General features: G+C 50.1%; 6 protein-coding genes and 1 pseudogene across 15 annotated transcripts; 3 read left to right on the top strand and 4 right to left on the bottom strand.

Moving 5' to 3' along the window:
- Positions 1–1,556: 1,556 nt before the first annotated feature.
- TNFSF14 (TNF superfamily member 14) lies at positions 1,557–4,874 on the bottom strand (the record flags this gene model as incomplete). 2 transcript variants are annotated; one of them, XM_082651607.1, is made up of 4 exons in its annotated part: positions 1,557–2,245; positions 2,851–2,892; positions 3,138–3,174; positions 4,656–4,874. In XM_082651607.1, 4 exons carry the CDS (start codon positions 4,872–4,874, stop codon positions 1,818–1,820), a joined length of 726 nt encoding a protein of 241 aa, XP_082507733.1. In that variant the 3' UTR covers positions 1,557–1,817. The 2 variants fall into 2 exon arrangements, with proteins under 2 accessions (XP_082507733.1, XP_082507734.1); XM_082651608.1 differs by having other exon boundaries at positions 4,764–4,874.
- A 4,370-nt stretch (positions 4,875–9,244) lies between these two features.
- On the top strand, positions 9,245–10,762 carry LOC309821098 (C-terminal-binding protein 2-like; annotated as a pseudogene). Its single transcript has 2 exons — positions 9,245–9,860; positions 10,071–10,762. The product of its transcript is annotated as a C-terminal-binding protein 2-like (transcript).
- Positions 10,763–14,681: 3,919 nt separating this feature from the next.
- C3 (complement C3) lies at positions 14,682–49,630 on the bottom strand. The gene is made up of 41 exons (XM_082650751.1): positions 49,508–49,630; positions 48,812–49,004; positions 47,823–47,985; positions 47,655–47,725; positions 45,546–45,640; positions 45,360–45,442; positions 45,164–45,254; positions 44,964–45,066; positions 44,714–44,840; positions 44,447–44,562; positions 44,200–44,346; positions 43,303–43,512; positions 42,984–43,190; positions 41,535–41,693; positions 41,044–41,173; positions 40,695–40,766; positions 40,316–40,513; positions 38,336–38,447; positions 37,983–38,068; positions 32,059–32,201; positions 31,754–31,966; positions 30,306–30,372; positions 30,123–30,209; positions 29,198–29,401; positions 28,626–28,701; positions 28,195–28,354; positions 27,083–27,181; positions 24,335–24,491; positions 22,694–22,857; positions 21,518–21,676; positions 21,310–21,369; positions 21,096–21,186; positions 20,923–20,974; positions 18,660–18,747; positions 18,455–18,541; positions 16,445–16,550; positions 15,951–16,040; positions 15,705–15,788; positions 15,182–15,265; positions 14,958–15,093; positions 14,682–14,870 (listed from the first exon to the last, which is right to left on the bottom strand). The coding sequence occupies exons 1-41, from the start codon at positions 49,576–49,578 to the stop codon at positions 14,729–14,731; spliced, it is 4,983 nt and encodes a 1,660-aa protein (XP_082506877.1). The 5' UTR covers positions 49,579–49,630; the 3' UTR covers positions 14,682–14,728.
- A 6,493-nt stretch (positions 49,631–56,123) lies between these two features.
- GPR108 (G protein-coupled receptor 108) lies at positions 56,124–62,662 on the bottom strand. Of its 2 annotated transcripts, none has more exons than XM_082652400.1 (18): positions 62,534–62,662; positions 61,709–61,828; positions 60,849–60,899; positions 60,537–60,619; positions 59,591–59,715; positions 59,413–59,474; positions 59,258–59,326; positions 59,057–59,161; positions 58,713–58,846; positions 58,529–58,604; positions 57,987–58,060; positions 57,780–57,897; positions 57,563–57,693; positions 57,434–57,477; positions 57,133–57,182; positions 56,861–56,944; positions 56,625–56,758; positions 56,124–56,441 (listed from the first exon to the last, which is right to left on the bottom strand). In XM_082652400.1, exons 1-18 carry the CDS (start codon positions 62,651–62,653, stop codon positions 56,369–56,371), a joined length of 1,653 nt encoding a protein of 550 aa, XP_082508526.1. In that variant the 5' UTR covers positions 62,654–62,662; the 3' UTR covers positions 56,124–56,368. The 2 variants fall into 2 exon arrangements, with proteins under 2 accessions (XP_082508526.1, XP_082508527.1); XM_082652401.1 differs by having other exon boundaries at positions 56,631–56,758.
- Positions 62,663–64,743: 2,081 nt separating this feature from the next.
- On the top strand, positions 64,744–73,361 carry TRIP10 (thyroid hormone receptor interactor 10). 4 transcript variants are annotated; one of them, XM_082652597.1, is made up of 16 exons: positions 64,830–64,872; positions 65,033–65,083; positions 66,045–66,160; positions 66,245–66,301; positions 67,167–67,314; positions 67,391–67,453; positions 67,657–67,761; positions 67,848–67,976; positions 68,589–68,735; positions 68,855–69,049; positions 70,097–70,264; positions 70,528–70,637; positions 72,147–72,279; positions 72,495–72,637; positions 72,717–72,838; positions 72,949–73,361. In XM_082652597.1, the coding sequence occupies exons 1-16, from the start codon at positions 64,849–64,851 to the stop codon at positions 73,095–73,097; spliced, it is 1,860 nt and encodes a 619-aa protein (XP_082508723.1). In that variant the 5' UTR covers positions 64,830–64,848; the 3' UTR covers positions 73,098–73,361. The 4 variants fall into 4 exon arrangements, with proteins under 4 accessions (XP_082508724.1, XP_082508726.1, XP_082508723.1 ...); XM_082652598.1 differs by lacking the exon at positions 65,033–65,083 and having other exon boundaries at positions 64,744–64,872; XM_082652599.1 differs by lacking the exon at positions 70,097–70,264 and having other exon boundaries at positions 64,834–64,872.
- An 847-nt stretch (positions 73,362–74,208) lies between these two features.
- On the bottom strand, positions 74,209–84,338 carry SH2D3A (SH2 domain containing 3A). Of its 2 annotated transcripts, XM_082651914.1 has the most exons (11): positions 84,257–84,338; positions 83,027–83,274; positions 81,208–81,344; positions 79,248–79,597; positions 78,802–78,878; positions 76,821–77,293; positions 76,572–76,687; positions 76,241–76,415; positions 76,041–76,152; positions 75,322–75,507; positions 74,209–74,488 (listed from the first exon to the last, which is right to left on the bottom strand). In XM_082651914.1, exons 3-11 carry the CDS (start codon positions 81,274–81,276, stop codon positions 74,328–74,330), a joined length of 1,719 nt encoding a protein of 572 aa, XP_082508040.1. In that variant the 5' UTR covers positions 81,277–81,344; positions 83,027–83,274; positions 84,257–84,338; the 3' UTR covers positions 74,209–74,327. The 2 variants fall into 2 exon arrangements, with proteins under 2 accessions (XP_082508040.1, XP_082508041.1); XM_082651915.1 differs by lacking the exon at positions 83,027–83,274 and having other exon boundaries at positions 84,257–84,286.
- A 2,693-nt stretch (positions 84,339–87,031) lies between these two features.
- VAV1 (vav guanine nucleotide exchange factor 1) lies at positions 87,032–137,242 on the top strand (the record flags this gene model as incomplete). 3 transcript variants are annotated; one of them, XM_082652301.1, is made up of 27 exons in its annotated part: positions 87,032–87,235; positions 112,712–112,828; positions 113,333–113,391; positions 113,511–113,579; positions 113,822–113,930; positions 114,022–114,117; positions 115,297–115,365; positions 115,549–115,652; positions 116,274–116,373; positions 117,116–117,211; positions 117,430–117,498; positions 117,754–117,840; positions 117,932–118,017; positions 118,433–118,565; positions 118,862–118,971; positions 119,787–119,888; positions 120,118–120,215; positions 120,309–120,331; positions 120,508–120,553; positions 123,126–123,262; positions 123,587–123,652; positions 125,910–125,941; positions 129,919–130,035; positions 131,513–131,600; positions 133,534–133,648; positions 134,970–135,121; positions 136,942–137,242. In XM_082652301.1, the coding sequence occupies 27 exons, from the start codon at positions 87,032–87,034 to the stop codon at positions 136,993–136,995; spliced, it is 2,538 nt and encodes an 845-aa protein (XP_082508427.1). In that variant the 3' UTR covers positions 136,996–137,242. The 3 variants fall into 3 exon arrangements, with proteins under 3 accessions (XP_082508427.1, XP_082508428.1, XP_082508429.1); XM_082652302.1 differs by lacking the exon at positions 123,587–123,652; XM_082652303.1 differs by lacking the exon at positions 129,919–130,035.
- Positions 137,243–139,067: the final 1,825 nt, after the last annotated feature.

Raw genomic sequence — 139,067 nt, 5'->3', positions numbered from 1 at the left:
ACTGCCAATCTGTGCTGGAGGTCTGCAGTTAGGGTACTTGGAAGTGTGTAGCCCCTGCTTTCTCAGGAATTGTCGATTTGAGGCTAAGGCAGACCTGGGCATCAGGTCTCTGGTTTCCCTGCTAAGCTTCCTGCATGGAGTTGAGCCAGCTGGGTTCGTATTTCTCAGCTGTAAAAGTGACCTTTGTGGGTCATCCCATCTATCCCTATGCCTTCATGAGCCGTCCTTCCCCTATGAACTAGACAGATCCAGTGCAAAGTTCACCATTTATTTCCAAGACCAGTGGTCAAGGGGACCAGGGCTACAGACTAAGTCTGGTCCTCACCTCAGTATGTATATGTCTTGGCTAGGAGGAACTTGAGGCTGTGTGTGTATTTGTGTGTGTGCCATTGTGATGCTCTGTGTGTGATGGGTGTGACTGTGAGACAGCATGTGGAAGTCTGATGTGAGAAGCGTTGTATCCTGTGTGTCACACGTGGTGTGACTGTATGGCTTGTGTGGGTGACTGAGGCTCTGATGATGACTTGTGTGTGACTGTGTCCTATGTGGTTGTAATGCAGTGTTTGTGATTGAGGGCTTGTGATGCTATGACTTGTGTGAGGTTGTATGAGAATCTGATGCTTTGTGTGTATGTGTCTGTGGTTGTGAAGGAGTGACTGATCTTGTGGGGCTGTGATTCTCTGTGATGCTGTAGCTGTGATGGTAGCTTCTTTCTTTTCTCCCTTTCTTTCTTTCTTCCTTTCCTTTTTCCTTCCTTCCTTCCTTCCTTCCTTCCTTCCTTCCTTTCTTTCTTTCTTTCTTTCTTTCTTTCTTTCTTTCTTTCTTTCTTTCTTTCTTTCTTTCTTTCTTTCTTCCTTTCTTTCCTTCCTTCCTTCCTTCCTTCCTCCCTCCCTCCCTCCCTCCCTCCCTCCCTCCCTCCTTCTCTTCCTCCCTCCTTCCGTCCTTTCCTTCTCTCACTCTCTCTTTCTTTGTGTTTTTTCCTGCAAACATTTTCCAAGTGGCTCTGTGCCAGGCTCTGGCTTGGGTGCTGAAACAGTTTTGCTGTCCTGATGGAATGTGAGCTCTTAGCAGAGCTGGGATACAGCCAACTGGTTGATGATTTATATGGGAGACAGAGACCAGCCACAGTGGGAATATTTACACCATGGAAATCGACAGATACTACAAAGCCTCTCCCCTCCCAGAAAACCTGGTTGTCAAACATCTACCAGCACATCCCTATGTCTGCATCTCTGAGTGTAACTTCATGGCCAGGCTGTGGTGTGGCCACAAGCCCGTAGGTGGGACTTGGGTAGGTGACTAAGACCATGGGTGGGGCTGGGCGGGGCTCTCCACTGGTGGGTGAGTCCTGGTGATAAATCTGCCCTCCCTCACTCTGCCCACACTTGTGAGAATGGAGAGGGTGATAAGACGTTTCCTGTTCTCAGTCAACTCCCCGGACCCCCAAGTCCCACTTAGTTCTGAATCAGAAGTATAAATACCCACCCCTCACCCCTTTTTCCTGAATATCAGGCAGATCAGCTTTACCCCTGCTTGGGGCTAACAGACCCCCCAGTCTCCAGGTCTGTGTCTTCAGTGTTGTCCATGGCAGGGTCTGCAGTCTCCTCTGGTTCTTCAGAGGTGCCTGCTGGGTCTTTCACCTTGTGGGATAACTGGGTTCTTGGTCCCGGTGGTCCCCAATTAGCTCTCCACCTGTCGAGTTTGGGGTTCTTCTGGGCACACTCCAAAATCTCTGCTTGCTGGTTTTCCTGTCTCCCGAGGCACCCTCTGAGGTCTCTGTCTGTCGGACTCCGTTCAGTCTACCCTGGCTCCTTCCTTCACACCATGAACGCCCCGAAGTAGGACCGCGTACCATCGCGGACTCGGACCAGGCTCTCATCAGGCACGCGCACCACCACCTCCTCTCCGGCATCCAGGTGGACCACTCCGCCCAGGAAGCTGCTGTCCCACCAGACCCGGGGGCTGCTTGCTCGCCCACAGGGTGACCGCCGGCTGACCAGCAGCTCCAGCTCCTCGGGGTAGCGGGCCGTGCGCTTGTAGAGGCCGTGGGTGATGGGCAGGCCGCCGGTCAGCCTCTGGGGGCAGCCCACACCGCCCAGCTGCACCTTGGAGTAGATGTAATAGTAGCCGGCCTGGGCGATGACCAGGGCACCGTCCCGGTAGGTGAGGCCCCTCAGGAAGGCCAGGCCCAGTTTCGTCTCCCACAGCAGCGGGCCCCCACTCCCTGTCAGGCTGGAGTTGGCCCCTGCGGAGGGAGACAGAGGGGGAGCTGGTAGGCACAGGTCCCACGCTCGCTGTGTGACCCCAGGCCAGTTGCCACCCCTCTCTGAGTGCCACCCCCTCTGTGCTAGACTGTTCCCACTTTATCCTCACTTTACAGGTGGGGAAACGGAGGCCCAGGAGGTGACAAAATAACGTGCTTATCACACATCTTAACTCGTTTCATCCCCTTCTTGCAGGCGGGGAAACTGAGGCACAGAGCCATTGATTTGCCCAAACTGTCAGAAGTTGTAAGTGGCAGAACACATCCTGGCCCAGTAGGCTTATAACCTCTGAGTTCTTCAGTCTCCCTCTCTGTAAAATGGAGCTCTGAATAGTATCGGCTAAGGATTTAATGAATTAATAGGTGGAAAGGACGTCACGGTGCGTGCCACAGAGTAAGCACTGGTACGAGGGTTTATTCAATAAATAAAATTAGGAAATTCACAGACCTAGGCAGTGCCTGTGCTCTGGGCAGCTCTGTGAATAATTAATGAAGGAAGGAATACGCTGCCATGTTGGGGTGTCTGTCTGGTCTCCCCAGGACACGCTGAACCCCTAGCCCCTGCCAGGACTTGGGGGCCCCCTCACCTGTGAGGTGTGCTGTCGGGTTGGCCCGCTGGGGCCTCCGATCTGGGGAGAGAGGGTTAGAAGTCAGAGGGGTAAGGGCCAGCCTCCAGAGGGGTCATTCAGTCCGCCTCCTGGTGTCAACCCCACCCTTTCCGGAATGACCCAAACTTCTGCTTCTCCAGCTTGGGGGACGGGCATCTGTGGGGCTTAAGCCAGTTGTGCAAATCACATTGGGCAATGGGCTGAAGGGGTGGGGGCAGCGTGGGAACCATTCCATCCCTTCTCCTGGGACCAGGACCCTGACTCACCTTGCACCAGCTGATCCCAGGATCCTGCACCTCTGTCCTAAAAGTGCAGAGCAGCCCATGGTGAGGATCTGCGGGGCCCACGCCCTGGCATCACTCAGACCCGTGGCTGAGAGACACATGCAGACCACGGGCACAGACATCACCCTCAGACATACCCAAGGCCATGTGCACACCCCACCTCATACCCCGCCGCCCAGCGGGCTCTTAACCATCCAGTTCCTCAGTTTTCCCCTCTGTGAATGGACACATGAAAAGCGCCTGCTTCAGATTCAGCGAATTCTCATGTGAAAAGCATATTATAGTGCCCGGCAGAGAGCAGGTACTATAAGGGTTTAGTAAAAAAGTGCTGTCAAAGACACATGGCCACGTGGATGGCTGGACACTTGGACATAAATGCTAACGTGTGGATATGGACACATGGGCACAGACCTGGACACTTGTGTGACACACTGACAAGTCACACGTGGATGCAGGTACGTGGGTTGCGTGGTTTATGGAGCCACGTGGGTCTGGGCACACGGAGACGCAGAAACAAAGACACATGATGTCAACACATGGGCTGTAGACAGGTGAGCACATGGCCGTGTGGGTACATGGGTGCAGGACAGCAGCACCGTTCCCGCCACGAGGAGAAAGGACCTGGAAGCAAAAAGGCTGAGACCACATGGGCGTGGCTTGGGACACACAGACCCACAGGTGTGGCAGACAGACCGACGGAGACATCCAAGGCCAATGGGAAATGGATGCAGAGAGAGATTTTCACAGACTCGGACGCAGTGGATTAGTGACAGTCCCAAAAATGGTGATCTGGTTACGGCTGATGACAGCTAGCCATGTCAGGGACTTCCCCTGTGGTCCAGTGGTTAAGACTCTGTGCTTCCAGTGCAGGGTGTGCGGGTTCCATCCCTGGTCTTGGAACTAAGATCCCGCGTGCTGCGCGGCACGGCCAAAAAATTAAAAATAAAAATAAAAGTGGCTAAATGGAAGAGTCCGATAAATATTAAAAAATAATAATAACTAGCCATGTCAGAATGTCGATTTCAGGGGTTACAGACAACACAACTGTGTTATAAACGTTAAACTTCTTAAAGGCTTAGATTTTGTTAGTTCCCACCACTAGAAGAAATGATAATTATGTGATACCAGAGAGGCATTAGCTAACACTACAATAGCAACCCTATTGCAATATCTATGTAACAAATTAATACGTTGTACACTTAAACTTACACAATGTCCTATGTCAATTATATCTCAATTAAAAAAAAAATGTCAGTTCCCATTGGTTGAATGCTTGCTGTGGGCCAGCTGGGCACTACACACACAATGTCATATTTTATTCCCTAGGAAGATGCTTATTATCACGCCCATTTTACAGATGAGGAAACTGAGGTTCCAAGAGGTGAATTAACTTGCCTTGGGCTGCTCTCAGTCTGTCCTCCATTCTGCACATACACACACACACAGATGCTCAGTGACACTGGCTTCGAGCCCCCCCACCCCCACCCTAGCACCACTTACCTGCAGGGGGGCGGCCATCACCTCCAGGCGCCAGTGTAGCTGCAGCAGGAACCAGCCCTGGACAGCCACTCCGGTCGTCAATAGCAGCAGCAGGAGGCCCAGGCCCAGCCGGGCTGCACTGCAGGGCTGTCTCCTGCGTCTGTGCCCCAGCCTTGTGAAAGGGATGTCCGTCTGTCCATCCACCATGAACACCGAGGGCCTCACCACTGTCTCCTCCATGCCTGAGCGGACGAGGCCCCAAGACGCCCGGGGCTGGGCTGGCACGGCGGGTCCTGCGGGCTGGGAGGAAACCACGATTGCCCAACACTCCTGGGCTTTTCACGCTGCTGACAGGCGCCTGTGGGTCCCGGGCTGCCCCTCCCCTTTCCCCACTCATCCTCCTCTTCTTCCTGTCCCCCCACCCCTGGCCCGGCCCCATCTCTCTCTCACTCAGAGTCTCTCCAGAAGCATCTGAAGATGTGACTCAGGCGGGGATGGGAGAGGGAAAGCCCCAGTTTTCCCTTCTGGCCATGTCATTCACATGGTTGTCAAATACTGACTGAGCACCTCCTGTGTGCCAGGCACTGTTCTAGGTTTGGGGGCACAGCCATGAACAAGGGAGACAAAAGTCCTTGGTCTTATGGAGCTCCTATTCTAGCGGGCTGAGAAAAACTAATAAGAAACCCCCAAAAGAAAACACTATTTAGTGTTTGAGATGGTGATAAGAGCAGTGGAAAATACGAGTGGTTTGTGTGTGTGCGCATGTGTGGGTGTGTATATGCGTGTGTGTGCATGTGTGTCTGTGTGTATGCATGTGTGTGCTGTGTATGCACGCATGCATGCGTGTTCATGCATGTATGTGCAGGTGCATGCTTGCATGTCTGCATGCACATGTGTGTGCATGCATGCAGGTTTTAATTGAAATTCACAGTCAGAGGGTAGAGCCACTGTCTACTCAGCTAACTAAACTCAAGGCCTGGGAGTCGTCCTGGACCCCTACTTCCGTCCTGTCACGACATCCTACCCTCAGCAGGCCCTGTTGATTCAACCTCTAAACCAGATCTCAAATGCGCTCACCTGTTTCCATTTCCACTGCGACCACCCTAAGTGCTATGAACTGGCTGTTTATGTGCCCTCCAAATTGATGTTGGTACCCTAACCCCCAATGGGATGGTATTTGGAGGTGGAACCTTTAGGAGGTGCTAGGGCATGAGGGTGGAGCCCTCCTGAATGGGATTAGTGTCCTTATAAGATGAGATATAAGATACATGCTCTCTTTCCCTCTCTGCCATGTGAGGATACAGAGAGGAGGAGGCCAGATACAAGCCACGAAGAGGGCCAGGAGAAGGGCTCTCACTGGAACTCAACCACTTAGGCACCCTGATCTCAGACTTCCATCCTCTAGAACTGTGAGAAGTAAATATCTGTTGTTTAAGCCACTCACTCTAGGGTGTCTTGTTATAGCAGCCCAGATGCACTAAGACACTCAATTCTTTTGGGTGTATACCTAGGATTGGAACTGCTGGCATCATGTCTTGCTTGGACACTTGCAGTAGCTTCCCAAATGGGTGTACTACTCTACCTCTTGCCACCTTATAATTCATTCTCTACCCTGGAGCTGGCATGGCCTCGCTTATTTCCTTATTTATTTATTTGATGTAAATTCACACCACAGAAAACAAACCATTTTAAAGCGAGCAACTCAGTGTCCTTTAGTACATATACAATGTTGTGCAACACTACCTACTTCCAAAGCGTTTCCAAAGTAAACCTTAGAACCATGAAGCAGTCGCTCCCCAACTCTCCCACCCACAGACCCTGGCAACCACGAGTCTGCTGTCCTGCTCTATGGATCTACCTGTGTTGAACATTTCAAAAAAAATGGAAATATACACTACGTGGTCTTCTGCGTCTGGCTTCTTTCACAGAGGATGTTTTCAAGGTTCATCCACATCGTAGCGAGTGTCAGTGCTTCACTCCTCTTTAAGGCTGAGTAATATTCCAGTGTACGACGAACCACATTTTGCTTATCCATTCCCCCGTTAATGGACATTTAAGTCATTTCCACCTTTTGGTTATTCTGAAAAGTGCTGCTACAAGCATGTGTGTGCATGTATTTGTCTGGGTTCCAGCTCTCTATTCTTTTGGGTGTGTACCTAGGATTGGAACTGCTGGCATCAGCTTTTAAACACGTAAGTCAGGTCTCACCTCTTCCATGTTTAAAATCTTCCAATGACCTTCCATTGAGCTTGTGGGGGTTAGCAAGTTATGGCTCATGGGCTGAATCAGGCCAGGCTCATGTTTCTGTACAGCCACGGGAGCTGCTCTTGGGGGCTGGCACTTTAGTGAGTGGTAGGGTCTCAGATGGGGCATCCTCCTCTGGCCCCTCTTCCCCATTTTGCTTCCAGTGCCAGCCTCCTTGGCCAGCAGCCAATGCTCACCCCTGTCCACCCTTTGTAGCTGGTCACACTGGCTGCCACCTACAGGTTGGCATGTCCTCTGTCATCAACTGCTGGCTGTTGAGTGGATGCATCTCATTCCGGGAGTTGGTGACTCAGCATGTTGTCTCCACTCTGGCCAGCTAATCCACATGAGACAGCTGGAATTTGGGAGAGAGAGGTTGCCTGGAATCTGGCTGTCACTGGAGCAGAGAGAAACTGGCTTCAGTAGTCATCCCACACCCTCTCTACCCACCTGGATCTCCAAGTCTCGGGCCCATCATTCTTCATCCAGAGAATGTTTCCAGTAGCAGAGCACAAATCACATCCTCCACCCTGGGTGGCCCATCCCAAGCTAATGGGGCCTATGGCAGGCTGGAATCTTCCTCTCATTTTATAAGTACCTTTAGAATATCCTCTATTTTATCTCTCGGTCCTGAAAGGCTAAAATATTTACTATACGGCCCTTTATAGAAGAAGGGCTGTTGGCTGAGGTAAGAATAGACATTAAGAGGAATTCCCTGGCAGCCCAGTGGTTAGGACCCTGCGCTTTCACTGCCGAGGGCACGGGCTCAGTCCCTGGTCAGGGAACTAAGATTCTGCAAGCCAAGTGGTGGGGCAAAAGAAAAATTGTAAGCCAACTATACTTCAATAAAATAATTGAAAAAAAGAGAATAGACACTGAGCGGTCTTCATTATCTTGAAGCCCTTGCCCCCGGGCATCTGGGGCTTTTTGTACTTGCTGTTCCCTCTGCATGGAGCAGTCTTTTCCAGATCCCCCATGACTGGCTCCTCCCTGTCATCTATGTCCTGACTCAAGAACCCCCTCCTCACAGAAGCCTTCCCTGACCACCCATATTAGGCAGGGTTAGTCAGATAAATAGAACGAATAATGTACCTCTATATCTAATATCTATCATCTAACTATCAATCAAGAGAGAGATTGATTGATTGATTGTAAGGAATTGGTGCATGTGATTTTGTAGCTTGGTAAATCCAAAATCCGTAGGACAAGCCAGCAGACTGGAGACTCAGTTAAGAGTTGATGCTGTGGTCTTGAGTCTGACGGCAAGAATCTGCACACTGCCAGCTGGAATTCTTTCCTCCTCAGGAAACCCACTTTTTCTCCTCAGCCCTTCAATTGATTGGAAGAGGCCCACCCACATTATCAAGGGTAATCTGCTTTAAGTTAATTTAATTCATTAATTTACTTGGCCACACCACACTGCATGTGGGATCTTAGTTCCCCAGCCAGGCATCAAACCCGTGCCCCTGCAACGGAAGCGCAGGGTCTCCACTGCTGGACTGCCGGGGAAGTCCCATGGGTCATCTGCTTTTAAAGGCGACTGGCCATAGGTGTGAATCACATCTTTAAAAATACCTACAGGGGAGAGTTAGCTGCTGGAAGTCCCGTCCAACCCCAGAGCCCCTCCTGTCCATAAATAAGGAAAGCTGGCGTCTCCTGCTCCCTGAGAAGAAACTCCAGGAGAAGCAGAATCTTCCTGCTTTGGGTTTCATCACCTGAAACGGTTTTAAATCAATGAAGTTGGAATCTCTTAAAAGGATGGGGGCTTCCCTGGTGGCGCAGTGGTTAAGAATCCTTCTGCCAATGCAGGGGACACGGGTTTGAGCCCTGGTCTGGGAAGATCCAGCATGCCACAGAGCAACTAAGCCTGTGCACCACAACTATTGAGCCCGCGTGCCACAACTACTGAGCCCGTGTGCCTAGAGCCGGTGCTCCACAAGAGAAGCCACCGCAATGAGAAGTCCGCGCACCACAACGAAGAGTAGCCCCCGCTCGCTGCAGCTAGAGAAAGCCTGCGCGAAGCAACGAAGACCCAATGCAGCCAAAAATAAATAAATAAAATAAATTAATTTAAAAAAAAAAAGAAAAGAAAAGACGGACAGCCCATGACGTGAACTACAGAGTTTGTGGACAAATTTATATTGGGTGCTTAGTGGCATAATGCCCGCAGACTCCTGAGAGGGTCCCAAAGTTCTTAGAGGACCACTTGGGCTTTTGAATGAGAGAGGTGCAAAGTTCGATAAATAATGGCCCTTGTACGGTCCAGTGGTTAGGACTCCACACTTCCACTGCAGGAGGCACAGGTTCGCTCCCTGGTCGGGAACGAAGATCCGGAATGGTGCGTGCCCCGCGACCAAAAAAAAAGAATGGCCCTTGTGGATATGCACAAAGTCAAGCGACAGCGATTGGACAGAATCTGTGAAGGTATCCTCCCCTAGATCATGAATGGGCCTCTTGCACGCCCCCACCCCCCGGTGGCGCTGCTCCATGGCCGAGACTGCACAGTGGAGATGCCCATCCTGAAGGACCTGGCCACCGTGGTCTTCTGTGACGCACAGTCCACTCAGGAGATGCACGAGAAGGTTTTAAACGAGGCTGTCTGTGCCACGATGTACCACATCATCACCCTCACCGGGGAGGACCTGAAGGAGTTCGAGGCCCCGAGGGTGATGGTGTGGATAGGCAGCAGCTTCGACCACGTGGACGGCAAGGCTGCGGGCGAGCTCGGGATCGCCTCGTGCTAACATCCCATGGCGGCCGTGGAAGAGACAGACGACTCCACCATCTGCCACAACCTCAATCTGTCCCAGGGGAACCCACGCCTGTACCAGGCACTGCGGAACGCCCGTGGGTACAGAGCGTCGAGCTGATCCGGGAGGTTGCCTCAGGGGCAGCCTGCATCCGTGGGGAGATGCTGGGTCTCACGTGCTTCTGTCGCACGAGGCAGATGGTTTGGATTCAGCATCATATTTTATTTTATTTTTTTCCAGTTGTTCCAGCACTATTTATTGAAATGATATTCCTTTCCCCATTGAATAGCTCTAGTGTCTTTTTTTTTTTTTTAACATCTTTATTGGAGTATAATTGCTTGACAATGGTGTGTTAGTTTCTGCTTTATAACAAAGTGAATCAGTTATATACATACACATGTTCCCATATCTCTTCCCTCTTGCATCTCCCTCCCTCCCTCAGCATCATATTTTATGACCCCTACTTGCAGGATGGGATCGAGCCGTCCCTGGGTGTGCAGAGGATCTATACCCTACAGGACTTACTGTATCAGAGAGACTGCATCTCCTTGCACTGTAGTCTCAACGGATATAACCACCACCTCATCATTGATTTTACTATAAAGCGGATGAGACAAGGGGCATTCCTAGTGAATGCCACCCGCGGAGGACTGGTGGATGAGAAAGTCTTAGCCTGAGCCCTCAAGGAAGGCAGGATACGAGGGGGCGGCCCTCCAGGTGCACCAATCGGAGCCTTTCGGCTTTGCTCAGGGTCCCTTGACAGATGCACCACATCTCATTTGTACACCTCACAAGGCCTGGTATAGTGAGCAGAGACCAGCTAGACAATCCCATGTGGCATGCCAGAAAGCTTAAGAAACTGTGTGAACTAGGAATTCTTGGTCATAACAGCACCCTGGTCCGTAATAGATCAGCGAGCAATTCATCCAGAGTTTGACGGTGTCACCTACAGACGCCCACCAGGCATCATGGGCGTGGCTCCGGGAGGACTTCCTGCAGCCTTGGAAGGGATCATGCCCCGGGGCATCCTGGGGACCCACAATCTCCCCACGGTGGCACACCCTTCCCAAGCTCCCTCTCCCAACCAGCCCACGAAAACATGGGGACAGCCCAGAACACCCCAACAAGCAATAGCAGAGAGGGAGGAAAGGTAATCATTTGGATACAACTGGCACCGAGAGACAGTGAAAAATAGATGAACCAAGAGAAAACGAATTTGACAGTCTTTTAAGCTGATTCTGGACATTTGCATCATGGACGGTGTTAAAACCACAAAAGAGCTAGCGACAGGGGCAAACTGAAGATGTCATCTGCTTACAGAAGCACGGAAAAAGACTGGACGTGATTTAGTAACGACCAACTTCTGTTATCGTGAGTTAAGGTTTTCATCTGTGCATCCAATCACAAAGAGTAAATAGATCTTGGGACTTCCCTGGTGGTCCAGTGGTTAAGATTCCACACTCCCAATGCAGGGGGCCCAGGTTCGATCCCTGGGCAGGGAACTCGATCCCACATGCCGAAACTAAGACCTGGCACAGCCAAATAAATTTTACAAAATACTTGAAAAAATTACATTGCCAGTTTCTTTAAAAAAAAAAAAAGAATAAATAGATCTTTTTCCTTTATCCGTCTCTTGGGCACAGCAGGTCCTGAACCCCTTGCTCTAGAATGTTGCATCAAACATCTTAACATTGTAAATCAACTATACTTCAATTGAAAACAAAGAAAAAATTAAAAAAAAATTAAAAATCCAAAAACCGGGCTGCCGTGATTAAGAATCTTGCTACCAATGCAGGGGACATGGATTCCCCTGTCCCCCGCCCCCCCCACCCCCCGGGAAGATCCCACATGCCGCGGAGCAACTAAGCCCGTGCGCCACAACTACTGAGCCTGCTCTCTAGAGCCCGCGAACCACAACTACTGAGGTCCCTTCGCCTAGAGCCTGTGCTCCTCAACAAAGAGAAGCCGTCGCACTGAGCAGCCCACGCACCGCAACAAAGAGTAGCCCCCTCTCGCGGCAACTAGAGAAAGTCTACGCTCAGCAACAAAGACCCAACGTAGCCAAAAAAAAAAAAAAAAAAAAAGTTTAAAAATAAAAAAAACCCAAAACCCAAAACCCAACAACAAAAAAGAGTTCCAAACATCAAAATAAAAAATAGTAAGAGGAAATCACCATCCTGACTCTAGTTCCTTCAGTCCACGGGGGCTGACTACCTTTTTTGCTGTTAGGAAGGTTAAATTACTACAAAATGGGGAGAAAACTGTTTGTGTTAGACAACCACAAGCATAGGATCAAAGACAGTACAGGCTTCTGTACAGAGAAGCCTCACCCATCTGAACTGCATACAGAGCGGGCAAGTTGGTTGTGAGTTCAGTAATGCCTTCTGATGATGCAAAAAAAAAAAAAAGTATTAAGTTTCACAAGCTCTTTATAATCAAAAATATTTTCTCAGTTTCATATCCTCAGCTATTTTATTGAGTGGCAAGTCTTGAACTGAAAGTGGTCAAGAAGAATAATGTTGCATTATATCTCAGGAAATATTTTATGGTAACTTGTCAGATTGTCTATGAACAAACGCACTTTTTTAGACATTGATAAAGTCTTCTTTTCTTCATGAGATATTTTATATAAGAATACTTCAGGTGTGTTATTAGATGTGACTGATTTTAACAAATTCTATTAGATTTATATCAGCTAGTTACATGTTGTATTCATAGCCTTTTGTGAATCACCGCCTTTTTGGTTAAAAGATGGCCTATTTTGAGCCTTTGGATAGGGACATTCCAGTTTTTTTGTCAAGTTTTAAAAAAAATAAATTTATTTATTTAACTTATTTTTGGCTGTGCTGGGTCTTCCTTGCTGTGCGCGGGCTTTCTCTAAGTTGCGGCGAGCAGGGTCTACTCTGTTGCGATGCGCAGGCTTCTCATTGCGGTGGCTTCTCTTGTTGCGGAACACGGGCTCTAGGCGCGTGGGCTTCAGTAGTTGTGGCTCGCGGGCTCTAGAGCGCAGGCTCAGTAGTTGTGGCGCATGGGCTTAGTTGCTCCGCGCGGCATGTGGGATCTTCCTGGACTGGGGCTCGAAACCATGTCCCCTGCTGTGGCAGGTGGATTCTTAACCACTGCGCCACCAGGGAAGTCCTGACATTCCTGTTTTGTGACCAAAAAACCTTCAAAACTGTCCCAAACAGAAAAATAATGGCTATCAGAAATATGTTTTATTTTAGTGTGTTACCATTACTGTATTTGTTTATTGTAAAGGTGGACACTTAGTGTTCAGTGCAGTTTTCAATAAAAAGTAAAAATATTTCAAAAAAAAAAAACCTTCTGAGAAACATTTAGCCTGATACTTGATCAAACAACTGGTCACCATAGCCTAACAAAATTGACACATAAACTGAACCATCCTTCAATCTAAGTGACTTCACTGGCTGGCCCCGTTGCAGGCAGGCTTCCCAGGTCACCCTGATCTCCTTTCCTTTTTGGATACCCTCACTGTCTGAAATCAACTCCATGCTGTCTTTAGAATGTAAGGTCCTGTCTGTGCTGTTCACAGCCTAGAAACATAGATGCTAAAAAAAAAAGTAAAAACCAAAAACATCCCACACATTAAAGAAACAAAGCAAGAAAAGAAACGAAAAATTGCACATAAAGGAGGGCAGGGGGGCCTGGCAGATGTCAGCTGTGACACCTAGTGAGTAATGAGGATCTCTGTGTCTCCCCTTGACGGGGGTGTCCGGCAACTAGAGGCTGGAGGGAGTTGTGGTAGACTGTGAGTCAATTTCCCCAACATTCCTGAAGTTGGGAGGTGGGGTTTCCAGGACCCAGGGTCTTAGGGGAAGGGGGCTATGCAGGCGTGACTTCCAGGTTCAGGGGGGTTTTCCTGTGATGACCTTACCGAGTCGGAGCCTGGATTCCACCCTCAACGGTCCTCAAGGGACCACAGGTGGAGTTAGAAGAGGCACTTGGGGCCCCTTGACAGCCTCACTCAACTGTGGCTGCTGCCCCACCATGTGTTTCTGGTGAGGCTGTGACCACAACAGCCCCTGCACTCCTTCTTCAACCGCTGAGATACGAGTCACATCTCTGGCTTGGTCCCTCAGGGCTCCAGCTGGAAACATCACCCTGCCTGACCTTTACCGCCCCCTCCAGGCCCAGCCGCCTCACACAATCTTACCAGTCTGTTCAGGCCCATCTACAAAGTGGTGACCTGGAGGGTGGGGTGAGTCTAGACGATGCAAATGGGATGCGTGAGATGGGAAATGGAGTGAAAGTGAGCTGCAGATGAGAGCAAATGGGATGAAGATGAGAACAGGTGAGGATGGCAGGTAAGGATGCAGGTGAGCATGAAGGTGAGAAGGCAGAGGAGGACTGGAGAGTTCTGATGCTGGTGAAGACATAGGTAAAGACGTAGGGGAAGGTGCAAGTGAGAAGGCAGGTAAATACGCAGGTGAGGATGCAGATAAGGACGCTGGTAAGAATACAGGAAGACATCCAGAGAAGAATGTAGGTAAACATGCAGGTCCTCACACTGATGAAGATGCAGAGAAAATACAGGTGAAGATGCAAGTGGAAAGACAGGTGAGAGTATAGGTAAGCATGTTTGTAAAGATACAGGTAAGTTTACAGGTAAAGATGTAGGTGGGGGAAGCAGGTGAAGATGCAGAAAATACAGGCGAGTGTACAGGTTGAGTGTGCAGGTGAGAGAGCAGGTAAAGATTCAGATGAGATCCTGGTAAGAGTTCAGGTGACAGTGCAATAAAGAGGCAGGTAAGGAAGGTGGTGAGAACTCAGGTGAAGGAGCGGTGAGCTGCTGGTGAGGATGCAAATGAAAATTCAGGTACGGATGGAGCTGAGGTGCAGCTGAGATTCAGGGGAAGATGCAGGTGCAGGTGAGGTGCAAGTGAGGCAGGCACGTGCGCCGTAGGTGAGGAAGCCTGCGAACTTGCAGGTGAACTACAGGAAGTTCCTGTAGGATGGAGCTGAGCTGCAAGTGAGGCAGCGGGGGATCACAGCTGCCTCTCCCCCTCTCAAAGAGCTCCAGACTTTGGGAGACTTGTGAAATAGAACTGGAGCTTTATTTGGTGGACAATCGTGGTGGGATCAGTTGGGGCAGCCAAAGACCACCATGTTTTCGGTGAAGTTGGCCAGGTCCTGGCACAGTTTCTGGTTCTCCTCGTCTTGGCATTCATCCGCTTCAGGCCACAGCTCCACCCAGGTGTCCTTCTCGATGATGTAGCTGATGCTGGGGGAAGAGAGACAGGTCAGGAGGGGGAGGGGAAGGGCGGGGGGGGGGGAGGCGGGCACGCGCAGGCGCAAGGCGGGCACTCACTTGGGTTTCTCTCCCCACAGGTCAGAGGAGATGCCCCACACGAGGTAGTGGGCCCCCTCCTTCAGTTTGAGGGCTTGTCTGCACTTGATGTGACTGATGAACCTACGCTCCTGTTTAACTTGCACCTCATCGGAGCCTGAAGGGGAGGGAGAGGGAAGCTGAGCTGGGGGGAGGGACGGACACGGGGGAGGGGGAGGCAGAAAGACAGCAGACGCAGGGCTAACCTGATTTGATGATCTGCTCGATGACCATGATGTAATCGTCAAAGTCATCCGACAGCTCCTTCCTGAGAAGTCTGGTCTTGTACACTGTGGGCGGGGGAAAGAAGACAGTGTGGGTCGTGGGCAGGGTTGTCTGTGGGGCGCCGTCACCCAGCTCCTCCCAATCCGATACGGGCAGGACCACAGCCAGGCAGGCTCAAGCCCCCTGCCCGCCCCCCACCGCAGTAACATACCCAGCCACACTCACAGCCATGCACACAATCACAGCCGTCCACAACGACAGTCACAGGCACAACGACAGCTGCTCCTGTCCACGGACAAACTCCTCTCTCACACACGCCCACATACCATCCCCCTCATGACCACGGTTCCCCGTGCAATCAGAGCCCCTCACAACACATCACACACACAACCACAGCCACACGTAGCAATGACCACACGCGCCATCACACCTCCGCTCACACACAACCACGCATGTGCGCGCCGCCCGCGCACCCCCCCCCAGCCCCGCCCCCGCCAGACTCACCATAGTCCACGCCCGGCTCGCAGGCCTTGTCCAGCCGGTCCTCCAGGGTGACCTTGTCCTCCGTGTGCTGCATGAAGCAGTTCTCTGTGGGGTGGGTGGGTGGGCGGGGGACACGGTCTAAGTCCCGCTTCTCGTTCAGGGCCTACCACCCACGAGTATGCCCAGCCCTCCCGGGTCACCGCCCCCACCCCGTGGAATCAGGGGTCCAGTGGGCGTGGCCACCCCTCCTGGCGCCTGCGCACCCACCCTCAGCACAGCGGCATGTATCTTTGTGGCAGAGTTTGTCCAGCATCCCGTCCTCCTTCTCCGGGTGGTAGAACCGGGTGCAAACTTCATCTGTGGGCAGACGAGATGGCGAGGGCTAGGGCCTCCACCCCAGAGACCACAGCTGGGGGGTCTCAGTTTCCCAACTCCAGTCCATCAGACCTGCTGAGGCCAGGTCCCCAACCCTGGGACCCTCAGACCCCTAAGTCCCATATCCCCAGGACCACCAGACTCCTAACTCCTGGATTCCCGGGACCCGCCAGACTCCTAGCTCCTAGATTCTTGGGACCCCCAGACTCCTAGCTCCTGGATTCCCGGGACCCTCCCAGACTCTTAACTCCTAGATCCCTGGGAACCCCAGACTCCTAACCCCTGGATTCCCGGGACCCCCAGACTCTTAACTCCTGCATTCCTGGGACCCCTAGACTCCTAATTCCCAGATCCCTGGGACCCCAGGCCCTAGGACAGCTGCTCACCCAGGTTGTAATAAGAGTACACCTTGACTGCCCCAGGCTGTATGAGCCCCACGTTGAAGTACTGGTGAACTTTGAAGGATAGACAGTCCTCCAGGCTGTGTGAGACCTGGAAAGGAGGAGGAGGTTGGTCAAGGGGGTGACATGGGAGGAAGTCCAGCATGGGGTCTGGAGGTTGGAGCAGTGGTGGAGAAACTGAGGGCTCAAGGAAGGATATGGGTGGGCAAGATGGGGGGGAGCAGGAATCTTTGCCAAAAATTAATGAGCAGTTCATCAAATCCATTTCTTTTTCTCCACGGCGCATGGCTAGTTTACACGTCTCAGCATGTTTTGAGTTCTGTGCGGCCATGTGATTGAGTTCTGGCCAAGGATTGCTATCTATATCCTTAAACACATTCCATGGTTAACAAGACTGCAATAGACATTTGAAAGTTGCTAAAAGATTAGATCTTAAAAGTTCTTAACACACACACACACACACACACACACACACTTTATAACTATGTGAGGGGATGGATGTAACTAACCTTATTGTGGTAATTATTTCCCAATATATACACATATCAAATCATTACGTTGTACATCTTAAACCTACGCAGTGTTATATGTCAATTAAATCTCAATAAAGTTGCAATAAATAGAAAGGAAGAAAGAAAAAAGAAAGGGAAGAAGGGAGAGATGAAGGGAGGAAACAGATATACATATATATGTACATATACATAGGCATCATGTATATTTGGAGGAAAATGCTAACCATTAGTGAATTGGGGTAAAGGTTATATGGAACTTCTTCATTGTGCTGTGAAATTTGTCTGTAAGGTTGAAATTATATAAAAATTTTAAGGTAGAAAAATTAAAATACAAAAAAGAAAACCATTAAAAAACCCATCTCAAAAAAAAAAAAAAAAGAAAGAAAAAACCCATCTCATGCACAACCCCGTTTTCTTCTAGAAAGGATGGATCCAGCAGAGGAGTCCAGAATCCCAGGGATTACAGAACCCCAAGATGGAAGGTACGTGGATCCCTGCGTGACCACATGGAGCAGAAGTCCCCTTCCTTACCTCCTGTACCAGCTGGACTTTACACAAGTGGGACATACAAGTCTCTTGTGTTGAGACCCCCATATTCTTAGGGGTTTTATTATAGTAGCTAGTGTTGCTTATGCTGACTAACATGGGGTGAGGGTACAGGGAGTTAGCAGGGAAGATATGCGGATACAAGAAGGGGAAGAAATAAGCAGGAAAGAGAAGGAATTATGTTCAAGATAAAGACAGCAAGAGAAGGCTAGATGGAGAGAAAATAAGAGAAGAGAGAAATGCTAGGGGGTGGGAGCAAGGGAAGTCCTTTTTCTCCACCGAGCACTTTTTGTTTTAAACCAAGGTGGTTTTTTTCAATGGTTATTCAAGACTCTGACGAGAAGAGGCTGGAGGGAGCAAGTGAAAAATGAGGTTGGAACATGAGTGGTCAGAAGGTGAGTTGCAGGCTTCCCTAGTGGCGCAGTGGTTAGGAATTCGCCTGCCAACGCAGAGGACACAGGTTTGATCCCTGGTCTGGGAAGATCTCACATGCCGCCGAGCAACTAAGCCCGTGTGCCACAACTGCTGAGCCTGCGCTCTAGAGCCCACGAGCCACAACTACTGAGCCCGTGCACCACAACCACTGAAGCCCGTGCGCCTAGAGCCCGTGCTCCGCAACGAGAGAAGCCACCGCCATGAGAAGCCTGCGCACCAAAACGAAGAGTAGCCCCTGCTCGCCGCAACGAGAGAAAGCCCGCGTGCAGCAATGAAGACCCAACGCAGTCAAAAATAAATAAATAAGATAAATACATTTTTTTTAAAAAAAGGTGAGATGCTTCTAGAAGGTGGGTTGACCTTGTTTTACATGCCCTTTCCTCCCACACCAGCATCACAGACCCTGTCTCCCCTAGGCTGGGGCTGGCCTGACCTGGAGACAAGGCCAATGGAGAAGCAAAGGCCAGCCAGGTAGGGGTCAAGATGCCAGTGGAAGCCTTACCTTGTCCAGGTAGATGATGAGGGTGTTCTTTGTGGAGTCTTTGTTCAGCTCATACTTAGAGATGTATCTGTCGACACCAGTGCTCAGCTGGGGAAGGGTGAGGCTTGTGAAAATCCCTCCTGCATCCCCTTCCCTCCCTCCAGCTCCTTCCAGACCCTGGGCTCCTTCCCATGGATCCCAGCCCCCGAGCCCAAGACCGTCATACCAGTTTGAGGTCGTCAATATCAGGAGAGAAGCCCGTCATCATGGATATATCCAGGATTGACATAGTGGAATCCTGGTCTCCCAGGTACCTGGATGGGGCAGGGGGAGAGGGGTTGGGCCCTAAGGTGGGGTCACTGCCTGAACAAGGGGGTCATATCAGGGACTGAGGCCTCTAGTTCCCACAGAGCAGCATAGAGTGAGGTTCGATTTTAGGAAACATTCCCCCAAGGGGAATACAGGAAATGTAGCATAATGACCAAGGTGATTAATTGCTCAGGTTCTGAAGCCCAACTGCCTGGGTACAAATCCCAGCTCTTTGTAACATTTGATGAGTTACTTAACCTCTCTCCCTGCCTTAGTTCTAGAGAATGAAGATATAAGAATATGGGCATGTTCTCACTTTGCATGATTCCGTTACCATGGTCTAGTTCAATAGCATCAGTCCCTCAGCACCATGGTTCAGATTTCAGTACCACGGTATATTCATCGTGAGTAATGACACAAAGGACAAATCTTGTTGCTAGCTCTTCACTCCACCAATCACTTCATAAATAACAGATGCACCTCACAACCAGTGACCAATCACATCCCTTCTTTCAGAGTCTGTTGGGTCACTGAGCATCCATTCTTCAGTTCACACACAGACAGCAAGGAGTGAGTCGTGTCACTCCTTTCTCTCACAGTGGAAAAAACCTGTGTGACATTTTACAAAAATGGATCATTGAAAGAGGGAATTGGCCAACAAAGATGAAAGCACAGCCATGAAATGAAGAGTGATAACACTGGAAGTAAACTTTGAGTAAAACATAAATGGAGTTAGAGAAAAAATAGAAGACCACGGGGAGGTTGACTCTGCTGCCGTTTGCAAGATGAGCTACGTGGTCAGAGGAACTTAGTGAGGCAAACTGATCAACACAAGTGAGGAAAGTGGTTGTGACAAAAAGGATGTGGATGTCCCAGAGGAAGGGACGCCAGCAAAAACCATCATCACATTAAAGGGTCTCTTGGATATCTGATGACATTGAAAGCTCAAAGAATGAAATATTGGAAGTTGACCCAAACTTAGAAGAGAACGTGACAATTCACTATGGCACGAAAAGATGCTTGCTTTATCTCAGAAGTTAGACAAAGAGAAAAAAGGAGACACTGTCCCAACCACAGTGCTTTGGAGAAGTATCTTACAAAGGGGGGAAAAAGGAACCCAACCAATTGTTGTCTCGGTGTTCTGATGTTTTAAATTACAGTGTACTCAACAAATACTCATCTTACTGTACTTTCATTTCTCCAGACCTTTAAAACTGGCAGTGTGAGAGTTTTCGATGTTGTGACTAAAATTTTTAAAGGTCATGGAAAACCATAATTCAAAAAGCGTCATGTACCAAAATGTTCATTGCAGCTCTATTTACAATAGCCAGGACATGGAAGCAACCTAAGTGTCCATCAACAGATGAATGGATAAAGAAGATGTGGCACATATATATAATGGAATATTACTCAGCCATAAAAAGAAACGAAATTGAGTTATTTGTAGTGAGGTGGATGGACCTAGAGTCTGTCATACAGAGTGAAGTAAGTCAGAAAGAGAAAAACAAATACCATATGCTAACACATATATATGGAATCTAAAAAAAAAGAAAAAGGTCATGAAGAACCTAGGGGCAAGACGGGAATAAAGACACAGACCTACTAGAGAATGGACTTGAGGATATGGGGAGGGGGAAGGGTAAGCTGGGACAGAGTGAGAGAGTGGAATGGACATATGTACATTACCAAACGTAAAATAGATAGCTAGTGGGAAGCAGCCGCATAGCACAGGGAGATCAGCTCGGTGCTCTGTGACCACCTAGAGGGGTGGCATAGGGAGGGTGGGAGGGAGACGCACGAGGGAGGCGATATGGGGATATACGTATACGTATAACTGACTCACTTTGTTAAAAAGCAGAAAGTACAGAAACTAACACACCACTGTAAAGCAATTATACTCCAATAAAGATGTTTAAAAAAATAAAATAAAGGTCATGGAACAGTTGTAATTTCATGGATGATTAAGATGACTTTGTACAGACACAGCTTACATTGTCATTGCCAGACTCACACTGTCATGCAAAGTGAGGACTGCTTGCTGTCTCCTTGTGGGTATTTAGCACAGGACTAGATGCACAATACACTCTCAGAAAGCATTAAGCATCACAGTTATTATTTGTAAGAAGTCTTGCTAGAGACAGAGGGATGGCCAAGATGAACCCCAGTGACCCATCTCTTACCTTGTACAGATGTCAAGGATCATGGAGCTTTTGGCATCCTGAGGCTTCTTGACTAGAAACACAGAAGACAGAAGGATGGCGTAGGGGGTTTCCTGGGTTCTGATCCAAGAGGGAGGGAGACATTAGCATGGGGGTGGTGGAAGGGTGACAGATAGGGTCTGGACTCCTTTTACCTGGTTGGGGGGCTGGATGTAAGGAAACCCGGAGGTCAAACTTCTTGCAGGTGACTTTGCCTTTGAGTTTGGCGTGGTACACGGTCACCACCTGGCGAGATGAGAGGGGAGACAAGGTGTCAGCCCACTTGACTTGGGAAGGAGAGGGTGCCTCTGGGGCAGAGGAACCTAGAGAAAGTGGTGGGCCAAGAAGGTGTGGGTTCCCGTTCCTTACCGACAAGGTACCCTGTCCTTTCCCTTGAGCTGTTAATGTGAAATCCTCATTTTCCTTGGTCTGTGGGGAGTGGGGAGAGAGAAGAGAGAGCATTGGGAACCAAGCCTTCCCCTGGCTGTGATGGGCATCTGCCCTCCCTCCCGCCTCCTAGCAAACTCTGACTGGCATGGAGGATGAAAGTGATGAGGGTTTGGCCAGGTGGCTATACCTCTTCTGAGCGCAGGAGGCTAGCAGATTCCCAGATGATACGATGTCTGATCTGAGAGCTGCGGCTGGGTAGTTGGATGGACACATCCAGGTTCAGCTCCTTGTGATCAGGGACATCCTTCTGGTACTGGGCCAAGGCTTGGAACACCATAAAAGTGGCCTGTTGCCCATGACAGAGAAAGAGGGTGAATCTAGAATCTACTGAAGGATGAAGAGACTCAGATCAGACTTGGGGCCCTGAGGCTGTGACCTAGAACCCACCAGAGAGGGTGAGAATACGACTGGGGGTTGCTGGATACCGAGGACATGTCCTAGAACTCTCTGAGTGAGAGAGGTTCAGACCAGAACTTGGAGACACTGGGAACATGTCTAGAACCCACCAGAAAGTATAAACATAACACTGAAAGTCTAGCCACACTGAGAAGGTGGTCTAGACCCATCCAGAGGAGAGAGTCTGAGACAAGAGTTTAGAGGCACTGAGAATGTGTCTAGAACCCACTCATGAAAAAAAGAATAAAATTGGAATCTGGGAACACTAAGCATCTGATCTAGAACCCAAAATTGGAATGTGACGCCGAGAATGTGATTGAGAGCCCACCAGAAAGAAAAAGGGTTAAACTGGAATCTGAGGTTGCTGGAGTTTGAGGTTACTGAACCCATGGTCTAGAACCCATTAGAGACTAGAATAACTGAGAACCTGGTCTAAAACTCACAGTAAGATGCGGTAACACTGAGAGCTTGATGGAACTGAGAACATGGCCTAGAGCCCACCAGTGGGAGAGAAAGGCTTGGATAATGGCCTAGAATCATTAAGAACCTGGTCTAGAACCCACCAGTGAGACAGGATAAGATGGGAACGTGGTAGAAATGGGAACATGGTCTAGAACCTACAGGAGGAGAGAGAGGCTCACACCTGAACCTGGGCCCTGAGAACATGATCTAGACACCAGGATGGAAAAGGAGGCTCAGAACACAGCTTGAGGCATCCAGAATGTAGTCTAGAATCCATAGATGGGTTTGCAATTAAAAAAAAAGAAGATTTCTCAACTTCATTCCAATCATCCTGCCTCATGGGACAGAAGCACTGCCTCTCTTGGTCTCGGTGTCTTCTCCAGAAAGCTAATGGGAGGCCATAGGAGGTTGGGATGCAGGTGCCTGGAGGTGTGGGGCTACTTGCCTGCGTGGAGCCGTAACCACCTCCGTAGTATCTCTGCTCATTGAGCCAGCGCACAACAGGAGGCACAGAGTCAAAGTCTTTGAGCATCAGCAGAGCCAAGAGGGCGTAGGATGTGGCTTCCACGTTGTAGAGCTTCTGGCCAGGCTCCTCCCAGCGGTTCCTTTCTGCAGGGAGAACCCCCACCCCATAATGCTCACTGCTCTGTCTAGCCTGTAAATAGCTCAGAGAAAGCTCAGAAAAAAGACTCATACTAGACCTGTTGGTGTTCAGGTGTCCTGGTCCACATTCAAGGTCCTCAATCTGCTGGCTCCTGCCTCATTCTCTTCCCTCATTAACCTTCACTTCTCCATTTGAATTCTGAACTGCAGCCCCACTGCAGGAGATTCCCTAAACTTGCCATGCTAATTCTTACCTCTGAGCCTTTGCATATTCTGTTCCCTTGACTTGGAGCACCTTTTCTCCATCTACTCCTGGTTGGTTCTTACCCACCCTATACAATTCAGCTTCAATGGCACCCCAAGATTGGGTGAGGCCCTTCTTCCTGCTGTCTCTCAAAGTATCCTGTGCTTCTCCCATCCCAGCACTATGATGCTCTACAGTAACCTATTAACTCATTTCTTTCTTCAACTGGAGTGTGAGGCCATAATGGCAGGAGCTGTGCTGTATTCACTGTGGTGTCCCAAGTGCCTAAGAAAGTAACAATGGCAGAGACTGTCACTAAGAACCATACCCTCCTCTTCCTGGGTACACAGTTGGACTACATCTCCCAGATGCCTTTGCAGGTAGGTATGGCCACATGACTGAGCTCTGGCCAATGGAATGTGCACGGCAATGATGGGGACCCTTCCATGTCTGGTCCACCTCCATTGCACAGTCTTCCTACTTCCCCTTCAGCTTGGATGGGATGTGTTCTGAGGCCCCAGAGTGGCAGAGCCTGGAAAAGATAGAGGCCTGGATCCCTGCATTGCTGTACGGAGGAGAGCTGTTCACCAACAACAAACTTTTGTTGTGTTAAGCCACTTCAGTATATGTTACATTATGTTACTTGAGATATCTTATTATCAGTGAGTGCAAACATGATACAGTGTCATCACTGTGCTGAATTCCCTATGGCATTATCTTATCGGATCTTAATTACCCTTGAGATAATGATATTATTAACAATATTAAAGGCAACGATGCTATCAGTGATAGAGCTCTTACAGTATGCTAGACCCTTTTCTACTTGCATTATTCATTTAATCTTTACAACCACCCTATGACATAGGTATCATTTTAAGATGAGGAAACTAAGGTCCAGAGAGGCTAAGCAACTTGTACAAGGTCAGACAGTGAGAAAGTGGCAGAGTGGGATTTCAATTTATATCTGTCTGATGTCAGAGCCCATGTTCTTAATGACACCTCACTGCCGTGTCATAGCAAGTGCTCAACACACAACATTCAACATTGTTGAATGAACTGTGCAATGAACCTTCTTGTGTGGCTTACATTGAGAACTTTTCACACCATAGAGTCATCCATCCCAGCTCAGCTTGGAGCTGTCCATCCCAGGGCAGCTTAAAGCCATGCATCCCAGCTCGAGAGGGCCACCCTCACACCCCAGCCATGCATCCCTCTTTACCCCTCCAGGCTGCCCCTCACCTGTGGCTGTGTTCAGAAATTTGTTGACGAGGGCATCGTCCATCTTGCCCAACAGAGCCAGGGCGTAGCCAGCAATGGCCACAGTGTATGGTCTTTGCAACTCTATGTAGTGGTCTTCAAGGAAGTCTCCTGCCTTAGTGATGCTGCGCCCCAGGCTCTATGACAAAGAGGATTGGGTGCTCTGGTCAGGTGGGCGTTGCCGCCACAGAGAACTGGTAAGGATCACATAAGCATCACTTCTTGGGCACCAGGTGGTTTCTGTCCTTGGGACCTATCTGCCTTGCATCTGTCTATTTTCGAGGGTTTCCCATTGTGAGCTGCTTTGCTGCTGAGTACGTAGTCTGTGCCGGGGTGGGGGGGGGCGGGGGAGTCTATATACCCTGTGTTGTGCTAGTAAATGTTTAAACAACATTGTTAACAACCAGCTCTCCAGTGGAGGCACGGGATTGGGGGGTGGGTGGGTGGAGGGGTTGCTAGTTTATAGATTGCCAATTACGGTGGTGTAAAAACTTCCACGATGGTCAATTTCAAGCTACTAATGTGATGTCCCTGAACATGCAGTGGGGAAGAGATGTCCCCAAAAGGCCCTCGTGAGCTAGTATGAGGCAGATTCAGCACACCAAGGGAACACCTCTTATCCAATCATTATCATCATCACAGCTAGCTCTTACTATGTCCCAGTCATATATCCGCTCATTTAATCTCATAAAATCCTATGAGACAGGTATTATTTTCATCATTATCCTACTGCACAGATAAAAATACTGTGACCCAGAAAGATGGGGATTGGGAGAAGACATGATTTGAAGTGTTTGCTGATTTCCCTGGTGTCAATACTATCATGGCTGATTTCAACCTAGCAATGTGGCATCACTGAATGTAGATTTGGGAAGAGATGGGCAGTAACACAACATCATATAATGTTTCCACCATACAGATACAATAGACAAAAGTAACCTCAAGAGAATATGATAAAAGGTAGCAAAATATTTAGGAAGTGATACATTTTAAGTGTTTATTACCTGTGTTTTTAGTGTTTAATGTTTGCAGTTTAACTGTAAGTTGATATAATTTAATTTTTAACAATGATTGTCTTTAACAACCAGCTTGCAAAGTCCTGGAAATTTAACAACTGGCTTCCACAAGCTGGGCAGCATCCTGTTGATTTAAATGCCAGCAGTCTGGTTCCACAGCCTATGCCATACTTCATGCTGTGTTGTAGAAGAAACAATCCTTTTGCCTGCCCAGCTATCCCTCCTACATCTGTCATTGACTGTTGTAAGAATACCTCCTCCCTTTCATTCACATGGCCACAGTGGAAGCAGCCATATTTGCCCACTAAGACCTACTTCCTGGCCTCAGCTGATTGGTCCAGGGGTGAATCCCTGACCCAAGCTGAGCCAATCAGAATCCTTCACTGGGAATCTGACCTCTAGCCTTGGTCTGACTATTTCGCCAAGGAAGATGGCCATGTTCTGCCAGTCAGGCTGGATGGCAGGGAAAAGTTGAATTATTGGGCGAGAAGGGAATGAAAGACATGTGAGAACATGAAGAACAAAGCATCCTGGCAGAGTCCCTGAGGCTATTTTCATTTTTTTTTTTTGACTTCACAGGCATGTGGGATCTTAGTTCCCCAACCAGGGATCGGACCTTAACCACTGGACTACCAAGGAAGTCCCTACTTTCATCTTTGAATTCGATAAATTCTTAGATCCCTAAAATAAAATTCCCATCTATTTTTGTACAATCTAGGTCACATGTATGATAACTAGGACACATGTGTGACATCTAGGACAACTCAGAGAGTCCTAAAAAAAAGCAAAGATTATTATACCCATTTTACAGATGCACACACTGAGGCCCAGCAAGGGGAAGTGCCTGAGAGTCAGGATTTGAGGTCAGTTCTGTCTGACCCCACAGTTCTAGTGCTCTTTTCTGCTATAATTTCTCTCAAATCTTCAAGGTTGGAACCAGGAAGGCCTGGGTCCCTCTTGGGCATAAAAGGTAACAGCCCCCTCCCCTCCACCTCTTTTCTGGGGTTCTGAGGAGGGAGAAGCAGCTGGCTGAAGGGGAGGTCCTGAGGTTCCCCACTAGGGCAACTAAAATTCAAACAACCCACTCTCAAAACCCCAGGGCAAAGCAGAGGGAGTGATTACAGATTCTCAGGAGCCTGTCTTTCTAAGCTTCTCTGCTTCAGAACCAAAACTAGAGGAAAAGGGGATAGCAATGAGCCAACATTTTTCATGCTTTTCCTTTTGGGGTCATGGACCCCTTTAAAAATCTCCTGAAAGATCCCTCAGACTAAGGTAATAATCTTGAGGATTCCGCCCCCACTCCCCTTTTAGCTCTGTGTCCTGAGTTTTCTTTAGGGAAGCAGCAAGGATACAGATGTAGGAGTGTTGTGGAAAGCAAGCTGAAGGGGCTTTTGTTGAAATTGGCTACAACTCTCTGACAATGGTAAAGCAGGCAGAAAGGACCTGATCTTTGATTTCTCTGTGCCTCAGTTTTCTCTTCTGTAAACTGGGGATAATAAGAGTAGCCTACCTCTTGGGCTGTTACAAGGATTACAGGACTTAAACTTGTCACACTCTTAGATGAGTCATCTTAGTTAGATACTCTTATGGCTGCTGTGGTGGTTGTTACCACACTGGGAGGACTGGAAATGGCCCGAAAGCAACACCTCACCTTCCCAGGTGGATGTGTCCTGCGTGGGGGAGAGGAAGAAGGGAGAGAGCGGGGGACACTTACGTTGACCTGTTCCTCGCAAATGTCTCTAGCCTCCTGCAGCGCGATGAGAACAAACGCCGTGAGGGACACGTCTTTCTCCTCAGGATTCTTGAAGCCACCCTAGAGGAGAAGCAGGAAACAAGGATAGGGTCACCAGTGTGTTCCCACACGCCAACCAACCCCCCTGTAGGATCAGCCGGTTAAGGCAGCGCTGGGTCTCTTCCCAGTTTCTCCCCAGGAGGGTCAAGCTCTTTGGTATTCGTTCATTCATTCTGCAAATGTTGCTGATGGTGTGGTTGAGATGTTGGATGAAAACCAGACTCCGGCCCCAGCCCTCATGGAACTCCCCATCTGGTAGGGGAGACAGATAGGAACCAACCAGCTCATCAACAAATATATAATTACAAACTGATGAGTGCTGCACAGGAGAAGTGGATGTGGCATTGAGAAAGGACAGTGGGAGTGTGACTCAGTCACGGAAAAGTGTCCCTGAGGGATGATAGCTGGAACCACAATCTGAACAGTGAGTAGGAGTAAACTCTCAAAGAGGGCAGGGGTTAGCATGCCAGGCAGCAGGAACAGCATGTGCAAAGGCCCTGTGTCTGTATAGAGCAAGGCTCCCAGCAGTACAGGTGGAGTGTGGAAAGAAGGAGGTAAGGCTATGAGGCTGGAAGCCTGAAAGGTCAGGCTAAGGCATCAATTCTCCAACTTAAGCACACCTGGTGGGGGTGGTGGGGGGGAGGGTGTTAAAACTTAGATTCCTAGGCGTTGCCCCTAAATTTTCTGGTTCAGTGCATCTGGAGTCCAGCCTGAGAATTTCTGACATTTTGCATTTCTAACAAGTTTGCAGATAGTACTGATGCTGCTGGCCTGGGGAGCACACTTTTAGGACCACAGCTCTGAGTTCTGTGTTTAAGAGCAATGGGGAGCCAGGGGAATTTCCTTTTGCACCAGATCCTGTAGGTCTCTGGTTTTTGCAAGGGAGGAATGACACTTTCAGTTCCCTCATTTCCCTATTCCCACACACAGTGAATTGGGCAGTGGGTGGATGACGGAATCTTCCTCCAGTCCATCCTGTGATGCTCAGGTGCCCTCCTCTCCCAGCCTGCTCCGTATCTCTCTCTGCCTCTTACAATCATTTCTTTGTGTATCACGGGCCCATCCTCCTGGAAGACTCCATCAGGCTTCTGCTTCTCTAGGATCAGCCATTTGACGGCCCCACAGAGGACCTGGGAGTCGATGGCGATGAGGTTGGAGGCCAGTGAGAAGACCTTGACCACGAAGGCTGTCAGCCTGGTGGGTGGGTACAGAGCATGAGCCAATTGTCTCTGGGATCCGGAGACTGGCATCCCAGACAACCAATGAGCAGAGAGAGGCAGGGCCTAGCCTGGTCGGCCCAGGTTCCCTTCCCAAATCTCAGGGCCCAGCGTTGCCTGCAGGTTACACAGCGGGCTGGTACCTTGACTCTGGGTGGCGACCCACCTAGACCACCCCAGGCCGGGATCCAGGCCCTGCTCAGGGAGATGCAAGGCTGAGGATGAGCAAGCTGACCGTGGAGACTCACCAGGTGCTGGGTGGCCGGTTCAGGAAGGCGGCGTAAGCCGAGTTGGGTTGTCTGTAGGCCAGCTGCTGGGTGTACCCTGCAGGGAGGAGAGAAGTGTCACTAGAGGCTGCGTGGAGGGGGTGGCTGGGGTGGGTAGGCCAGGTAGGGGAGGGGCTTAGAAAGAGGATAAAGATTCTGTGAGGGGCGGGACAGGGGTCCAGAGAGGAAAGGTGGGGCTCTGGGCAGGGAGCGGGCGTATAGGAGGGAGAGGGACTCAGAGAGGGTGGGAGGATCAGAGAGAAGAAGGGGAAGGAGTTCTCGGAGGAGAGGGGATGCAGAGAGAGGAGGGTTCTCAAAATGGGTTCTCAGGGGCAAGCGGGCCTCAGCGGGGGAGGGAGCTCCGAGAGGGGCTCAGAGAGGGGTGAGGGAGTGCTCTCAGAGGAGGGGCGGGGCCTCGAGATGGGCGGGGTCTCAGGAGTGGAGGGGGCTCAGAGGGGCAGGGTCCAGGGGTGGAGGGGTTCCATAGAAGCGGGTCTCAGAGAGGTGGGGTCTCAGGGCCGGAGGGGGTTCAGAGGGGCGGGTGGGGCACACACCCTTCTTGATGAGCTCCAAGGACTCCTGCCGCTTCTCCAGGCCGAACTTCTCCCACTGTTCTGTGTTGTCCAGGTAGTGCACCGCGATGACCGTGGGCGTCATGCTGATCATGTTCTGCTCCCCACAGCCCGAGGGGGTTTGGATGAGGTGCTTCAGGCGCTCCCCGTTGATGGCGTCCTCTGTCAACTGGGCCACGGGGGTCCCTGCAGCCAGGCGTGAGGATGGCACTCAAGTCTGGGGCTGCCCCCAGCATTTCCAGGCTCTGACCAGCCAGGGCCCAAGGGGTCAGGGACAGCTGGGAGCATGTCAATGATGGAAGTGACGCACGGCTGAGTGGCTAGAGGGGGCTCTGCATTTGTGGGCGGTGGGAGTGGGCTTCTGCTTCACAGGGGAACTCCGGTCCCTGGGTCCTCTGGTTACACCAGTGGTAAAATAATGCCAGGAACAACAACCATGAATACTTTTATCATGCTTAATGCTATTGGCTAGGCTCTGTTCTAACACCATACAGTATCTCATTTAATCCTCCCAACAACCCTTAGATATCGACACTATTATTCACCCCTATCACAGATGAGGAAACCAAGGGTCTCCTCCCAAAACCTTACAGCTCTCAAGTTGCAAGGTGCCTTTCCAGCTCCGTCTTGCCCCTTCCTGCCCCAGTTCTCCATCCGAGGCGATTAAATCCAGAACTTCTTCTCTTGAACTCTACTGCTTCTTTATCAGCAAAAGCTATTTGCTGAACTAAGTACGGCCTGGAGCCTTCTATAAAGCAGATTAAGGAGGGGTTCTAGCTGAAGAGGAGGCGGGAAACACAGTGGTTAAATACTCCTGGGATTAGATGGAACTGGGCTCCCTGCTTAGGGGTCATGGCCCCCCAACACCATTCTGGGTCCCCTGGGATTGGGGCCAAGGGCATCTCACCTTGCAGGAGGATCTTGGTCTCTGACTCCGTGCCTGGGACTTGGTCACTGAGATCGGCGGCTTTGATTTCCTCTCGCTGCACTCCCTCTGCCGGGTGAATGGGAGACACCAATGGCACCAGCCCCCTCCCACCCCACCCTGCATCACCACCCAGGCCTCACCCCCTCTGCCTCGCTGACTCACTTTGGCCCAGATGTTCTGGATCCAGTGTGCGGACGGCCACAGTTTTGTTGACTCTCATTCCTTCTGGCTGGACAGTGTTAGGGGTAGGGGGAGTCGTGTGAATAAAAGGGCAGACAGACAGTCAGCAGGGCACTGTTCTTGGGATTACTGTAGCATAAGGCATGATGGCCTCCACCTGACCTTAGCTGTATGACTGGAAGTCAGTTACTTAACTTGTCTGTGCCTCAGCTTCCTTCCTTATAAGGAGGTAATATAAACATCTACCTCGGGCTTCCCTGGTGGTGCAGTGGTTGAGAGTCCGCCTGCCGATACAGGGGACACGGGTTCGTGCCCCAGTCCGGGAAGATCCCTCGTGCCGCGGAGCGGCTGGGCCCGAGAGCCATGGCCGCTGAGCCTGCGCGTCCGGAGCCTGTGCTCCGCAACGGGAGCGGCCACAACAGTGAGAGGCCCGCGTACCGCAAAAAACAAAAACAAAAACATCTACCTCATACCCACTGTTGTGCAAATTAATAATAAAATTATAAATTAATAAAGAAATAACAAGACCTTTAGAAATCTTCCTATGTGCCTAGAAGATTGCTTTCCTGGGGTTAATTCATGTAATCTTCACAACAACCCACTGGAGTGGGTACTGCTATTATCAATGCCATTTTAAAGATGGGGTAACTGGGATACAGACAGGTGAAGTAACTTGCCCAAGGTCACACAGTGAGTAGAACAGAATTTGGGCTTGAACCTGGTACTCTGCTCCAGAGTCTGTTTTTAAACCAAATGCCTCTCAATGGGCTAAATAAAATAAAAATCTAAAAATAAAACAAATAATATAAAAGTAAAACAAAAATTTTAAATAAATAAATAAGAATAAAGAAAAAGAAAAAATAAATGAAAGAATGTACATAAGTACTAACACAGTGGCTGACACATAAGTGCTCAATTAAAATAGGGGCTATCTTAATTAGAATCAAAGGCCCAATGTGAGCCGTCATGTGTCTACAGATAAACATTTTTATTTTATTTATTTATTTATTTGGCTGCACCGTGCGGCTTACGAGATCTTAGTTCCCTAACCAGGGATCGAACCCGGGGCCACAGCAGTGAAAGCGCTGAGTCCCAATCACTGGACTGCCAGGGAATTCCCACCAAGATTTTTAAAGTCAAAAGAAAACTCCTATGCTGAAAGGTGTTACAAAATGTCATATTTGATATTAAAATATATTTTAATGAAAAAAATATTATTGATCTTTGTTTGAGCTTTTGGGTGCACCCTAAAATTGTGTGCCCAAGGAGAATACCTCACTTGCCTCACCCTAATCCCGGCCCTGCTTCCAAACCTCCAGGACTCCTGAATTTCCTAAGGTTGGCCTGGGTCTCTAACCTGGGTTGACAGCACAGGGAGAACAGGAGCCTTTCCTGAAGGACGAGCGGCAGCAGGTACCCCAAGGACTCACCACGACCTTCAGGGTCTTCTTGACGCCATCACTGATGAAGTGGTTGTAGACAGCAGCCTTGACCTCCACCTCATGGAGGCCGACCTTCAGGGGCACAATGACATAAGGCACGGGCACCGAGGACTTGGGTGGGACGATCAGAGTCTGCTGGTGGCGCTTCTTGGCCGTTGCCAGGCTACAGAAGGCTGGATTGTAGAGCAATTCCACCCTCACCTGCCGGGGAGAGAGAGTATCAAGTCAGGGGAATGTACCACAGACCCTCTTCTCCAAGCCCCCATCATGCTTCCATTGCACCAGGGGCCCACCTTGAGCTCCTCCGCCTCCCGGTAGTTGTAGAGGACGGCTCGGATCTCCACCTGCTCATTGCGCACAACAGAGTAGGGTAGACGCAGGTCAATGAAGAAATCCTGCATCACCGTGACCTCATAGGGGTCAGCCACACAGATCCCTGCCCGGGTGGAAACAGAACATGAAGTGTCAGGGGTGGGGCAGGGGGTGGGCCAGGTGGACTGGATCCAAGTTCAAGTCCAACTTCTTGCCCCTACCAATGTCTCAGTGCTTACCTCTGACCGCTGGAGCTGTCCCAAGGTCAGCCTGTCTTTGCAGAAGCCCATAGATGAACCATCATTAATGGTGATAACTTACAGATGGTGGTGGTGGCTGGGAGTTGCCACGATTTAATGGTTCCCATTTTCTCTGTAATTTTACTCATAGATAGATATGTAGGAGGGAAGAAGGCAAGCATAAATGAAGGGTCTATATGTACGATCTCCAAAATGGTAGCCCCAAGTGGTCACTGGGCACTTGAAATGTGGCTAGCTCGAGTGAGAACTGGATTCCTACTTTTATTTCCTTTTAATTAACTTAGATTTAAACTTAAAAAACCAATGCTCATTGTGAATGTAATAAAAACCACTGAATTGTACACTTTCAAATGGTGACTTTCATGTTATGTGAATTACATCTCAATTTTAAAAAGGATGCTTGATTCAGTGATTGGAAAACTTTTAAAGTTTTTAGTTTAAGTATGTTTAGAACAACTTGGATAGGCCAATCTACCTTTTCAACTGTAAATTTTATGGATCCCGAAATACAGATCAGAGTATTTTCAATGAAAAGTTAGCATCCTAATTTAGATGCACTGTCAGTATAAAATACATGGCAGATTTCAAAGGCTTAGCACAAACAAAAATAAAATACATGGGCCTTCCCTGGTGGCACAGTGGTTGAGAGTCCACCTGCCGATGCTGGGGACACGGGTTCATGCCCCGGTCCGGGAAGATCCCACATGCCGTGGAGCAGCTGGGCCCGTGAGCCATGGCCGCTGAGCCTGCGCGTCCGGAGCCTGTGCTCCGCAACGGGAGAGGCCGCAACAGTGAGAGGCCCGCGTACCGCAAAACAAAAAAAAAAACTTGATTAATAAATTTGAGATATTAATCGGTTATTCTTAAATATTAATAGATTTGCTATTATAACATGATTACTGTGGTAGTGGTTTTGCAAATTTTTACAAAATGTTGAAATAATAATATTTTGGATATATTTGGATTAAATAAAGTGTTAAAATTGATTTAATCTACTCCTTTTTTGTGGGGCTACCAGAAAATTTTAGATGACATACACAGCTTGCATTATATTTCTAATGGACAGTGCTGATCTACATTGTAAAAATTAATGAAAGGACACCTCAACTAAAATTGGAGAAGGGAAGGCCTGTAGAGGGAGCTCTGATGCCCTACCACTGACTTCAGTTATCCCAAACAGGAAGATGTTATCCCAAACAGGAAGATGTCAACAGATCCCAACAGGAAGAAGCTTCAATTACAGACCCCAACTGGAAAAGATGTTTGCACTCCCAAACAGAAAGTGCAATTAACTTAACTACAGCAGGAGGAAGGAAGATTTTCTTCCTGCCCAGCAACAAGCCCAGCCAATGAAAACACTGCAGCTCAGCCAATGAGAAACTGTCTTACCTGAATTGTTACTTTCCTCCAATGAGGACATTTTTCTCTTGCTGATGACTTGTTTGCCCTACCCTTCATTCTATAAAAACCTTTAATTTTGTACAACTCCTCTGAGTATCTCTCCTTGCCAGATAAGATGCTGCCCAGCTCATGAATTGTTTAACAAACCCAATTAGATCTTCAAATTTACTCAGTTGAATTTTGTTAACAACATTGAGCAAAACGATGCTTAAAAACAGTGGTTACTTGTGATACAACAGTTACCAGATTAAATGTAAGCAAAGTGTTGATGCAAGTGAAATTTGTGAAAACATTATCACGTTAATAATAATGTTACACCAAGAAATCTATTAAGATTGGAGGGAATTCCCTGGCGGTCCAGTGGTTAGGACTCCCTGCTCTCACTGCTGAGGGCCAATCCCTGACTGGACCAGGGTTCAATCCCTGGTTGGGGAACTAAGATTCCATAAGCCACGCACCACCGCCAAAAAAGAAAAAAAAAAAGATCTGATAATTTTCCGTATTCTTCAATGGCAGAAAAAATAATAATCAGAGGCTTGAACAAAATCCTTATTTCCCAATCTACAGTCATTTACTCATCACCCTCGGGTGCTATAGTCACTGGTTTAATTTACCATTTCTTACTTACTATTCACATTTTTAAACTCAAATTTAATTTACTACGGTGCATGAGAACCCAGGTTCTTGTGCTATAAACAGGTTACCTCAAGGAAAACAAAATGATTTTGTTAAATACTAGTTAGCTTGTGTTGCCCGCAGAAAGCTAGACCACTCTCTCTTCGTTTAAAAAAGGAGTTAAACAAGAAGTAGAGACAAGGTGAAGACATCCTTGCACTAGACTTAGCTTTTCTCCTTGAATGAGATGGAAGGAAGAATGGAAAGAGAACCAAAAAAGGAATGACTTATGATACACAATTCCTGTCACTTCAAGGCAGTGAAACAATTATTCTGTGTGATACTGTGACAGTGGCTACAAGTCATGATGTATTTATCCAAATCCATAGAATGTACAACACCAAGAGTGAATCCTAATGTCAACTATGGACTTCAGTTCATAATAAGGTATCAGTATTGGCCCATCCACTATAACAAACGTACCACACTAATGCAAGATGTTAACAATAGGGGAATCTGGGGGAGAGAGGGGTACGTGGCACCCCTCTATACTTTTTGCTCAATTGTTTCTGAAAACCTAATACATTTTTAAAAAATCTCTTTGTTAAAAAGAAATGAGGGACTTCGCTGGTGGTCCAGTGGTTAAGAATCCGCCCTCCAATGCAGGGGACGTGAGTTCAATCCCTGGTCTGGGAACTAAGATCCCCCACGCCACAGGGCAACTAAGCCCGTGACCCACAACTACTGAGCATGCAAGCCACAACTAGAGAGCCCACGTGCTCTGGAGCCAGTACAACACAACTAGAGAGAAGCCCTCACGCCAAAACGAAGAGCCCGCGCTGCAACTAAGACCCCACGCAGCCAAAAAGTAAATAAATAAATAAATATTTTTTTAAAAAGACATGGCTACGCCAGAAACTAACACAACACTGTAAATCAACTATACTTCAATTAAAAAAGAGAAAGAAAGAAAGAAATGACTTCTGATGCCTGCTTTGTGTCATTTAAGGGAGCGTCTATGCATCTCTGAAAGGCATTTACCCTTTGATCCCTAAAGTACGTTCGACTCCAATAATAAAAATAATAGCTCACACTCATTGAACATTTACAATGTGTCAGGTACTATTATCACTATTATAAAATCCCAACACTTTGAATAGGTACTATTTCTATTGTGCCCCTTTTACGGATGAGCACAGAGAGGCTGGGTAACTTGACGAAGGCCACACAGCTGCCCCGAGGAGGACCTGCGATTTGGACACAGACACTTGGGCTTGGGAAGCTCCTTGCTTTTAACCTTACTGACTCTTTAATTCCTAACAGCTCACAAGTCTAAAAATTTCAAGTTCTATTGGTTATCATGCTTCAGTCTTTATTCTGAAGTTTGGATTCCTGAAAGTTTCATTCACTTGTGATCCTGGGCAAGTCACCTTCTTTCCCTGGCTTCAGTGTTCTCAGTTGTAGGAGAATCATAGTACCAACCTTATAGGGTAGTTGTGAGCATTAAATGAGGTAATATGTAGAGAGTTAATGATGTTGAAAAGACATCACAGGCAAGATCTAAAAACCACAGGGATTCTGCCCGCCCCCTCCGGGGACATTTGGTAATATCTGGGGACATTTTGGATGTCACAACCAGGGAGATGGGTTGCTACTGGAATCTAGCAGGTAGAAGCCATGAAGATACCCAACATCTTACATTGCACAGGACAGTCCCCTGCCACAAAGAATGACCCAGCCCAGAATGACATCAGTGATGAGATTGAGAAATGCTGGTGCAGGGAAGAACTCTTCCGACATTCATGTCCATACAAATCTCCTGGGGATCAGGAGATGTTTCCAGTGACAAAATGCACATTCTGACCGAGCAGGTTAGGAGTGACTAAGGTTCTGAATGTCTAACAAACTCCCTGGTAAACCTACGTTACCAGATTGCTGGCCCAGGGAATAGGCTTTGAGGGGCAAGGATCTAACTGTGGTTTTCAACTTTTTTTTTTTTTCAAGCTGCAGGAACTTTTTTTTAGGTAAAGGGAACCTCACACAGAATCTCGATATATGGAAATGTACAACAGGCAAATATGCAGATGCTCTGATTTGAAACAGGGATGGGGGCCCCAAACTAGAACAGTGCTGAGTGGCTTTGGAGTCTCAGGCAGAAGGAAAACTATGTGCTCTGTGCATATGATTTCATCTGCCATCATCACTTGTTCAAGAGAAATTAGCAGAAAATTGCAATACCTTGCATTAGAAGCAAGATAGACAAAGAAGCAGATTTTGAAAATCTTGAAGCCAGGAAAGTAAAATGACAATAAAGTAAAATTTATGATAAATTACAACCAAACAAACTTATACTAGAGTATATTAAGTTCTGAGTTTGCTATAAATAAAATACACTTAATGTTGTGAGTTTTAATACACCTAGTTTTAAAATGTTTTAGTGTTTTCAATAGTTTTTCAACCTCTTTAATGCTCTGGAAAAAATTAACCTTTAGAATATACATAAAACATGCACATGGGACACATCTTTCCTTTTACCTCAAACCCCATTATGGCTTGGCACACTGCTGGTTTATATTTAAAATCTGGATATTTTGTACAACATGTTTTTTTTGCATTCATTTTGATTTTTTTCCAAAAAACCTATTGCATGAAAATATGATTTATCTTGATGACTGAGTGTTTTGGCACCCACTTAATTTTGCATTCAAAGTCAGTGCCTCACTCTCCTTGCCCCATTCTCAGACCTGCTGTAAGTCATCCGTATTTGGCTAGGGTGTGTCAGGGTCTCACACCCAGCCCTTGGTGGCGGTGGGGCGGGAGGGCAGGGGGTGTACACATACACCTTTTTTTGTCGTGTTTCACAATCTAACCACCAATGTTTCAATCACTCATTTCATCCCGCTTCCTCTTTTAGTTTTTCTTTGTTGACCTGTTTTTTTTTTTTTTTTTTTTTTTTTTTTTGCGGTACACGGGCCTCTCACTGTTGCAGCCTCTCCCGCTGCGGAGCACAGGCTCCGGACGGCATGTGGGATCTTCCCGGACCGGGGCACGAACCCACGTTCCCTGCATCGGCAGGCGGACTCTCAACCACTGCGCCACCAGGGAAGCCCTATTTTTTCTTCACTGCTTTACCCAGTATCATGGCAACATCACCCCTGCAAAGTTTTTGTTGCTATAAATCATTCTGTATGATACTATGATGGTGAATACATGTCATTATACATTTGTCCAAACCCATAGAACGTACGAAACCAAGAGTGAACCCTGACCTCAGCTAAGAACTTGCAGTGATCATGACGTATCCATGCATCCTTCGATTGTTACAAATGCACCATGCTGGTGGGGGATGTTGATGGTGAGGGAGACTGTGTCTGTGGTGGGGAAAGGGGTATATGGGAAATCTCTGCACCATCCTCTCAATTTTGCTCTGAACCAAAACTGCACTAAAACTAAAATCTATTTACAAAAAGCACCATGTCACTCACATTCTACCCTCTATTGCCTCTCCAGGAACCAGAGGAAAGTGTCAGCCACCAGGAAACAAAGGATCTGTCAGGATTGAATGAGAAAATGCCCGGGGCGGTCTGGGGTCCCGGCCTCCTGAGGACCAGACCACCATCCTCTCTCACCTTTCTTGTCTGACAGGCTCACAGCCAAAATCTCCCAAGTGGTGATGGAGTCTTTCAAAAACACGTTCATGAGCTTCGTGGAGATTCTGGATGGGGGAGGGGAGGCATTAGAAGATACCTAGCATGGTGGAGGGGGAGAGCTGGTAGGGAGGGGCCCCAAGGGACAGGGTTGGAGTGGGGCTGGCGGGTGGGCACGTGTAGGTAGCCCCAACTCTTCTAGGCTAGGTTGCGTGATTCCACAATGATTCCAGAAAAGAGGGGGCATTGAGGTGCGTGCAAACTCAACGTCCAGTCTGGGGTGATGATAGGGGCTGGCCTGGGGGTGGGTGGAAGTGGGAGCATCCCAGCCTTACCCATTTTTGTCTGCGATTTTAAGGTCCTCAACAATGGTCCACAGCCAGCTCTCTGGGAACTGGCTTCGGGAAATGATGTCCTCCTCCGGGATTATTTCCTCATCCAGGTCACCTGCGGGGGGGGGGGGGGTGGGAGTTAAAACAGACCCACTTTCCCCACTGTCCCCTTTTAGATATTTATCTCTATAATACCCTGGAGGGATTCCTAGCAGCGACACACCCAGGGTCACGTGATCACTTCCGGGGACCCTAGGCACATTTGCTTCTGGGGGCTCCTTTCTCCATAAAAAAAATTAAAAATCGTATTTTACAATTCTGTTGGTAGAAAGGTGAAAATAAGCCAGGCTGAACTGCATTGATTTTTTTTTCCTGTCTTTGATTTCCAAGGGAATGAAAACATTTGCATGAATCAGCCTCTAAAAGCATCATTGGCCCCCAAGCACCGTGCCTGCTGTGTCTGATGGTTACGTCCATCCTGAAAGCAACGGGGTGAGCTGAGAGATTTCCCCAGACCTGGTGGAGATTGCTGAAGAGATGGTGGCCTTTAAATGCCAGCTTGACCCCGTCTGCACCTAAACGAAGCTGGGCTGGAATAGAGTTCAACCCTGGCTGGGCTTTCCTCAAAAAACGATGCACAGATTTTAATTTGGTTCTGGGTCTGCCTAACGACAAAGTAGGTGGAATTCCAGAGATGCCCAAATCCACCCATCAAAGTGCCCTTGGGGTACTAACTTTTAATCAACCCTCTGTCTCACCCCAATTGGCTACAGAAATGACACAATGCTGGAAAAAAAAAAAACACAAAACACCCGTGTGCGTAAATTATACCCCAGTAAATCAGAAGTTTTGTCCAAATTTCCTCTTTGCGAAAGAAAAGTCTTGGGTCACTGGAGCAGACAGCACCACGTCTAGTTATTGCAATTTGCAAAGAGACTGAAGGTAGAAGTCTTTGTTCACGCGTGTTGGGAATCTTTGTGTCTTTGGAGCGGGGGAGGGGTGGAGGAGTTGCTAGCTTTCCAGATAAAGGGATTTAGACCTACTTGACCCCTTTGGCAATGGAGGCCATTGAGAGGTGTCTGCAAACATTCAGTTTTGACAAAGCGCATCCTGGCAGAAAAGTCCTTCTCTTAGTTGAGACATATTAAAAGATGTTTAAAAAAAGGAGGGATCAGTTCACACCGGGGTCCTCTGCCTCTCAGCAGATGGCAGTGGGGACTCTTGTTATTTCTGTAAATGCCACTTTGTGGTGGAGACCATTCTGGTTTTGCTTGCAATGGGCTTCTAAGAGAATTTTCTCTTGGCTTTGCTTAAGACTGACTTGGCCTGAGATATAAAGTTTCAAGTGTGTACATCCAGAACTGAATGAATGAATGAATGGACGAACATCGATTAGGCGTAAGTTAGGCACTTCTCTTTGGAAGGCAACATGAATTAGTTTTCTTTGGTGAAGGCAAGGCTAGAACCCATCTTAGTCTTCCCATTGGCAACTAGTGTGACCAGCCCTATCATCTAGAACGTGCCCTCAGACCACGGATGTCCTGGGCACTGCTAAGGTCAAACTTCAGAGTGACAGGGCCAGGGCCAGGATGACCCTCCCAGGCAGGAAGTTCCTTTGCCTCAGGATGAGCCTTCCAGGCAAGGGAAGAAGGACCTAGTCCCCCATTGGACTGGGTCCTTCTTCCCTCAGACCTGAATCACCTAGCTCCTCATCTGAAGGTTTCTTTCTTCCTCCGACAGGCACCTCCTCTCTCCTCGGATAAGCACCTCCCTCCTTGGACAGGCACCTCCCTCCTTGGACAGGCACCTCCTCCCCCCTTGGACAGGCACCATCCCCCTTGGATAGGCACCTCCCCCCCCTTGGACAGGCACCTCCTCCCCCCTTGGACAGGCACCTCCTCCCCCCTTGGACAGGCACCTCCCCCTTGGACAGGCACCTCCTCCTCCCTTGGACAGGGGCCTCCTCCCTGCCACTCGACTCACTCCTGGCCAGCTCCAGGGTCCCGTCGCGGCTGTGCTGTAGCCGCAGCTGGGCGATGTATTCACAGCAGTCCAGGAAGGCCTTCACGCATGCGTCGCCTTGCAGGATGAACTGGGCCCGGCGCTGGCACGGGAACTTCATGGGGTTGTCCCGCATGCCGTCCTCACAGCACTTGCGCAGCTCCTTGTTGTACTGACCGGCTGTGGGAGCACAGATCCCCCGCCCCGCGCGCCCTCAGCCTCGAAGCAGGAGGCACTCAGGACAGACCCCAGGGAGAACTTCCCCACGGCCAGGCCCTCCCCCTCCCTCTCCGTCTGGGATCCCGTAGGGGCTGGATCTCGGGTGGGAAGCGGTGGGCGAGCGCCGACGGAGGGCTCCCACCTTTATCCATCCTCTTTTCCATGAGCTGCACTGAGCGGCGTCGGCGGGGGGCTGGTTTCGGGCACTCAGGATCTACGGGCAGGTGGACCGGGAACCAGAAGGATTAGGCATCTACTGTGTGTCCTTGGTTTCCTCCCCACAGTGGCCCCCCGTGAGGTCGGGGTGTTATTGCTCCCATGTGACAGATGTAAAGACTGAGGCTCCGAAAGAAATAATACGCCAGATGGTGGCGGAGGCGGGACTTCAATACCCCCACCCCCATCCCAGAGCGCTGCCCTTAACCTGTTCTCAGTCTCTGGGAGGTGGAAGCCCTGCCCCTCCCTAGCCCTGCTGCTGGCTGCATCCTCACCTGCCCTCTGGTTGGTCTGTAGGCCTTTGCTGGTCTTGAGGGCCAGCCCTGCATCCGTGAAGACGCCGGCATAGTCCCTTCCACTGCCTGGGGTACAGCCAATGTCTGCCTTCTCCACTATGTCCCAGATCTGCAGTGGGGAGTGGAGGCCGAGAGTGTGGCGAGATCGGGTCAGCCGTGCCTCCACCGATTGGCCAACACGTCCATCCAACCCCACCCCATCCATCCTCATCCTGGTCCCCAGGCTGGCCGGCCATGGTGGACCATCTGGAGTTAGACCTGGAGCTGTGTCCATCCCCGGGACCATCCCCAGCTTGGACCCTTGTCCATCCACATTCTCATCGTCAACTTGACTTCAACCCATCCCCGTATCTGCGTCCATTTGGACCTCTACACTTAACCCACACTCAGACCCATTTGTTCCCCCCAGCACCATTCCCACCTCAACCCAACGCCGTCTCTAAACCAACCTCAGTGACGCGGGGGCATACCTTACTCTGGGTCAATTTGTTCTTCTTATTCAGCACAAACACGCCCTTGTCCACGGCCACCAGCCCCACTCGGGACCCCTGGTCAGCCTCGATCTTCAGGGTTATCTGTTGCCCAGGCCTATGGTGCTTCTCTTCCTTCCCGCCATTTTTCACCACCAGCTATGGTCAGGGGTGGGGTTGGGTGGGGGGACGTTTGGAGGGGAGGGAGGGAGAAGTCAGCCCTGCGAGGCCCTGGTCTCTGGAAGCCAAAGACAAAGGAGGTCCTGGGCTGGACTGAAAGGAGAGAGAGAGGAAGGGAGGCAGGCAGAACCGGCCTCAGGCAGAAAGTCAAGAAAAGAGAGAAAGCCAGGAGCAAGAGAGATACTGAGTACAAGCTTCCAGTTACAAAATAAATGAGTCTTGGGGATGAAAGTCAATAACCACGTAGTATCTCTGTATGGTGACACACGGTCACTCATTAGACTCATCGTGGTGAACACTCTGAAACATAGAGAAATATCGAATCACTATGTTGTAGATCAGGAACTAACATAGTGATGTAGGTCAGTGGTACTTCACGACAAACAAACAGACTCAGAAAATGAGATTAGATTTGTGGTTACCAGAGGTAAGTGGAGGGGGAACTGAATTACAACTTCCAGTTGTAAGATGAATAAGTACCGGGGGTGTAATGTACAAGATGCAAATATATATAATTAACGCTGCTGTACGTTATATATGAAAGTCATTAGAGGAAACCCTGAGTTCTCACCACAAGGGAAAAGATTATTTTTTCTATTTCTTTAATTCTGTACCTCTATGAGATGATGGATGTTCACTCAACGTACTGTGATCATTTCACGATGTACGTAAGTCAAATCATTATGCTCTACACTTTAAAGTTAGTGCTGTGTGTCAATTACATCTCAATAAAACTGGAAGAAAAAAAGGATACTGAGACTGAAACATAAAGGGAAGAAAAGAAGAAGAGAGAGGCAGGAACCCTGCAAATGGAGGAGAGGAACAGATTCAGAAGGTTGGAGAGAGGTCTTCCCTGGTGGCGCAGTGGTTGAGAATCCGCTTGCCAGTGCAGGGGACACTGGTTCGAGCCCTGGTCCGGGAAGATCCCACGTGCCGCGGATCAACTAAGCCCATGTGCCACAACTACTGAGCCCATGTGCCACAACTACTGAAGCCCACGCGCCTAAAGCCCATGCTCTGCAACAAGAGAAGCCACCGCAATGAGAAGCCCGCGCACCGCAGCGAAGAGTAGCCCCCGCTTGCAACTAGAGAAAAGCCCGAGTGCAGCAACGAAGACCCAACACAGCCAAAATAAATAAATAAATAAAATAAATTTTCAAATTTTAAAAAGGAGTTGGAGAGAGACAGAGCCAGAGGGCCCAAGATGGGGAGAGTGACAGCCAGGTGGAGAGTCCCCAGATGGGCACAGAGAGATGCCACAAAGCTTACCGTGCCCACACATGAGTCCTTGACATCCACCCACACGGAGTCGGCCACCACCTCCCACTGGTTGTTGCTGGTGATCAGCGTGTAATAGGCCACCAGGCGGAAGGAAGGGATGAAGTCCGGTGTGATGGTCATGGGCAACACCACCAGGTCCTGGCCGGGCTCTCGCACCTGCCGCCCCACCTTCAACAACTTCCCCTTGTTCATGACCTGGGGAGAACAGGTCGGTATAAGTATCGGAAAGGTAAGAGGGAGGATGGCGGGGGCAGCCGGGATGGTGGAGGGCTCCCGGGGGTGCTGGGTGTTCTAGGAAGCCACAGACCAAGTAAGTGTAGTAGTGGATCTTGGCTTGGTGGCTGGGGTCCGTGCGCAGGTGGAAGTTGACATTGAGAGTCTCCCCAGGCCTGAGCTCCACTCGGGGCACAGAGAGGTGCAGGTAGTTGTTGGAGTTGCCCTGGGTGTTGTAGGGTAGGGCCTGCATGGTCCTAGTCGCCTGTCGCGCCTCTGGGATATTCTCCTTCCGCGTGCGTACCTGGGCGAGGAAAGATGGATGCATGCTGGCCCCCCAGAGATGTCTACACCCATATCCCTGGGACCAGGGAACATGGTATTTTATGTGGCAAGAGAGACTTTGCAGATGAGATTAGGTTAAGGATCTTGAGGAAATGGGGAAGAGATGGGATTATCCAGGTGGGCGCAATGCCATTGCAAGGGTCCTTATAAGACGTCTAGGCAGAAGGTAGGACCCTGCTGTGCAGATGAGAACCCTTCTATGCATGCAAACTACCGTATATATGTAGGATGGATAAACACCAAGGTCCTACTGTATAGCACAGGGAACTAGATACAGTATCCTGTGATAAACCATAATGGAAAAGAATATGAAAAAGAAGGTATATACATATATATATATATATACAGTTATATAAATATATATATATACAGTCATATATATATATATATAACTGAGTCACTTTGCTGTGCAGCGGAAATTAACACAACATTGTAAATCAACTATGCTTCAATAAAATAAAGTAAAAAAAGAGCCCTTCTATGTAAATGAAAACATCTCTCTGTGGATGGTACATCCCTTTATGCAAATGAAAGGACCCCCCGGATGCCCAGGACAGGATCCCTTTGTGCAAACGTCAGGACCCTGCTCTATAAAATCAAGCCCCCTGTCTCCTGGTGTGGGGTCGCGAGGCCGGCCCGGACTCACGGTGATGGTCAGGGGCTGCCGGTCGTTGAGTGTGTTGATGCTCAGCTTGGCCACACCGTCCTCCTGGGTCAAGGACTGCACGTTGGTGCCCTGGGTCACCACCGGGATGTGGCGGGCAGGGGAGCCGTCGGGGTTCGTCACGAACACCTGTGGGTGCAGGCCAGGTGGAGGGGGTTCAGGCAGACCTAGAGGCATGGTCAAGCTCAGGAGCGGTGGAGGGGGTTTGCAGCCCCGCCCTGGGTCTCACCATGAGGTCGAAGGGCATGGCGGGTTTGAAGAACCTGGGGGTCTTGGTGAAGTGGATCTGGTAGGGGGAGGTCACGATGGGGATCCCGGTACGCTCTGCCTCCACCATGTCGCTGCCTGAGGGGGGCCAATCGTGAGGGTGGGCTCCTGGGCCACTCCTCAGGACCAGGCCTCCCCCCTCAGATTGGACTCTGCCTTCATACTGGGCCTCCCATCTCAGACTGGACTGTACAGTGGTGCTGGGCCCCTGCCCTCAGCCTGGCCTCACCTGAGTGCAGGATGACGGTGACAGACACATATAAGGACTTGCCCACCAGGGCGTCGGCTTGGGAGGGCTGTACCCCGTTCAGCAAGACCTGTCGTTGCAGTTTGGCCTCCCCAGTACCGTCAGTGATCTGGGGGAGACAGTGAAGGCTCAGCGGAGGCGGGGGTTGGGGTGGGGAGGGGGGCTCAGGTGCGGGAGGGGCGCTGATGGGGACAAGAGTGGAAGAGACGTAGAGGGGGCCTCTGTCAGGTACCGGAACACGGGTGAGGGAGTGGGCCAATGAAATCCTCCGGTCGTCGTCCTGGACTCCAAAGATGACGAAAGCCGTCCCGTCCACATTCTCCCCGTACAGGAACCTGTGAGGCGGGAGAGCCTCAGATTCTCCCCCCTCCAAACTCCTGTGGGCTGTGGCTGAGCCCCTCCCCCCCAGCTGGTCCCTCCCCTGTCCCTCACCTGGCAATGATGTTGACTTTCAGGCCGTTTGGGTCATCGATGTAGTAGAATTTCTCTTCAGGCTCCACTTGGACCTCAAAACTGGGCAGCACTGGGGGAACAGGTCGTGGTGGGCAATGAGCCAGCACTGGGCCCAGAATTATGTGCTCCCCCCTCCTTCCCCACGCTCCCACCTGCGGCTCCCTGCTCCCCTTACCGTATTCCTTCACCTCAAACTCGGCAGAGAAGACCTGCTGCGGAGAATCTTCGTAGTGGGCTTTGATCTTCCACTGCCCCATGCTGTGGCGAAAGCAGGCTAGTGATCTGACCAGACCTAGCAGCCCCCCACTCCCTCTTCTGGGGCAGGGGAGCCCTGAACCCCCTCCTGGAAAGCGTGACATACTTGACCAGCTCTGGGATGTTCCAAGACAAGGGCAAGATGCCAAACTGGTTGTGAGAAGACAGGGAGTCCCGCTTGATGGGAATGCCATCGGGGGTCTGTGGGGAGACAGGGAGAGAAATGGCTCTTCAGAGACCAGGCTTAGCCCTTTGGCTCTCCCCTCCCTCTCTGTGTCTGGACAGTGTCGTGTCTACAGGGGCAGTGGTTAAGAACATGCACCTGAGCCAGTCAGCCTGGGTTCAAATCCCCACTGTGCCACTTACAAGCTGTGTGACGTGGGCAAGTTACTTAACCTCTCTGTGCTCAGGGTGCACATCTAGAAAACGGAGATAATTATAGCTCCTATGTCGCTGGTTTGGTATGGTGATCAGTGTCTCTCTGAAGACTAAAAAAAACTAGCGTTTATCACCTACTTTTGTGCAGGGCCCTGCACTAAGCATCTGATTTGTATAAATCACACATAATTGCCCACATTTGCCTTTTTTGACCTAAAGCATAGCAATGTCGCATGGCTTGACCTAACACACATATGATTTCATTCGTTGCCAACAGTTAAACAACGGGAGACATCACATAGGAATCTGGTGTTCCGGCTTCTCTTGGAAATTGGGGTAATTGTGGATAACGTGCTCCTGTTGGCACAAGGTGACATTTCATGGGAGCCGGGCAGCTCTGTGCCTTTAGAGGAGGTGTGTGTTGTGTTCTCTGTTCCCCGCATATCCCACAATCCCTAAAGCCAGCTCACAGCCTTCAGAACCTGGTCCCTGTTAGGTCTGTGTGATCTCAGTACATACTCACAAAGACCCCGTGAGGAGCACATACTCCATTCCTTCCCTTCCTTCTCTCTCCGTTCCTCCTACACTTGTTTTTCCCTGCCCATCGCTCCCTGCTTCTTTCTCCCCTCTCCTTCCCTCTCACCCTTCTTCCAGTAAGTTTTTATTTACCCTACTACCTGGCAAGCATGGCGTCAACAGATAATTCCTTTCCGTTTGGAATTTAAGTTCAAAGGATGTTGGGAGAAGGTGCAATTAACAAATGAATAAATCCAATTTAGAAGATGCTAAAGGGAGATGGCCCGGAAGGAAAATAAGAGTGGAGGAAGGGAAAATGAGAGTGGAGTGTCTGTGTGTGTTTGGGGGGGGGGGGGGTTGGGGGGGCGGGTGAGAGAGGGGGTGTTGCAATTTTTTTTTTTTTTTTTTTGCGGTACGCGGGCCTCTCACTGTTGTGGCCTCTACCGTTGCAGAGCACAGGCTCTGGACGCGCAGGCTCAGCGGCCATGGCTCACGGGCCCAGCCGCTCCGCGGCATGTGGGATCTTCCCAGACCGGGACACGAACCCGTGTCCCCTGCATCGGCAGGCGGACTCTCAACCACTGCGCCACCAGGGAAGCCCTGGGTGTTGCAATTTTATGGGGCGCTCAGAGAGGTCTCACTGTAAAACTGGGACACTGGGGATATTTAAGCAAAGACTTGAAGGAGGTGATGGAGCAAGTTGTGCGGAAATTTGGAGGAAGAGGGTTTTTTGGGTAGGGGGAATAGGCTGTGCAAAGGCCCTGGGGCAGACTGTGCCTGGGCTGTTGGAGGAACAGTAAGGAGGCCGGTGTGGCTGGAGCAGAGTGAGCGAGGGGGAGACAGGGAGGAGGGGAGGGCAGGGAGGGGACGGGGTAGGTAGGGCCAGGCCTAGTGGGCAGCGGGGAGGACTTGGGCTTTTACCTCGAGGGAGGTGGGAGCCCTGGAGCGCTGCGGGCAGAGGAGGGGGTGCTCACAAGCGCCCTCTGGCGGCACTAGCCGGAACAGACTACATAGAATTAGCGTCTGTCATTATCCCAATCTTCAGATGAGGAAAAGGAGACTTGGAAAGGTGAAGTGACCTGCCCAGAGTCAAACAGTGACCAGGGGTTTATCGGGACCCAGAATCCACGGGCGCAAGCATCTCTCTACGTAGTCTCCCCGGGCCCCGCCCCCTCTCCCCATCTGTGTGCCTCTACATATTTCTTTGCCTTTAGGTCTCTGCTGCTGGGCTTTTGCCGGTGTCTCCTTTCTCTGTCTCTATCTCTTTGTCTCTCCCCGAGTCTCTGCCCCGGGTAGGTCTGGGGCCCCGGTTGGCTGGTACCTCAATGCTGACGATAACTGTCTGGCCCACGGGCAGCAGCTTGTGGTCAACGGTAAAGATCCGATAGAGGACTGAGACGAGGCGGGAGAGAAAGGGAGAGCTGGGTGAGGCCCTGCCCCTCCCCCCAGCCCTGCCCCCGGCCCTCTCCAGCCACCCCCAGACCCTTACCCGTGGAGCCTGGGGTGTAGATGGTCTTGTCCGTCTGGATGAAGAGGTACCCACTCTGAAGGCTTATCAGCACCACCTTCTCCACCAGGACGTTCCCGAAGGCCGCCTGGACAGTCACGAATTTGTGCCCCTTCTCTGATTTTAACTCCTTGCTGGCCGGGATCTGGGCATGAACAGGGGATTATTAGGCGTCTGCTCTAGGGCCCCTTGTCTTTGGCTGGATCCACACCTGCCCCTCTTCACAACAGAGCCTGCCCATCACTCCTGGTCTCCCTTGTTTGCCAAAGTCTGGGGAAAAAAAGGGTACTTGGAGAGAGGGCAAGGGCAAGAGAGCGGGTGGGAGTCAGAGGGAAGGATGGGAAGGGGGAATCAGACAGTGGGCTCAGAAGAGGGAGAGCTCAGAACGGGAAGGGGACTCCGAAAGAGGAGGAGACTCAGAGAGGGGAGGGGCTCTGAAGGGAGAGAGGGCTTAGAGGGGGAGGGGCTTGGAGAGGAGGGGCTCAGAAATGGGGGGGGGGCTCAGAGATGGTCCTGCTTGGAAGGGGGTGGAGTTGAGAGAGATAAGGGGGCTATGTATAGCACAGGGAACTCTGGTCAATATTATGTAACAACCTAAATGGGAAAAGAACTTGAAAAAGAATATATACAGGTATATGTATCACTGAATCACTTTGCTGTACACCTGAAATTATCACAGCATTGTTAATCAACTCTACCCCAATATAAAATAAAAAGTTTAAAAAAAAAGGTGGAGGCACCTCAGAGAAAGCACTGGAAGAAGCAGCGGGAGGGGCTCAGCAAAGGGAGGGACTCAAAAGGGGCGGAGATTCAGAGAGGGGAGGGGCTCAGAATGGGGAGGAGACTCAGACAGAAGGGGCCGGGCTCAGATAGCGTGGGTGGGGCTCAGAGAGGGAGGAGGGGCTCAGCAGCCGGAGCGCTCAAAGAGGGGGTGGGGTGTCAGCGGGGCTGGGCTCCCCGTGCGTGCCCACCTTTATGGTGACGGTGCCCAGGTAGCCATTGGCACTGTTCAGCTCGGTGTTTTCGCTGGACAGCACTTGTTTCTTGGACGGGAAGTCGTGGACAGTGACGGCGACTGGTATATTCCCTTCCCCTTCGTGGGCCTCCAGCACCACCGTCTCCTCGCTCTCCAGACGCAGGATGTTGGGGGTGATCATGGAATACCTGCCAGAGGGGAGCACAGGGCATGGAGCTGTCATGCCTGGAGCCCGAGATGCCAGCCCTATCCGGTTAGCGCTCTGCCCCAGCCCCTGTTCCCACAGGGGATCTGGTGACCGGCAGACAGCTCAGGGGCTTCAAATCCCATCAACTCCTGAACCTTCAAATCAAAACCACCAACTCTGGGAGCCCTGACCCCTAAATCTTTAAACACCCCAAGTCTCTAAACACCCAACCCTGGAACACCCTAAACTTCTCCCTAAACCTCTAGCACCCCAGACCTATAAATACAGCCAACTCCACCTCCTCATTCACATACACCCATACGAAATCCCTAAACCCTTAAATCCTGAAACTACAAACTCCCAGATCGTATGAAGTCCAAACTTCCCGTCCACAGAATCACCCAACACCGCGCATGCGCCCTAAACTTGCAGGGACCTGTACCCACAAATGCCCACTCCTATCTCAGAAGCAGCCTTGTTTGGGGTCGGGCTGTGACTACTCACATGGGGTCCCCCAGGGCCAGGGGGAGACTGGCCAGCAGCAGCAGCAGACTGGGACCCGAGGTAGGATGCATGGTGCCAGGACAGTGAAGGGACAGAGGGATGGAGGGACAGAGAGACAGAGGGGCAGGGGGAGGAGTGAGCAGAGCTTGCTGGAGGCTGCCTTTTATCTAGCTCCCGCCTTTCTCCCTCATCAGCCCAGCCCTCCACTCCCCATGGGCTCCCCACTCCCTGGTACTGCCCCAGATTTCTCAATAGTATTTACTAAGTTTTTCAGTCTGTGGGGCAGCATGAACTTGGGGTAAGTAACCCGAGGGCATGTCCTCCTGCAACAGGAACACAACAGCCTCCTGCCCTGGGCTCCCTCAGGGTCAAGGCCAGCTGGTGAACAGGGATCTTTCCCTGTCACACCCACTTGGTAGTAGAGGAAAATTGAGGACAGAGGGGCCCCCCCACCCCAGATATGTGGGCCTGATCCTCAGTCCACTTTTGGCTGTGCATTTATTCACCAAACCCTCCCTGTGAGTCCATCTCTATGCTGGCAGCTGGAGTCCCACTTCTAGAATCTTCCATGCTGGGGTGGGGGTGGGGGACAGAGTCCAGCACCAAAGCTTGTAGCCCCATGGAGTGCCTTCCCCAGTGGAGAAGAACTCAGCTTCTTGGGGGGTCAGGGAAGGCTTCTTGGAGGAGGGGACATTTCAGCTGGGCTTTGAAGTATGTGTAGGAGCTCACCATCCAGGTAAGAATGTTTTCTAGGGCAAGGAGAGCCTGGAGCTCCCTTCACCTCCTCTCATCAAGAAACCTGAGTAGTGGAACTTCCCTGGCGGTCCAGTGGGTAAGACCCTGCACTTCCACTGCAGGGGTCACGGGTTCAAGCCCTGGTCGGGGAATTGAGATTCCCCCATGCCTCAAGCTGTGGCCAAAAAAAAAAAAAAAAAAGAGGCCTGAGTGGCTGTGATGGTTTATAAAAGTCATAATTGAGGAAAGTCCCATGGCTAGCTTTTGTGTTACATCAGCAACCTCTTAGCATATTATTATTATTATTAAAAAATGTATTTAACTTTTTGCAGACTCCTATGGTTCCGCATCTAAAAATAACCTTCCTCCTGCTCCTATCGCTAGCCGTCAGGGTCTCAGACATGACCATGTAACCAAATCTTGTGTTTCTTTCCAGAGGTATCTTATGTGTTTACAAATGTTCACACGTTTTCAAAGCAAACATCAGCAAAGCTCTGCACACTCTTTCTTCTGGTCTCCCTGGGTTACACCTTTTGCTGTTTCATAAACAATATACCTTAGACATTGTTTAATATCAGTGCTCAGAGAGCTTCCTTGTTCTTACAGGCAACTGCCTAGTATTACATTGTGTGGAAGTAACCAGACTGGTGGACAGACAGACTTCCTATTGTTACAAAACCACACTCCCTCCAGGGAGTAATCTTGAGCTTGCATTATTTCCAGCTCTCACAATTATTAAGTGGTAGACTTTGGGCAACTTACTGATAACCACCTGAGCCTCAGTTTCCTCCTGTAAAGTAGGGTTATAACAGCAGCAACTTCAAAGGGTTCTTATCGCAACGAGAAGAGATAATTCTGGATCAAAGCCTGCGTGCAACGGTAATCTTGCTAGATAGCGCTAAATTCTCCTCCATAATTATATTGATTTGCATACTTGCCGGCCCTGCACAGAATCGCCAATTTCCTCATGGCCTCCCCTTGAGGGCATATTGGCAAAACTTTGTATTTTTGCCTCGGTGTCATTTTAATTTGATTTTAAGTTGGGCATCTGGCGGAAGGGGGGATGTGAAGTTAGGTGTCGGAGGGGGATGGTGTGTTGATGGGGGATCCAGACCCCTGGAGGGCTGTTTTCCAAAGCTTCCTTGAAGGGGTTAACGGGGACCTCACTCTGATTTCCTGTAAACCGTGCCATTTTCCTGGTCATGCCCCCGTGCGCCAAGTAGGGGGTGGCGTGGAGCAGTAGAACAAACCTGGCTTGTGTCTGCTTTGATTGCGACACCCTTTCTTTGGAAGAGGAGGCGGATGAGGCAAACACCTGCTTACTTTCCAGATATGGGGTTCCACTTCTGAAACTGGGAAGGGGGCCACCTGCTAGGATTCCCCCAAACCCCAATATTTACCTTCCTCCCCTTTCCCCCCACCAAAATACCCACCCAGTCTCCTGGTTTCATTATATCCTTAAAGCATTCAGGGTTGTGATTTAACAACCTTGAGAAGGAATTCCTGCTGGCCTCGGTCTCCCTGCAAGCCTGGCTGCTCCTACCCCAGAGCCTCTGTTAGTACATCTGAGCAATGGGACTGATGGTAGTTCCTGCTGTTTTGACAATTAAGGGAACACAGATGGCTTGGAGCCCTGGGCTTGGAGAGAAGGCTCATGGCCATGGTGGTGGAGGTCTGGGAAGGGTCCTGCCCATGACCTCCAAGAATTGACCAGAGGGATGGAGGTGAAAATGGACCAAGGTCTCCTGGAAGGGAAGGAAACCAGAGGAATTCTTCCAGGCTTTTTCCTGGGGAATGGACATTTGCGCCCAGAAGTTTGGGAGGGCGATGGCGGGCAAGATAAGCCAGCAGGGGAGAGAGAGAAGGAGGGAGAGTGAGGCTGCTGGGCAGGTTCTAAGTGGGATATCTAGGAGACTCTTTTTTTTTTTGGCTGTGCCACTCCGCTTGCGGGATCTTAGTTCCCCGACCAGGGATCGAACCCAGGCCCCCTGCCCTGGAAACGCGGAGTCCTAACCACTGGACCGCCAGGGAATTCCCTCTAGGAAACTCATACTGACAAAGTATTTGTTATTTGCCTGAAATTCAAATTTAACTGGGCATCTGTATTTTGTCTGGCAACCCTAGCTGGGGTGCAAAGAGAGAATAAAGCGAAAAATGGGCATGATTTCTAGGTGGGGGGAGCCCAGGTACCCCCTTCCCCTCCCCTGCACCTGCCTCAGTGCCGTTATCTCCCGGATGTACCCCATCCCCACCCTTTCCCCATAGAGGCGCCGCCACGCCAGGGAGCAGCAGAGACCCCCCTCTCCCCCTCCCCACGACCCCCGCCGGTTCCAGGATGGGTGCTATACTGCTTTCTGGGAATCTTCCTCCAGGACCCAGAGCCAGGCCCTGTTTCCAACCACCCCCGCCATCCAGCTCCCAGCCCCACCAGCAGCCTGGACTTCCCCTTCCCAACTCATTACTCATTAACTTGTGGTTAACCTTGACCTGATTAAACCCATCCACTTGCCCTCTGGCTCCTTCCCTCCACCACCTCACACAGCATAGCAGAGGCCTGGGCACCAGGGACCCTTTTTTTTTTGGGCTGCGCAGCAGGGCTTGTGGGATCTTAGTTCCCTGACCAGGGATTGAACCCAGGACACCGCAGTGAGAATGCAGAGTCCTATCCACTGGACCACCAGGGAATTCCGGGCCAGAGGTTTTGACTGCAGCTCTGCCTTCTCCCAGCCTCGATTCCTCATCTGTAAATTAGACATTCACAGCCATGGAACCTCCCTCTGAGTCTTGGGGTGACAGCACGTGGCATCAGGCAAGCTGAGTCCAGTGCCCAGCACATGGCCAGCGCACAATGTACTTGAATTTTATTTTTACTAACACCTGCTCCTCTTCTCTCTTGTCTTATTTCGGTGACAGTCCCTCCGGGCCTCCAAGCCAGAGTTCCCCCCCGCCCCCGCCCGCTTCCTCCCTCTCCCTCATCCATCCCCTGTGAGCAGCCCTGTGATCCCTAGGCTGTCTCTCCCAACTCATCCTTTCTCTCCATCCCTAAGGCCCCGGCCTCCTTGCTGTAAACTCATCTCTTCCAGGTCATCTAGTCCACAGCAACTGGGCATTTTTTTTTTCTAAAACACACCTTTGCATTCTTTCTATAAAATTATGATGCATGGGGCTTCCCTGGTGGCGCAGTGGTTGAGAGTCTGCCTGCTAATGCAGGGGACACGGGTTCGAGCCCTGGTCTGGGAAGATCCCACATGCCGTGGAGCAACTGTGCCCGTGAGCCGCAACTACTGAGCCTGCGCGTCTGGAGCCTGTGCTCTGCAACAAGAGAGGCCGCGATAGTGAGAGGCCCGCGCACCGCGATGAAGAGTGGCCCCCGCTTGGCGCAACTAGAGACAGCCCTCGCACAGAAACGAAGACCCAACACAGCCAGAAAAATAAATAAATAAACAAATGTGGGGTTTAAAAAAGAAAAAAGAATTTAAAATTAATCAATGCAATCATAAATAGCATGTAGGTCAAATAATAAAGCATAATTAAAAATTAAAAAAAAAAAAAAAAAAAAAAAAAAATTATGATGCATGATACAGGAATATGCGCTAATGACTGTGAACATCTCAGCTACAGCATCTTAACGATTTTATGCATCTAACTTGTTTATTCCAAATGCCTTAGGTGCTATTACTATCCCCGTTTTACAGATAAAGAAACTGAGGGCTTTGGCCACTTGCCCAAGATCCTCTAGCTGGTAAGAACTGAGATTTGAACCGGGCAGCTGGGCTCCAGAGTTTGTGCTCCTAAACCGTATGAGTTCCTGACTGCTGCTGTAACAGATGATCACAGCCCTGGTGGCTTAAAACAAGACATTTATTGGGCTTCCCTGGTGGCGCAGTGATTGAGAGTCCGCCTGCCGAGGCAGGGGACACGGGTTCGTGCCCTGGTCCACATGCCGCGGAGCGGCTGGGCCCGTGATCCATGGCCGCTGAGCCAAGAAAAACAAAAACAAACAAACAAACAAAAACACTGGAAAACAATACATTTAGTATGCTGCAGTTCTGCAGGGCAGAAGTCTGAAACTGAGGTGTCAGTAGGGCTGTGTTCCTTCTGGAGGCTCTAGGGGAGAATCCGTTCCTGGGTTTTTCCAGCTTCTAGGGGCTGCCTACATTCCTTGGCTAGTGGCCCCTTCTTCCATCTTCAAAGCACATCATACTAGCCTGTTTACAGCATCACATCTCATTCTCTGATCCTGACCCTCCCGCCTCCCTCTTTTTTTTTTTTTTTTTTGCTGTACGCGGGCCTCTCACTGTTGTGGCCTCTCCCGTTGTGGAGCACAGGCTCCGTGGCATGTGGGATCTTCCCAGACTGGGGCACGAACCCGTGTCCCCTGCATCGGCAGGCGGCCTCTCAACCACTGCGCCACCAGGGAAGCCCCCGCCTCCCTCTTAAAAGGACCCTTGTAATGACAACGCACCCACTCGAATAATCCAGAATCATCCCTCATTCTAAGATCCTTAATTGAATCCCACCTGCCAAGTGCCTCTCGTCATGTAAGGGAACATAGTCACAGGCTCTGGGGATTAGGGCGGGGACAACTTGGGAGAGCCATTACTGCCCACCCCAGCATGCACGTGGTGTAAAACGCCATCCCCGTACTACCATGTCCCGCCCTGCTTTAAACTCTTCCTTGGCTCCCGTGGGCCCCAGAATCAAGTCCAAGTGTGTCTGCCTGCTTTTAGGCTTCTGCCAGCTGCTCTTGCCCTCCCACTGGCCAAGCCAGACCTGCAGTGGCGCTTGCAAGCTATTCTGGGCATTGCCTTGCTGCATAATTTCCTCAGTCTGCAATGCCTTCCCACTTCCTTCTTTGTCTGGCTGGGCTATATATTCATCTGGGCCCTAGTTAGACACATTTCCGCTTGCAGGAAGCCTTGACCCCAGCCTGATTCCCTCCCCCTGGCCCATGCCTGTGGTCCCCACCAAGGAGTATTTTTCAGAGCTCCAAAATAGGTTCAGAGCGTTCTAGTTAAAGAGTGAAGTGGGGTGGGGGAAGAAACGCATCGTGGCGGTCTGCCCACAGGTGTGTGTGCAGGTGTGTGACCAGGTGCATCTCTCCTCTGAACTCCTCAAGGTTCAGAGAAATCCATGAACGGTCAGCCTGTGTTGCAGGGCACTGTGCTGAGCCAGACTCCCATTATCATGTGTGATGCTCAACTCTATGGGGTCTCCATTTTACATGCAAGGAAACAGAGAGGTTAAACCACTTAACAGTCACACAGCAAATGGGGGCAAGGTCAAGAGGCTTCATGGCAGGGAGTCCAGGTGCAGAGGGGCAGTGCACGCAGTGGGAATGGGCAGCTCTGGAACCAGACTGCTGGTGTTTTTGAGTCCTGAGCCTTCTAACAACTTGTTTGCTGTGTTACCTTGGGCAAGTTACATAGCCTTTCTGTACCTCATAAGCTTTTCAAGAGTTAAAGACCCTGGAAGCCTTAGAATAGAAGCCTTAGAATACAGCACTCAGCCTGAGCCACTTAGGAGTCACCCAGTCACCATTTTTTTCCTCCCCTCCAGTCTTTGCACACGCTGTCCCCTCATCTGGGCCTGTGTCTTTCCCCACTCTCTCTGCTCACCTCTGATTCCCCAGGCTGGGTCAGGGCCCTGTGATGGAACCATCTGGTGACACCTTGAGTGTTGGGACCGGATGGGTCCTGGTCACTGCTCTGTCTTCAGGACCCGGCACAGGGCCTGGCACGCAGTGGTCGCTCAATTAACATTTATTGAATGTGCAAAGCAATGGATCCTGCAACCTCTCCCCGCCCCGTGCCCCCAACGGATCTCTCAATTTCAAACCCCTGCATTAGTTCTCAACCCCCAGAAAGGCAAGAAACTGGAGTAGCAAAACAGATCGGTCATTATTGTACAGTTGCAAGTGGGAACAGGGTGCTCAACATCTGTGAGGGAGGGGGGCTGTCTGTCTTCTTCTGAATGAGCTCCAGGAACTCAGGTCCCAGGGAGCTGGATGCCTTGTGAGCACTGGCCCCTTCCTCCCCACACGCTCTTTGGGAGAAGCCGGAGCAGGGAATGTGTGAAGAGAGGGGGATGAAGGGGGATGAAGGAGTGTCCGAGGAAGGGACATGATCACAACAGCTCTCGCCTGCTGGTCGTTTTGTTGACTTTGGACAGGCCTTCCCGGAACCCAGAATCGGTCATTCTGCAGGCAGACAGTTAAGGAGATAATCCGTGAGCTGAGGGGAGCCAGGCCCCGCCCATTCAGCCCACCACACCTACCCCAGAGCCTCTTGGCCCCGCCCCAGGCTCCACCCACCTGCCCCACAGCCCCGCCCTCCAGGCCCCTGGCTGCCCAAGCCCCACCCACTCCAGCCCGAGGGCTCACACTTGCTTCATCTGCACATCCTCCTCGTCCTCCTCGTCCTCCTGGGGCAGCTGCAGGTACGGGTTATCCCTTGTGGGCTGGAACTTGTAGCCCGTGAGCACGAAGAAGGCGAGAGTGGAGCCCTCCACCAAGAGCTGGGGGCCAAGGGGGCAGAGTGGGAGTGTCAGGCACACGCCCCCACCTCCACCTCCACTGTCTGGGCCACCCGCCGCCCTACCTGGGGCCTCAGTGCTCACCTGGTACAGCCACTGCCACTGGAAAGGCACGGCCACCCGCAGCAGGATGGCGATGATCCGTGTGAAGTAGATGTAGCAGATGACCTGCAGGGACACGGGTGGGCACAGGGCTGAGGGACCACTGGGGATGCCTGGGGAGGGGGGCTGGGGATTATGGGCAGAGGGCGGGGGGCGGGGCTCCGGGGGACTGCAGATGGAGGGGTTAGGGTGGGTGTGCCAGTGGGCTGGCTGTTCCCCCTCCCAAACTTCCCAAGTGAGCACAGGGCTCCTACCATGACGTAGTAATGCCGGAAAAGCTTCAGCTTGGCCAGGTTCACTGCCACTGAGGGGTAGGCACAGAGAGTGGGGGTCAAGGGAAGGAGGCGGGGGGCAGGACGAAGGGGACAGGGTGGAGAAGGGCTGTGGACAGGAGGACATTTGGGTGAGTGTCTCAGGGGCATAGCGTGGAGGGGGATGTCCCAGGATGGTGAGGGGGTGGAAAGGCAGGAAGAGGCAGTCAGAGGGGATGGAAGGGGCATCCAGGGGTCAGCAAGAGGGACCAGGAGCGGGCCGAGGGCCGAGGGCACAGCTCACCCTTCCCATCAGTGCCAGACGTGTCCTGGAGATGCCGGATGGACCTGGGAACGAGTGGGTGACGTGGGGGGCAGTCAGCACTGCCTCCACCCGTGTCTGCAGGGGAGGGGGTCGGGTGGGGGTCCTCACCAGACCACGGGGAAGAGGATGGCGCCGCAGCAGATGAGGTCCACCAGAAAGAGGATCTCCTTCCAGACGCCGTAGTCGCTGGTGCCCTCCTCACGGGACTCGATGACAATGTAGGCCACGTTGGCCAGGACCTGCGGGGCGGGGGTGGGGTGGGTGGGGTGGGTGGGCCCAGCCTGCACTCATGTCCACCTGCCCACCCTGGGGCCTCCATGTGCACCTGCAGCGAGATCACGATCCCGAAGACCTTCTTCTCCTTGTCGGACAGGATGTACTTGATGAAGGCCCAGCCGGAGCCGATCAAGGCGATGGTGATGAAGAGGAGGGCGCCCTTCAGCCTGGCGGAGGCGGGCAGGGGCTGTGCTGAGACTCGGGGGCCCGGCCCTCCCCTGCCCGCCGCCTGCCCCCGGCACAGAAGGGCACTCACAGATGCGTGATGTAGTGCATGACAGCGAGGCCCTCGATGGGGTGGCCCTGGCTGTTGATGAAGTAGTAGTTGATCTGGAGGTGGATGGACGGATGGACAGTCAGACGGATGGACGGGGGGATGGAGGTGGTGGTGGTTTGGGAGCACCGACAGTCACTGTCGGATGGGTGGCCAGGAAGTGGACCGAACAGAAGGTCACGATCAGGATGGTGAATGGACTGAGAAAGGGACAGTCACAGCCAGAACGGCGGCCGGGCAGATGGCTGGACAGTCACAGCCATGACAATGGAGGGAAGGTCACAGTCGGGTGGATGGACAGTTAGACAATCAGCCCGGTGGACACTCATAGCTGGACCCACAGACAGCTGGACAGGACTGGATGCACAGCCGGCCACGGTGATAAAATGGATGGACAAATGTATGGACAAATGGAACTCCCAAGCCCAGGGTCTGCAGAGATTTGAGGAGTGGCTTGTAGGGGCTTTTTCCTGGCCCCTGACACCCCAGCCCACCCCATCCTGCTCCCGGCCCAAGGCTCTCACACTGTGGAAGAGGAGAGAGACGCTCTTGGTGAAAGCCAGGGCTGCCATGAGCCAGTGGATCTTGAAGACGTTGTACCTGGCAGCGGGGTCGGGGACAGAAGAGAGTGGGAGGGCATCGGTCAGGGGTAGGAGTGGGAAGGTGTGATGAGGGGAGGTGGGGAACCCCCAGGGGCAAAGGCATTACGTGTTCTTGCAGAGGATGGACACCCAGAAGATGCCGGAGGCCAGGAAGCAGGCGGACATGACCATGTACAGCTTGAAGAGGGGGATTTCCGCTGCCGACAGGAAGCCCTCGGGGTTCTTCTCCCGTATCATTACCTGGGGAGGGGACAGCGGTGGGCAGGGGGATTGCGCGCTAGCTCCAGACTTGCGGGGCCCTGAGTGTGAGTCTGCGGCTCTCCCGCTCCCTCCCTGGCCGACTCCCTGTTTCTGAGCCTCAGTCTTCCCGTCTCCCAAATGGGCACGGAGTACCTGGCCTGGCGTGAGCGCTCCGCGAACCTGCTGCCCACCCTCCTCACCCCTGCTCACCGTGATGTCGAACGGCTGCTCTCGGCCCGGCACCGAGTTGTAGCAGTTGTGGAAGTTGAGGTTGTACTGGCCTTCCTCGGCCCTCGAGCCGATCACCACGTGGAACTGGGAGGTGGGGCAGACAGAGGGGAGAGGAGGCCTCAGCGTGGGTGGTCCCCGCTCTGTGGAGGGGAGGGGCTGCAGGCACCCCCGGACACTCACACTGAAATTGTAGGAGTTGTTGAGATGGCCCAGGCCCAACACCAGGTCCTGGTCCTTTCCACCAATGCCCTGAGGGGACAGAGGACCTCCATGGAGCATCAGCCGGCCCCCCCTGGGGGCGGGGCTTCCTCCCTCCTGCCCTGGCTTCCCCATACCTGCTGGTCGGCTTGTGACCCTGTGGGTTTCAACTTGGCCTTGTCGGGTGCAGTAGTGGTCCCTGCCAGGGGCAAGCAGGTGACTTTAGATATAGACAGACAGCAGAATGATGGGCGGGACGTGTGGAGCGGCCCTGCCCACCCGCCCCTCCATGCCCGCATGGCCACCCTGACTCACCGCCATCCACCTTGGGGTTGACCCTGTGCTCTGACTTCGGGAGCTCTGGTTCGGAGGGCGCTTCGGGGAGGAGCCCGGCAGAGATGAACAGCTTCTTCTGTTCCCCATACTTTCGTACCTGGACCCTGTGGGATGAGGCTGCGAGGCTGAAGGCTGGGGTCAGGCACACCTGCTCTGCTGAGGGACTCAGTGGCCCCTCGGGCCCTCTGGGGCTCAGCGTCGGGCTCCATCAGTGGTCCCCAAGTTGCAGCATTTGGCCACCACCCATCAAGATGGCTGCTGCATCCCTGAGCTGCCTGTACCGAGGATTAGTTGTCACTTCCTGTGACATTAAGTCACTCATTCTACTGAAGTACACACTATTTAAAAAGAAAATGCTGTACATACAGAGAGGCAACAGAGTATCTTTGGACCCTGGGTTCAAATCCCAGTTTTCAGCCTCAGTGTTTTCATCTTTAGAATGGGGATAATAACAGTCTGAGCAGTCAATGAGTTAACACCTGTAGAGATCCCAGGATGCTGCCTGGCGCACAAGGTGCATCCTACACGCACAAATGACTTGTATTAATTCTCACAACACCCCTCTGTGTTGGGTCTTCTGCCTTGAGACCCGAATACTGCCTGGGCACTCCTCCCCTCTCTCCCTCCCATAATCAGAAGGCTTGAAGGCAAAATTAAAAAGCGAGTGACAGGAATTCCCTGGTGGCCCAGTGGTTATGATTCGGTGCTTTCACTGCCGAGGGCCCGGGTTCAATCCCTGGTCTGGGAACCAAGATCCCACAAGCCACGTGGTGCGGCCAAAAAAAAAAAAGCGAGTGGCTTTCTCCAAAGGAGTCACGGTTCTTTCTGGCTGGTTCTGATTCCACCTGATCAGCTCATGTGGGAAGCACAACCAGGGAAACCCCAATGACGGCTCTCTAGGGGAGCCGCCAGCCCTCCAACTCACTGCAGATCCTTGGTGTTGATGAGGAAGACAGCCAGAAGGTTGCTACTGTTTTTCCGGAGAGGACAGTCGTGAGGGTCCCGGCTCTGGAGAGTGGGCAGCAGGGAGCCTTCGTCACCCCCTCCCACTGGTCCAGCCTCACTCTGCCTTCCTCCCCATCCCCCCGGGCAAGGGAGGGTCTCTCCCTGCTCCCCCCTCTGGGAAAGGACAGGGATCTTTGGGTTCCAGATGCTGACAGACCATCCTGCCCTTCCACCACCCCTGCCCCTCCACACTCCCCCCCTCCCCCCCTCCACCTCTGCCCCCTCCACTCACTGAATAGGAAGGAACACTGCCAGATCGAATACGGGTCAGACTGAACCCCACCTGGCAAGAAAAAGAGATGATGTGAGGGACACCAGCAGGGACCTCCAAGCCACCTCTATCAGTGGCAATAGTAACGTAACCTCGAATTTCCTCAAAGCCTACTAAGCGTGAGATTCCGTGTTCACTCACTTCACTGACTTTTCCCATCTGCCCCCAGCCCCCCAACCCTCTTCCTTTAACTCCTAACCATCCCTGCCCCTTGACTGGGATGTCACTTCCTCAGGGAGACCTTCGCTGGTCCTCGACCTACCCACCCTGTTTCCCCCCATTTAAAATGTTGATGTAAAAAATAAATTAAATAGAATGTTCATGGCTCCCTGCCTTGGGCTCTGGAAGCCAACACACTTGGATATACATCCAGGCTCTTGGACTCTGAGTAAGCCACATGCCCCTGAGTCTGTGTAAACACCTGTAAAATTGGCTTTACAGGTGTAATATTTTCACAGCATCCCTGAGAGGTGGCTATGACAGAACAGACTCATGGAAATAGATTTGCATGGTACCTGGTACCCAGCGGGCGTTCAATAAACACTAACTTCTCATTTCGACTGCAGGAACTGGGGCTGTCTTGTTCACTGGTAGGCTCCCCTCCCCCCAGCTCAGTGCCTGGCACGTACTGCATGAGAAATTATTATTCCCAAGTTACACATGAGGAAACAGGCTCAGAGAGATCAAGGGACTTGCCCAAGATCATATGGGTGAGAGGCAGAGCTAGGATGTGAATCCAGAATTGGGGCGGGGGGAGGGGGGCGGAGCTCAGAAACTTGTGCACCTCTCCCTCCTCCAGCAAACTCCTCAAAGCCCCTCACCAATGGGGCTTTCTCATCTGTCTCCTGGAGGCCCAGCCGCAGGAGGCTCAGGTCCACCTCCAGAGAGCCGTTGGTGTAGAAGCCAAAGCTGTTCAGCTGGATGTCTGCTCGCTTCTCCCCCTGCCAGAGACCAAGAAGGCAGAGGCACCTCAGACTTCCCACCAGCCCAGCCCCAGGGCTCTAGCATGAGGTTCCCCCAAGGGCTTCGGGCCCCTCTGGGTATCTCTATATTTAGGACAGGTCCAAAGGGTGACGGGAGAGGTTGAGAGGGCCAGCTCTGGAGGCCATAACCTCAATCCCAGGCAGGGACAGGCTGGCTCCGGATCCTCTGGCCACTGTTCGGAGAGTCCAGGATTCGAAAGTCTGGGATACCTGGAAGTCTCCCTATTGGGTAAGCATCACCCGGAGAGCAGAGTTACGCATCTTGGGGTGCCTGGCCCTCACCTCCCGGAAAATGTTTAGATTCCAACTGAGCCCCCAAGAACCCAGTGAGTACCCAGAGGACCCTATTCTAGAACCCCCAGGGACTTCCCTGGGTGGCGTCAAGGGTCCCTAGCGTCCCCAAAGCAATCCCAAGAATTTAGAGGACTCAGAGTCCGCCGTCTCCGGAGATGAACCGACCCCCGGTGGGCGGGGCCCGACTACAGCGCGGCGGGCCAGGCAACTCCAACAGGAGGACCGAGGGGGCTCCTCGGACGAGACCACTCCGGACCTGGAAGCGGGGGGCGCCGGACCGCTCCATCCGGACGAAACCACTCCAAGCCAGGGGCTTTTCCGGGCCAAAGCTGCGACCCACACCCCAGACCGCCGCGCGGCGGGACTCACCGTCAGCGTCAGCCGGTGGATGCGCCCAGAGCAACCGCCTAACAGCAGCAGCAGAAGTAGCCGCTTCCCCCACTCCGCGGGGCTCCCGCGGGCGAGCCCCCTCCTCTCGCTCACGGCCATCTCTGAAGCCAACGCCTCCCCCGACACCGCCTCTGACGCCCTCAAGCCCGCCAATCGCCGCACGGTGGGGGCCGACCCTTCAGCTTTTTTCAGCCCACTCAACCAATCAGTAATCGCCTCCTCTCGAGCCCGCACCCTGTACGACACCAAATGGACAGCCCGAGCCCCGAATGGAAGTGCTGATATCGCTTAACCCCGCCTCCACGCTCACCAATCACTAGAAAGATTGTCCCCGGATGTACTCTGATAAACAGTCCATCCAACCAATTGTGATGGATCTGATATCCGGCCCCTAAAGGGGAATTCCTCCATCCACTCTTAACTGACAGACCCGTTCAGAACTACATTACCCAGAAACAGCTCAAGGGGACGTTCAATAAACTACACTTCCCAGTATCCCTAAGGACGGACGTCCCCTTTCTTACCCCGGGGATGTGGCTCCCAGCCAAAGCTCAGGCTTTTGGTAAACACATGCATTTGCTAAAGCCTGTCCTGTTCTCCTAATCCTCCTGATCCACAGAGAGGCCAAAACCTGGCCCCAAGCTAAATCTTGACCCTACGATGACCCATGATCCCAGGCTGAGTCACCAGCCTTAGGTGGACCCTTCTGTCCTGGAGTGAGGCAACTGGAGGCCCATCCCCAGATCCCAGGCTGGTCTTGAGTCAGGCTGAATCCCGGCCCCAGCCTGAGCCCCCTACCTGCAGCTGAGCCCTGACCTCCGCCGAAACTTAGACTCCCCGACCCCCTACTACCCTCAGCCTATACTGAGCCTTAATCTCTGGCTGAGCTTCCACCTGGACTGACCTCAGATTAGGACTGACCTGTGGACCTTAGTTTGAGTCCCAGGCCTTCGACTGGGTGGCTGACCCCTCTGCTAAGCCTCCTATCCCAGTCAGACTCCATCCCAACTGTGGTGCCAACCTGGGATGAATCCCAGCTTCATTTAGAGGCTGAGACCCTACTCCCAGGCTGAGCCACTGAGTTCCAGACCCCAGGCTGAATTCCTGATTCGATCTGATCCTCTAACCTCCGGAGCACGTCTACTTTGTAATTTGAAGTTTTCTAACTCAGAAGCCACCAGCAGGTGGGGCCAGGTCCTCGCAGAGCCATCTGTCCCAGTGTGGGCTCCTGGAGCGATCCTCCTGGGCGCCTCGGTTTTGTGTACTGGGAGCCTGCGGGCTCAGAGCCTAACTTGTACCCGGGGGCCCGGAGCCCCCAGCCCCAGCAGGGCGACTGTCACCTCTGTAGCCAAAGAGAAAGCACCAGAAGAGGGAGAGGATGAAGGAGGTTGCTACTAGGATCTCTCTCCCCTTTCATCCCAGTGCCTCAAAGGGATTAACAACGTGTGAACAGACTTTTATGACAGGGACGACAGACTTCCAAGCCCCAGGGTTCTAGGGGCGTCGGGGGTGGAGTCGGAATCCCAGGGTCGGTGCAGACAATTAAAACTGATTGTGCCTTAATGGATGCAACTGGAAAATGGGCAAGTGCAGGCTCGAACTGGACGGGAGCCGGGGAAAGGCCTGGGCCCGGCGCCCCAAGGACAGCTCGTCCTTAGTTTCCAGGCGCAGATTTGGGGAAGGAGGCAGGATGCGGTGGGGGCGCTAATGGACCAGGCCTTGGTGGAGGCGCGTCCTGGACAGGATCGAAGTCCTCCCATCCGCCCTGTGGCCGGAGGGACCAGACCATTAGTGGGACGAACGTAGACGTCTGGAGCCGGGCCGGCCCGCAAGAGCGAGGTGACCTCAGCTTCTCCCTGCGATGGGGTGGGGGAAGAACCTCTTGGGTTGGGGTTTTAGTGTCTTGGCCCTTTAATGAATGGTTGAAAGGAAAAAGGAAAGGAAAAACAATCCAGGGCGGGTTAGGTGTGGGGAGGACAAGAGGGTCCTAAGGGATTTGGAAAATGGGTGGGGGTCCTTTAAGGAGTCTGTCCAGTGGCTTCGGGCGGCAACGTTCCTTTAAGAGGGGGCGGGGCGTCTGTGGGGCCCCGCCTCCTGGGGTGTGCCTCACCTTTAGGGGGCTGCGCCGGAGCTCCGCGCGGGCGGGGGCGTGGCAGAGCCTATGGGGCGTGGCAGAGCCTGGAGTGGGCGGGGCATTAACGGGGCGGGGCCGGGCTCAGCGCCCTGGCTGAGTCTCCCGGCGGCGGGCGGTGGGGACCGGGTGCGGCGGCGGCGTTGGCATCGGCGGGAGCAGCATGGATTGGGGCACCGAACTGTGGGTGAGTCCGATCCGCCCGGCTCCAAGTTCCTCCCTTCCTGGGGTCCAGACCCCCGCTTTGCCCCTGCAGTACCCTAGAGGGGTCTCTGCGCTTTCCCTTCCACCGACCCCTTGGAATCCCCGCTTTCCGCCCTCATTCGGAGTTTCCTAGGGCGTTTCAGGACGCCCGGGAGCGGAGGGCGACCCTGCCGGAGCGGCGTAGGGAAACTGAGGTACGGGGTTCATAGTGAGGAGGGCAAAAGAAGTCCTGGGACCAGGCCGGAGCGGCCGGGAGAGGTCACCTATTTTGAGCGCCCTGACTGGGCCGGCGGCTTATCTTACGGCCCCTGGGCCCCTGCCCGCCCTCCGCCTGTCCGACTGGGGCGGGGGAGGGGACCCTCTGGCCACTATCAACCCCACGTGGGACCTGGAAGTACAGACCGCCCTCACGTTGCCTATAATCAACAACCAGGGGCTTGGGACCCTGTAGGGGGAAGGGGGCTGCGAGGTTCGGCCTCAGCCCCCTCCCCCAGCCCGCCCTAGGCACTGGGAGGGGCCGCCACCTGACCGCCTCGAACCTGTGCCCTGGAAGTCCCAGAAATTTTCCCCTTTCCTAGCCGGGACCTCTGACCCCTCCTCTTTCTGGGGACGGTGGCACTCCTCGGTTCCTGGGTGTCCCAGGGTAACTAGATCGCCCCCCACACCAATGCTGGGATTTCTTTTGGAGGCGCAGTGGAATCAGTGAGGGAAACTGAGTCACCCTTCGGGGCACCCGGGGAAGCATGGCAACCGGGGGAACCTGGTGCCCACCCTCTGGCCATTCAGAGGCCCCCCAGGCTGCAGGGAACCCTGCGCCTCTGGCCCTGACTCACGCCGGGCCGGCCGGATTTTCTGGAATCTGGGGGGGATTAGGGGAGCTGGGGCAGGGGGAGTGGCCGTGTCCCATTCCACACCTCTCTTGGACGTCGGGAGAGGGGACCCTGTAGTCCAGCTGGGGCCCCGCCCCTGTTCCCTGGCCCTTCCCGGGAAGGGGAGGGGGTTCCCGCGGGTTTCCTGCCTCCCCCCGCGCCGCTCCGGGGCGCGGCCGGGAAACCACGCCTTCTTGGAGCTTGGAGCCTGGAGGCTCCCCTGCCGCTTGGTCGGAGGCTGTGGGGTCCCAAGGTCTTGACCCCAGTCCTCCCAATGCCCCGCTAGGATCAGTTTGAGGTGCTCGAGCGGCACACGCAGTGGGGTCTGGACCTGTTGGACAGATACGTGAAGTTCGTGAAAGAGCGGACGGAGGTGGAGCAGGCTTATGCAAAGCAGCTGCGGTGAGACCCTAGGGTGGCCTCGCCCTGGGGTTAGGGGGAGCGGTTGGAGGGCTGGGGGCTCAGCCTTCCTGCCTCTCTCCGTAGGAGCCTGGTGAAAAAATATATGCCTAAAAGACCTGGCAAAGATGACCCAGAATCCAAGTAAGAATGAAGAGGGGATTGATGCAGGGCTAGATTTGGGAGGGCAGGGGGTATGGGAGCCACTTCTTCTCCCTCAAGCTGGGCCACCCAAACAGACCCCTCACTTCTCACTCCAGTTCCACCTAGAGGTATGAGCTTGGATGCAGAAACCGTATTACCTGTGTTGGAATTCTAAATCCACTACTTTCCAGCCAAACTGCTTCCGCCAGTTGACTCAAGTTCTCCGCCTCTATTTTCCTCGCCTGTTAAATGGGAGAGGCTCCAACAGTTACTAAATGAATGACTCTGGGCAAGTGACTTAAGTTTTATGCCTCTGTTTTCCTCTCCTGTGAATTGGGGATGATGATGATGTCCTTGTAGGGGCTCATGTGAAGATTAAGATAACGTGTTTAAACAATGCCCAGACCATTTCACTTTATTCCAGGTCCCCAGGTCCAGAATCCAAAAAGCTCTAGAAATCAAAAGTTCTTTTGGTCACTTGTTTGGAGGCAACCTCCGACCTGAACTGACTTGATGTTTATTACGTTCATTGCGGTCTTGGTTTTTATCCCACTTAGCGTGGACATTAATATTTCTCCTTGCAAAAACATTTATAGTATTTGGTTACAGGATGCTGCCGCTGACACCACTAGGGTGATGCAAAAAGGTGGCGTAAGCATCATATCCCGTTTCTAAAACCCCCCAAATTCTGAGAATTGTGAGTCCTTTGTCCCCCCCAAGGGTTGGGGATGCAGACCAGAATACATCATTGCTTCTGGGGTGAATGTCTTGGGGCTCACATTTTCTCATACAGAGGTGGGTCCTGGGGCATGTGGCTCCTGGGGACCCTGACCCTCAGCCCCTGTCCCCCTCCACCGCATCCCAGGTTCAGCCAGCAACAGTCATTTGTGCAGATTCTCCAGGAGGTGAATGATTTTGCGGGCCAGCGGGAGCTGGTGGCCGAGAACCTCAGTGTCCACGTGTGTCTCGAGCTGGCCAAGTACTCACAGGAGATGAAACAGGAGAGAAAGATGGTGGGTGATCCCCTCTCTGGGATTTCCCAAGGGCCCCTGAAACCAGGGTGAGCCTTATCACCCCTTCTTTCCATAGCACTTCCAAGAAGGCCGTCGGGCCCAGCAGCAGCTGGAAAGTGGCTTCAAGCAGCTAGAGAATGTGAGTTTGTGGGTGTGGAGAAGCGTGGCTCTGGCCCCGAGCAGCTGGGTGAGGGTTGCCAATCCACAGAGGTATCCTGTTTGGCCAGGACGCCACCTCTGCTGTGGGTTTCCAGCCCCGACCCCCATTTGCTGGGTGACTTCCCACCAGTCCGTGAAACTTTGGTTGGTGGCTCCTTCATTCTGGTTCTGTCCCCAACACAGAGTAAGCGTAAGTTTGAGCGGGACTGCCGGGAGGCTGAGAAGGCAGCTCAGACGGCCGAGCGGCTGGACCAGGATATCAATGCCACCAAGGCTGATGTGGAGAAGGTGCCTGTGGGGTCTGAGACACGCTTGGGGGTCAGGGTTGGGCAAGGCTGGAACTGGGCCATGACCCCCACCTCGATATTCCTCAGGCCAAGCAACAGGCCCACCTTCGGAGTCACATGGCAGAAGAAAGCAAAAATGAATATGCAGCCCAACTACAGCGCTTCAACCGAGACCAGGCTCACTTCTATTTTTCCCAGATGCCCCAGATCTTTAATGTAAGTGCTCCACACCCCCAGCCCCACCTTGCCCCTGAAACCTCAGAGTTAACCAACTCCTACACATTTGTCAAAACCCTGGCTGTAATGCCCTCATCTCTAAATTGAGAAGGAATTAGAAACAAATAGTCAAAGTGTGCTCCGCTTTTACTCAAGCTGTTCTTTCTGCCAGATTTGTCTTTCTTTCCTTTTGCAACTCCTGCTTATTCTTCCAGGCCCCAACTCTAACAACACCTCTGAAAGATCTCGAATTTCCCCTCTTCTGTTTCAGCCTTGTACTCTGCTCTCTGTCCCAGCCCTGGGACTGGCAGTATTGGTGCTGGGTCTGCTTTTTCTTGAAATCCCTGGCTTCACCTCCTTTGAGAAGCCTTTCCTGACTCCCTAGGCAAGGGGAGGGGAGGTCCTCAAATTCTCCTCTGAAATCTCCCTGGCCTCCTGTTTCTTCCCTGACCACACTGAGCTGGAAGTCTCTGTGTTCGATTCTGTGTTTCCCTGCCAGACTGGGCTTGGGGCTGGGGCCAGTGTGGGTCTCCATCATGCTCGTGTAGTGAATCACTCTGCCACCGGCCCTTCCATCAGCACCCCTGAGACCCCACACCCCTGTCCCCGCAGAAGCTGCAGGACATGGACGAGCGGCGGGCCACCCACCTGGGGGCTGGGTACAGGCTCCTGTCCGAGGCTGAGCTGCAGGTGGTACCCATCATCGCCAAGTGTTTGGAGGGCATGAAGGTGGCCGCGGATGCTGTGGATGCCAAGAACGTGGGTGCCTGGTCCCAGTGGACCACAGGGGCGGGGGGGTGGGAGAGGGCAGGAAGAGAAGCCCAAAGGCTAGGCACCCAGTCTTTCCCCTGACTGCCCCTCACCATCCCCTCCCCCAGGACTCCCAGGTCCTAATCGAGCTGCACAAGTCAGGCTTTGCCCGCCCGGGCGACGTGGAATTTGAAGACTTCAGCCAGCCCATGAACCGCGTGCCCTCGGACAGCAGCCTGGGCACCCCCTCAGATGGACGGCCTGAGCTCCGAGGCCCCGGCCGCAGCCGAGCTAAGCGCTGGCCCTTCAGCAAGAGGAACAAGGTGGGGGCCGGGGCCCTTGGGGTGGAGGGGATGGGTGTGAGTGGAGACAGCAGGGGCCCCCACTGAGTCAGCCCCAGCCGCCGGAACGCTGAGTCCTGGGCAGGAATTTTTCTCTTGGCTGCTGGCCCGGGCTGGAGGGAAGGAAGGCGGCCGGGCAATTGGCCTGGGAGTCCCCTGAGGCTGGGGAGTGGGGGGCAAGGAGGGGGGCCTGTGGCGTCTGTCTGCTGCTTCTCAGGATGCTGGGAGAAGAACTGCTTTGGGTATTCAGGGCTGGGTGAGGGATTGGGACACCAGCCCTAGGGACTCCCCCCTGGGTCACTCCAATCCTCCGGTGCATCTCTGGGCGCCCCACCCTTAGGCTGGTTTTTCTCGGGATCTTTAGCTTTCAGTGTCAGGCACATACCTGGACACCCTTGGCTTCTTACACCTTTGACAATCCCCATGCCCCTAGTTTATACCTTTTGACTCCTGTTTTATACTTCGGATCCCTCTTGGTGTATACTTCGATACCCTTCTTCAGTTTATACGTACCGTCCCCCAGCTTAAAGCCCAGCTGTAACCCTTTTGGTATTTCATGCCTTTGACCCTTCTCTCAGTTTGCCCTTGACGTCTGTGGCCCCATATTTGTCTGAGACCTTGATTCCTGCATGCTTCTCCCTCCATCTTCTAGACTGTGAGCCCAGAAAGCTGGGGAGGGGGACAAGAAACATGGGCTTCCCTGTACCCCCAGTCTCCATTCTAGAAACTGGACATAGGATGCGAGGGAGGTGGAGGGTGGGGGAGGGGTCTGGCCTTCTGGCTCACAATCTAATTAATGCCCTCCTGCCACCTCCCAGATTTTTGTGTTGCTCTCTGCATGCATTTTCTGTGTGTGTGATTGTGCATCTTGAGTTGTGGTTTTCTTACTTTTTTTTTTCTTTTCTTTTCTCCATTTGGTTTTTTTCCCCTTTTTCTTTATTGCATCCATTGTCCTTCCGTTCATCCGTCCTTGTTCTCTACGTCCTCCTGCCCCTCCTGACCCATGTCCTCCCTGGCCCCTGCTGGTAGCCGCGCCCTCCACCCCTCTCCCCCCTGGGGGGCCCCCTGCCCTCGGCATTACCTAACGGACCCCCGTCCCCCCGCTCCGGCCTCGACCCCTTGGCCATACTGAGTGAGATCAGTAAGTCAGTCAAACCGCGGCTAGCATCCTTCCGCAGCCTTCGAGGCAGCCGTGGGGTAAGTGAGGCCTCCGGGGGAGGAGGAGTGGGCGGCCCCAGCCTGCCCAGCGGCCGGGTGGCGGGACCCTGGGCTCGCTTCCTGCCGCCGGCTGGGCCCCCTCCTTCCACGGCCCCACCTGGACCTGCTTTGCTCTGTGCATGGCCTTGCCCCCCAAGAACCTTGGGTGGGGAGGAAGGTGGACTTGGTGTGTCTTAGTCATGTCTTAGACCCTGGAAGCTCAGACTCTGTGTTCCCGAGCTCAGCCTTCTTCCACCTTGCAGACAGTGGTGACCGAGGATTTCAGCCACTTGCCCCCGGAGCAGCAGAGAAAGCGGCTTCAGCAGCAGCTGGAAGAACGGAACCGTGAACTACAGAAGGAGATCGACCAGAGGTAAGGTGAGGGGGTGGGCAGGTAAGGAACAAGGTGAAATAATAAATGAATTACATTGAAATGATACTCGAAGATCTCCTCCCCGACAAATTCCAGGCCCTGGTGGGTTTCTAGGTGATTCCTACCACACTTAAAAGAAATGGTGACTTCCCATCTTACATAAGTCATTCCAACAAACAGAAGAAGAGCGAAAGCTGCCAGCTCATTTAGGAGGCTGGTGGAATCTCAGTTCCAAAATTGGGTTAGCAAGAATTCAAGAAGGTAAAATTATGGACTTATTTAATTAACTTATGATCTTAGATTGCAAAATCCTCGCCAAGCAAGTCCAATGGCATATTAAAAAAAAAAAAAATCACGCGGTGGTGGTGATCACTCAGCCACATGAATGAATTTAATGCCACTGAACCATACACTTAAAAATAGCTCAAATGGGAAATTTTATATTATGTATATTTTACTGCAGTTAAAAAAAAAAAAAGACCACAAAAAAATCATGATCACTCGGGTGTTATCCCAGTAATGCAAAGATGGTTCAATATCAAAACATCTATCCGTCTCACTTACTTCATTAATTGGCTAAAAGAAAAAGAAGCATATGGTTATTCATTTAATAACTCAAAGCACTTAACATATTAACGATAAAGAAACCTGCCAGATTAAAAAAAGAAAATCTTTACTCATTCTTTCCAAGCAACAAGATTCTCTTCCCAGTCCTCTTACATAATAAGAATGACGTTTGCCACTTGTGGACAGACAGCCAAATGATGTTTTGCCGTTTGCACAGAACTTCTTGTACAAAAGCGGCTTTTATTGGTGTAAAGTTCCATTCGAGAACTCTATCATTCCTGAGTTTTTATCGTGGGGGGATTATGGGTGCATGCTCTGGAGTCCAGGCGGACTGGCCTTGAATTCTAGTTGTTTCCAGTTTCCTCACCTGTCATGTGCATCAGGTACTAGGACTGGAAAGAAGTTGAACCCAGGTTTGACATAGTCCAGAGGACCATGCTTGTAACCATTACATGGAGGAAGTAGGGACAGGGGACTAATGATAGTAATACTTAGCGTTTAGAGAGTGTTGCTGTATGCCAGGCACCATTCTAAACCCCTTACGTGCATCATTAGAATTCCCGTTTTCCTGAGAGATTGTGAGTAGAGGTAGGACCCTGACTGTCCTGTTTAGTGCTATATCTCTAATGCCTAGGACAGGTTCCTGGTATGTAGTATGCACTCAATATATATCTGAATACATAAAGGCACTGTTCTCATCTTCACAACAACTCCCAGGAGATATATAGACGTAGCTATATAGATCCCATTATTCTCTTTTTCAGACAAGCACACTGAGACACAGTTTCAGTAACTTAACCCAAACTCACATAACTAAGAAATGCCCACCCTGGGATTTGAACCCAAGCTATGAAGCACTGGCTGAGCTCCCTGAAGCAAAGCCCACATTTTTTGTTTGTTAAATCACATGGGATTCTTTCTCCTCCGTCTGTCTCACCCTAGGGAGGCCTTGAAGAAAATGAAGGATGTATATGAGAAGACACCCCAGATGGGGGACCCGGCCAGCTTGGAACCCCGGATCACAGAAACCCTGAACAACATCGAACGTCTGAAATTGGAAGTACAGAAGTATGAGGTCAGGGAAGACCCTGGGGAGGGGCGGGGCCGGCAGGCCTGGCTGAGTCACTTCTTGGGGGAGGGAGGGGGACAGGGAGGTATTGGGGGGGCTGCTTCAGCTGTTTCTCATCACTGCCTTGGGTGTGCATGGGTGATCTCAGGAAACCTCCAGGCCAGAGTGGGCTGACCCCAGAGCCTGGCCCTGGAGCTGACTGTGCGGTCCCCTCCTCTCAGGCTTGGCTGGCAGAAGCCGAGAGCCGGGTCCTAAGCAACCGGGGGGACACCCTGGGCCGGCACACTCGGCCTCCAGACCCCCCAGCCAGCGCCCCACCAGACAGCAGCAGCAACAGCAACAACGGATCACAGGATAAGGAGAGGTGAGCAGGGAGGCCGGTGTGGGTCTGTCCCCGGACCCCGGGTGAGCCTGTCTTCACCTGCTTTGCCTTCTCCAACCAGCTCTGAAGAGCCCCCGTCCGAGGAGGGTCAGGATGCTCCCATCTACACGGAGTTCGATGAAGATTTTGAGGAGGAGCCTGCATCCCCCATAGGTCACTGTGTGGCCATCTACCATTTTGAAGGTAAGGACAGCCTGGGTGGCGCATCGGTGGCTTTGGGGGCGGTCTTTGGGGCTGGGTTCTGTTGAGATCCGCCTCCAGCAGACCTGAGCCCACTGCCGCCCCCGTGACAGGGTCCAGCGAGGGCACCATCTCCATGGCCGAGGGCGAGGACCTCAGTCTCATGGAAGAAGATAAAGGCGACGGCTGGACCCGGGTCAGGCGGAAACAGGGAGGTGAGGGCTACGTGCCCACCTCCTACCTCCGTGTCACACTCAACTGAACCCTGCCAGAGGCGGGAAGAGGGGGGCTGTTGGCTGCTGCTTCTGGGCCACGGGGGGTGCCCCAGGACCTACGCACTTTATTTCTTCCCCCGTGGCTTCAGCTGAGACCTGTGTAACCTGCTGCCCCCAGCCCCACCCCCCACTCCTCACTCCACATGGACCCGCTGTGCCTTCTACCATCGATGTACATACTCATGTTTCGAATCTTTTCTTCCTGCCGCTCGGCTGGGGCCGTTTTGTTTTATATAAAAAAATGATGGGAAGCTCCTGTAGTCTGTGCCTTATTGGGAGACTTGGATACCGGGTTGGATATCAAATACCACCCTCCTTAAGGGCCACACAGGGAACGAGGAAGGGGAAGCGAACTTGGGGACACCATAGACAAACCCCGCCCCTTCTTAGCAGTTGGGTGCTTGTGTCTCTGACTCTAGTAGGGAGGAGGGTGCCAGACATCACCCGTTTGGTGTTCACTGCAGCTCACCAAGGACAGGTAGCACCTGTTGAGTGCCTACTGTGTGCCAGGCATTCTTCACCTATGAACTCATTCAAACGTTGAGCTTTCATCCCCACCATAACCCCTAGAAAGTACACGGCCCCACTTTTACGTTGAAGGCCAGCACAGAGAAGTCAAGTGATCTAGTAGAAGTCACACAGCTTTTTTTTTTTTTTTTTTTTTTTTTTTTGCGGTATGTGGGCCTCTCACTGTTGTGGCCTCTCCCGCTGTGGAGCACAGGCTCCAGATGTGCAGGCTCAACGGCCATGGCTCACGGGCCCTGCCGCTCCGCGGCATGTGGGATCCTCCCGGACTGGGGTACAAACCCGTGTCCCCTGCATCGGCAGGCGGACTCTCAACCACTGCGCCAGCAGGGAAGCCCAGTCACACAGCTTTTAAAACATATTTGAACTCAGGCCTCTTACAGATCTGCAAGTTCTCTTTAACATTAAAAGCCACACGTTCACCCTTTGTGGGATATGCGAGGGGGCATGTGGGAGAGGGCGTCCAGAGCCTCCAGACATCTGGGTCTTCTAGTGTGGGGAGGAGGCTGCCCTCCGCCAGGATCAGTGTGCCTTTTTAGGGCACAGGGTGGGTTCTTGCAAACCAGGTCCCCTCCTGTGAGGCAGGGTGCAGGTCCCCACTGCATTTGGCTGTGTGAGGAAGCTTGGGCGGCTTCCTTGGTCTCCATGGAAGCCTTGGTATCCCAGCGTGAAGATGGGGGCGGTCAGTGCTCTCAATGGTCAGGCTCCAGGCGCTGCGACAGGACGGTGAGGACGCGCTGGAACTTCTCAAGACGTGTGGCCCACGGCGCCCCAGCTCCTTGGCTCCCCCAGAGCAGCCTCCTCAAGAAACCAGTGGTCAGGGCCTCTCTCAGCTCCGGGTGGGGCCGGAATCCTGGGGGCGGGGCCAGGTGGGGCTGGGGGCAGGGCCCAGGCAACTGCCTTGCCCCTCCCACAACTGCCTTGTTCCCTCGGGACTTTGACCCCGGAGGGACTCAGCCTGAGATTACCTGGACATCTGGGTAGGGTTAGCCGGGAGGGGGCTCCTGAGTCTGCAGCAGTGGGGGTGGGGTGGCTGAGGGGCTCGGTGGGTGTACCGGGGCAGTCTGTTCCTGGGGCGAGATCCTGGGGGACCCACTTTAGGGGTTGTGCCTGGAGATGGAGCCACGCCCGAGGGTGGGATTTGGGGTCCGGGCCGTCCTTCGCGACAAACTTGGGGGGGGAGGAGGTTGGCCCATGTTGGAGGGACAGGGGGGCTAAGGTCACCAGTGAAGGCAGGGACGACCCAGGTCGGGGATCCTGGAGGCTGGTCTGCCCCAGGGCAGGAGAGGGGTGTGGCTCTGAGCTCTGCGGGGGCGCCGTTCTATTCTACCAGGTTGAAGGTCTGAGTCATTTAGGAGGGAGCTGGGCATTCTTGGTGGCGGATCGAGGGATCGAGATCCTCTAGGCGCAGGGCCTTGCCAGGTGGAAGAGTGGGAGTTGGGCCCTGTGGGCGTGGCTCTGGGGGGCTGGGCCGCCCTTTGGGGGCAGTGTTTCCGTCTACACTGCAGGTTGCGGCGCGTGTTAGGGTGAGAACCCCGTGGGGCCGGGCCGTCCCAGTTTGGGTGGGGCTCTGGGAGGCGTGGTGGGAGGCTCTAGTCCCTGGCCCGGTGGGTTTGGGGGCACCGAGTTGGAGCACGAGGGGTGTTCTGGGACCCTCTGGCAACCCGGCGCAGAGGAGGCGCTCACCTCGCAGGCGCCGAGCCGCCGCCTCGCGGAATCTGGGCGCGTCCCGGGCCAGCAGACGCGCCCGGTGCAGGGTGCGCAGCAGCCGCTCGCAGCTCTCGTCCAGGGGCCCGGGGAGTTCCTCGCCCTCCAGCAGGCGCACCGCGGGCGCCACGTGCGGCAACGCCACCTCCCCCGGGTCGCAGGGTCCTGTTGGGGGAAGGGTCTGGGCTGGGCTACGGGCAGCGGGCGGGTCCTAGGGTGAAGGGGTGCGACATACATTGGGCCGAGGCACCCTAGGACAAAGCAATGGTTGGGGTCTGGGTCAGAAACAGAGGCTTGAGCCTGGCCCAGAGCAGGACCGGGGAGTGGCCTAGGGCAGGGGCGGAGCCTGGGACAGAGTGAGGGCGGGGCCTAGGGATTAGTTCCCGACCGAGACTCGCACAGAGGGCGGGGGTTAGGGCGAGGAGGGCGGAGCCTTGCTTAAGGGGCGGAGCCTAGGACCGAAACAACGGGCGGAATGTAAGGCCAAGGTGGAGCCTAAGACAGAAGGAAGGGGCGGGGTTTGGCACGAGACCCAGAGGCCAGAGCCTAGCATAGAGCTGGATGTGAATCAGGGGCCGGGCCTAGGGCAGGGGGCGTGGCTTAGGAGAGAAGCAGGGGCGGGGACCTAAGACCCGGGCGGGGCTTAGGACCGGATTGGGATTCCGCTTAGTTACCACTCATCGAAAGATGCTACTCACCGGCGCCCTCATCCAGCGCCCGCATCAGTGGCTTCAGCTCCTGCTCGAAGGCCAGCGCAGCCTCGGTGTGGCTCCTTCGCAGCTGGCGCCACGTGCGTTCCAACCGCGACACCTGGAGGAAGAGAGCTGAGCCCGCCTCCCCTCCACTTTTTCCCATCACTTGCTCTCTGGCCTCCTCCCCATCCCCGCTTCCTACGCACCTGGGGCATGAGCAAGGCGCCCATGACCGCGGCCAGTCCGGGCAGGTCTCCCGCCGCCCCTGGCCGCAGCGCCAGGGCCAGCTCCACCAGGCCCCTCAGGGCGGCGGCGCGCTCCTCCAGCGGCCCTGCGCAGCCCAGCACTGCCAGCGCCCCCGCCAGTGCCAGCGTCTCGAGCCTGTGGAGGCGGAAGGCAAGGGTCTGGGGGCAGTGGGGAGGTTTGCAATGCGGGGGTGAGGAGGGACAGTCGGTGGCATTGCCCATGCCCCACCTCCCTAGGGGACCGTGAATGGGGAGATTTGGAGACCCTAGGGATTCCAGGTGGCTGGCTCACCTCTCCAGCAGTTCCAACCTCAAGCGATGCCCATGGGGAAGTGTGAGCAGTTCCAGACCAGAGGCGACCCCCATGGCGCCCCGCTGAGCCTTGGTCACTCCCAGGAGGCCAGTCGCCTGGCGATGGGGGGCCAGGGTAAGAGTAGAGAAGTCAAGGGAGCAGGGTGAGTATACAGATGTGAGGTGGGGTTGGCCCTTGTCCTGGCTTCAGCCCCTGCCTGGGGAGGAAAAACCTCTGGAGGTGACCCACCTGGCAATCCACCAATAGCAGGTGGAGAGCGGTGCTCCCAGGATGGTGCTCCAGGAACAGGCCATGGAGAGTATGCAGGACTTCAGTTTCCAGAGGCCGATTCTGGGAGCCCAGCAGGCAGAAGGGATTGTCAGGTGGGCAGAAAGAGACCTCTGCCTGCGGTCTTGCAAAACATCCGTCCTCCTCCTCAGCCTCCCACCATGGTGCCTCTGGCTCTGGGCAGCTGTGGCCAGCAGGTGTTCCCTGGACCCTGGGCACTCGGGGCACCAGCTCACAGTACGTTGGGGGGCATCCAGAGGCATCAGGCAGCATCAGTGAGGATGTTCGAGGTGGCTTGGTTGGTGCCTTGGCATGAAGCTGCCCATCAGAGGCCCTGAGGCTGTCAGCAATGGACCCCAGGGGAACGGGCACCTTTAGCAACACGGAGTCACTACCTGTCCGAGGCAGGGCAGATGCAGGCATAGTGGAAGCTCCTGGGTGTCATACAAGAGGGGGTGAAAGAGGTACACAGAGAAGATAGCTGGGAGGGGTCAGTGGCTTCATGGGCTACTAACCTCCTGGTTCATCCACTCATTCAGCCAATAACCAGGTATCCCAGCCTATCTTGGTGCGGCTTTGAAATTGAACAACTTCACCAACATCGATGCTACACACTTACCAATGGTTTGAAAACGAACTTTCTCTGACACGTATGTAGTTTTGCAATCTTTGAATACTACATTGCAAGTTTGAATTCTTTGTTTTTGCCCCTCTGATTGAAGATGGTAAGCCCTGACTGTATGAAATTAAAATGAAAAATGTCATTCAAAATTCACAAAGCTACATAAGCATCAAAGAAACTGAATTTATCAAAATTTCAAATGATGTCTTCTGTTAAGTTTGTGGCATATTTACTTCTGAGGTTATTGGAACTTAAAACTGCACCCAGACTTTTGGGAGACTCTGTATTTACTAAGCATTTAAGTCGACCCTGTTATAGCGGCTCAAAACCTCCCCACGGTTCCCAGCTCGCTCTGAATAAGGGCCAAAGTCCTCATATTAGTCCAAGAAGCCCTCACAGTTTGAGCCCAATCTCTCGTGACTTCCCCCTCACTCCCAGTGTTTCTGCTACACTCACCTCCTTTTGGTTCAGTGAACAGTTCAAACTCTTGTTCTGGCCCCAGGACCTTTGCAATGGCTGTTCCCTCTGCCTGGGTCATTCTCATCCAATTATCCACATCGTTCCCTCCTTCATCTCCTTCAAATCTTTCTCCATGGGACCTTTCCTAACTACTACTTAAAATTGTAATACTCATTACCATTCGCATACTCCTTACTGTGTCCTGCTTTTAATTTTTAACCCAAAGCATACGTAATTGACTCATTTTTGTTGTTCATGGCCCTTCTTCCTCTAGTAGGATGTTGGCTCCACTTGAGCAGGGATCTTTGTCTTTCTTGTTCATTGACATATCTCAGCACTTAGCAGAGCGTCTGGCACACAATGAGGGCTCATGTTGAATTGGGGGGGGGTGTGGACAGGGCAGTCAGGGTATAAGGGAGACTCCTCCTTTATGTAGGATGGTCAGGATCAGCTGCTTTGAAGAACTCACATTAGATGAGAAGGAGTCAGCCAGGTAAAGATTAGGGAATGGGCTTTCCAATGGTGAGAACAGCAAATGCAAAGGCCCTGAGGCAGGAACAAATTTGGAAGGTTCCACCAACTGAAAGGAAGACTATGTGGCCAGAGTGAGTACGGGATGTGAGAGGAATTATTAGAGAGGTCAGCCGTGGTTAGAGAACAGAGGGCTTCTTGGAATCATCATAAACCCACATTTTTAAGCACCTACAAAGTTCCTTAGTCCTGTGTTTTTTCGTCACCATGACAACATTGAGAGCATCACCATCTCTTTTTTCCAGGAGGTTAAGTCACCTGCCAAAGTTCACTTGGGTAGTGAGTGGCAGAGCAATCTCTGAGCTATGTATTGTCCTGGAAGACCCTTACCTGAACCAGGGTGGTCTTCTGTTGGCTGCCCCATATGCTCCAAGCCTGCGGGCTGACTGTCACTCCGCTTCCTAGCCCTGGGGACAGAGATGGGGGAGATGTGTTGTCCTACTCTGCGCAGAGCAGCCCCCATCAACACCCGTAAAACCTTACATCCCATCATTCGGAACCAGTGGATCGCAACCAGGGTGCCTGATACCCCCAGGGGACACTTGGCCATGTCAGGAGACATTTTTGGTCGTCACAACTAGGGGGATGACGTACAGAGGATTCTACTGGCATCTAGTAGATAGAGGCCAGGGACGCTGCTGAACATCCTACAATGCACAGAACGGCCCCCCACAGCCAAGAATAATCTGGCCGCCAATGTCACTAGTGGACAGTGCCGAGGTGGAGGACCCTGGGGGGTGTTGGGTGTCGTCAGGGAGGTTGGGAGCCTGTGGTACCTGAGTGGCTCTGTCCAAGCCGGGCCGTCTGGGAGGGTGTCTTCACTAAAGCTGCGTCGAATAGGTCCTTGCCGCGTCACTGGCCTGGATGCCACAGCTCCCGTGGCCTGGGACAGTGTACGCTGGCCGGTCACATAGCTGCGAACCAGGGCAGGCAGGCTTGGGAAACGCTCATCCTCCAGCTGAAAGAGGGCTGTGGGCCGGCCTGGCCGGGGGCGCAGGGCCACACGGAACACCTCGAAGTGTAGGACTGAGCCCCGCCAACGGCAGGAGATCACAGGGTGGCCCCCACGGGACTTAGATGCACGAACTAAGAAGTCACCATCTTGCTGGAGGAGGGCCTCAGCCTTCTGGGGATGGAGGACAGGGGCAAGGGGTTTAGGCATAAGCCTGTATCAGTAGTTAATGATGACTCCCCACCCACTCAAAAAAAACCCAGAGACTGGATACCATTGTGTCAGACCATTTCTTCTTTTTTCATAGGCATACCTCTGGACTACATTTCCCAGGCTCCCTTGCAGTTAGCTGTCATGTGACAAGATCTGGCCAATGGTATGAGGGCAGAAGGGCTGTGGGGAATGTCCCGACCTGACCAGTAAAATTCTCCTGTACAATCCTACAGGTTCTGTCCTGTCAGTTGATGTCTCCAAAGCCCTAGGGGATGGCGAAGACACAGGATGGAAAGGGCTTGGGTCTGACTCATTTTGGAGCTCTGCATCCCCTCAGGTTGTGACATGAACTAGCCCTTAAATTTTTTTTTTCTAATATTTATTTAGGCTGCACCGCGTCTTAGTTGCGGCATGCGGGATCTTTAGCTGTGGTATGTGACTCTTAGTTGCAGCACGTGGACCCTTAGTTGCAGCATGCATGTGGGATCTAGTTCCTCGACCAGGGGATCAGACCTGGGTCCCCTGCATTGGGAGTGTGGAGTCTTGCCCACTGGGAGTGCAGAGTCTTCCCTGGACCACCAGGGAAGTCACACCCTTAAATGTTGATCAAGTCTGGCTGGTGACATCTTGGGAATGTTTTTTACAGCCACTAGCCAGCACTGACTTATGCAACTTCCAACCCAAGGACATGCACTGAGCTTGCTATGCAAATGTGGCTTCCAGAAAAGCCATTCACTGGGTCCTTCCAAACAGACTGTGGCCTTTAAATCAACCTTTAAAATAATGGTCAGGCAGTCTTATGCCAGCCATGGTGGCTGGTGTGAAAACAGGGGCTGAGGGCCACAACATTGCAGAGGGGAAAAGTGGAGCTGGTGATGGGGGCTGGGGACTGGACAGTATGCACAATGGGCACATGTATAGCCCTTGTTATTTGCCAGGCACTGTTTTAGTTGTAAAATGTATGAACTCACTTCATCCTTTACCAAGGTTAAGAGGTAGGTACTATTATGCCCATTTTACAGATGGGGAAACTGAGGCCCAGAGATATCGAATATCTTGCCCTAGTTCACACCCAATGTGAGTTGTAGGGATGGGACTTGAACCCAGGCTGTCTGGTGCTAAGTGTGGTGTTTTAACCACTAAGCTACACTGCCTCTCATGATTTGATTGGATACCCCAGGTCCTGGAACTCCTGAAGGTGACCCCTAAGTTGGAGATGAGGGTGAGGAACTTTGGATTGAGAGGGAGATGGGCCCCTGGCGGCCACGGGTGGCCTGGGATCCAGAGAGAGAAAGCAGAGCCAAGGGGTGGTTTGAGGGGTCATTAGGACCCTCTTCAATCCCCAACACCATCCTCAACACCTTCCCAAAGGAAGTGATAATTTAAATATAAGAAGTGACATGCCACACCAACGAAGCTTCAAGACAGTCCCCAGCCCTTGAGCCACTCTTTCCGATAGACCTTGACCCTAAGCCCCTCATCTGGGATCCAGGAGTACCCAGTAAGTCAAAGGTCAAAGGGGTGAGACTCCCCATCAGACGGTCCTGAGGTCCTGCAGGAGGCAGCGGTACCTGGCGGGACAGTGGGCCGTGGTACCAGGGTTGGCCAGCAAAGTCCTCTCCATCCTGTGGCACCTGCATGGAGCTCTCAGGGGTAGAGGCTGCAGGGGCTGTGCTTTGTACTTCCAAAAGGCCCCAGTCTTCCTCATCTGTAAAATGGGAATAGTTACTCCTGAATCCTGAGCATCCGGCTCAGCCCTTCCATGTTCCTCATGGTTCTGAAGACAGCAGCCCATATCTTATTGAACCTTAAAATGCAACTCTCTCTGTATATGCATATATAAAAATATATATTGTATTTTAATATAAAGTATATCTTTACATAAATTATATATAATATATTAAAATATTTTAATGTATACTATATAATATTTTAATATAGAATATTTATATTTAAAATATATAAATATAATTATATATAAATATTTATATTTAAAATATATAAACATTTTTGTATAACTATTTATATATTTATACTTTAAGTTAAAGATGTTACCCATAGTCCGATTATATATCTTAATTATAAATTATATCTGAATTATATTTGAGATATATATATATATATCAGATTAAAATCTGGCTATGAGTAACTTTAATTTAGAATAGGCTGTGATTTCATGGAAAGAGTCATGCCTTCACTGGGATTCTTGCAAAGGGAAAAGACCTCTGCATTGCTTTCAAATGTAATGCAGTTTTTTTATGCAGATGACATACTGCTACGTTTTGGCGAAATTTAACTAACAAATTCACTCAAACCAACATTCATGGGGCACCCACTGTGTGCCAGATGCCCCTTCTCGGCACTAGAGACCTAGCAGTGAACAAAACAGACCAGAATTCCTGTCCTTAGGGATGTTCTAGTAGGGAAGACAGGGATTGGAAAAAGAAGTAACTAGATGAGGAAGTATAGGATAGATCCGAGAGACCTAAACAAGAAACTGAAACCAGGGATGGGGTATGAAGATTCAAGGGGTGGAGTTAAGATTTTTCCATAGGGTGGCCCGGGAAGGTCTCTGTTGGTGAACACTGGGAGGATTTTGAGGGAGCAAGCCAGGTGGTTCTTGGGGTGAAAGAAATTGTAGGCTGGGGAGAATTTAATTTACTAAAGTCCATAGCATCTCAGCCACCTATATGCATACTCAAAGATTCTTAGATTGTACAGAAATCTAACCCATAGGTGCCTTTCCAATGTAAGGCCACTTTTTCTTTTTTTTTTTGCGGTACACGGGCCTCTCACTGTTGTGGCCTCTCCCGTTGCGGAGCACAGGCTCCGGATGCGCAGGCTCAGCGGCCATGGCTCACGGGCCCAGCCGCTCCGCGGCATGTGGAATCTTCCCAGACCGGGGCATGAACCCGCGTCCCCTGCATTGGCAGGCGGACTCGCAACCACTGCGCCACCAGGGAAGCCCCATGTAATGCCATTTTTAAGGACATGAAAGGGTCATATTTTTGTAGACTTGTCAGCAAATAAGCATTTGCAGATTTTCATATTTTGGAGCAGATCCATTTCCTTATTACTGCAGTCAAATTTAGGTCTCAGATGCTTTAGGACATGTTAATCATGGCGCAGGCCTCAGGCCCCGGTGTGTCTCAAGTGTCTGGTGGAAAAAACTGCCCTGGATGGGAGGGAAGCAAGCGGTTTGCTTTTTGCTTCCCCTGCCCCCAAGATCTTCTGGGCCTGGCGGGGTCTGCAGGGAAATAGCACCCGGATTCTTATGACCTGAGTCAGCTGGGCTGAGGGCCTGAAAGGGTCAGGAAGTTCCCAGACTGACCCTAGGTGGCTTAAGGGGCGGGGGAGCTGAGCAGAGTGCTGTCTCCCGGTGCCACATACCTGAAAGCCAGGTGTGTCTCCTGGATACCTGAGCACTTCCTGTTTGTCACCTGGGCCAGGCCCAGCCTTGGTCTTAAGAGTCCCCGGACTCCAGCTTCCTCTGTCTTAAGTGCCCCTTAGTGGGTGTGGTGGTGCGTTGCTGACAAGGCTCTGATTAGTTCAGGGGGAGCTCAGAGTGGGCACAGGTCAGCCACAGGCCAATTAAGTCATCCACCTGCCCTGCGTCCTTTGGAATAATTTCTGGATATCTGGGCAGAAGAGAGAGGAACAGGGCAGAGTCAGGAGAGGGGGTGGGTGAGAGGCAAGCTTGGCGAAAGGAGGAAGGGGATTATTCATGCTCTGTTGGCCACATACACATACACACATGTGCAGGAGGGCAGCCACCTGCACAGAGACACAGGGACACAGGTGGACGCGGAGCCTCAAACTTGAGCAAACATTGACTGGTTGAATGCTTACTGCGTGCCAGGCTCTGTTCTAGACCCTGGAGAAACAGTGATGAATGAGACCAAGGCCCTTCCGGTGGGCAAGACACAAAACAAATAAGCGCAGGATGAATGAAGAAGGTAATATCTAAGGGTGAACAATGAAGGTGATAAAACAGGGAAATGTCAAGGAGGCTGGCTGGGGCAGGCCACCTTAAACAGGTAGTCAGGAGGCTCTCTCCCACCAGGTGACGTAGGAGCTGAGACCTCAGTAGAGGGGAGACAGTGATGCAAAGATGTGGAGAAAGAGCAGTCCAGGTGGGGATACGGCAAGTGCAAAGGCCTGGAGCTTGCTTTTTACATCTTACATCATCAGGGAGGCTGGTGGGGCTGCATGCTGTGAGCCAGGAGTGAAGTGGAGAGCAGTAAGATAGGCAGAGACGATGCAGGAACTGGTGGACCTCGAATTTTCATCTCAGTGGGGTGGAAGGGCAGCTTCGGGACGGGACGGGTTTGAAGTGAGGGAGGGGCACGATCTGGTCTGTGGTTTAAAAACACCGTTCAGGCAAAAGTGGAAGCAGGGAGGCTTTCCGTGTTGCACAGAAAACACGCTTGGAGGAGGACGCCCAGGTACACGGACACGCGTGATACACAGCGTCCCAGTCAGGCGACCCCTTTTACGTTCGCGGACGCACGTGGACAGACACCCAGATCCTCCCTGAGAGCTGGTGGCCCCACCTGGAAAAGAGAACTCCCTGCCCCAGTAATCTCCCGGTCCTGGATCTGCCTGGGGCCCCTCACTCACCTGGGCCGGGACCCGCGGAGCTCCCAAGAACCTGGGGCCTGGCGGAAGCCTGAGGCTCTGCGGCTCCCGACCCCTCCCTCCCCGCCCCAGCCAAGTCCAGCCTTCACCCGCCGCGCCCGAGGGGAACCGAGCCCCAACACCTGGTCCCTCCCATTTAAACCCCGCCCCTCCAGGCCCCGCCCCTTCTCCAACCGTAACCTCCGGGCTCTCACCCCGCCCCCTTGTTCTCGCCCCGCCCCCTTAGAAACTTTGTTTTCGCTAACCACGCCCCCTTCAGATAAAACCTTCTTCCCGTAGACCACGCCCCCTTGGGAAACTCCGTTCCTACTAGTGGACCCCGCCCCCTTAAATTTGCCCCCGCCCTTCTCGGGCTGACCACGCCCACTCATCTCCTCACTCCTCTTTTAGTTCCGCCCCTTAGAGCCAGGCCCCTCGATTCCGCTTAGGGCCTCCGGCTGGTCCTAAGCATCCCTGGCCCCTTGGGAAGGGGCAAGGCGGTGTCTCCTAAGCCCCTCAGTGTTCCGGGCAGGGGCGGGGCGGTCCCTACGGGCTCTCTCGCCTGGCAGGGAGTGGTGGCGGCTGTGACGTGACCGGGTGAGCTTCCTCCAGACCACCCCCCTCGGTTTCCGGGAAGGAACCCCATTGGGTGTCGGGTTTTGTGGAGAGAGATGCGGGAAAACACGACAGCCTCTCCTAGTAACAGAACGTTGGAGCTGATCTAGACTCTGGCAGGACTGGGGGGTAAACTTTCAGGTGGTTTCCTAAGTGGAGGGAAGGAGGGGAGGGGGGCTTCCATCCTGTCGCCCGGAGACAAGGGTGAGAAAGGTGGGGGAGGGAAGGATCTGGAACCAGACAGAGGACGCTCTGGCCAAATTTATTGAGAGCGCATAATAATAACAACAGAATTGAAAGCAGTAGCTGCAGCTAACATTCATTAAGCGCTTACTGTATGCCAGGACTGTTCTCTTTGCTTGCCCAGCTTCAATACATTGCATTTTTACGTAGACCTCTCAATGAGATGGGTACTGTTTTCATCACCCCATTTTCTAGATGCAGAAACTGAGGCATGGGACAGCTCAGCCCAAGTTTGCCCAAGTTTGACACGGCTTGTGATTGGTCAAGGTGGGATTCAAGCCCGGAGCCCTGGAGCGCTATCCTGTCTTCCTCTGATCTTTGCAGCCCCACCATCTCTGACCCCTACCGTAATTCTAAACGGTGAAGGTTACTGTCACTCCCTTTACAGATGAGAAAATTGGCGCATAGAGAGCCACGGATGGTTGGGGAAGAAAGTTTTGGTGCCTGTAGGATCGTAAATCTGGGAATTTCCAGGCTGGGCTTCCCCATTTGCCAATGTGGAAGAGACTCCAGTCTCAGGACAGGCTGAGGGGTATCCCTTCCTTGACCCACCCCCCGCCTGGTTTTGATACAGTCAGAGGGTAGGGGGTATGTCCAGTGAAAGGAGTCTAGCGCCCCTTAGTGGTTACAATAATTAAAAAGGAAAATCCGGGGGGTGGCTCGGGTGGCGGGTGGGGTGGGTGGGTGCTTGTGAGACGGAGAGGGGAGACTACTCACAATCTAGTGGGGTGGAGGTGGGTAGAGAGACCTCGTCGAGCACATGATTTCAGATAATGATAAGGGCTACAAAGACAGTAGATATTTGCTAAACCAATGAACGACACTATCAAAGTCCAAAGAAAGAGATGATGGTGGCCAGGGCCATGGAAATAAATGAACGGATTTGGGATAAATGTCAGAGGTAGAGCCATAGAGCTTTCAATTATTCATTCATTCTTCATTCAACAAATATTTATGGAGCATGTATATGTGCCAGGTGCTGGGGAGAGTGGTTCCAACACCAGACACAAATTTCTCAATACACAATAAAGAAATAAGTATAATAAAATAACAGGTGGGGAAGTGGGATAGGGTGTGATGGGGTGGGCAAAAAGGCTGTGATCTGAAATGGAGAGGTTTGGGAAAACTTCATGAGAAGATGATCTAGAGCTAAGATTTGCAGGAAGTGAGGGAGCTGGCCGTGAAATTGCCTAAGGCAGAGGACTAGCATGTGCAAAGGCCTTGTGGCAGGATGCTAGGGCAAACTTCTGGGGCTACCTAGTATGTTGGAAGAACACTGAGGAGGCCCATTTGGCTGGAACAGCGCAAAGTGGGGGAGAGTGGGAGAAGTAGGGCAGGGAGGTGATGAGTGCTCATGCAGGCCCTTGTGGGCTGCAGGGATGACTTTTATCCCAGACGAGGGGGGCTGTGGGGGCATCCTGACTTGACTTAGGTGTTCATAGGTGCCCTCTGATGTGGGGAGTACAGATTGTGGGGGGGGTGAGCACAGGAGCCCGGCCATGGGGCAGAGGACACTGTGCTGCTGGTCCAGGCTGCCAAGGTTGGGGGCTGGATGAGGGTGGAGGCGGAGGAGGGAGGGGTGCGAACAGGGTGGATTTTGAGTATGTTTCCGAGGTTGTACGCTCTTGGGTTGGACACAGAGGAAGGCGGCAGGCCTCCTTGTTACCCTGAACCCACTCCCAGATGCCCCAGTGCTAGTTGGTGGGGGAAGGAGAGGCCAGGTCCTGCTTGAAAGGGGCTGGGCTGGGGCTGGGCTGCAGGTGCCCCCCCCCACACACTCCCACGGCTCCCCCTCCGCCCCGTCTCAGGGCGACAGTTACAGGCAAAGAAGAGGAAGTGGTAGCTAGCTAGCGGAGGCAAGCGGGCGGGCGGCGAAGGAGGCCGCGAGGGTGCACAGGCCGGCCCGGGAAGCTAGCAGCCATGGAGCTGTGGCGCCAGTGCACCCACTGGCTGATCCAGTGCCGGGTGCTGCCGCCCAGCCACCGCGTGACCTGGGATGGGGCCCAGGTGTGCGAACTGGCGCAGGCCCTCCGGGATGGCGTCCTTCTGTGCCAGTTGCTCAACAACCTGCTGCCCCAAGCCATCAACCTGCGGGAGGTCAACCTGCGTCCCCAGATGTCCCAGGTGAGACGGCCACTGACGGACCTGCCCCAGGGTGGGTGGTGGGAGGCATCCCAGGCTGGTACCCAGGGGCTTGGTGCTCTGCACCTCTGGGCCAGCCGTGTAGAGAGGAGGATGCCCCCCCGCCGCGGGGTCTGGCAGAGGGTACGGGGGATATGGGGGTTGTAACACTCGGGGATACAGGGGTGGCCCACCCAAGGTTAACGGGAATGGGCTCATAGGCTCACAGTTAACCCACATCTAGGCTGAGAACTGGCAAACTTGGGGTTAAAGCTCCCAAAGCCCCTGGCTGGCTCCAGTGTGGATCAAGCCCCAAAAAGGGATTCTGTGGGGGTCTTGAGGGGGGCTAGGAACCCCCTGGGTGGCCAATAGGGTGCCTGAGGTTTTCAACTCCTTTGACCCCCCCACCCCCCAAGATTCTGGCTATGGGGGAGGGGCCTCCTCCGATTCCTTCCCCCACATGTGTCTCCTCCTCCCAGGCGCTGGGCCCCTTCCTTCCCCTCACATCTTCCCCTTGGCTTCCTGCCTGGGCCTGGGGCAGCATGGGGCGGGTGGGGTGCTATGGGCCTGGGGCTCTGGTCTTCCTAACTCCATCCATCCCAGGGGGCACATTGAGGCAGGACCTGGTCCAGAACCCTGAGAGTGGGTCCTGGGGTTTTGGGAACCTAGAAATAGCTGCTTTTTCTCTGTAGGGATTTCTGCAAGGGCCCCGGGGTCCAGGCGGAGGAGGATTTGACTGTGACCGCCCCCAGCTCAGGAAATCTATTCAAATCCCTATTTGAATGCGGTGGGGTGGGGGAGGTAACTGGACTGGATTCTCTTTCAGTTGTACCTTCTCTGGTTCCCTCTGGCCTCCTGAGTTCTGGGTGGAAAGTGATGGCTGGTGGTTGGGGGTGCCCTGCCTGCCCTGCGGGCCTGACACTTGCTATCCAGCCCTCAGGCCCTACCCTGGGAGGAAAGGCTTGTCTGGACGCGCTGTGGGCTAGAGGGGGACCTCTCTGGGGACAGATGGTGGGCAGGCTGGGGCATTGCCTCCTCTCTGGCCTGAGATGCCGTGTGCGGATGGGGGGAGGGGCAGTCAGTGATCAGGGAGTGGGCCTATGGAGGTCCCTGGGGGTGTTTCCTGAGGATAGGGCCACACGTGGAAGAGGCCCACCCTCCCCTAGCCCAGGCAGGCTTCCTGAAAGAATGGCGGCGGGGGAACCCTAGAGATTCCCCTGCCACCCCCAGCCACCTGCTCTGGCCACAGGCCATTCCAAATTTACCTCCATTTCCTTGCCTCCTGGCTTCCACACAGAAGGAAGTAGCTGTCAGACCAGTCAGGCCCCAGACTTGCGAGCAGTCGAGATCCAGTGAGGCTTCAACAGCAGCTAACGGGAAAGTGGTTAGACTTAAGGATGAACTTCTATCCTTCCCTGCATCTTCCCTGTAGCTGGTTTTCTGATAAAAGGCAAGGGGTTGTGGCGTTATTCTCTAGGAGGGCAGCTGCAGGGACTAATGTGTCCTGATTTTCTGTGCTGGGCAACACCGAGGACCCAGGCCTGGGTCGGGCCCTCAAGGTGCTCCCAGACTGGGAGAGACAGACATCCCCCAGCCCTGTGTTGTCAGGACCAGGGCAGAGGAAGAAATCTCTGGGCTGGGGGCCCTGGAGCAAAGGCAAGACATTGCCTGGGAGAGTTGGGCTTGATGCAAGAGGGGACATTTGTGCTGGGTTTTGAAGGGTGAGTAGGAGTTTTCTAATTGCTCTGGGTTCCGGTGCCTAGCTGTGACAGGCCCTGCACTGGGCAGGGGTGTTCCTTGATCCTCCCCATCTGGGAGCTCTGTGCCATCCTGCCCTGTGCATTTTTTCTCCCTTTGAAGCTCAGCCCTGTACCCCATTCACAGTGGGGCCATGAGCAGGAAGCTAAAAGGTGGTCACATTAAGTCGGAGGGAGGTATCACAAGAACAGCCTCTCTAAGTTTTCAAGTCCCTGTCCATCCACAGATTTAAGCCCGGGCCATGAACTACCAATGGGATATGGAAGGGCAGAGAGAGAAAAGGGAGGGCTCCTGATGGGGGTGGAATGGGGTGGGGGACACACAATGGCATAAAGATGTGGGGGAATTAGGATGCTTCCTAGTTTCTCTCATTTCCTCCTCAGAGTTCCTCGGCTTTCGCTCCACTGTTCCCTGGGTAGAGAGTGGGAAGAGCATATTAATTAATTAATTCATTCATTCATTCATTCATTCATCAACAATTATCATGTACGCTGGGCCTCTTCTTGGTGCTGAGACAGTGGGAAAAAGACACACACAAACCCTTGTTGTCGAAGAGCCCACATTCTAGTGGGAGGCACTGACAGTGGGCAAATAAGGAAACACATACATTGTCAGAGGTGGTACATGGCCTGGAGAAGGGGGCTTGGGAATGTGGGGTTGCACTTTTGCGTAGGAGGTCTGGGAGGCCTCACTGAGGAGGCAACATTTGAGCAAAGACCTGGGCAAAGTGAGGGAACGAGTCATGTGAGTCTGAGGAAACAACACTCCTGGCAGGAGGCGCTGCCAGTGCAAAGGCTCTGAGGTGGGAGCAGGTCGGTTCCCACGTAGTTGTGCTGCAGGGCAGTGAGTGGGCTGGCTGGTGGGCATGATTCATGGGCGAGGTCAGATTGAAGCGAGTCTCCAAGCTGAGATCTGAGACCCAGAAAGACGATGACACCATCATAGGCGGCCACAGTGATGACCAGACACTCTGACTCTCTCTGGGAGCCCAAATTCCGGGTGGCAGAGATGAAACTTTAAAGCTGAGGAAGTGGAGAGGAAGAGACAAATGTGACAGTCATTGTGGGAAGGATCCACCAGGACGGGGGAGCTGATTAGACTCAGGATGGGAGTGGTCACTGGAGCCAAGATGATGAATCTTTTTTCAGTTCCCCCACTGTGTGACCTTGGGCATGTTACTTAACCTCTCTGTGCTTCGGTCCCCAGCCTGTAAATGCTGGTGCTGTTGGCAGAGGCAGGGAAGGGAGAGGGTAGGAGAGTTAGAATAGGAGGTGTGGGCTCGGGTGGGGGTTGATGGTGGTGGCTTGGAGGAGACAGACCTGGGAGCCAGTCCTGACAGCATCACTTGCTGGCTTCGCCTCCCTGAGCCTCAGTTTCCCCATTTGTGAACTGTGGCTAAAAACGGCACCTTTTTGGGGGAAGACTGTTGTAGTATTTCAATACTTCTCAGCACTGTGTTGACACCTGATAAACCCTCTATAAAAAGTCTTTTTAGGGAAAATGAGGGATATAGGGAAGGTTGGCAGCATAGCACAGCCTGGAGGAGTTTGGGTTAGGGCAGTGGTTCTCAACTGGGGTGGTTTCGCCCCCAGGGGATCCTTGGCTATGTCCTGGGACAGTTGGGGTTGTCACGTCTGGGAGCTGATACTGGCATCTAGTGGATAGAGCCTGGGGATTCTGCTCAACGTCCGACAATGTCGCACACAACAGAGAATTATCCGGCCCCAATGTCTACAGTGCTGAGGTTGCGACACCCTGTGCTGGGGGACAGACAGCCTGGTAGAATCTTTAAAATATTTGACTCTTTGGTTAAATAATACATGTGTATCATTCAAAGATCAAAACACATAAAAAGGTGCACAGGGAAAAAAAATGTAACCTCTAGCCATCTTCTTCAGATACCCAGGTGCTACCTTCCTCCATAAGTGACTCCTTTTTTCTTTAAGTTGACTATATAGCCTTCTAGAATTTCCTTATGCAAATAGGAATGCAGGTTTTTATTAACTACCCTCGTCTCTTACTACAAAAGTTGGCACATACCGCCCACTGCTTTATACCCTGCTTTTCTCACTTTAATCATCATCTTGAGAATCTTTCCAAATCAATACATAGAGATTGTTCTCATTCTTCTTTAAAAAATGACTGCATGATATCCTAGATTGTCCATTTACTCAACAAACCACTTATACTGGGCTAACTGTGTGCCAGGTATTCATCTAAACTGGGGGCTGGCAAACTACAATGTGAGGGCCAAATCTGAACCACAAGTGTGTTTTATAAATAAAGTTTTATTGGCATACAGCCACGTCCATTTGTTTATGTATTATCTATGGCTGATTTCCAGTTACAACTCTACAGTTGAGTAATTGATGAAGAGAGTGTCTGGCCTGTTGAGGTGAAGGTATTTACTATCCAGATGTTTGTAGAAAAAGTTTGCTGATCCCTGGTCGAAACACTTTCTATACACTGACTTGTTTAATCTCCATAACAATTTACGAGGTAGATATTATCATTATCCTCATATTGCACATGGGAAAACTGAGGCACAGAGAAGTTAAGTCACTTGCCTCAGGGCACCCAGCTTGAAAGTGACAGTCAGAAATTCAAACCCAGGCAGCCTGGTACCAGGATCCCTACTCTGTTTCTTTTTTGGCCACCCCGCAGGCATGTGGCCAGGGACAGTTTCTCTAAACTGTATTCCATTGCATGGTTTGGGGATCACTTAATTTACCATCACCCCTATTGATGGGCACTTGGATTGCACCAGGCTTTTGTTCTGACAAACTAACTGTGATGAATAACCTTGTCCATGAACTGTTTTTTGGCTCCTCTACTGTGTGACCTTGGGCACGTTACTTAACCTCTCTGTGCTTCCGTTTCCTCATCTGTAAAATGGAGATAATAAATACCCATCTGGAAGCATTGTTCTGAAGGATAAATGAGTTACTATCAAGAACCTAGAAAAGTATCTAGCTACATATAAATGTTATTATTGCAGCCAGATACATGAGCAAGTATATCCATGGGATAAATTCTCAGAAGGGTTTGCTGGCTCAAAGCGGGTGAGTCTGTGTTTTCAGTAGATCCTGCCAAATTGTTCTCTGTATGGGATTGTTCCCATATGCATTGTTCCAATTACATTACCTCTAGCAATGAGAATGCTGGTTTCTCCACTGCCTTGCCAACAGTTGTTATGCTTTTGGAGTTTTGCCAACTTGGGTGATAAATGAAGCTCATTATGACTCAATATACATTTCTCTTATTCTGAGTGAGGTAGAGCCTCTGTTCTTATGTTTAAGAACTATTTATATTTTCTCTCTGCAAAATAATATTTATTCATATCATTTGCCCATTATTTTTTTCCTTCTAGGACTGCTGGCATTTTTTTCTTATTGATTTTTAGGAACTCTTTATATATTGGGCTGCTTTGAATTTCAAGTCAGGTACTTACTAGCCTTGTGATCTTGGAGAAAAAAAATTACTTAACCTATTTCTGCCCAGGTTATCTTATCTACAGAATGGGTGTGTGGACAGCACCTTTATCTCAGGGTTATGTGAGGGTTCAACATGATAAGGTAAGTTAAGTTCTTATAATGGTGACTGACGTACAATTAATGTATAGCAAGTGCTAAATTAATGGGAGTCATTCTTTTTTGCTATTTGATTTCAGTGGATCTGAGCTTGCCTGTAGGATGTGGTATAGGTCCGGGTGCAAAATGTTAGCTGCTGTAATGAAATGCATTGCTTCAGTGAATTTAAAGAGTTTACTTCTAGCTTATATCACAATCCAGTTTGGCTCAACTGGGGGATTGAAAGGATAGCCCTTCTTTACAAAGTCCCTACAGGACTTGGGCTCTTTCCATCTCATGGCCCCATCCTCCCTGAAGCCCTTGGAGTTCTCTATTCAGCCAGAGGACAAGGAGGGAGTTATGAGGAGGGAAACCCTGAGAGGTTTGCATGGGGCCAGGCCCAGAAGTGGCACCATCACCTCCATTCTTGTTCCACTGGTCACATGGTCCCATCCAACCGCGAGACAGGAATGGGAATGTAGCTTAGCTGGGTGCCAGGGAGGACGAGGAAATGGGTTGGGTGGATATAGAGAAGGCAGTGCCAGAGGACCTCAGGGTGATGCCTAGCTGGCTTCAGAGTTGCAGGTCTGGAGGGGGCTAGTTTAGAGGAAACCTCTGTGGGATGAGGAATGAGGAAGACCTGGACCAGAGCCATGGGGGAAGGCTGCAGCTGGGGACTCGGGGTGGGGCTTGGGGCAAGCAAATCTCAGCCAGGTGGGTTGGGTTGAGTTGGGTGGAAGATCGCATCTAAACACGTCCACTGGGGCTGACCGGGACAGAAGCCTGGGTGGGGGTGTCAACATTTGCGCTGTGCGTTCTTTCCCATTCCATTCTGTTCTGTTCACTGACTTCCTCTCTGGGCCCAATACTGGGAAATGTCACCCTTCAGGACTCTCACAGCGGGTGCTGGAAACCCCTGTCCCTCCCCTTGCTCCCAGCCCTCCCACGCATGGCTCCCCTTGGAGTAAAAGTGAAAGTTCTCATCATGACCCAGAAGAACCTATGCATTTGGCCTCTGCCCACCTCTCAGCCCTCATCTCCTCCCTCTCTCCCCCCCTTCACTCGACTCCAGCCATGTGGGCCTGCCCTCACTGTTCCTAGAACCCACCAGGTGCAATTCAGCTCCAGGGCCTTTGCACGTGCTGTTCTTTCTCTACAAATCCCTCTTCCCCCAGATATACACCCTGGTTGTTCTCTTATCTCCTGAAGGTTTCTTATCAGAGAGATTTCCCCTGGTTTCCATATGTAAAAATCACACCCCCTGCCCCTGCCTACGCCCCCTCCCCCCACCATTCTCTTCCTTCTTTTATTTTCCTCCACAGTACTTATTTATTTATTTGTTTGTTTGTTTGTTTGTTTTTGGCCGCATTGGGTCTTCGTTGCTGTGCGCGGGCTTTCTCCAGTTGCAGCGAGCGGGAGCTACTCTTTGTTGCGGTTGCACGGGCTTCTCGATGCGGTGGTTTCTCTTGTTGTGGAGCATGAGCTCTAAGCGTGTGGGCTTCAGTAGTTGTGGCTCGAAGGCTCTAAAGCGCAGGCTCAGTAGTTGTGGAGCACGTGTTTAGTTGCTACGCAGCATGTGGGATCTTCCCGGACCAGGGCTCGAACCCGTGTCCCCTGCATCGGCAGGTGGATTCTTAACCACTGCGCCACGAGGGAAGCCCTCCTCCACAGTACTTAGCCCTCTCTGACTTACCATAGTTTTTAACTTATTTGCTTATTATCTGCTTCCCCCGCTGGAGTGTCAGGGCAAAGCTTTTTGTCTGTTTGGTTCACAACTGTGTCCCCAGTTCCTAGAACAGCACTTGGCATATAGTAGGTGCTCAATAAATGTTGATCAAATATTCACTTCATTTTTTCATTCATTTAATACAGGGGTCAGCACACTATAACCCATGGGCTGGCTGCCTCTTTTTGTAAACAAAGTTTAATTGATACAAGGTCTTGCCTACTTGTTGACACATTGTTTGTGGCTGCTTTCTCTCTGCAAAGCCAAAAACATTTAAAAATTACTGTTTACCTCTTTACAGAGTTGCTGATCCCTCCCTGATTTAGGAGGTATTTGTTGAGTGCTTACTTACTACTGGTTAGTGGTAGTTGGTTAGCGATGATTGAGAATGGATTGGCTGAGATTATCCTGCCTTTACTAGTTCCGAGTTATGTGGCTTCTCACCTTTTGTTTTCTCATCTGTAAAATGAGGCAAATGAAGACGGTGATAACAGCAATAATAACAACAATAGTAATGATGATACTACCACCCACCTCAGAGACATTTCTGAGACATTCTGTTGGAGAATCCCACAATGAATGAGACGCAGACCATCATGAAACTCATGGAAACAGACGAGGAAATAGGCAGTTACAACACAGATTAACACACTCAGTGATGGGTGAGTGAAGCCCAGGGTATTGTGAGAGCAGAGAGAAGAGAACCCCCAGAAACAATCAGGGTAGGCTTCCTGGAGGAGGTGACACGTCAATTTGCGTGTGGGAGTTTGGGGAATATTTGAGGGACCGAAAGACAAAGTTCTGTTTGTCTCCCTTGCTAACATTAATGGTGCCAGGAAGTGGGCAGGACCAGAGGGTGTGTTGGATGGGCATAGCTGGATTTTAAAGATCTCACTACATTGACAGATGGACTGTCCCCTTTGATCTCAGGGATGGTGTTCTGAGACCTGGGCTTTAAGAGGAACATGAGAGTCAGGTCCCTTGGGGAATAGTGGAAGAAATAAGGGATGTTCAGTTGGAGAAGTTTAAGGTCTGAGGAAATTCTGAACTTAGTCTGCAGAAGTTTCAAGCTGGAGTCTTAGATCTTGTGACAGAAAACCCAACCGAAACTGGCTTAGTCAAAAATAATATTACCTCATATAACTGACAAGCTTGGGAGGAAATGCCTTCAGGTCCGGCTGGATCCAGGGGCTCAGGAGATATCTCAGGAACCCTCTCCTCTCTCCCCGTTGCACTCTATCTCTTAAGTCTGCTTTCTTTGTGGTGTTTCCCTCCATTTTCAGTCATCCTTTCCCCTCATGGAGGCAAAAGAGAGTGCCCAGATATACCAAATTTTTATTCCCACAATTGTGTGTCCAATGGAAAATGGGAGGGTCGCTTTAATGGCCTCTAAACCCCAGATCTCTCTTTCATTGGACATGAATGTTTGCGGGGGGGGGGTGTAACATGTTCAGTTCTGAATCAATTGCTGTGCCTGGGAGAATGTATGGTCTGATTGGTTAGGCCAGGTCACATGCCTATTTCTGGAGTTGGGGGCGGGGTCGACTCTACCCAAAGGAGCTAGGCTCGGGCAGGGGCTGTTTCACCTGGGAAACTGAGGGACTGTTACCAGAAGAACGGGGAAGAGATGTTAGGAGGCAATCGATCAATCGATGTTTATATTGGCATCAAGTACTATCAATAAATTGAGTCCAGAGTTTCTCTGCATCAGCAGTGCTGAAATTGGGGCTTCATTCTCTGTCTTGGGGGCTGCCCTGTGCATTGTAGGAAGTTGGGCAGCATCCCTGACCTTCACCCACTCTCCCCCCACCCCAGTAGTGACCACAAAATGTCCCCAGGCATTGCCAAATGTCCCCTGGGGGGCAGAATCGCCCCTGAGAGAACCACTGTTTTGGAGGGAGTGAGTTTCCTGTGTCCAGGGAGGTGGGGGATGGGTAGGGGAGTGGGGAGGTGGGTGGGCGGGGTTGGGGGGATGGGGTGGAATCCAAAGAGAAGTGAACAATTACTGGCTGGGGTGAAGGTGAGATTGAGAGCTTCTTCAAGTGAGGCATTCATTTATTTTATCATCGGCAACAGGCGCTGTGCAGATGGCTGGGGTGATGGGAAAGAACACCACCGATTTCCCCTTTGCTCTCCTGAGTTCATGGCCTTGTGGGAGAGAAGGCTGCCTGTGTTTTGTTTCCTGTGACCGCTGTAACAAAGTCTCAAAAACTGAGTGGCTTGAAACAACAGCTATATTGTCTCACTGTTCTGGAGGGCAGAGGTTTGAAAACAAGGTGTCGGCAGCATCTTGCTCCATCTCCGGGCTATAGGAGAGAATCCGATCTTTGCTTCTTCCGGCTTCTGCCGGCTCCAGGCGTTCCTTGGCTCGTGGCTGCGTTATTCCAACTTCTGCCTCCATCTTCACGTGGCTGTTTCCTCTGTGTCTGTCTGTCTCATAATCCAGAAAGATCTCCACACCTTGACGTCCTTAATGCTGTCTTGCAAAGTCCTTTTTTTTTTTCTTCAAATAACATCACACTCACCAAGGTGCCAGGGATCAGATGTGGATGTATCTATTTGGGGTCTGCCATTTAACCCGTTACAGACAGTAAACAGGCAAATCAATAAAACACAGTAGTAAACGCTGCAGACAGAATAAGCCAGGGGTCAGGATGGAGAAGAACAAAGGCGACAGGCTTCTGGAGGATGGTCAAGGAAAGCTGAGAGCTGAGGGATGAGGAACCAGCTCTGGGAAGCATGGGGGCAGGGAGGACAAAGGCTGTGCAAAGCCTGTGGCAGGAGGATGAGAATGAAGGATCTGCTGGCAGAAGGTGAGCAAGAGAAGGGAGAGCAGAGGGAAGTGATTAGACACCAGGGATGCTGCTACGTGTTGTCTTATGCCCAGGACAGCTGCCCGATTATCAGTGGTGCTGAGACTGAGAAACCCTGTTTGAGGGCCGTGGACTCCGGTTGCCTGGGGGTCCGGGTGCCGATCCTGACTTGGGGATCTTGGGTGAGTTGCTGAACCTCTCCGTGACTTGGTTTCCCCCTCTTTGAAAAGGGGGTAAGGATAGTCCCTAACTTATAGGGCTGTAGTGTCAAGTGGCCAGAAGGGCATAGTGTCAAGGGACCCAAAGAGCAAAGCGTATCCACATCCAGGTCTTGGTACTTTGAAAAGAATAGTTTTTTAAAAAATTTATTTATTTATTTATTTTAATTTTTATTGGGGTATAGTTGATTTTCAATGTTGTGTTAGTTTCGGGTGTACAGCAAAGCGAATCTGTTATACATATACATATATCCACCCTTTTTTTTTAAGATGAAAAGAACAGTTTTAATGAAGTGGATGAGAATAGGTTCAGAAAGTATAATGAATAACAACAGAAACAGTTCCCATTTACTGAGCACTTACTACGTGCAAGTGTTGTTCTACTTACTTACAACTTATGCACTCATTTGATTTTCACAGCAAACTCATGGAGAAAGTACCTCTGTGCTTCAGTTATCTGGTACTGTGAAACAAACCAACCCAAACTAAGACGTATGTCAATAACTATGTTATCCTTCTCACAGATTCAGTGAGTCCGGAATTCAGATGGGGCATGGTGATGATGGTTTGTCAGCTCTGTGATGAGAAACCTTGAATGTCTGGGGGCAGGAATCATCTGGAGGATTCTTCACTCCCCTGTTGAGTGCCTGGGCTGGGATGACTTGAAGCTCTGCTCAGCTGGGGCTGTTGCCTGGAAACCTGGTCTCTCCATGTGGCTTGGGCTTCCTCACAACATGGCGATTGGGGTTTTGAGAAGGAGCGTGGAGAGAGAGCAAGTGTTTCTCAAGGAACCAAGGCAGAGGCTGGAGGGTTTCTTCTAACCTACTTAGGAATCATACGGGGCACTTGGCTGCATTCTCAGTGACAAGCAAGTCGCTAAGACCAGCCTAGATTCCACGGGAGGTGAATCAAACTCCACCTCTTGAGGCGGGTGTGACAAGTCACAGTGCAGAAGAGCACACTGGATGGGTGATATTTTTGTGACCATCTTTGGAAAGCACTGGTTACCTGTTATTATCATAATTTCACAGATGAGGAAACAGAAATGTGGAAAGTTTAAGTAAGTTGCTCAGGTGAATAAGTAGCTATGCTTGGATTTGAATGCAAGTGGCCAGGCCCCCAAACCTGTGACCACAAGCACTATAAGAATACTGCCTCTTTTAGGGGGAGCATATGAGCCTTTCAAGTGGTTACGGAGATAGCCTTAGATTCAGATTTCTGGTTCTCCTGGTCAGGATTCAGCCAGGAAAGCAGAAGTCATCTCAGGTCTTTCAAACAGAGAGGATTTAATTCAGGGAATGGGCTAATGGGCGATGGACGGGTGATACTAAGGTATCATGCCTCCTCTGCCTGGAATGCTTTTCCTCCAGACACCTACCCAGATCATTCCCTCCTTCAAGTCTTTACTCAAATGTCACTCTCTCCATGAGCCTTCCCTGGCCCTCTCATTTAGAATCGCACCCCTTCCTGGCATGCCCCATCCCCTTATCTTATTTTTCTCACTTAATATTTACCACCTTCTATCCTGCCAGAATGTCAGCCTCACACGGGCAGGGATGTGAATCTCTTTTGTTTACAGCTGTATTCCCAGCACTTAAACCAGTACCTGGAGTATAATAGATGCTCAATAAATATTTGCCAAATCAATGAAGGGGCGGCTAAATGAGCAGATACCCCTTGTATGCTGTTCTCTTCGCCTGGGACACTTTCTCCCCACCTCACACTCTAAAGTAAGATTTATTTGGACAGAAAAAGCATATATTTGTGTCTCACTTATTTTGTTTTATCAAGGGTAGGGACAAAAAATGGGACAGGGGAGTGTGTTTTGCATTATTGACCGATGGTGGCTTCCCATCCTCTCATCCCTGAAAAGCTCCTCTAAAGCTCCTAGTTTTAGGGAAACACACAGCAGGAATCTGGTCTCCTGCTGGCTTTTTAAAAACAGCCATATGAACATACAATCAGTGACATATTTAAAATACACAAGTCGATAAATGTTGACACACTGGACCTGTGAAACCAGCCCCACAATCAAGAGAGTGAACATATCTGTCACCTCAAAAGTTTCCTCCTGCCCTTTTGTAATCCCTCCTACCTAACCCCCACCTGCCGTTCCCAAGCAATCCCAGATCTGCTTTTGGTCACTATAGATTAGTTTGTATCTGTTACCGAGTCCAAACTCGATTGCTGCATGACAGGCCAATAAATCGAGAGATGGGTGGTTTGGGCAAGGAATAGAGGCTTTATTCAGAAAACCAGCAGACTGAGAAGATGGACTTGTGTCCCAAAGAACCATCTTCCCTGAGCTAGAATTTAAGCTTCTTCTTTTTTTTTTTTTTTTTTGCGGTACGCGGGCCTCTCACTGCTGTGGCCTCTCCCGTTGCGGAGCACAGGCTCCGGTCGCGCAGGCTCAGCGGCCATGGCTCATGGGCCCAGCCGCTCCACGGCATGTGGGATCCTCCCGGACTGGGGCACGAACCCGTGTCCCCTGCATCGGCAGGCGGACTCTCAACCACTGTGCCACCAGGGAAGCCCGAGGCTTCTTTTATACTAAAAGGGGAGAGGATGTGGTTGGTTGCTGCAAACTTCTGGGTGCCAGAATCCTTTGTTTTTGCAGCTGTCCACGTAGGTTAGGTCACAATGTTCCTATAAACCTCCAACAAGATTAACATTATTCTCTGAACAACTTTTATCTCCATATGAATGGAAAAGTGTAATACCTTTAAAGGTCAGAGCCTTGAGATTGGGCTATCTTGTATATTTCAGGCTACAGGCTACATTCTTAACTTGTAGCAAAGGCAGTTATACAAGGGCTAGAGTAAAAGAAACAGATCCAATATGTAGTTAGCTTTGTTCTTCCCTATTACACATCTTCTAGAGTTTTATATCAAGGGGAGCATAGATGTGTACTCTTTCAGGCTGGTCCTTTCACTCAGCATAACTCTCTTGCTATTCACTGAACTGTCGCATGTCTTAGTTCTTTATTCCTTATTGGCTGTGTAGTATTCCGTTGCACGGACTTACTAAGTTTGCTTATCTGTTCTCCCGTCCATGGGCGTTTGGGTTGCCTCCACTTTTTGGCAAGTAAAACTTCTCTGAACATTTGTATCAACACTCGCTTTCATTTCTCTCGGGTAAACGCCTGGGGATGGAATAGGTCATATAGGAGGTGCACACCTAGCTTGTTAACTGCCAAACCACTTTTACAAAGTGGTCGCACCATTTGACATTTCCCCACTGGCTGTGCGCAAGGCTCTCCTGGACTGCTTCTTCTCTTTGCTTCGTCTCTGAGTTTTGGCTTTACCAGACTCATCTCCCCCTTAACCAGATCCCACAGGGCTCCGTGCTTTTTCACGTGCAGGCTTACCACAGTGGTGATCAACCAGCGATTCATGTGCCTCTCTGCTCAGCGTCTGTCTTGCCACTAGACTGTAAGCTCTGTGGGGACAGGGTTCTGTCTGGCTGCCGACAGGTCCCAGGGCTTGGTATTCAGTAGGAACTCGATACATGCTTGCTGAATGAATGTATGACCCTGAACGGTAGGCCGGGGGCTAGAGTGGAGATTCAGTGAGTATTTTTATTCCCATGGTGATGATGAGGAAACAGAGGCACCAGGAGGTACAGTGACCCATCCAAGGTCCCTCAGCTTGCAGTGGCTGGGCTCGGAGTCAAACTCTGTACGTCTGACCCCCTGGACTGGCAGTGAGATGTTGAGCGTGTGCTGGGGTGGGAGGGGAGGGGAGAGGAGAGAGACGGCGGGAGCAGGGTGGGTTTTGAAGGCCAGGAAGAGGCGTTTATACTCTGCACCTCTGTTTGCAGGCTTCGAAAAGGGTGCACAGCACACCCACCCTCTCTGGTCTGCAGAATGAAGTTTTGCAACCTCGAGATTAAGGGGCTGCAAGGGCTGAACACAGAGGGCCCCTCTTTCTCGACTCCCCTGAGCAAACCCTGGTAACAGGCATTTCCTGTTTCCGGTAGGCTCCCTGGGGCTGGGGTGGGTGTGGGGAAGCTGGCTCCTGCACTCATGGGCTCAGCTCTGGGTTCCCTCTCCTGCTCCATGCCCCCCATCTCCTGTCCCCCCATCTCCACCACCCAAAGGGGCCTCTGTCCCTGCACACTGGTTCCCTGAAAGAGGGTGGTGAACTGGCCAAACTTTCCAGCTCTTTCTTTGTCTGGGACAGGGGCTGTGATGTTGGGGGAACTGCAGGCAAAGGGGAAGTGTCTGGGTGCTGATTTGCATATGGGCAAGATGCCAGCCCGACTCTGAGGTTCTGAGCCAACTGAGGGGGTTGCCCCCTCTCCCAACAGGGAGGAAATAGTCTCCAATGCCCCTCCTACATTTGTCCTTTGCCAACTTCACCCACACTTCAGGCTACCACTAGACCTTCTAGTGGTCTAACCTCTGTCATTCCTGCTGTTGGAGGGAGCCCCTTGCTTTAGCTGGCCCTACTCCAGCCAGGGGGCTGATGAGTCATACCCCCTTTCCCCCTTTGAGGTGTCACATGACTGGGGGGAAGCAGTCTTAAGTCTCAGCTGATCTTCCTGAGGTCAACGGGGAACTTCCTCCCTAGGCCAGACAGGGCCATCTGTTCTGTTGTCCCTGGTGAACCTGGAGTCAGCCCATGACCTTGCAAAGGCTGCTGGGCTGGAGAGTGGTACGTATGGTTCCTGTTATGTGCTGAACCCCCCCCAATGCCACCTGCGACGTGGCACCATGAGGCAGCCTGGCGTGGTTTGAAGAGGTCGGGTGAGGAGTGTGACCTCTGGACGCAGAGAGCTGGTATCTGGCTCCCCATTTCTACTTGTGCATCCTTGGGAAGGGGATATCTCCTTTCTGAGCCTCAGTTGTCCCATCTGTCAAATGGGGTTTCATTCCTTCACCAACTTCTTTTGAGCACCTACTGTGTGCCAGGCATTGTACTAGGTGTTGAGGCTACAGCAGTGAACCAGCTACACAGAGAATCCTGCCCTCGTGGAGCTGATGTCCTAGTGTGTGTGGGAGGGGTGGGGTGGGGGGACACAGACAGACCATAACAAAATAAATAAGCGAAATACACGTGTGTTACAATTTTATTTTATTTTATTTTTTTGGCTGCGCCACTTGGCTTGCAAGATCTTAGTTCCCGGACCAGGGATTGAACCTGGGCCCACAGCAGTGAAAGCGCCGAGTCCTAACCACTGGACCACCAGGGAATTCCCTACGATTTTAAATAGAGTGGTTGGGAAGTTCTCCCTGAGAAGTGGCATTTCATCAAAAGCCCAAAAGAGACAAGGAAGGGAGGCACCAGGTTAATGGGGAGATGGACATTCTAAGAAGAAGAGAATAGTCCGTGCAAAGGTCCTGGGGCTGAATCGTGTCTGACTTGTTCTAGGAATAGTGACGATAGGGAGGAGGTGAGGGCAGGAAGGTGACAGGGAAAGGTTGTGCAGGTCTTGTGAGCTGCAGAGTGGACTTGGGTTTGTATCTGGGTGGGTTGTCTCGGGAGGGTTCTGACAATAGTACTCTGGCTGTTGGGTTGAAAATAAATTACAGGGGCCCAGGAGCAGAAGAAAGGAGTCCTGGACTTCCCTGGTGGTCCAGTAGTTAAGACTCCGCTTCCACTGCATGGGGCGCGGGTTCGATCCCTGGTTGGGGAACTAAGATCCCGCATGCTGCGCGGCCAAAAAAAATTTTTAAAAAAGAGGAAGAAGCAAGGAGTCCGCTGGGGAGGCCATCACAGTTATCCAGGGGAGTGATGTTGGTGGCTTGGACCAGTAGAGGTGGACAGAAGTGGGTGGGATTCTGGGTATATTTTGAATATATACGGATAGGACTTTGGAATGGATTGAAAGTGGAGTAAGAGAGAAATAGAGAAATATACCAATGGAACCAGTACGATTTTGCTAATGGATTGGCAGTGGAGTAAGAGAGAAATAGTCAAGGCCACTCCAGTGTTTTGGGTTTGGATAACTGGAAGGGCAGATGTTATTAGAGCCTGCAACTAATAACATTATTAGTTATTAGATCTCAGTACCAACTGTTATTAGATCACAGTAGCAACTTTGTTGGGAGAATTAAACAAAACTGTGCATGTCAGGGACTTCCCTGGCGGTACAATGGTTAAGAATCCAGGGCTTCCCTGGTGACGCAGTGGTTGAGAGTCCGCCTGCCAATGCAGGGGACACGGGTTCGTGCCCCGGTCCGGGAGGATCCCACATGCCGTGGAGTGGCTGGGCCCGTGAGCCATGGCCGCTGAGCCTGCGCGTCTGGAGCCTGTGCTCCGCAACGGGAGAGGCTACAACAGTGAGAGGCCCGCGTACCACAGAAAAAAAAAAAAAAGAAGAATCCACTTCTACTGCAGGGGACGTGGGTTCAATCCCTGGTCGAAGAACTAAGATCCTGCGTGCCACGCGGCCAAGAAACAAACAAACAAAACCTGTGCATGTCAGACTCTTAGTGTAAGATTTGGAAAAGGCTCAGTTCTCAATAAATGGTTCCTCCTACGAATGGCTGGAGCCTCCGGAGGGCAGGGGTTGGCCCCTGCAGGCAGTTTTGATTCACCTAGCTACTATTCAGAGACAACTTTGGGAAATGAGGCTGTAGAGAGGCAGGGAGAGGGCGGGGCAGAAAGGCAAGGGGCATGGAACAGAACAGAACCACGCCATATATTGTTTGTGGACACATGCATGCATAGTAAAAGAACGCGGACACCGATGGGAAAAACCCACACCCATTTCTGGATAGGAGTTACCAGTGGGGAGGGAAAGAAGGGCATGCGATTAGAGACTATTGCACGTGGGTTTGAAATGTAATGATAATGCTTAATTCAAAAGAAAATATGTTTACTCAAAGGAGTTGAAAATTTATGTCCCATACAGAACACGGATGTTTATAGCAACTTTATTCATAATTGCCAAAACTTGGGAGCCGACAAGATGCCCTTCAGTAGGTGAATGGATAGACTTTGGTACATTCAGACAATGGAATGTTATTTGGCGCTAAAAGAAATGAACTGTCAAGCCATGAAAAGACATGGAGGACCCTTAAACATATATTACTAAGTGGAAGAAGCCAATGTGCAAGGCTATGTACGGTATGATTCCAACTTTATGACATTCTGGAAAAGGCAAAACTATGGAGACAGTGAAAAGATCAGGAGTTGCCAGGGGTTAAAGTGAGGGAAGGATGAATGCATAGAGCACAGAGGGTTTTTAGGGCAGTGAAAATATTCTGTATGATACTGTAATGGGGGACACATGTCATTATTCATTTGTCCACATCCATAGAACGTACAACACCGAGAGTGAACACTAATGTCGACTTCGGATTCTGGGTGATGATGTGTCCATGTAGGTTCATCGGTTGTAACAAATGTACCCTCTCTGGTGAGGGACGTGGGTAATGGGGGAGGCTACACATGCATTGGGGTAGAGGGGTGTATGAGAAGTCTCTCTACCTTCCCTTCAGTTTTTCTGTGAGGCTAAAACTGCTCTCAAAAATAAAGTCTATTATCACAAAAATAAAGGAAAAGAGAAAGGAAGGGAGAGACCACTAGAGTCCCCCGACTGGACGGATGGAGGTGCCACGGACCCCAAAGGGAGCTGACCAGGTGTTTTCCTGCCTCCTTGCAGCCTCCAAAAGACTGCTGGTCTCTGCTCCACCTTGCCACTCATCCTCCAGTAGGTTAACCTGAGCTCTTTCATTTGGCAACAGTGTTTCAAGAAAGAGAGAGCAGAGGTTGCCATGCGGTCTGGTTGCCTAAGCTCGAAACTCACACAATGTGAGTTCCGCTACTTTCTATTGGCCAAAGTCAGTCACGAGACCAGCCCAGACACAGAAGATGGGGAAATAGACTCCACTTCTAGATGGTAGGAGCTGAAATCTCTATGTAAAAGATCACAAGGGGCATTCAGGCAGAGGGAACAAGGCATAAGGCAAGAAAACATAAAATATGTTGCATTTGGGGTGGGGAAACCATCTTTGCCAAGTTGGAGCCGAGGTAGGGGAGGTAGCATGAGAAAAAAGAGAGTTCTTGCAGAATTCCACAGGGACCAAATCTTGCAGGCCACAGTGAGGTTGAACTTTATTTTGAGGTCGATGGGTGACCATGGCAAGGTTTCATGGTCAGATTTGCTGTGTGGAGGTGGGCTGGGAGGGGTGAAACATGAATTAGGGAGACCACAGAAGAGGCTAATACAGTCACAAAGGTGAGAGATGGTGGTGTCTGCCTTAGGATTTGACAATGGAAATGGTGAGAAGGGCTTGGATTGAGAGGTAGTTTGGATGGTGAATCTGAAGTACCTCTTGATTGACTTGAAGGGGAGGATAAAATGAATTAAAAATTTTTTAAATTTTATATTGGAGTACAGTTGATTTACAATGTTGTGCTAGTTTCAGGTGTACAGCAAAGTGATTCAGATTCTTTTCCCATATAGGTTATTACGAAGTATTGAGTAGAGTTCCCTGTGCTACACAGTAGGATCTTGTTGATTATTTTATATATAGTAGTGTGTGTCTGTTAATCTGAAACTCCTAATTTATCCCTCTCCCCACCTTTCCCCTTTGGTAGCCATAAATTTGTTTTCTAAGCCTGTGAGTCCGTTTCTGTTTTGGAAATAAGTTCATTTGTATCCTTTTCTTAGATTCCACATAAAAGGGATATCGTATGGTATTTGTCTTTCTCTGTCCGATTTACTTCACTTTGTATGATAATCTCTAGGTCCATCCATGTTGCTGCAAATGGCATTATTTCATTCTTTTTTACGGTGGAGTAATATTCCGTTGTATATATGTACCACATCTTCTTTATCCATTCATCTGTTGATGGACATTTAAGTTGCTTCCATGTCTTGGCTATTGTAAATAGTGCTGCTGTGAACATTGGGTGCATGTATCTTCTCGAACGGATTAAATGAACTGATACTTGCAAAACACTTAGATGCGTTCCTGGTTTGGAGAAAATAATCCATAAACATAATCTAACTTGATTATGTTGCTTGGGGAGTGTTAAGAATCATCCTGGGTTCCTCAGCTGAGTCTCTGTGTGGAGATGGAGAGCCTGGGGTAGGAATGGGTTTAAAGTAGCCACGATGTCCGCCTTGAACCTATTCAGTTTGAAGTGCCCACTGATGGATGAAGGAACCTGTTTCCGCAGCTGTAAATGAAGAAGTTGATGGTAATGAAAGGGCGGTGCGTTGTTCTGAAAACCTGACCCCGGGTGGGAAAAGAAGTCCAGACTCTCCTCTACTTATCCCCATGTTGTTTATTTATTCAATAGACACTAATTGGGCATTACTACATGCCACCACATCCAGGCTCCAGAGATGCCTCAACTCTGGGCCCTGCTTTCTTCTGGTGGAGGGAACAGAGCAGGTCACAGACCTTGTGGTCAGGCCTGGGGTGGGGAGAGACATTATACTAAGGGATCCTGGGGTAGGGCAATGAGGCTGAGGATTCCACTTGGGTGGAGAAATGGGGGAAGAGAGGAGAGGGGCCTTGAAGGATGAGTAGGAGTTCACCAGGCAGATATGAGAGGAGTCTTTAGCCCAGATTCCAACCATTTGTTTATTTCCATGTGTGTAATTAGTGAAACAATTACAAGAAGAACTGGAGTGGGCAGTCATGGGGCCTCTGAGGATCCAACAGACCACAGCTGACTCTGGCCCTTAAGGCTACTGTATTAGGATAACACTAGCTGCTGTAACACATAAGCCTTTTCAGTGACTTAATGTAATAGAAATGTATTTCTTGTTCACATAGTAGTCCAATGTTCCTCCTGGTACCAGGTGGGAGGCTTTTCTCTCATGGGGTGATTCAGAGACTATTTTCATTTGTGACTTTACTATCCCTTAGAGTCTCAGCATCATTTCTGTCTGCCTGCAGACAACAGGGGAAAATAGAGTATGAAGAAAGCAATCCCACTTCTTAAATTTAATACATTGCCCGGACAATGATGCACATGGTGAATACTCACATTCCGTTAGCTAGAACCAATCATATGGCCACACCCATTTGCAAGGGGGGATGGAAAATGTAGTCCTTGGCTGTGTGGACAACTTTACAGCCACAATTCCATATCGTGGAAGAAAAAGCATGAATTCTGGTGGATTGCCAGTGACCTCTGCCACAGGTAGGCAGCAGGAATAGAACTAAGGCCTGGGAGGTGCTACGAGATACCCATTTTGCCTTGTGACCTTGAATAAGTCCTTCTTCTTCCTCTCTGGGCTTTTTCCTCTCTCTGGGTGATGAACATTGGAGACTAGTTGATATCTGGGGTCTTTTCCAGTTCTGAAAATTGATGAGTCAGTGAATGCTCTTGGGCTTTCCAGCTGGAGCTAAGATGATGATGGTGATTACAACGATAGTGATGATGACAGTGGTGATGTTGATGGTGACGATGATGATTGTGACAGTGATGGTGGTGGTGATGGTGATTATGATGGTAATATTGATGATGATGGTGGTGGTGGTGATGATGATGGTGACATTGATGATGATGATGGTGAAGGTAATGATGGTGAAGATGATGATGGTAATGATGATGGTGGTGGTAGTGGTGATTATTATGGTGATGTTGATGATGATGAAGATGATGGTGATGATGATCACGGTGGTGATAACAGTGATGATGTGATAATCATGATGGTAATAATGGTGATAGAAATGGGTATGATTATGGTGATAATGGTGATCTTGATGATAGTGAGGATGATAATGATCATTTCCAGATACTGAGGGCTCACACCCTTCCAAGCCCTTTACATGCATTATTCTATCATGTTACAACAACCTGACACAGTAGGCATTATGATGGTCCATTATTTAGGAACTTTCATAACAGGTTCAGAGAGGGGAGGTGATTTGCCCAAAGACACACAGCAAGTAGGATCTTCTCATATCCTTTTTTTTTTTTTGGCTGCACTGCTGGGGCTTGAGGCATCTTAGCTCTCCGACCAGGGATTGAACCCAGGCCCTCGGCAGTGAGAGCGTGGAGTCCTAACCACTGGACCACCAGGGAATTCCCTTCTTGTATGCTTTGGGAATTTATTCTCCAAAATTCTCCCTACTTTACCACCCCAGGATATTCCTACTGGCTCCAGGGATTGAAGGTAGTAGGTTTGAGAGAAAGCCCTGGAGTTCAGTGATGGTCACATGAAAGATGTTCAATGAAAAACCATTCTGGGCTTTTAATAGAAATTGCATTGAATCTATAGCTCCATTTTGGAGAAGGCTGAAATTTAAAAAATACTGAGTCTTTCTAGATAAGAATTAGTATATATTTCACTCTATTTATTTAGATCTTCCTTCATATCTTTCCGTAAAATTTTATAATTTATTCCATATAGGATTTGTACTTCTTTTGTTAGATGTGTTAGATATTAATCAGCTTTTTTGTTCGATTGTTTGTTTTACATGTTTTAGGCGATGGGAAATGCTATCCATTTAAAGTTGAAGTCCAATTTTCATACACAAAAATACTCAGTTCTTCAAGTTACCATCCAATCAGTTCTAGCAAGCGTGTGCCCTTGTGCAACCCATACCCTTATCAAGATACAGAACTTTTCTATTACTTGTGGCCTTTCTGAGTCAATCTCTACCACCCTCCCCATCCAGAACAACCACTGATTTGACTTCTATCACCATAGGTTCGTTCTGCTTATTCTAAAATTTTGCAAATGTAATCTTGAAAAAAAGACACATTTTCCGATTGATCGTTGCTGATGTACCAACATGCAGTAAACCTTGTGTGTTGATTTTGTGTTCAGTAACATTGCTATTTTATTAATTCCAGTTATTTATGTGTATATTCTTTTGGGCTTATCTATGTTGGCAATCGTAGTGTCTGCAAAAATGAGCATTGTACTGATATTTCTTTCTTTTCTGTCTTTCCTTTTATTTCTTTGTCTTGTCTTACAACGCAGGCTAAGATCTTTAGTATAGTTAACAGGAATGGTCAGCGGGCACCCTTACCTTTGTTCTTATTTCAAAAAAAATCTTTGCAGCATTTTGCTCTGAAGTATAATGTTTTGCTTTTGACTTAAGGCAAAGGTTGAAGGTTTTTTCAAGATGCTCTTAATCAGGTTACAGAAGTTCCTTTCCATTCCTACTTTGCCAAGAGTTCTTTTTCCTCTCTTTCTTTGAACATAAATGGATGTTGAATTGCTACTGTGTCTTTTATGCATCTGCCATAGTTGCTAATCTCTTTTTGACAGAACAGGCCTTGGGCAAGCAACAGGATCCAGCTAATAAATATGATGTATAACACTGTTTACATCCTATTTATTTTACATTGGCTTCTGCTTATAGCACTCAATCTGGTTTCCTTTGAGAGTAGGATGTTCTCTCCTTAAATACATTAATTTATGTTAAAGTTAATTTAAAGTCCATGCTCCACATAGAATGGCTTAGGTAGGCTGTGGATGTGGCAGTAATTGAGAAGAAGATACAATCTGAAGATGAAAGTGTGAGATTCACAGATACAAAGAACAGTGTGTATTGAATTGATTCATAAATGCAGCTGCCTGAGTTTGCACCCCAGCTGCCTGTCCCTGCCTCAGTTTCATATCTGTAAAACAAGGATAATGATCATAATTATTTTGCAGGATTGTTGCAAGGATTCCATGATACCTCTCATATAAATATGATATATATATATATATTTTAAATTTAAAAATAAATTCCCTTTATTCATCATTTTAATCATTTCTGACCTGACTTAAATGTGGCCACATGCGTGCTAGCAAAAGCATCCACAAATATTGAGGCAGAATAGCCTCCAAGAATCTATAATTTTTAGATACAAAGGAATTAATGACACTGAGTAAAATTATAACCAGGGTCTTACACTTACATTTTAGAGCCCATAGATAACATGTGACTCATTTCTACCTTTTTCAAATGCAGAGAAAAATTTAGAGTCATTCGGAAAGAATCAAAGGCTTATGTTGCAGATTCGATTAATATAACTCACTACATTAATAGAATCAAGAACAAAATACACATGATCGTCCTGTACAGATCTTTAAAATCACTTAATGAAAGTCAATATCCATTCCTGATTCAATAAAATGAGCAAATACAAAAACTTTTCAAGAAGCTAGGAATACAAAGAAACATTTAAATTAATAAAAACATTTCTATAAGTTAGGAGTTTGGGACTAACATATACACCCTGCTGTATATAAAATAGATACCTGGGACTTCCTTGGTGGCTCAGTGGTTAAGGATCCACCTGCCAATGCAGGGGACATGGGTTTGAGCCCTGGTCCGGGAAGATCCCACATGCTACAGAGAAACTAAGCCTATGTGCCACAACTACTGAGTCTGTGCTCTAGAGCCCGTGAGCCGCAACTACTGAGCCCGTGAGCCACAATTACTGAAGCCCACATGCCTAAGCCCGTGCTCCGCAACAAGAGGAGCCACCGCAATGAGAAGCCCGCGCACCGCAACGAAGAGTAGCCCCCGCTCGCCACAACTAGAGAAAGCCCGCGCAGCAACGAAGACCCAACGCAGCCTAAATAAATAAATAAATAAAAATAAATAGATAACCAACAAGGACTTACTGTATAGCACAGGAAACTATATTCAATATCTGGTAATAACCTATAATGGAAAAGAATCTGACAAAAAATATGTATCTGAATCACACATACCATAGAAGTCCTGTTCAATTTTTAAATTAATTTTGGTGAGCTGATCTCCCTATATAGAAAGAGTAAAACTCATAGAAGCAGAGAGTAGAAGGACAGGTACCAGGGGCTGGGGTGGGGGTAGGGAAATGAATGGGCAGACGTTGGTTAAAGGGTATAAAGTTGAAGTTACATAGGATGAGTCAGTCTAGAGGTCTAGGGTACAGGCGTGGTGACTGTACTTAGTAACACCGTAAATATGCTAAGAGAGTAGATTTCAACAGCATTCATCACACACAAAAACATGGCGACTATGGCAAGTGTCAAATCGTCCTGTTGCACACCTTAAATATATACAAATGGACTTGAGGTTATGGGGAGGGGGAAGGGTGAGCTGTGACGGGGCGAGAGAGAGTCATGGACATATACACACTAACAAACGTAGTAAGGTAGATAGCTAGTGGGAAGCAGGCGCATGGCACAGGGATATTGGCTCGGTGCTTTGTGACAGCCTGGAGGGGTGGGATAGGGAGGGTGGGAGGGAGGGAGATGCAAGAGGGAAGAGATATGGGAACATATGTTTATGTATGACTGATTCACTTTGTTATAAAGCAGAAACTAACACACCATTGTAAAGCAATTATACCCCAATAAAGATGTTAAAAAAAATTAAAAAAAAATAAAAATACATAAATTTAAAACAATATATAGACAGTGCTGGGAATGGAGCACGTGGCGGGAGCTCATGCTGGTTTCCACTGCATGCAAGGCAAAACATTGACGCTATAGTCAGGAAAACGGACTCCAGATTCACACCGTTCTGGAGTTAAATTTCAGTTCTTCTATGGTCTTACTCATTTTATGTTTTTATTTATCTATCTATCTATTTGGATTTTTAAAAATTGAAGTATAGTCGATTTACAATGTTGTGTTAGTTTCAAGTGTACAGCAAGGTGATTCAGTTATACACACATACATACATATATATGTATGTATATATGTATGTATGTATAACACAACATTGTAAATCGACTATACGCCAGTAAAAATTAATTAAAAAAATAAATAAAAGGGTTAATGGTTAACCTTTTTTATTGTGGTAAACTATACATAATTTTTATCATTATATATATAAGTAAAATGATAGAAATATATTTTATATAAAGATATATGATTGATATATGTAAATAAAATGATAATATTTGTCATTTTAACCATTTGTAAGTGTACAATTCAGTGGCGTTTAATACATTCACAATGTCGTGTAACTGTCACCACTATGTCCAAAACTTTTTCATCTTCCCCAACAGAAACCCTGTCCCCATTAAACACGAACTCCCTATTCGTCTCCCTCAGCCCCTGTTACCCACCACCATACTTTCCGTCTCTACGGATGTGCCTATTCTAGGGGCCTCATGTAGGTGGTATCATACAATATTCATCTTTCTGTGTCTGGCTTATTTCACTTAGCATAGTTTTCAAGGTTTATCTGTGTTGTAGCAGAAATCAAAATTTCATTCCTTTTTAATGGCTGAGTAACACTCCAAAGGTATGTATACACCACATTTTGTTATCTGTTAATGGTTAACTTTATATCTTATGAATTTTACCTCAATAAAAAAAAGGATTCAGGGGTATACTGGCTTCAGGTACAGCTTCATCTTTACTCGGTGGGGGACCTGTGCTTTCTTTCTCCTCTTCTGCGCCAGTCCGCAAGCCAGATGGCCAAGGGTCAGCTTCTCCCCGGTTCCATTATGTTTTGTCCATTCTCATTTATCTCTCCACAGTTCCTGTGTCTCAAGAATATTCGCACCTTCTTGTCTATCTGCTATGAGAAGTTTGGCCTCAAGCGGAGTGAGCTCTTTGAGGCCTTTGACCTCTTTGATGTGCAGGATTTCGGGAAGGTGAGCTGGGACGGAGCTGCCTGTGAGCTGGACACTGAGAACCCAAAGATTGGGTTTCAATTCATTTCCATGAACGTCTACACTGGGCAAGCCAAAGGCTACTGGGGAAGGACTGATGGGCCAGACCAAACTGTACACCAGGTGCAAAGAGCCTGGCTTAGGACATGTGGAACTGAGTTTGAGTCCTTGCTCCACCGATTGCTGTGTGACCTCAGATATGTGGCCATGCCTCTCTGAGCCTTAAGTCCCTTGTCTAACTTGGAAGTAATATCACTCCATCCTCTCTGAGTGATTATGAGGATTGAATAGAACAAGGGGTTCAAGTGGTGGGTGCTCAGTTAAAGGAACGCTGACATGCTGACGTCGGGGAATGGGAAGGTGGGAAAATCCCAAATTAGGCTCCCTGGGGCATGGGATCTAACCTCAAGGTCAGGTGCTTGGAGGCTGTGTTCTGGCATGTGGGTGGGCAACGGGCTTGCTGAGCAGCCTTCGCCCTTGTCACAGGTCATCTACACTCTGTCTGCTCTGTCCTGGACCCCAATTGCCCAGAACAAGGGGATCATGTGAGTAACTGTCTGAGCCAACAGCTCTGGACCCATTTGGCCCCAATACTCCTCCTCCTGGAAGCTCCCTCCCCACCTGGCCCTCTGGCCTCTGGCTTACACCATCTTGGCTCCCCCAGGCCTTTCCCCACTGAGGAGGAGAGCGTGGGTGACGAGGACATCTACAGTGGCCTGTCCGACCAGATCGAGTGAGTGTCTGGGACCACGACCCTGCCCCGGGGGGTCTGAGGGAACAGGACCTTGCCCTGGGGAGTCTGAGGGGACCAAGACCCTGCCCTGGGGTATGAGGGGATCAGCATCCTGCTCTGAGTGTCTGAGGGGACATGGCTCTGCCCCAGGGGGTCTGAGGGGACGGCACCTTGCCCCAGGGGATCAGAAGGGTCCCTGGTCTGGGGGAAGCCACTGGCCCTGCCTGACTCCGCCTCCACAGCGACACGGTGGAGGACGATGAGGACCTGTACGACTGCGTGGAGAACGACGAGGCGGAGGGCGACGAGGTGTACGAGGACCTCATGCGCACAGAGCCGGTGCCCATGCCGGTGTGTTGGAGAGCAGGGCCTGGCGGGGCAGGTGCATGGGTGGGGCGCGGCCCCGGACACCCCAACACCGGCCTCTCCTCTCCGCTCTCAGCCCAAGATGACAGAGTATGACAAGCGGTGCTGCTGTCTGCGGGAGATCCAGCAGACGGAAGAGAAGTACACGGACACGCTGGGCTCCATCCAACAGGTGTGATGCTCAGTCCCCGCCCCTGCCATGCGCATGCGCGGAGCGGAGAGGCGTCATCCGTCCCATGCGGGCCTGGGGCTCTTACCTGTCCCCACTGCTTTGTATTGCTCTGTCTCTCCTCGTCTCTGGTCCTTCTGTGTCTCTCCCTACTTCTTCCTCTGTTTCTCTCTCTCTCTTTCTGTGTCTGTTTATCCCTGTCTCTATCTTTTCCTGTATCCTCATCTCTGTCCGTCTATCTCTGTTACCGTCTCTCACTCTCTAGTTCCTCTTTGTCCTTTGGCCATCTCTCTTTTTTAACCGTTTTATTGAGATTTAATCAATACACCATACATTTCACCCATTTAACATCTATAATTTAATGGTTTTTGGTATATTCACAAGGGTGTGAAACCATCACCACAGTTTATTTTAACATTTTTATCGAAGTACAGTTGATTTACAACGTTGTGTACCACTGCTTAATTTTAGAACAGTTTTTTCTTTCTTTTTTTTTTTTTGGTGGGGAGTGGGCGGGGGCCTGCACTGCGCGGCTTGTGGGACTTTAGTTCCCAGACCAGGGATTGAACCCAGGCCCTCGGCAGTGAGAGTGTGGAGTCCTAACCACTGGACCGCCAGGGAATTCCCAAATTGAGAACATTTTCAGCATCCCCCAAAGAAAACCCATATCCCTTAGCCATCACCCCTTAAACCCCCATTCTCCCCAGCCCCTGGCAACCACTAATCTACTTTCTGTCTCTGTGGATTTACTTATTCTAGACATTTCATTTAAATGGACTCATACACCGTGTGGTGTTTTGTGTCTCGCTTCTCTCACTGAACAACATGTTTTCAGGGTTCATCCACATTGTAGTGTGTGTCAGTGCTTCACTCCTTTTCATGGATGGACCACATTTTGTTATTCATTCATCCCTTGACAGACATCTGGGTTGCGTCCACCTTGGGGCTCTGATGACTGATTCCGCTCTGAACCGTCTGGTACAGGTTTTCGTGTGGACTTTTTTCCCATCTCCCTTTTCTCTCCTCTTCTGTTTCCTTGCCTCTGTCTCTTTCTCTCTACACATTTCTCTCTCTTGCTCAGTCTCTGTGTTTCTGTTCGTCCCTTTCTGTCTCTGTCTCCTCCTCCCCGTCTCTCTGGGACTCCTTCATCCTTCATCCTTGTCTCCCCCAACCCCCCCACAGCATTTTATGAAGCCCTTGCAGCGGTTCCTTAAACCCCAAGACGTTGAGATCATCTTCATCAACATTGAGGTGAACTGACCAATGCCCGCCCTCCCAGACTTCTGTCCAGTGGGGATGGTCTGCTGGCTTCACCTGTCCCTGGAGTGTGGGGTGTGGAAGATGAATGACATAGGGTGGGTGGATGACCCTTCTCCCACCCGGCAGCCCGAGCCCCAGGCTCCCGCCCCAGCCCTTACCCGTCTCTCCGAGTAGGACCTGCTTCGCGTGCACACCCACTTCCTAAAGGAGCTGAAGGAAGCCCTGGCCAGCCCCAGTGCGCCCACCCTCTACCAGGTCTTCATCAAATACAAGGAGAGGTGAGACCCAGCTGGCCAGCCCAGACCTCTGGAAGTCACCCTGCCCTGAGTGGGCATTTGGGAGGCCCTACCCTCATAGACCACTGGACAGAGAGGGCTTTTCCTTCTTTGCTCATGGGCAAGGGGCTGCCCATCTCTGGTTAAATTCCCAGCTCTTCCTCTTGAGAACTGTGTGGCATTGGAAAGTCACTTAACCTCTCTGTGCTTCTGCTTCCACATCTATAAAATCAGTGTGATCCAGGAACGTATCTCCTGGGGTTGTGGTGAGGATGGAGTAAATTGACGCTTAAAGTGCTTAACGTGGGGCTTGGCACACAGTAGGTGATCAATAAATGCTTATTAAATAAATGAACGTTGAGCAGAGACGATACACCAGGTGCTCTGATAAGAGCTTCTTGTGCTTTATCTCATTTAATGCTATAATAACCCCACGTGTGTGTGTGTGTGTGTGTGTGTGTGTGTGTGTGTGTGTGGCGTGCCATTGTTATGACCATTTTACAGACAGGGAGACTGAGGCTCAGCGTCATGCAGCTGGGAAGAGGTGGGGCTGGGACTGACACCCAGATCTGCCTGACCTTGGTGCCAGCTGCCATTCCCCGGCCACATGTCCTCTTCCCGCAGGTTCCTCATCTATGGCCGCTACTGCAGCCAGGTGGAGTCGGCCAGCAAGCACCTGGACCGTGTGGCTACAGCCCGGGAGGATGTGCAGATGAAGCTGGAGGTGGGGGGATGGCCTACATCTTTCTGTGTGTGTGTGTGTGTGTCTCCCACTCCTTCCCAGGCTCCAGGGGCAGTAGAGAGGAAACTGAGCTGGAGATGGCATCCCTTTCTGTTGCAGCCCAGCCAGAAGTTGGCCCGCTGAAGATTTGGGGAGGGTGGTACTGACTAGCCAACTGGGAGAAATGGACCAGGAGGAGATGGACCAGAATGCTGAGCCCTAACCCCAGCTAAACCCTGACTCTGGGCTGAGCCCTGATGCCAGGCTGAGGTCCTGACCCTGATCTGAACTCTGAGGGCACACTGAACCCCAGCCAGAACTCCAACCCTGGCTGTGCCCCAAGTCTGGGCTGAACCCCAACTTCACACAGAACCCCAATCCCAGCCAAGTCCTGATCCTGGGCCGAGCACTGATCCTGGACTGAACCCCACCCTGGACCCGTGTGTCTAGTGGGAGCACAGACGGAGCAGGGATGCTGAGGAATGGCTTGTGTGTGCCGTCCATCAGCTTCTTTAGTCTCCACGGTGGGGACCCTCCAGACCTGTCGATCTCCCCCTCTGCAGCCCCCCTCAGCTGAGGAATCCTGGACCTCTTCCCCAGGCAGCCTTCCACCTGGGTCTTAAACCACCTCTCACCCCGTGGCATTCTTCCTTATTTCCTTGGGGGAGAGATGAAGCTTCGAGTTCTATAAAAATCCCCACCTGCCTCTACCTCTTCTCACTCACCTCTTTCTCCAATCTCCCAGGAATGTTCTCAGCGAGCGAACAACGGGAGGTTCACCTTACGGGACTTGCTGATGGTGCCCATGCAGCGGGTCCTCAAATATCACCTCCTTCTCCAGGTGCCCAAGGGGGCGCCCAGGCATGGGTTTGGCACATCGACCTCCCTGCAAGGGCTCCTGGGGGCTGGGCTCCCCTCTCTGGGTGGGGTCATGGGGGCCATGCCTCTACGGACAGCAGAAGGAGGAGGAAGGAGCTGGTGGGCCAGGCTTGTTTGGAAGGCTCCCCAGGATGAGAGGGCAGAGGCCCCGGGTGATATACATCTCTGTGGGTCACGCAGGAGCTGGTGAAACACACGCAGGACGCAACGGAGAAGGAGAACTTGCGGCTGGCCCTGGATGCCATGAGGGTGAGTGGTCACACACAGGGGTGACGGGGACACACAGACACATACGCATTCAAGTCAGTGAGTACCATCCAGGCACGGTCATACCCACGGGCCACCCCTGCCTCCACCGCACGGGGACACACCTGTCCGCCGAGTGAGTTATTCGCAGCGTCGCCCTTGGGGACAGTGACATCCTTCTGCCAGCCGCTGCTGGGGGCTGACCCCCTGTCTCCGGCCGGGTGGGGGGGCCCAGGCTCACCCCTCTCCCCCCCCCAGGACCTGGCACAGTGCGTGAACGAGGTCAAGCGTGACAACGAGACGCTGAGGCAGATCACCAACTTCCAACTGTCCATCGAGAACCTGGTGAGGCGGGCATGGCCAGGGCCGTGGCCACGTGGGGAGGGGGTTTGGTCTCCTGCGTGGCCCCTTACCAGACACCCTGTTTGCTGTGTAGGACCAGTCTCTGGCCCACTATGGCCGACCCAAGATCGATGGCGAGCTCAAGATCACTTCTGTGGAGCGGCGCTCCAAGATGGACAGGTGGGCGGAGCCGGCACGTATCTGGGGTGGAGCCTGGACAGGGGCGGGGCCAGGCTACTAGTTAGGCAGGTGGACAGAGCCAACGGATCTGGAGTGGAGTCTGGGCAGGGGCTTGGCCCTATTTCTAGATAGACAGGTGGGTGAGGCCACACAGACCAGTGGGTGGAGCCTAGATGGAGAGGCGGGGCAGAGCCAGCACGGATGCGTGGGAGGAGCCAAGAACGACAGGTGGCAGGACCTGTAAGGATCACGTGGGTGAGGTAGGCATGGCCAAGTTGGCCACAGAGGACAAAAAGGGCAGGAATCCTAGATGGACAGCAGGGCGGGGGCCCAGAAGTTGGGAGGGGATCAGGCAGAGAGCTGGTGGGGACTTAAGGAGGAGCCCGACAGGGGCACCTGACCCAGCTGCTTCCAGGTACGCCTTCCTGCTCGACAAAGCTCTGCTCATCTGTAAGCGCCGAGGGGACACCTACGACCTCAAGGACTTTGTGAACCTGCACAGCTTCCAGGTTAGAGATGACTCCTCCGGAGAGCGGGACAACAAGAAGGTGAGGCTTGGAGGCTGTAACTGGGGAACCTCAGTGCTGGGGAGCCTCAGTGCAGCTGGAGCTCTCCACTTAGTCTTTGGAATGCCAGTGCGTGTGTTGTGTGATTTGAGATTTGTGAACGTGTATTTGCTTCTCCTGGGCAGCCCTTTGCATGGTAACCCATGCATGGCTCTCCTGGGAGCAGACAGGCTGTAGTTGGCTTGACCCTTTTCTCCCCACAGTGGTAGGGTCAATGGGCGTGTGGTCCCACCCTCTTCCGAGCAGGTGCCTTCATTTTCAACCCTGCTTCCCTGCAGTGGACTCACATGTTCCTCCTGATTGAGGACCAAGGTGCCCAGGGCTATGAGCTGTTCTTCAAGACACGAGAACTGAAGAAGAAGTGGTTGGAGCAGTTCGAGATGGCCATGTAAGACACCCTCCTCCTCCATCTTTCTATCCTCAGAGGACTGTAGCATTTGGGTGCAGGATCTGGGAGGCAATTCTGTGCTGTCGTCTCATCTCTGCCATGGGACCACTCTGAATCTCAGTTTCCTCATCTGGGAAATGAGAGGGACAGTCTTTTAAGGCTGTATGCATCACCAGAATGCCAACTCTTTGTAAGCTTCAGTCACCAGCCTGAAAATCCTTCCTCTTCCTTCTTTTTCTTGAGGTGAAATTAACATAACAAAAACTTAGATTTTTTTTTTTTTTTTTTTGGCTGTGCTGCGCGGCTTGTGGGATCTTATTTCCCCCACAGGGATCGAACCCAGGCCCTTGGCAGTGAAAGCACGGACTCCTAACCACTGGACCAGCAGAGAGTTCCCCAAACATAGCCATTTTAAGGTGTACATTTCAATGGCATTTAGTACATTCACAATGTGCGACCATCACCTCTATCCAGTTCCAGAACATTTTCATCCACCCCAAAGGAGACCCTGCAACCATTAAGTGATCACTCCCCATTTCCCTTGCTCCCAGCCCCTGGCAACCAATAATCCGCTTTCTGTCTTCACCCATGTTCATTGTAGAACTATTCACAACAGCCAAAAGGTGAAAACAATGCAAATGTCCATCAATGGATGGATGGACAAACACAACAGGGCATATCCATGCAATGGAATAGTATTCAGCCATGAAAAAGAATGAGGTCTTCATCCATCCGCACTGCAGCGTGTGTTGGTACTCCATTCCCTTTTATGGTTGAATCCTGTTCCATTGCATGGAATTATCTTCCCTCACCAGCTCCAACATCTACCCCGAGAACGCCACTGCCAACGGGCATGACTTCCAGATGTTTTCCTTTGAGGACACCACGTCCTGCAAGGCTTGCCAGATGCTGCTGAGGTGGGAGTCTGGGAGGATGGACCTGGGTCCTGGGCTGGGTTGGCTCTTCCTCTTTGACTGTCATGGCCCTGAGTTGGGAGGGGGGAGGCCCTCCTTTGACCTTTAGCTTCTCCATCTCTGTCCTGCTCTAAAGAGAACACAAAGGGGCCCTTTATGTTGTTGGTAAAACGATTGGCTGTGTTCATTCAACATCACTGACTCTCTTCTTTGTCTTCTCCCTGCATCCCAGAGGCACTTTCTATCAGGGCTACCGTTGCCAGCGGTGCCGTGCACCTGCACACAAGGAGTGTCTGGGGAGGGTCCCTCCATGTGGTCGACACGGGCAAGGTACCAGGAGACTGAAGTTGGGAGGTGGGCTTGCTTCTGCATGGAGGGTGGGGGGTTCCCATTCTAACTAGTATTTCCTTTACCCTCTCATAGATTTTGCAGGAACTATGAAGAAGGTAAGACCCCCATGCTCCTTTCCGTGCGTGGAAAATCAGGGGGGCGGGTAGGGAAGGCAGGACCCGGGAGCCCTTGGCAGTGGGCATGGCTCTTTGCTGGGTGCTCAGATAAGGGCTGAGGAGCCCTCAGGCTGGGCACAGGTAGCGATACTTGCTTTCTTGGTCTCTCCCTCCAGGATAAGCCACATCGGCGGGCTCAAGACAAAAAGAGGAATGAGCTGGGTGAGTCAGAAGGGGGCGCTGTGTGGGGCAGAAATAAGTCTAGTCTGCCTCAGTGATGCTGGTCCAGGGGCAGATCTCAACAATTATATTAATGACCACATAATGCCCTGCTTATAAAGCATTTGTTCCAGTCCTAGAAACCCCAAAGGAATTTATAAATAACGAACTCAAATTCTTTACTAGCTTTGCTCAAACACTGTGAAGGGGATGCACAGAACATAGAAATCCTTGTTAAGATGCTCTTTCTCTCCCATTCACATTTTTATGTATATACGTACTTTTAAAACTGAAGTATAGTTGATTTACAATGATTCAGGTGTACAGCAAAGTGATTCAGTTATATATATATCTCTATATATATCTATATATATCTATAGATATTCAGATTCTTTTCCATTATAGTTTATTACTATATTGATCCAGTAATATAAGATATTGAATATAGGTCCCTGTGCTATACAGTAGGTTCTTGTTGTTTATTTTATATATAGTAGTGTGTATCCATTAACCCCAAATTCCCAATTTATCCCTCCACCCCCTCCCATTCACTTTTATTATTCACTGCCCCCCCGCCCCCCCCTTTTTTTTTCTCGCTGACAAACTCCATCTGTAGTCTTAGCTGGCTGGGCATACCTCATCCCTTCTCGTACTGATTCTGTATCACAAAATCTTATCATAATGGAGTAGTTTCAGCAAAGTGTAGTCCAACTGGATGGTTGCAGGAGATGCAGGGTTTGGCCAAGCCAGAATTCTTTTTAGCCCAATGGCAGTGGGGAAAGGCTGGATTTTGGTGTATATTAATGATGTTTGTGGGATCATAGTCGTGATGGGTGATTTTTATTCAGCATCTACTGTATATATTGTCTGGGGCACATGGTGATAGAAACAGTGTGCTTCCTGTCCTTGCAAGGCTCCCAGGCTGGTAGCAGGAGACAGACTTTGGCTAAGTCATTGCAGTTGAGGTGGGCGAAGTAGAGGGTTTTCCAGAGCATTCAACCGGGGGACCTGATGAATCTGAACCTTCAGGGAAGGCTTCTCAGAGGAGGTGGCATTAAAGTGGACACTTGAGGGTAAGGAGTAGTCAGACAGATGAGGAGGCAGGAGTGTTCCAGGCAGAGGGAACAGCATGCACGAAGGCTAGGAAGCACGACGGCAAGGCATTATTAAAGAACTTGGTGTGGCCAAGAAAAATAAACTCTTTGCTCACAGTCATACAGAATCAGTGTAAAGATTCCGTTTCAGGTCGATCTATCTATCATCTATCTATCTATCTATCTATCTATCTATCTATCTATCTATCCTGATACATAGATATCTAGCTGTAGTTCTATATCTACAGCTAGATATAGATACATCAGTCTTATTTGTAATAGTCAAAAGTTAGAAACAACTCAAATGTCCTCAATAGTAGGAACATATATATATATATATGCTATATATATAATATAATAATACATATGTATAAAATCAGCTTTATACAAAAATGCATATATCAGCTTTATTGGTCAAAAACCAGACAACCCAAATGTCCTCAATAGGAGGAAATATATATGAGTGTATGTGAGTCTATATATATATATATATATATATATATATATATATATATATATATATATATATATAGTTAAACATAGCCAATACATATATGTCTATATATGTACACATATATACACTTGCTCATATCCATTATATATATAAATATATAATTTTCTATTGAGATAGAAATATTTCTGTGTTTTGTTTTTTTGAAATATTTCTATTGAGATAGAAAATACATACCATAAGGTGTATAAAATGAATAAATCTTAAATGTATGGCTCACTGAATTTCCACCCATGTACCCGCCATTCAGATTAATGTATAGAACATTTCCATCATCACAGAAAGTTTTACTGGATGGTGTTGGTCATACTCACTGCTATAGTCCATCCCGCCTCCCAGAGGGAACCACTGTCTGACCTCTATCATCATAGATTAGTTTTGTCTGCCCTTGAACTTTATCCACATGAACTTGTACAGCATGGACTCAGTTACTGCATACGAGTGCGGCTGCCTGAAGCAGTCATTTGTTCTTTTTCGTTGCTTATTGTATTTTGTGCTGTGTGTATCCATCTCCTTGAGGACATTGGGTTTGTTGCCCATTTTTCTGGCTCTTGTGAAGACAGCTGCTGTAAACATTCTTGGCTGTGACTCTCTGGGACCTATGTTTTCATTTCTCTTGGTGATCTATCAGGAGTGGAATTAGCCTTAGTGGATACAGCCAAATAGTTTTCCAAAGTGGATTCCTACGGCCATGTAGGAATGGGCTATGGGGTGGTGGCCACCCTCCCTGTTTTTGCCAAAAAAATTATTTAAAGTATTTTCATATTAAAAACTTCTTCAAGGGAAAAAAAAAAAGTAGAATCCAGAAATCCAGGTGACTCCCAGTTGCTCCGTCCACATCCTCGCCACCACTTGGTGTTGCCGTATTGTCTGTCTTTCTAATTTTCGCCATCTTGGTAAGTGGTGAGACTCAGGTTTGAAAGTCCCGGACTACCAGCCGTACTGTGTCACCACCTCCCCTCCCCTCCAGGCCTGCCCAAGATGGAGGTGTGCCAGGAGTACTATGGGCTGCCTCCACCCCCTGGAGCCATCGGACCTTTTCTACGCCTCAGCCCTGGAGACATTGTGGAACTCACCAAGGCGGAAGCCGAACAGAACTGGTGGGAGGTACAGGCTGGGGCTGTGGGAGTGATGGAGAAGGACCTGAGCTTGGGGTCAGGGTGTAGGTGACCTTGGGAATGGGATCATGGCACAACTGGACATGGCTGCTCTGGGGAGAGTGACGTCTATGGGGATTTCTGGGGCTGGCCTGGCCCTTCTGAGCTGGTGGTCTTCCCAGGAAGTTGATACTGATTGACACCTCTCTGGGCATCCAGGCCGTGGAGAGATAGATGGCCAAGCAGAGTGGCCGTTGGGTGAAAGATGGACACACACACACGCATGTTGGTTGCCTGTAACTTCTCTGTCCATCTTTCCCTCCCATCTTCTTAGGGCAGGAATACGTCTACCAATGAAGTTGGCTGGTTTCCCTGTAACAGGGTCAAGCCCTACGTGCATGTGAGTGTCTCAAGTCTGGTTGGAGAGAGGGCAGGGGCGTTCAGAGAGGGTCCCGCGACCCTCTGCAGCGTTGGGGAGACGCTCCTGAGATCAGGAGGGGGCCGTCCATCATGGCAGGTCACTCCCTACCTCAATGACTGAGCCCAGAGTGGGGGCCACCCTGGGAAAGATGACCAGTCCTTTTCTCTTTGTTTTTTCTTGTATGAAGATCCTCTCCATCATCAGGAGAAGAAGCAGGGGTCTAGAAGGTTGGCCAACCCCTGCCTGCCTTCTGGGGCACTGAACAGAATCCTCTACAGGGTCACTCCCCACCCCGTGCCTCCTTGCCCAGCTTTTGGGAACAGACCTGCCCACAACTCTGCCCGGCCCCTGTCCTTCTTCACCTGTTCCCCGCTCCCCTGATTCCCTCATCTTTTTTTAAAAACTTTATTTATTTATTATTTATTTTTGGCTGCGTTGGGTCTTCATTGCTGCCCGCAGGCTTTCTCTAGTTGCAGCGAGCGGGGGCTACTCTTCGTTGCGGTGCGCGGGCTTCTCATCGCGGTGGCTTCTCTTGTTGCGGAGCACGGTCTCTAGGCGCACGGGCTTCAGTAGTTGTGGCACGAGGGCTTCAGTAGTTGTGGCTCGCGGGCTCTAGAAGCGCAGGCTCAGTAGTTGTGGCTCACAGGCTTAGTTGCTCCGCAGCATGTGGGATCTTCCCGGATCGGGGCTCGAACCCATGTCCCTGCATTGGCAGGCAGGTTCTTAACCACTGTGCCACCAGGGAAGCCCCTGATTCCCTCTTCCTGATGATGACTTAATATCTTCCCCACTCTTCCCAAACCTTATCCTCCCTCATGACCCTGCTGCCTGCTTCACAGACCTCATAGGAGCCTGCAGAGGGAAAGTCCCGTTTTTGTCCCTTTCATTTTATGTAATTTCAGACTTCCAGAAAAGTCCTGAGAATAATGCAAAGAACTTCCATACATCCTTTACTCAGATTCACTACCTGTTAACATTTTGTCCCATTTGCTCTATCATCTTTCTCTGCACATTTTATTTATTTAAAAATGTCTATTATTTATTTTTCCTGAGATACTTCAAAGTAAGTTTACAGACGTATTTCTCCTTCATCTCTGAATATCTCCCAAGAACAGGAACCTTCTCTTGTATAATCACAGCATGATTTTTAAAGACATGAAATTCAACAAGGACATTATACTATTATATAAATTATTATATTTAATATAAATCATTATATATTATGTAATCCAGAGTACATGTTTATACTTTTCCCAAAAATATCTTTGACTTTTTTTTTGGGGGGGCTTGGGTCATTTCTCCACTGTGGAGTTACATTATGAATTTCCAACTCCATCCTTTCCTGTGAAGTTATTAGCAGATATTCTATTGTAAAGAAGAACTGTCTCTTCTAATCTATATATCTAGGTATTATATATGTATGCATCTATGTATCTATCAATCATCTTTGTATCTATGTATCTGTCAATCATCTGTGTACCTATGTATCTGTGTATCTATCAATCATCTATGTATCTATCTAATAATCATTTATGTATTTATCTGTGTATCTGTGTATCAGTCAATCATCTTTGTATCTATCAATCATCTGTGTATCTATGTATCTGTGTATCTATCAATCATCTGTCTATGTTATGTATCCATCTGTGTATCTATCAATCATCTATGTATCTATCTAATAATCATCTTTGTATTTATCTGTGTATCTATCAATCAATATTCTATGTGTCTATCTAGGTATCTGTGTGTTATCTATCTCAGGAAATGTTCCTGGATTTTTATTTTAAAATTGTCCCACCCTTGACCAATGGGAGCCCCTTCAGGCTGGCTCTTCTGTCCTTTCGACATGTCCCCATCATTCTTTGAGCCCTTCCTTACTTTCTAGCACAATAGCAGACTTCTCTTGTACTTTTTCTGCCCCAATCTTGGAATCAACCATTTTCCCAAGGAGCCTGGGTCCTTTCATTGGAACGTGGCTTTCGGAAGCCAAGATCTGAACGTCTCTCCAATTTCTGCCTACAAACGTAGCTGCCTCTTTAAAGCTGATTCATTTGAGGGTGGACCGATTTCTCCCCCTGGATTCTGGGACTGTATTTCCACTGAAACGCACAGTGCCTGGCACAACAGGCCCCCAATAAATGATAGTGGAAAAAATGAATGAATGAATGAATGTAGTGCCCTGAAGCCTGTTGTGTGCTGGACCCTTTGCCCTGAGTCTTGGTCTTTGTGTCCCCAGGGTCCCCCTCAGGACCTGTCTGTTCATCTCTGGTAAGTAGAACCACTTTTTAAATTTTCAACTTGGGGTGCTTTGGGGTGGTTGCCTGGGCTGGGCATTGGGGTGGGGATGGGGGCTACCAACCAATCAGTTATTCATTCTTCAAACCTTGGGCATTAACTGCTGGCTCCAGCCCTATGCTGGGGGCTGCTGAGGAGAGAACAAACAAAAGAAGGTCCCTGACTTTGGGACATTATGTTCTCACCGGAAGGAAAATGATGGTGATGATACGATGGCAGTTCCCCCTCCCCACCCCCACGCCCCCTTTTTTTAAGCACCTACTACTGATAGAGCAGTGAGGGATGGAGGTTTTCAGTGTTGCTTTGGAGCCCACTGACCTGGGTTCAAATCCTGACTCCAATATTATCCAGTTCTGTGACCTTTGGCCAGTAACTCAACTTCTCTGTGCTTCCGCTTTCCTCTCTGGAAAACAGATGAATAATATCTGCTTCATAAGGCTGTTAGGCGGTTTCCATGAGCCTAGAAAGTGCTTAGCTCTGTTCCTGGCACACAAAAAGCACTTTATTATCTGTTATTATTAGCACCCGTTGTTACGACTGCATTTCATGCATTCTAAAATACACATTTTTCTCCCCCACGTTTTAACATCTCTGGCATTGGAACGGCTCTTACAATGAGTGGTGTCTGAGTCTTCTGCTTAACTTTATGGGTAGTTAATTTTTATTTCGTAATTGCCCACGAAACCACAGTGAATTTTACAATCATTGGCATCTTAGATTCGGACATGCTATGGTATTGTTTTTATGACCGTGTGTCAGCACTTCAAGGACACATTCAATTCCGGTAGTAACACTTTGAAGTACGTGTTATTCTTACTCTCTTTCTGCAAAGGAGGAAACCGAGGCTCAGAGAGGACAAGTGATTTGTTCAGTATCACAAAGTGAGGAAGTGAAGGAGGTCGGATTCGAACCCAAGCTTGGCTGACTCCAAAGCCTGACCTTATTACACAAAGGGCATAATAACACACCCGTGTCGTGAATGCCTACCATGTATGAGGTGCACCAACTGCATTATTGCCGTTTGTCAAAAATGTCCCTCTGTGATGGGCAGTTTTATCTCCTCTTTTCAGAAAAGGAAATTGGGGCTCAAAGTAGCAAACTCAGTTCCCGAGGTCACAGAGCAACTAGGTGGCAGAGCCAGGATTTAAACCGTGGTCACCTGAGGCTGTGCCCACTCTGCCCCTGCCCTGCCAGATGTTGTCACCAGGTCACGAGGGCCAGAACTGGATTGAGGAGAGTGAGACCCTGACTTTGGGTGCAACATTTAAGGGGGAGCCAAAACACTCAGGCATCGAGATCCATACTATTTTAATGCAATATTTTAAAAAATCGAAAGCAAGGCAAAAAAAATCTGTGATGAGCAAAATACCAAAACTGTAAATAAAGACACAGGATATGATAGAGCTGGGAGTAGGGAAAGGTGAATTGTGGTGAATCAGGCAACTGCAGAGTCAGATCTTGTTCTTATTTAAAATTTTGACATTTTGCTCATCACAGATTTTTTTTGAACTTATTTTTAAAATTGAGGTGAAATTTACATGACCTAAAATTAACCAAAGTGGCATTTATGTTAATATTTAAGTTTATATTACATATTCACATTTATAGATCATATAATTATGTATTATATAAAATTAATACATATTATGCTATATATTTATATTTATAGCATATATTTTTATTCATATTTATATATTATCTGTATTATATATTGTGTATAATTAACATACATTATTTATGTTATATTCACACTTATAAATATAGTCCTATTCACATTTACATGTTATCTGTAATTATATAGTATATAATTAATATATATTGTTACATATTTACATTTATAGCATAAACATATTTGTATTTATATATAATAAATAATTCATATTTTATATGATAAATGTATTGTCTATAGTTCATATATATTATTTATGTTATATATTTAAATTTATGGCACAAATGTATGCATAGTCCCACATATATTATCTATAATTATATAATATATGATTAATATATATATGTTATGTATTTACATTTATAGCATAAACACATTCATGTTCATATTTATATATTATTTATAATTGTGTTATCTATAGTTATATTTTTTATGCTTATATTTATGCCATAAATATATTCATGTCCACACTGATATATCACATATAATTATATATTATCTATAATTAATATATGTTATTTATGTTATATATTTACATTTACAGCATAAAATATTCATAGTCACACCTTTATTTATTTTTCACATCTCTTGGGCTGGCCAAAAAATTCGTTCAGGTCGCCCCGGACGGAAAGGCCCGAACGAACTTTTTGGCCAGCCCGATATATTTAGTGGCATCGAGTACATTCACTATGGTGCGCAAACAGCACCTCTATCTAGCTCCAAAACATTCTCATCACCCCCCAAAAAGAAACCCCATCACCTTAACAATCACCCCCATCCCCTTCCCCCAGCCCTTGACCATCCCTAATGTACGTTCTGTCTCTATGGGTTTGCCTGTTCTCGATGTTTCATGTACGTGGAATCATACAGTACGTGTCCTTATGTGACTGGCTTCTCTCAGCATCACGTTTCCAAGGTTCATCCACGTTGTAGAATATATCAGTACTTCATTCCTTTTACGGATGTTTTTGCACTTTAAAAATACTGCATTAAAATACTACTTATTTTACTTGTTATTATTTATCTTGATGTCTGAGTTTTGGGGCTTTTGCCCTTTAAATTTTGTACCTGAGGCTATCTTTCACTCTCCTCACCCTATTTCCGTCCTGGTGACCACAGAGATGGACAGACAGTGGACACTCAGTAAATACCTGTCCAGGCATGCCAAATTCCAAGTAAAAGAAAGAAAACCCAACAACTGTTTTTCTATACTCACAGTCTCAGCAATTCTAAAACCAAAATGTGTGGGATTTTCTTCCTACATCAAACGATTCTCCAGTTCTCCAGACACCAGCTTGGGTGTCCTACAATTCAATTCAATTCTGACACTGTTTGTCTGGAGTTAGCATCAGATCCCACAGATGAAGGGCTCAGTCCCACGAGACCATCCCCCACTTCAGATGCCAATCACAAGCTCAGGCCACCCCTACTTCTGACCCATCGGCTATAAATGGGGGGTTCCCACAACCCCCTCCTTGGGTTTGGTAATTTGCTAACACAAACTCACAGAACTTGGAGAAACAGTTTCCATGCTAGATTACCAGTTTATTATAAAAGGATTCAACTCAGGAACAGTCAGATGGAAGAGATGCACAGGGCAGGGTATGGGGAAAGGGGACGGAGCTTCCACGCCCTCTCTGGGCTTGCACCCTCCCCGTACCTCCCTGTGTTCACCAACCTGGAGTCTCTCCAAAACCATTCGGTTGGGGTTTGGTTGAGGCATCATTACGTAGGCAAGATTGGTTAAATCACTGGCCATTAGTGAACTCAACCTCCAGCCCCTCTTCTCTCCCCATATGTAGGGGTGGGGTGAGGCTGAAAGTTCCAACCCTCTAACCACGTGGTTGTTTCTTCCGGCCACCAGCCCCCATCCTGAGGCTATCGAAGAGCCCCCAGTCATCTCATTAGCACAGAAAAAGACACTTATCACGTCGGAGATTCCGAAACTTTTAGGAGTTGCGTGCCAGGAAAGGGTGGGGGGCACAGAAACCAAATATATATTTCTTATTGTGTCACACGGAGACACAGTCACACCCAAAGGACCGAGTTGTCTCCTGCAATCCAGGGGTGAAACCTTGGGTGTGACTTACAGATATCTAATGGCCACTGCCACTTCGGGACTCTGGCCAATGCCTCCCCCAAGGTTTATAGTGTCTAAGGGCGCTGCTAGACCCAGGCTGTCATTCACTTAAAAAGAAATCACAGGGGTTGGGGGGAAAAGCAGCCTCAATAGGGCAACATAGGGGCTGTGTGGACCTTTCTCCTTGGTGTATCTCGACAGGTACGCGGGCCCCATGGAGCGAGCCGCGGCGGAAGGCATCCTCACCAACCGCTCGGACGGGACGTTTTTGGTGCGACAGAGGGTGAAAGATGCTGCAGAATTTGCCATCAGCATTAAGTAATTCCTCCTTTCCTGACCTATCTCCCCTTGTGACCTGGGCACTGCAGGTGCTTAGGAAGAAGAAAGATGTACAGTCACGATAGTTATCTTTTATTGAGCTCCTGCAGGGTTCTAGGTGTTTTTAATCTTTCTGATTTCTTTTACTCGACTGGCAACCCACAGGAAAGAGATATGCTTCTTAAGCGAGGCTCCAGGAGGCATTTAGCATACTCTAGGAAGAGGCAGAAATGCAATCTGGACCCAAGTCTTGCAAACCCCGGCTTTCCTGCCTTGCTGTTTCTTGGGTTCAGCTTCTTGCTTGTGGTGACTTATTTCCTTGTTGGTTTTGTCACTGGGTCTTGTGATTTTAAGCAGGGCTTTCCCTGTGGGTATCTTTGCTGCCTGGGTCCCCAGAGATTTTGCATTTGCTTCTGTTGGGAATCACCAACAAGTTCATTTCTTTTTCAGGTTAAAATATTTTGGGTTAATTCCTTAGTTTCCCAGACTCCACAGGTGGTTTAAGAATAAATACTAAACCCATAAGAGGGTAGGACTGAGGTTATGAATTCTCAAGGGTGACTTTTCTGTTTCGGGTCTGAGACAAGCTTTCACATGGTCCCTGCTGTGCTCATGGGTGGGCTTTTCTAGACCACCTCTTTTCCTGAGGATGTAGCTTTTTGACAGTCTACCCTTATGGGTGTGGGTGGGTCTCAGTGCCAACTCTCTACCCAACAGGGATCCAGTAACTCATCTCATATTTCTATGTGATTAAGACATATGCTCCTCGGGAATTTCTTGGCGGTCCAGTGGTTAGGACTCTGTGCTTCTCTCGCTGGGGGCTGGGCTTCGATCCCTGGTTGGGGAACTAAGATTCCCCAAGCTGTGTAGCGTGGCCAAAAAAACAAACAAAAAAAAAAGAGTAAAAAGACATATACTTTTAAGTTTCATCCTCATTTTTGGCCTCTGGGGATTTCCCCTACATTTTTGAGAGCTCAGCATTTTTTTCACGGCATTTCTAGGGGTTTTTCGAGTAGGAGATTTTTTTGGGTATCTAGTTCTTCATATTGGCAGAACCACTTCTGCTAATTCATGCCTCTTCCTTACTAGTCTGTGGTCCGCCATATTGGTGGAAACGGACCCCTTCTCGCACATCCGTTAGATGCTATGGTCATTCATATGAGTGGAAGTGGAGATTTCATTCTATGTACTCTATAGCAGTGCTTTCCTTATAAGGTATTTTTGACTTCTCAACAACTCCGTGGGTCAAGGAAGATGATTCCTGTTATATGGAGCGAGAAATTAAGGTTTAGAGCAGCAAAGGCTCCAGGGAAGGGATCCTGTCGGGCTCCAGTGGTCGCCCCCTCCCTGAAGTAGCCAAGAACGCTTCTTCCATGGTTGGGGGTGTGTGGCATGGGGCTGAGACTCGACAGGAGATGGGACTGAATTCCCAGACTCAGGACCCAGTGACCGTCTCGCTCTCTTTCCCTGCTTCCAGGTATAATGTTGAGGTCAAGCATATTAAAATCATGACAGCAGAAGGACTGTACCGGATTACAGAGAAGAAGGCTTTCCGGGGGCTTATGGTAAGGGCCAATGTATCCCTAAACCCAGCCTTCCAGAATCTAGGTAGGACCCTCTCTGAAGCTCCACCTTGGGACCCCCTTTCCTACATTCAGAACAGCCCCTCCAAGAGGCACTATGGAGCAACTGGCTTTAAACTCATGTTCCTAATCATCAACACGGAGAAGAAGAATAAGAACAAAAACAACAGTAGCATCAGTGAACATTTACAAAGCACTGACCGAGTGCCAAACATATCATAGATAGGACTGCACGTCATCCGCTCAACTCACTCTCTGAGTTCCCGTTTCACACATGCGGGAAACTGAGATTTAGTCCTCATCTGGTATCACCGAATAGCAGAGCCCCTATTTTTGTCCGATGTCAAGATTTAGCTCTGCCTAATCTGCTTAATGACCATTTCACAGAGAATCCAAATGCCTTTCCAGTGTTTTTGCTTCTATTTGGTGCCCTATAATTTGGGGCTGTCTTTTAGACATCTTAAGCCCATTGGTTTAAGGCACACGGATCCTAGCCATGGTCTGTGGATGCTTGAGGATTCTGGGAATCCTCTGAAAGAAAATCCATAAATTTGCATATATTTGCATTTTTGGGGGAGGAAGGTATCTCAAATTTCACTTGAGCCTCCAATGGATCTTTGACTGCCCAAAAGATGAGGGACTGTTCACTCATTCCACAAATCTATTTTGCCCCCAAACTTTTTACTCTGAAAGTTTTGCCTGCCCCCATTTTTTATTTCTGAAACATTACTGAAATGTTGCTGGAATAGTGTCATGAATATTTGTGGACCTTTCACCTGGATTTACTGATGGTTAATATTCTTCCTCTTTGGCTTTCTCTGTCTCCCTCTCTCTCTCTGCGCACACACTCACACATTTATTCTGCACTATTTAGGAGTAATTTGCGGGCATCGTGACCCTTCCTATAAGTACTTTAGCATGACTATCAAAGACATTCTCTTGCCTCACTACTGTATTATTATCACAGTCAGGAAGTTGAACATTGATACAAAATTATTATAATAATACGCAGCCCATTTTCCAAGCTCCCTGATTGCCTGAATTATGTCTTTTATAACCTTTTCCCCCTAGGATATAATAGGGGAATCACACATTCCTTTCATCTCCTTAGTGTCTCTTTTAATTTGCGATAGTTCCCCAGTCTTTTATTTATTTCTTTGGTCTTTCATGACTTTGTAACTTTTGAAGTCTAGAACTCCAAAACATAAGACATTTTGTTTTGCAGAATGTTAATGTTGACTTGACTGTTTCCCCACTGTGAGAATCAGGTTGAGCGTTTGTGGAAGAAGTATTCTTAAACGCAACACATCTGGGACTTGAATTCAGATCAATTTATTATAGAGGCCAGCTCTTAGCTGCTACGCTCTATTGCTTGTCCTGGGACTGAATTCTGGATCTGCCCTTTTCCAGCTGTGGGACCCTGCACGAGCCTTCTCTGTGACTCAGTTTCTCCATTTATAAACTAGGGGACTCATCAATGTTTTCACCTCCCATGATTATTAGGAGATTTTGATGATGTGTGGTTGCACACTGACCAGGACACAGTAGGTACTTAGTAAACAGCATTTATTATTATTACAATTATTTGTAAAAATAGTGCTCTTGACACCCAGGGAGGGTTGCTTTTGGTGAGCTGGTCATCAGGCAAGTTGATTATTTGGTAAATTTATCATGAAATGAACTGGCTGTTAGGAGAACTGTCTTGAGACAATGTGATCTCTTCACCATAAAATGGTCCTGGCTGACCAGGAAGAGAGTGAGCTCCCCATCGTGGGGAGCATTCAAGGTGTCTTTTGCCAGGGAGACCAGAAGGAGGACCTGTTTCACATGAGGAGTTGGATGTGGCTCCTTCAGCTGTGTCCCCATTGTGGGCTGGCCCTCTGGGAGAGCATCTGTCCTGCTGTTTTCTTTGCAGGAGCTTGTAGAATTCTACCAACAAAATTCTCTGAAGGATTGCTTCAAGTCACTGGACACCACCCTGCAGTTCCCATTCAAGGAGCCTGAGAGGAGAGCCATCAGCAAACCACCAGGTAGGCTGTCTCCAGCTGGGGGCCTGCTGTGCCAGCTCCTTCCCATTGTGGAGGGAAAGTTTGGGGATGCCGTGGACATTCCTTCCTGTGGGCATAGAAAAGTCCTATCTGTGAAACAGCTTGAGCTAATTCCCACCTCCTGTTTGTCCCTTTGCTCTTGAGAGATTTGCATATCCATTTACTTGGACGAAAGAGTTTACTTTCCTATTTGGGAAGATGAGGACACTAGGAACCAGAAGGGTTCTCACCTACACATTTTAAGCCTTTATTTTTGTATCAATATCAGGCATGAATTAGTATCAATAACCTCCCACAGAAAGGCAAGACCTTTAGTACGCTCTTTCTTTCCTTTTCCTGTGTATCTCTTACTCACCTGGTTTGTTGAAGTTATTTGGAATGTAGGCTACGGTTTGCTGTGAATGAAAACAATCACACCTTATATTTTAGGAATTTTTTCTTCACCACTGCATTTCACTTTGCAAATTCAATATCAAGAATTATCTAGACAGTCTATATTTCTTGTTTTCTGTGTTTTCCTTTATTTTTAAAATTTCTTATTCTGATTCAGATTTTATTTTTCTGGAGTGCATTTTGGAGTACGTTTTGCAGAAAAGTTGCCTGGGTGGTGGAGTTTCTGAATTCTTACATACATGTCCAAAAAATTTTTTAAGAGGGATTTTAAAATTAATTATTGTTAAAATGTTTACCAATAAAATAACAATTCACCACTTCAAAAGTTATATTTTTGAAAAAGCAACACCAGCATAACATTAGGACACTGAGACCAAAATTATCCCTATTCTCATCACCCAATCAAATAAATGTTTCTATCTGTCTGCAAGTTACTTATTCATCCCGGTGAATATTTGGATGTTCAATCTTAGCCTATTTGCAGAAATACTACAAATTAATTTTATAGTCTGCAATATCACTTAATATTGTACTTTGGAAAGTTTTTCCCTTTCTTATCTTTCTCCCTCTCTTTTTCAACCCTTGGACTTCTTTAGTATGATTAATATTATCTAGAATGAGAACTTCCACATCTTTCTTCTGTTTCTTTCACTATGAATATATACGTAACATTTCAAAGATCATAACTGGTATTACTTTCTAAGTTTGGATGCTGGTTGGGCTAGAAGGATGATTCTGGGAAGACAGCTGTGTACACTCAGAACACAGGCCACCCAACACTCAGCGGAAGGAAGCATTGAGGAGCCCTTCTTCATCCTGGTCTATTGGAGCATTGTCCTCCCACTGCCCCCAGACGGTAGGTGTGTGTCTGCCCCAGGGCCCTTTCCCACTTCTGCTCTCTCCCACACAGCAGGGAGCACCAAGTATTTTGGCACAGCCAAAGCCCGCTATGACTTCTGCGCCCGGGACCGATCAGAGCTGTCCCTCAAAGAGGGTGACATCATCAAGATCCTTAACAAGAAGGGGCAGCAGGGCTGGTGGCGAGGGGAGATCTATGGCCGGGTGAGTTGGGGTGGAGTTTGGCAGCCCCAGGGAAAGGGTGTGGGGTGAGCTGGCTCTCGTGAAGCTCTACGGGATGATGGAGTGGAGTGAGTGGGCAGGGGCTCGTGTGAAGGGCTTCCCTGGTAGGAAGGGATGAAGGGACAGATTTCATTTATGCGCCTTGCACTTATTTATTGAGCACCTACTATGGGTCGGGCATTTAGCTGGGTGCCAAGGAGACAAAAATGAGCACAGTAAAATCACTGCCCTCCTGAAACTCATAGTCTGGTGAGAAGCACAGACCTGTAACCATGCAGTTACAACAGTGAGTGGTTGAGATTGAGATGGGGAATCATAAGGCACCTTGGGAGCCCCCAAGGAACCCCCAGCTCATCCTGGGAGCAGGTCAGGGCGCCTTCTGAGAGACCAAGCTGATCACTGAGGGGTGAGTTAAGTCAGCCAGGTCATGGGTGGTGGGAGGTGTGGGAAAGTATTCCAGAGGAACCAGCACGTGCAAAGGCCCTGGGGTGAGAGAGTGATTGGCATGTTTGGGGAACACGAGGGGAGGGATTTTTCTATCTTGTTCACTGCAGTATCACCAGTGCCTGGAACATTGATTGTCACATAGTATGTCAATCAATATTTATTGAATACATGAAAAGGCAGAACTGAGACCAACCGCTTTTGCCTTTTGTGATCTTTTGTCTGCCTGAATTTGGACTTTCAGGAGGGAACTTAAATTTTCTCAAAAAAGTTTCTGTCTGGTTCTTATTTTTGTCTCACAAGGCAGAAAGTATTCTTTATTTCATCTGCTGATGAATTCCTAGCCTCTAGAATACTGCCTTGCTTGTATTGGTTTCTCAAAAAATATTTGTTGAATGAAGATAAAGACACTGGTTAGGAGCTTCAGTTCTACCAGAGGGAAACATGTGAAAAGTGACCTAGATAATTGCTTAGGTGAACAGTTTTAGGAACTTTGGAGGGTAAATTTAGTGTGTGGTAGAGAACAGTTAGGGCTTGAGGGGGGATTATGGGATGTTTAGGAAGGTTTGGGCTGTAAAGAATTCATCCATCCATCCATCCATCCATCCATTCATCCTTTATTTCATCCATCCATCCTTTATTCCATCCATCCATCATTCCATCCATCATCCATCATTTCATCCATCCATCTATCCATCCATCCATCCATCATTCCATCCATCCCTCCATCCATCCACCCACCCATCCATCCATCATTCCATCCATCTTTTTTTTTTAACATCTTTATTGGAGTATAATTGCTTTACAATGGTGCGTTAGTTTCTGCTTTGTAACAAAGTGAATCAGTTATACATATACATATATCCCCATATCTCCTCCCTCTTGCGTCATCCATCCATATTTTCAACAAATATTTATTAAGTGTCTACTGTGTGCCAGGAACTATTCTAGGCTTTTGGAACTCAGTGATGAATAAGACAGACAAAAATCCCTGGCCTGTTGTAGTGAAGGGAGGGGAAACAGACAAGAAGCCCATAAATGAGTAACATATATAATCAATTAGATGGTGAAAAGCGTTATGGAAAAGCAGGAAGTGGGGATAAGGACTGTTGGGGTGCATGGGGTTTGCAATTTTAAATAGGATGGTTAGGAAGCCCTTACTGATAAGGTGACATGTCAGTAAAGGACTGTAGGAGGTGGGAGTGGTCAGCGAGGGTGTATCTAGGGGAGTTACGTTCTGGGGTAGAAGGTATGGCAGGTGCAAAGGCCCTGAGGTAGGAGGGAACCTTCCTGGCGTGTCGAGGAACAGTGGGAGAACGTGCAGAGGCTGCCCTGACCACTTCCCTGTCTCCTTCCAGGTTGGCTGGTTCCCCTCCAACTATGTGGAAGAGGATTATTCTGAGTACTGCTGAGCTTTGGTACATTGCCAGAGCGACGAGAAACTCTAGGCTCCGAGCCTGGGATGAGCAGGCAGCGGGCCTCGGGGCTGTGAAAGGTCCTGGCGGGCTGAGCGTCCGGGATGGACTGTGGAGGGCTAGCGTCCAGCTGGCAGGCCTCCTGGGATGATGCCCTGCCGTGGTTAATTTATAATACACTGATTTCCTCTTGGGTCCCCTCGAGAAGGCAGGGCTCAAGTCAACCGCTTTTAATAAAATGATGAATGGATGGACTTGTGTCAGACCTGGGAAGGGAGAGATGGGCAAGGGCATGGGGACACAGACAAAAGCCCCCTCACTAATTCCTGCTTTCCGGCTCCATCACCTTTCTCTGCCATTTAAAAGAAAACCTGAAATAGGAAATGGGACCCCCACGTGGCAGGAAAGAGTGTTACGCTCACAGATTCCAGATCACAAACATGGAACTCTCATTTTTTTTTTCTCTAATAGGACATAATTACTATTTGGAGCCTCTCCAGTTCTGCTAAGTGGTAAAAACCTTCATCTCAGTTGAATCTGGGTCTCCTGAGTCAATTCTCTCCAAGGTCATGTCTCAACTCCAGGGGCTTTGGCGCTGGAGTGTTGCAAAGACTGCTGGTTCTTGGTGGTTATCTTCCATCACTGCCTCCTGCTGAGACGTAATTGCTTCTGTTTCATCTTTGGTGCCTCTGCATTTTCCACATCCCTCTTGGCTCATGCAGCGCATCTGGCTTTTTCCCCTTAACTGCTGAGTGGAATGACTCTACATCCTGGTCTCCCCAGGACGGTCCTGGCTATTGCCCTCGTGCAGTTATTAACCACGATCCTTTTCATTCTCCAAAGTGTCCTGGTTTGGATGATAAATTATACAGTCACTGTCTTAGGTTGAGCTGCTCCAGAAGCAGAGCCTGAGACAAGGATTTGGGGGTGCAAAATCTATCTGGGAGGTGATCCGAGGAAGCAGCTGGGATGGAGCAGGGAAGAGAGACGGGAAGGGGAGGGAGACACAGGGAGCGTGGATGAGGTCACAGCTTTGGGCAATGGGGGTTCCTCTTTATTCAGGACCTCTGGAAGTCAGTAGAGAACAAGCCTTGGAGTTGACAGGCAAGGGAGCTGGGATATTTATCCACCAACTTCCATTCGTCATGGCTTGAGAGCTGCTCTTATATAGGCAGTACATTCTCTGGCGGCCAGAGAACCACAGGCATATTTGGAGCTACTAACCTGTAGGGACCTTGTCGGTACTGGGGCGCTATGGGTGGGATGCTGACAGGATCTGCACAGTCTTTGGCAGCCATGCCCACTCAGTGGATGCTGCCACATGCAGGGTGTGGGGAAACTCCGTACAGCCTGCTGTATCCTGGGGTCTGGGGGGCTCCAGGGAAACTTGAGTCCTCATCTGGTATCACAGAATGGCAGAGCCCCTATTTTTGTCAGACTTCAAGACTTAGCTCTGCTTAATCTGATTAATGGTCATTAATCTCCATTCCATGGAGAATCCAAACGCCTTTCCAGTGTTTTTGCTTCTGTTTGGTGCCCTGTAATTTGGGGCTATCTTTTAGACATCTTGAACCCATTGGTCAAAGGCACATGGGTCCTACCAGTGGTCTGTGGATCCCTGAGGAGCTTTGAATCCTCTGAAAGAAAATCCAGGATTTGCATATATCTGCATATTTTTGGGAGGACGATGTCTCAGATTTCACTTGATTCTGAAGCTGTTTAGACTGGGGTTGGGCTAATAGGATATAGGGATGCATCTCTGGACCTGTCTCTGAGTTTAACTGTCTTTCCCACCCAACTCCTCCCGTCCACACTGGGAAACCATGATCTATTTTGTTGCAGGAAAAATTGACTCAGCCTGAATGCTTTTCTGCATCTATAGCCAGACTTTCTTTTTACTTAATAGAATTTATTATTTTAAAAAATGGTGGCAGAACACACGTAACATCGAATTTACCATCCTAACCTGTTTTACCTGTACAGTTCAGTAATGGGATGAATATTATACTGTTGTGCAATCAATCTCCAGAAATTGTCATCTTGCAAAAGGGAAACCGTCCCCATGGAGC

Source organism: Grampus griseus (assembly GCF_964374135.1).
Source record: "Grampus griseus genome assembly, chromosome: 3".
Lineage (NCBI taxonomy): Eukaryota > Metazoa > Chordata > Mammalia > Artiodactyla > Delphinidae > Grampus > Grampus griseus.
Note: the sequence above shows the minus strand (reverse complement) of the source record. Positions and strands in the feature narration are given on the sequence as shown.

Excerpts from the sequence above, each read along its gene's own strand:
- C3 (XM_082650751.1), bottom strand. The coding sequence starts at position 49,578 with ATGCATCCTACCTCGGGTCCCAGTCTGCTGCTGCTGCTGGCCAGTCTC. Across the intron at positions 20,975-21,095 it reads ACATCCAGCCCCCCAACCAG|TCAAGAAGCCTCAGGATGCC; the intron begins GTAAAAGGAGTC and ends CTGTGTTTCTAG. Across the intron at positions 15,094-15,181 it reads CGAGCAGATCATCAAATCAG|GCTCCGATGAGGTGCAAGTT; the intron begins GTTAGCCCTGCG and ends CCTCCCCTTCAG.
- GPR108 (XM_082652400.1), bottom strand. The coding sequence starts at position 62,653 with ATGGCCGTGAGCGAGAGGAGGGGGCTCGCCCGCGGGAGCCCCGCGGAG. Across the intron at positions 59,716-60,536 it reads ATCAACACCAAGGATCTGCA|GGTCCAGGTACGAAAGTATG; the intron begins GTGAGTTGGAGG and ends CTCATCCCACAG. Across the intron at positions 58,605-58,712 it reads TCCATCCTCTGCAAGAACAC|GTACAACGTCTTCAAGATCC; the intron begins GTAATGCCTTTG and ends CCCCGCTGCCAG.
- TRIP10 (XM_082652597.1), top strand. The coding sequence starts at position 64,849 with ATGGATTGGGGCACCGAACTGTGG. Across the intron at positions 67,977-68,588 it reads AGATGCCCCAGATCTTTAAT|AAGCTGCAGGACATGGACGA; the intron begins GTAAGTGCTCCA and ends CTGTCCCCGCAG. Across the intron at positions 72,638-72,716 it reads GGATCACAGGATAAGGAGAG|CTCTGAAGAGCCCCCGTCCG; the intron begins GTGAGCAGGGAG and ends TTCTCCAACCAG.
- SH2D3A (XM_082651914.1), bottom strand. The coding sequence starts at position 81,276 with ATGCAGGTGCCACAGGATGGAGAGGACTTTGCTGGCCAACCCTGGTAC. Across the intron at positions 76,416-76,571 it reads AGGTTGGAACTGCTGGAGAG|GCTCGAGACGCTGGCACTGG; the intron begins GTGAGCCAGCCA and ends CCGCCTCCACAG. Across the intron at positions 74,489-75,321 it reads GGCGGCTCGGCGCCTGCGAG|GATTCCGGCCCCACCCGGAG; the intron begins GTGAGCGCCTCC and ends CCCCGCCCCCAG.